The 135,961-nt window shown below is 34.3% G+C and overlaps 6 protein-coding genes, 2 long non-coding RNA genes and 2 pseudogenes across 16 annotated transcripts; 5 read left to right on the plus strand and 5 right to left on the minus strand.

The window, feature by feature from the left end:
- Positions 1-8,515: 8,515 nt before the first annotated feature.
- On the plus strand, positions 8,516-32,185 carry LOC100262342 (uncharacterized). 4 transcript variants are annotated; one of them, XM_010649838.3, is made up of 13 exons: positions 8,516-8,693; positions 9,044-9,115; positions 18,363-18,466; positions 22,044-22,202; positions 22,526-22,747; positions 22,960-23,037; positions 26,989-27,437; positions 27,548-27,658; positions 27,759-28,246; positions 29,936-30,104; positions 31,097-31,336; positions 31,431-31,565; positions 31,670-32,185. In XM_010649838.3, the coding sequence occupies exons 3-13, from the start codon at positions 18,367-18,369 to the stop codon at positions 31,799-31,801; spliced, it is 2,283 nt and encodes a 760-aa protein (XP_010648140.1). In that variant the 5' UTR covers positions 8,516-8,693; positions 9,044-9,115; positions 18,363-18,366; the 3' UTR covers positions 31,802-32,185. The 4 variants fall into 4 exon arrangements, with proteins under 4 accessions (XP_010648140.1, XP_010648141.1, XP_002268387.1 ...); XM_010649839.3 differs by lacking the exon at positions 22,960-23,037 and having other exon boundaries at positions 8,517-8,693; XM_002268351.4 differs by lacking the exon at positions 22,526-22,747 and having other exon boundaries at positions 8,518-8,693.
- A 245-nt stretch (positions 32,186-32,430) lies between these two features.
- LOC100267500 (uncharacterized) lies at positions 32,431-41,765 on the minus strand. 5 transcript variants are annotated; one of them, XR_009465427.1, is made up of 8 exons: positions 41,308-41,708; positions 41,123-41,218; positions 38,657-38,697; positions 37,883-38,000; positions 37,457-37,537; positions 32,901-33,004; positions 32,820-32,861; positions 32,431-32,716 (listed from the first exon to the last, which is right to left on the minus strand). XR_009465427.1 is itself a non-coding variant. In XM_010649842.3 (7 exons), exons 1-6 carry the CDS (start codon positions 41,503-41,505, stop codon positions 32,948-32,950), a joined length of 591 nt encoding a protein of 196 aa, XP_010648144.1. In that variant the 5' UTR covers positions 41,506-41,708; the 3' UTR covers positions 32,431-32,716; positions 32,901-32,947. The 5 variants fall into 5 exon arrangements, 3 of the variants coding, with proteins under 3 accessions (XP_010648144.1, XP_010648143.1, XP_002268351.1); XR_009465428.1 differs by having other exon boundaries at positions 32,820-33,004; positions 41,308-41,707; XM_010649842.3 differs by lacking the exon at positions 32,820-32,861.
- Positions 41,766-48,945: 7,180 nt separating this feature from the next.
- On the plus strand, positions 48,946-53,012 carry LOC100246992 (beta-ureidopropionase). Its single transcript, XM_002268277.5, has 6 exons — positions 48,946-49,147; positions 50,011-50,118; positions 51,325-51,513; positions 51,606-51,833; positions 51,921-52,145; positions 52,356-53,012. The coding sequence occupies exons 1-6, from the start codon at positions 49,022-49,024 to the stop codon at positions 52,719-52,721; spliced, it is 1,242 nt and encodes a 413-aa protein (XP_002268313.1). The 5' UTR covers positions 48,946-49,021; the 3' UTR covers positions 52,722-53,012.
- Positions 53,013-57,234: 4,222 nt separating this feature from the next.
- On the plus strand, positions 57,235-60,010 carry LOC104878912 (disease resistance RPP13-like protein 4). Of its 2 annotated transcripts, XM_059736039.1 has the most exons (2): positions 57,235-58,577; positions 58,626-59,963. In XM_059736039.1, the coding sequence occupies exons 1-2, from the start codon at positions 57,521-57,523 to the stop codon at positions 59,567-59,569; spliced, it is 2,001 nt and encodes a 666-aa protein (XP_059592022.1). In that variant the 5' UTR covers positions 57,235-57,520; the 3' UTR covers positions 59,570-59,963. The 2 variants fall into 2 exon arrangements, with proteins under 2 accessions (XP_059592022.1, XP_010648145.1); XM_010649843.3 differs by having other exon boundaries at positions 57,238-60,010.
- A 6,181-nt stretch (positions 60,011-66,191) lies between these two features.
- LOC132253515 (uncharacterized) lies at positions 66,192-67,817 on the minus strand. Its single transcript, XM_059735693.1, has 3 exons — positions 67,031-67,817; positions 66,614-66,904; positions 66,192-66,508 (listed from the first exon to the last, which is right to left on the minus strand). Exons 1-3 carry the CDS (start codon positions 67,815-67,817, stop codon positions 66,192-66,194), a joined length of 1,395 nt encoding a protein of 464 aa, XP_059591676.1.
- Positions 67,818-68,258: 441 nt separating this feature from the next.
- LOC104878914 (uncharacterized) lies at positions 68,259-69,641 on the minus strand. The gene is made up of 2 exons (XR_785512.3): positions 69,453-69,641; positions 68,259-68,497 (listed from the first exon to the last, which is right to left on the minus strand). It is a non-coding gene; the product is annotated as an uncharacterized LOC104878914 (long non-coding RNA).
- A 4,093-nt stretch (positions 69,642-73,734) lies between these two features.
- Positions 73,735-82,071, plus strand: LOC109122379 (uncharacterized). Its single transcript, XR_002029830.2, has 2 exons — positions 73,735-74,230; positions 77,834-82,071. It is a non-coding gene; the product is annotated as an uncharacterized LOC109122379 (long non-coding RNA).
- Positions 82,072-108,218: 26,147 nt separating this feature from the next.
- Positions 108,219-109,206, minus strand: LOC100853613 (uncharacterized; annotated as a pseudogene).
- Positions 109,207-109,439: 233 nt separating this feature from the next.
- Positions 109,440-112,040, minus strand: LOC132253516 (uncharacterized; annotated as a pseudogene).
- Positions 112,041-119,833: 7,793 nt separating this feature from the next.
- LOC100243468 (disease resistance RPP13-like protein 4) lies at positions 119,834-122,006 on the plus strand. Its single transcript, XM_002268077.5, has one exon. The coding sequence runs from the start codon at positions 119,939-119,941 to the stop codon at positions 121,853-121,855; it is 1,917 nt and encodes a 638-aa protein (XP_002268113.1). The 5' UTR covers positions 119,834-119,938; the 3' UTR covers positions 121,856-122,006.
- Positions 122,007-135,961: the final 13,955 nt, after the last annotated feature.

Raw genomic sequence — 135,961 nt, forward strand, 5'->3', positions numbered from 1 at the left:
ATGGGAGGTAGGTGACGGTAGGTGGAGGATAGGTGAAGGAAGAAAAGAGAGAGGAGAGAGAAGAAAGAAATAAATAATAAATAATAAAAATATATATATTTATATATAATATAATATAATACAATATAATATAATAATAACAAATAAAATGAATAAATAAAAATAAAATAAAATAATTTAAAAAATAATGAAAATGAAAAATTGAAGGGTAAGTGGGCCTAAAATAATACATGTAATCGGGATTTAAAATTAGGCTCAAAATTAATGTAAAAATAAAATTGTAACAAATTTTGGGGTCTACACCTTTATATATATATATATATATATATATATTATCTTTTCATTATTTAATTGTGAAACTATGTGGGTGTTTGATAAACCAATTTAATAACTTAAAATGACTTAATAACTTAATTTAAGTCTTTAAGGTAAATTAAGTATGTTTGATAAAATAATTTAATAGTATGACTTAAAGTAAAAAATAACTTTAAGTAATAAGTAAAAAAAAAAATTAATTTATTCTTAAGTATATATCTTCATTTTACTTTTTTATCTCTATTTATCCTAATTATCTTCATGATCTTTTTTGTTACTTCATAACCTCCATTATTACTCGACATCCAATGCCCTAATTATAATTTACGATGATAAATATGTGTGGACCATGTGTAGGAAAGAAGTCCTAATTGAAGGGTTTAAGGCTCAACCTACAAGGTCAAGGTGGCTTTAAAAAGAAAATGGGTGGACTTTAAAGGATCCCTAGCAAAAGCGATCGTACCCTTCGGTGGTACGCAACCCTTTGCATGCCTCCGAAGAGATGGGGCGCTTCCATGCAAGGTGGTCATCACCTCCACACATGCACTGCCTCGACATCCCATGAGGTTTCCTATGGTGAAAACTCTCACAACTCTCAGCACTCAGTAGTCGACTAAAGTGCATCCAAAAATTCTATGAAGCTAAAGTAGAAAAAAGAAACACATTGATCATGCAAATATCCATAAAATCTAGCTCTGGGCTATACAAGTCATCAAAGGTAGGACTCCAATCAACATCAATGTGTCGACTACCTCCAAAATGCTCCCAAACATAGATATAGCTCATCGCTAGACCCTACTTCTAATCACTAGCTCGGTCGAAGAGCAAACAAAGCAACAAGTCTCATATCAAATACGAAATCAAGGAAAACAAGGTCGACCGAGACTAGGGACTTGGAGATAAGGGGATAGGTGTGTGTCCCACATAGACAAGCAACGCAAGCAATCACACGAAATGAGAGAAGTCATGCAGCAAACGATCATGCAAAACATATGTATATCACTCATATCTATACACAAGCTAGGCAAGAATATGATAATCGAGATGAATATCTAGCAAGGATAGCATGCTCCATGATAATCAAGATAATATACAACCAAGAGAATCAATCATGTCAAGATGAATGAGATAAGCAACAAGAAGAATGTCAAGGTGAGCAGAATAATCATGGCAAGAGCATAATCAATCAATATCATCAGCATGCCAATGTCACAAATGGATATAGCAATCAAGTATAGAAAATCACCACATCAAAATCCTTAATGTGCTATGATCACTCAAGCATAGAGGATCACAAAGGGAAGGTATCCATCAACTGATTAATCAAATGCCACATTTGCTTCAACTTGAGTTCAAGTTTGACCCTCTATTTTTCCCCAGTGGAGTCGTCATTTTGTGGACCCCGTATTTTCGCACAATGTGTTCACACTCGATGGCGAAACTCGCTTTTGATTTATTTGGTGAAAATTTTATTTTTTGGAAAAGACTTGGAGTCGCCACTTATTTTTGTTTTATTTTTTTTAAGAGAAAACAAAATAATAAAGAAAACCCTAAGTGAAACTCCTTAATTGGAAAAGACAGTCTGTGAAAAACCAAACTTAGGTTCGGGGGTCAGGTTACTTATTGGGAAGGTACGGTAAAGACCGTAGCACCCCTCTAAGCCATTAAAAATGGGTCTCTGCTAAATAAGGTGAAGCAAGTGTGACAATTGATAAGGAAATTAATGGATACCAATGAAATGATCAAATAATAAAATGAATCATGCATAAGAATAAGCAAAGTGAGAGTGATATCATACCTTAGCAGCAAGTAATAGTGAGTTATCATGGAAACAAGGTTAGTTCAAGTATAAAATTATCACATGCATATCAAATAGCAAGACAAAGATCAAGCGATATTCATTAAGCATAATAGTTGACAATCAGAAGAGAAAATTCATATGTAAGGCCCCTACCAAAGCCCAATTTATCTTGGATGAATTAGTCTCACAAATTCCATTATTTTGGAATTATGAAAAATTCATTCTTGCTTATTTAAAATCAAGGAAAACAGAAAATTATTTGAAAATTAAAGAAAATTTGTATAAGTGCATGCCAAAATGAGAATGGCAGCAGAGTTATTAAAATCAGGATTATTGGTGACCCAAAACCCTAATAAATGATGAAAAGTTGTAGAATTAAAAAAATATATTTGAAAACTGGAGAGGAATTAAAACAATTTGAAAGAAAATCGGAGTTTTGAAATTTATTTGAAAATTGAAGTCTCGAAAATTAAATTTTAAAAATTGGGATTCTAAAAATTAAATTTGAAAAAAATTGGAGTTTCGAAAATTATTTGAAAATTGGAAAATTAAATTTAAAGATTGGAATTTTGGAAATTAAATTTGAAAGAAATTGGAATTTTGAAAATTATTTGAGAATTGGAGTTTTGAAAATAAATTATGAAAAATTGGAATCTTGGAAATTATTTAAAGATGGAATTTCACAAATAAATAAAAATAATAATAATAATAATAAACAAAAGTGAAAATTAGAATTTTGGAAATTAAAAATTAAATTCGGAAATTGGAATTTTTTAAGAATTATTTAAAGATGGAATTTTAAAAATAAATAGAATAATAATAATAATAATAATAACGAAAATAATAATAATTAAATAAATAAATGTGAAAATTGGAATTTTGGAAATTGGAAATTAAATTTGGAAATTAGAATTTTGAAGAATTATTTGAGTATGAATTTAAAATAAAATAATAATAATAATAATAATCATCATCATCATCATCATCATAATAACAATAATAATAATAATTAAATAAATATGAAAATTGGAAATTTGAAGAATTATTTAAAAATGGAAATTTTAAAAATTAAATTGGAGAATCGGAATTTTAAAAAATTATTTGAAAATGGAAGTTATGGGAATTTTGGAAAATTAAAAGTTTTGAAAATTAAATTAAAGAAAAGAGTTTCGAAAACTTAAAAGTAAAAAATTGGAGTTTTGGGAATTTATTAAAATATCAATAAACAAAAAAAAAATGGCAAGTGGCTATTGGGATTATGTGCTAAGGTGACCATGCAAGGTGGGAGCACTTAGGGGTGGGCCCAAGGTGGAGAGAGAGGCCTTTGAATGAAATTCATGGGCCTTGAGCATCCTGGCAACCCAAAAATAAAGCAAAAAAAAAAAAAAAATTGCAACATGTGCATGCATGCATTATACAGCAACTTTAACACTTCTGCAGCCAGGTACTCAAGCACGGCAGCCAAGTATATTGGAGCACCAGCATTACGCACAGATTGAAGAAAATGAAGAGCATCCCATGTGATAAAAACAGTCAACAGTTCTGCCTGCACATCCCAATTCTTCAATGCTTGCCACGGATACTCCGTCCCCTACGATTTCCGGCCAAGATACGAGTACCACGAGGTGTAATTCTTAAGGAGCTTGCTGCGGAAGTTTTGGAACACGGTCAGGTCGAGGGAGCCGACGGTTTTCGACGGCGAAGAGAGGCGCATTTGGGAGTTAACGAGGTGAAGAACTAGGCGCTCTCTCTGGTTCCGAACGTTGTCATATGGGAACCCAAAGAACACCCCAAGTTAGTCCAAGACGTCCATGCAGTTGTACCACGCCACGAACGACAGTTTTTGGAGGTCTCCGTCTGTGCGTAAGGCCTCCGTAGCGGCGCGTACCTCCGGGCAACTAAGGGATGGGTTAGGTTAATGGAGAAGGTGGTGAGAAGAGTGATGGAGATATGGTGGTGAGAGAAAATGGGTTTGATGAATGTGGTGGGTGTGGAGATGGTTTCGGTGGGTATGAAAGGTTGGGAGGGTGGTGAGCTGAAGGTAGCCATGTGCATGAGACTTGGTTTCGGTGAAAAATGAATTTTATGAGAAATTTTTGGAAGAATGTTAGGGGGGTCATGTGCACAATCTAACACTCTCCTCATAAATGAGCACCAAAAACTGAGAGTATACAACAAGAACAGAGCATGGAGAGTGAAGATAAAATAATATAACAAATCGTCCAACAAAGCCCTGTTTCATACTCTAATCAACGTGCTTAAACAGGTGAGTGAAACCAAACACATTCTAAATAGAGATGAAAGCATGATTGGGCATCTCACAGGGAACCAAAACAAAGTCGAGGAAATAGGGTCAAAACCAAACATAAAATACATTACAAAAAAAAATAGCCTCAAATTCCACAAACATGCACAACATATCATGTCCACAATGAAGCCTTAAAATGAACCCAAAATTTGCAGGAGATAGGACAGAACAATGTGAAGTAGAGAAATAGGAACCATGCTATAATCATACCTGGACAAAACCGGCGAGCTCCTCCCCTGCTTCTTCTTCAATTCCTCTAGTTCTGCAACTCTATCTCTCTCTCTCTCGTTATCTCCCCAACCTCTTTCATTCTCCAGCTATATATTTTCATACATGCCTCTTATCTCCTTCCAGCCATCCCCCTCTCCATCTACTCCTCTGCTCCATTGCTTCAACCACCGCCATGGCCTGGTCACATCCTTGCCACACACCCCATGCAGGTTGGCTCCTCCAAAAACCGTCCCCCACTCCTCCAAATGAAATGCCTAGCCGCTCTCAAAGAGGGGTGGTAAAAATAAAAAATAAAAAAAACATTTTGGTCCATTGAGGGGTCTACATACGTTAGTATGATGATTTAGAATAAATTTTAAATTAATTTTATCAAATAATCTTAATACTTAAAATAAGAATTAAATAACAAGTTTTAAGTTAACAATTTAATTTAATTTAAAAGTTAACTTTAAGTTATTAAGTAATAAGTATTAAGTTTTATTAAAAATGTTTTAACTTTTAATATTAAATTTCTTCTTTTTATTATTTTTCTTATTATTTAACTCTAATTGCATCTAAATTATAAAAGAAAAAATCTCAAATTTTTGTCAATAAATATTCAAAGATGTTGGAATGAAAATGTTTAATGATATCATAATAATATGCCCTGCATTTAATGTGCGTACCAAGTGAATACTACTTGAGGAGTGAAAGTAGAAAAAAAAAAATTTATACTAACGATCATATAAATATATTTTATAATTGAAATTTTTTATTAGGTTAAGTATTATGCTAACTGATTTAAGTAGCATATAACCTTCACTTAAATACAATTTTAATATTTTATATATTTTTTATTTATTTCCACCTATATATGACTTTCATATAATTTTTATTCTTTTTATATTTCCCAAATAAAGAATAGGTAAAAAAAAAAATTATAATATACATATATATATTATATGATTTTGAATATTTTGTTTTTATTTAAATTTTTTAAATAAAAATAAATAATGGATAATGTTCTTGTGTATACTTTATCACCTAAAATATATAAGTTTTTAACAAATGTTTAAAATATCCGGATATACTGTCAATATATCTTTAGTATATCCAATATATCCAATATCCATGTATGTGAAATTCGGGAAAGTACATTCATTCATTGATGTTTCCGGATCTTTTACCGATGTTACCGAATTTTCAATTTTTTTAATGTTTAAACTGTTCATCAATATTTTTAGTCAATTTTTTTTATTTTTTGATTATTAAATAAATTAATTTTAATTATTTTATTTTTACATTTGATTTAATTTATTACCAAAAATATAAAAACATAATTTTGTCTTTTTTATGTAATCTATATATTTATTAAATATAAAAACTATGAATATTAAAAAAAAAATATACAGATATTATTGTTTATTTGATACCATTGAGCACATTTAAATTAAAATGGATCATAATTTTGATATTACATATATTTTAAAATTAGACATATTATCATAATATTATTGTAAAATAATAGATAATGCAACTTAATAATAAATGTACACTTATAAAATTTATATTTTTTTATCGACATAGATGATATTATTATCAATATGAAAAATTATATATATTATTTAAAAAAAATAACTTTAAAATGTCTATTTTTACTTCTTATATAATTTTTTTAGAGTTTTTCTTAATATTTTCATAATTTTCATTAATTTTTACTTTACCTATATTTTGTATCAAAACATCTGTTGATATATCTCCAATATATTTGTGAAATCAAATTACTGATATATCTATAATTACTGATATTTTCATACTTGGTTTTTAACTTAAATTACACATAAGCACATAATTTCAAACATTAAAATTGTTACCACAAGAGAAAGAATAAAAACAATAAAATATTTTTTTGTTAGGGTATTTTATTTAGTTGATAATTTTATTCTTTTTTTAACTAATTAGATGTAACTTATTTTTAAGACAACTTTAGACAGATTGTTTTTAGTAAGTTTTAAAATTGTGTTTGCTTCTAAATTGTTATTTGATTGTAAAAATGGTTATGAAACTCTCTACAATAAATAGAGATAATGGTGGGTGAACTTTTATGAAACTTAAGAAAACATAACATCCAAAGTTTTATTAACTCTTAAACTTTCAAAATCTTTGTTAATAGTAAATTTTGACTACAACTAGGAATCTCATCGTGAAATTTCAAATGTTGATAACTTGGAAAAAGGAGTGTAGTTAGTCAATATATGAAGTTTTCTAACATAATTTCAAAATGATGAGATAAACTTCTTTCATACTTCCTAAAACTAGATCCTTTTTTAAAGTGTCCAAATTCGAATATATTTTCAGCTTCATTGTATGTTCTTTTATGTCAACTTTTAAAATTTTAATATATTATATGTAAATATAAAATAAAAATAAAATAAAAACTTTTATTAATAATTGTTGTTGTTTTTACCAAAAAGAAAAGAAAAAATGATGATAAATGAATAAATAAATATCCCACAACCTATATCTTACAATTGAAATCGATTTATGGCAACATGAATACACAAGAGGGTTTCTTCGAAAAGATGAATTCATTATCCAAGTAAAGACGTTATTTGCATCATCTTGAGTGATGTTTTGCGCGACAAAGAAGTGTTTGTAGAGGATCAAGAGCTAATGGTGGAAAAGATCTTCTCGGTTGCAATGTTGATCGCAAATAGCTCCACTCATGACAATTTGTTACCAATGACAATAGACATTGAAGATGTAAAATCATCAAATCTACCAAAATGAGCTTCTTGATGATGTAACGTAGTTATTAATTTGAATTTTATATATTTTAGTTTTAATATAAGTTTTTTAATTAATTCTTTGAAGCATGCATGAGTTATTTTATAATTTAAATTTAATTTTTTTTAAAACTATTTTTCCTTTTTCTATTTTTTTAATTTAAATTTATGTGTGATTTTCATTTACCTCCTATAATTTTTTAACGAAATATAAAAAAAATTGATTTTAATAACGTGTCTGGCATGTCTTATTTTACTAGTTAATCTAAAGGGGTGAACTTAAATTGGTAAAGAAGTATTAATTTGGGAATTAATTTTTAGACTACCTATTCACCCATCCTATGTCGGGACTACATAAAATTTCCTTCTTTTTCTCTGTTCAGTTTATATAAAATAACATATTCATTTTCATTCTCAAAATAAGAGAAATTTTTTTTTTTGAATTAATTGGTTAAAAGGATGAAATAGTTATCAAATTTATGAATCTAGTAATCATTTTGGTTAGATTAATTATACGTAGGTTTTAAAAAAGAATTATTTTTAAAGGAAAGAAAGTAAATGCATTTTTGTGGAAAATAAACAAAAAGAAATAAAAATGAGTGAGGGTTAAATTTAGAATTAATTAGTTAAAAGTGATGAAATAATCTTAAGTGAATTTAACATTTTTTATGTTTTTTTTAAAGTAACTTATTTTTAACATAGATACTCTTAATTATTATTTTTAAAGAAATTGTTATTTTTATAAGAAAAGAATGTGTATTTTTGTTGTGAAAAAAAAAAAGATAAAGGATTAGATTTTCAAAATTAGTTTTTTATGACTTCTAATTTTGTTCCATCAAATTAATAAATATTTAGTTAAAAGGGATGAAATAATCTTCGAATTATAAATCCGACATTCCTCATGTTTTTATTGGAAAAATAATCTTTTTTATATATAAATATTATTTTAACATTTCAAGTATTTATATATAGGTTTTGAAAAAAGGTGATTATTTTAACAAGAAAATAACGAGGACATTTTTACGTAAAAGAGGCCAAAATAGGATGGTGGGTTAAATTTCAAATCTTGGGTTCTGATAACCCTTTTAATCAAACGACTCTTTACTCAAGTAAGGAATTATTAGCCCATTCTTTTTCTTCGGTCATCTTTCCTTTTTCTTTCGTTTTCTCTTCCATCAAAGAATAGTTACCCGACAGAAACGGGAAGATTATAGAACATTGAGAGGTTGTGGGTGTTTATGGGACATGGGTTTCGAGGCGTCTTCTCGCACAGGTGAATTCATGATTGATTGAAATTTGTAATTCCAGATTCCTTATGCTTTCTTTGGTGAAAAACCTGAAAATCCAATTCTCGAGTTTTGAAAATTTCCCATTCAGTCACTGTTTTGGAAACCTAATCGCAATACTTTCTAGGGTTATTTGCAAGCTTTTGTTTTTGGGTTTTGAGGATTTGGGAATATTGTATTCTGATATGGAACTGAGAGCGGATTTGATAAGATGTGGGGATCAAGGTCTTGTCTGGTTTGCGAGTTTTAGGCAGTTTAGAACTTCCTGCTTCTATTGTCGTTTATTGATGTTTTCTTCCTTTGTTGGAAATTGAACTCTATGTTCTTGCTGAAACAGGTTTCAAGGCAGAGTTTGGACAATTATAAACTTCAGTTAAATTACCTCTTTCCAAAGTAGGAGGTACTGAAGGTGAGCGGTAGTAGTTGCCATTTATTAGAGACATATATATCTTGGTTCCTTGGTGTGGAATGCATAAACCTGAGAACAATATCATACATTTGTTTTTCTTTTCATAACACATCGTATCTGTAACCCCTCCAACTTTACCAAAAAGTTTAAGTTGTTAGGTAATGGTGACCAACAATATATATTGATTTGTGCTACAACCCTAACACCATACCTCATGGGTAGCATTCTTTGGGATTGCACAGGGACTCTATAAATGGGGAAAATAAACAAGAAGTGAGGTTTGAACTTGAGACCTCCAGCAAAGTATTTATTCATTTTAACTTCAGTATCTTGTAAAACTATTAATTTACCTAAAATCTTAAGCTGTTAGGTAATGGTGGACCAACAATGTATATCAAGTAGATAAAGGTGATATCATCATATTATGTATTGTGTGGTTGGTTGGCATTTATTAATGACATGTAAATTGTTGTTTATTCCTTATTTTTGATATACAATATGTTTAGGTTTCGATTAGATGAATCTAGCAAGTTGTAAATCATATCATGTGTCATGTTTCTATTTCTTAGTATTTCAGTGGATTTTAAATGGTTGTTTCTTATAAAAGAAATGAAGTTAAATTCTAAGTGCTAGGAAGAGAAATTTTATTATAGTGAAGGCAAAAGAAAGCAAAAGAGTTTCCGATCTGGAGAGTCTAGCTAATGACCTGGGTTACAGGAGGAGGAAACTTTCTTCAAAGTGTTGTAGGTATGCTGTTGGGTGCTCAGCTGAAGTCCTTATTTTTGTGTAATTCACTGGAGGAAAAATTCATGAAAAGGGTTGGCTTCTTCGAACTGCAAGTATCTATCCAAAGAAGGGGGAGTTACCTTGTTGAAAAGCACACCATCCAGCCTTTTGATTTATTTAGGATTGGGTTATGTAATGTCTAGAAGGCAAGAATCAGGCTGGTAAGAATTCAAAGAGATTTTCTCTAGGGTAGAAGTCTTCTCTGAAAGAAAATTCATCTAACAAGGTGGTTGACTGTTTCTTTGAAAAGGCAATAGGGGTGTTTGGGTATGAGGAGTCTTGATCCCCTCTACAAAGGCATTAGGGTAAGTGGTGAAGGAGATATGTTTTGGAGCATGACAATTTCTGGCGAAAGGTGGCAATGTGAAGTACAGGGAGTTGGAAAGGGACTATTTCTTTAATGAAGGGAGGGGTGCTTATAGCTCAAGCCATTTGAAGCCATATGGAAAGGTGGGGCTGATTTCTTCCCTAGAGTGAGTTGTGCCATTTGGAACGGCCTAGGTGTCGAGTTTTGCCATGGCCCTTGGTGCAATGAAGATCCCACAAAGCATCATTTATGGGAGCTCTTCAATATGATGGCTCAAAAGGATGTTTGGATCGGAATTGTTGGGATGGTGATTGTTGGAACCTAGATTTAGAAGGAGCATTTTAGATAGGGAGAGGTTTTCAATGAAATTGTTGTTGCAGCTGTTAAATCTCTATCAATGTTTAGTGATATGAACGACAAGTTGATTTGGAAGATTGATAGAAAAGGTTTATTTTCCATCAGTTCATGCTACTCATCCCTTGTCTCTAAGAAGCCCTTGTTCTTTCCTGTTAAGCTGATTGGGAACTTGAGAGTGTCTTCTAAGGTGTGGGTTTTTTTTCTTCTTTTTGTTTTTTTCTCATGGGAAGCAACTTGAGAGAAAGTCTTGACTTTAGACAAGCTTATGATGAGGGGGTGAAGCTTGGTTAGTAGGTGTTGTTTATGCAAAGATGATATAGAATTTCTAGCCTACATCTTCATTCACTACAAATGGACCTCTATATTGTGGTCTTTGGTCTTCTCTCTTTTTGGAGTGTCTTGGGTGTGTTCCTTTTTTATTAGGGAAGTCTTTAGCTGGCATGACTCTTTTGATAGAACTAAGCACAAAGCTATTTTCACTTTCGAGGCTGATCCCGCTTTGTATTGGGTCACTTAAAAAGAGTGTGATAAAAGAACATTTGAAGGAGCGGAATGATCTTTTGTAGAGCTGAAAGATTCAGTTCTTAAGGGTTTATTTTTGTGACCAAGTGGGGATTTGGGCTCTCATAAATCATTACCCTCCCGTCCATCACCGTTTTTTTTTTTTTCTTTTTCTTTTTCTTTTAGATTTTGTATGCTGTATAGGGATTGGTTACCATAGCAGCAGTGTTTTCCAGCATTTATATGTTGCCAATACACATCGTGTGTACTTGGGTTGCACCCTCTCTTTTATTAGGGGCCTCTTAATACATTTTATTTGTTTGCTTATCAAAAAAATAAAAGAAAAAAAAACTTCCAAATAATAATATAATAATTATTTGGAAAATGTTGAAATTTGATCTAATGCTTTTGTTTTAGTTAACTAATAAGGAGGCTAAAGAGGTGGTTTAATGCTTCTAAAGTTTAAAGACAAGCTAGAGGTTAGTATAATGGTTCTAGACTAGAATGCCGCTCTAACGTGGCTGGGAGATTTTTGCTCTGCTCGGTCAGAGATGTGGAAAGGAAAAAGTTCTGTCTAGTATTTCCTGAGGGAAATGGCTTAGTAGGGGGTTGGTTCTTGTTGGCTAAGAATTTGAGGGCTCTTGGGGTCTCTTCCACAGAAGTGAGGAATAGCTACCAGTGTGTGTCATCCATGGGTAAGGAGGAGAGCAATGCCAATACCTCAGAGAATGAGTCAGGTTCGTATGCAGAAGTAGTTAAAGGGAAGAAAGGTGTGTCAGTGGATTCTATGAGGGTGCACCTAGGGGAAAAGGAAATAATGTACAGGGAGGAACAGCTTGGGCGATGCCTGGTGGGTTGTTTTGGTGGTAGTCCTGAGTCTATCCCGTCATTGCCTTCTTTGAAGAGATGGGCGTATGAGGTTTGGTTACTGAAAGGGGAGTTAAGAATATCCAGGTTGGGTGGGGCCCTGGTGCTGTTTGAGTTTCAAAACAAATGGGAAGCTGATATGGTGCTTCTTAGAGCGAGCAGTCGTTTTAAGGATAGAGAATTTCTATTGCAAAGGTGGGGAATGGCAGTGGGGTGCACTTGGAAAGAGAGCCATGCTAAGGAAGTTTGGGTAAGAGTTGTAGGACTTCCTCTTCATCTTTGGAGTAGGGAGGTTTTCAAGCGTATTGGAGATTGTTGTGGGGGGTTTGTAGCTGTGGATGAGGAAACGACTCTCTTCTCTCAGCTGCAGTGGGCTCAGATTTTGGTCAAAGATTCGGGAATGAAATGGCCAGGGTCGATGCAGGTGGAGGCTGGTAACTCTAGGTGGGAGCTTTGCTTGTGGTGGGAAGCCACACCGAGGCTGTTGCAGGCTGGGTCCTGCTCTTGGATGCAGATGAGAAGTGAGTGGGAGGTTAGGGATGAAGTTGGGGGAGCCTCACGCGTTGAATCTGGAGTACAGGAGCCCCAAGCTATTTTTCAAAAAAGGGAGGCTGAAGTGAAGGTGGCGTGTGGCAGTGAAAGTAGGAAGGCTGACAGAGAATGGGGTAGGCAGACTGATGACCCTGCAGTGGGCTGCTCAGGGAATGGGCCTGGGCCCAAGGCTGGCAGAGGGGCTCTTTTAAAAGGAGCTGGTGGGCCGCTTACAAAGGAAGACGCGGGTTGGGCCGAGGGCCCGTCTTCCCTTTGCCCTAAGTTATTGGGTTGGACTAAGGGGCGTGAGGAGCCTATTGGGCTTCTTAAGCCTGAGGCCCATTTGGTCCTTTTAAGGGAGCCCGTCCCTTCTAGGGCTTCCCCCGAGACTGTCAGGACTCTTGCGGAGCTGGAGCAGGATCCTCTGGTTGTGGGTAGCGTCGGCGGCATGGAGCCATCCCTCGGCCACCTGAAGCCCACCGATGACGCGCTTTTGAATGAAGCTTCCAGGTACCCCCGTAACTTCAAACTCCCTATTTTCTCTGTGGGGTTTGGGGCTTCTTCTCCTTCTCCTCCTTTCTTGGGGTCGGATGGTGTTGTGCTGGGGAAGGTGGGGGTTATCAGTGGTCTGGTTGGGGCCATGGAAGAAGCGAGGAGCAGGGACTCTCCGCGTGAAGAGTGGCTGGTAGACCTCTCAGTCCACGAAGATAGGAACTTGTCTCCGAGAGCGTCGGGTGGTGAGGCAAATGGGCCCGATCTAGCCATTGTTCCTTTTGGAGGGGTTTTAGAAAGCCCATTAGTGGAGACGATGGCCCTTCAGGTGGAAGTTGGGGGGGGGGGGGGGGGGGGGGACGGAGAGGAAGAATGGAGCTCCAGTTGCCTTGCGAAATTTAGTCACTGCTTGGGTATGCCGACAGTTGGGTTTGAGGAGGAAATCCTATACCTGTTGAGGAGAATGAGGGGGAGAATTGAAAAGAAAAATCAGGACAGGGAGAATAATAAGACAAAGTCTTCGGTGTCAAAATCCAGTAGGGAATTAAAGAAGCTGGAATGGACGGTAAGCTATAAAAGAGCTAAGTTGGCTTCCAATGAAGGCAAGTTTGGAGGGGCTTCAGGATCAGGGATTAAATGAAGATAAAGATTTTATCTTGGAATGTTAGAGGGGCAAATGATAGTGAAAAGAGGAAAATCATTAAGTCCATAATAAAATCCAATAAGGTGGACATGGTGTGCTTGCAGGAGACTAAAATCAAGGATATGAGTATGGGGATTGTTCGCAGCCTTGGGGTGGGAAGACATATTGATTGGAGAGCAATTAACTCTAAGGGGGCAGCTGGAGGTGTTCTGGTGTTTTGGGACAATAGAGTTGTTGATTTGTTGGAGGTGGAAGAAAGGATGTTTTCAGTGTCTTGTCTGTTCAAGAATTGTATGGATGGGATGAGGTGGGTTTTCACCGGAGTTTATGGGCCGGTGTGCAGAAGGGATAGAGAGGTTTTTTGGGAGGAGCTTGGGTCAATAAAAGGGTTATGGAGAGATCCTTGGTGTGTGGGGGGAGACTTTAACATGATCAGATACCCGGAAGAGCGCAGTAGGGGGGGTGAGTTATCTGCATCAATGAGGAGATTTACTGAAGTGGTAGAGGATTTGGAGCTAAGGGACTACCCCTTACAGGGGGGTCTCTTTACTTGGCGAGGGGGGTTAAACAATCAGTCTCAATCTAGGCTCGACAGGTTCTTAGTTACAGATGAGTGGGACAGAATGTTCAATGGAGCCATGCAGGGGATTCTTGCTAGACCAGTTTCTGATCATTATCCTATCCTACTTGAAGGTGGAGGTTTGAAGAGGGGTCCGTCACCTTTCAGATTTGAGAATATGTGGTTGGAGGAAAGGGGGTTCATGGATCAGATGAAGAGGTGGTGGGGCAGTTTAACTTTTACTGGGTCTTTTAGCTTTGTTTTGGATGCAAAATTAAGAGCCTTAAAAGGGCTTTTAAAGACTTGGAATAAAGAAGTTTTTGGGGTAATTGAGACTAAGAAGAGAGAAGCTCTTAGCCAGGTGGTGTACTGGGATGCAGTGGAGAATCATTCAACTCTGAGTTTGGAGGATTGTGAAGCAAGGAAGGAGGCTAAGTAGGCTTATAAGACATGGGTGTTGAGGGAAGAAATTTCTTGGAGACAGAGATCAAGGGAATTGTGGTTGAAGGAGGGGGACAATAATACTAAATTCTTTCATAGGATGGCGAACGCGCATAGCAGAAGGAACTGGTTGTCTAGGCTGAAAGTGGATGATTGTTGGCATACGGAGGAGTTAGATTTAAAAAATAGTGTGGTGGGTGCTTTTAAAAATCTGTATACTGAAGAAGGGGGGTGGCGTCTTGGTGTTGAGGGGCTGCCCTTCATGAGATTAGACAGCTGTGAGGCTGAGGGGCTGGAAATTCCCTTTACGGAAGGGGAGGTGTTTGCGGCACTTTCAGATCTAGGCAAGGATAAAGCCCTCGGCCCGGATGGCTTCACCATGACCTTCTGGTTGTTCAGTTGGGATTTAGTAAAGGCTGAAATAATGGGCTTCTTCAAGGAATTTCACAAGAGGGGCAGATTTGTAAAATCTCTAAATGCAACATTCCTTGTTCTAGTCCCAAAGAGGGGAGGAGCTGAAGATTTGAAAGATTTCAGGCCCATCAGCCTTGTAGGCAGCCTCTACAAGTTGCTGGCCAAGGTGTTGGCCAATAGAATTAAAAAGGTGTTGGGGAAAGTGATCTCAGAGTCTCAAAATGCCTTTGTGGAGGGTAGACAGATTTTGGATGCAGTGCTGATTGCAAACGAGGCTGTGGACTTAAGATTGAAAGACAATGTGGGAGGGGTGTTATGCAAGTTGGATATAGAGAAGGCTTATGACCGTGTTAGCTGGAGCTTTTTGCTGGCTGTCCTTAAAGAGATGGGGTTTGGCGAGAGATGGATAAAGTGGATTGATTGGTGTATCTCCACAGTGAAATTCTCCGTGTTAGTTAATGGGTCTCCTTCCGGTTTTTTCCAAAGCACGAGGGGGCTAAGACAAGGAGATCCCCTTTCCCCTTATTTGTTTGTGATCGCCATGGAGGTTTTTAGTAGTATGATGAGAAGGGCTATTAGTGGGGGTTACTTATCTGGGTGGAAGGTGAGTGGTGGGAGGGGTGAGGGGATGCATATATCGCATTTGTTGTTTGCGGATGATACGTTGGTTTTTTGTGAGGAGTCTTCAGACGAGATAACTTATCTAAGTTGGCTTCTCATGTGGTTTGAGGCGTGCTCGGGTTTGAGGATTAACTTAGAGAAGAGTGAGATGATCCCGGTTGGAAGGGTGCTGAATATAGAGGGTTTGGCTTTGGAGTTGGGGTGTAAAGTGGGAGGGATCCCTTCTAGTTATTTGGGAATGCCCCTTGGGGCAGCTTTCAACTCTTTGGTGGTGTGGGATGGGGTTGGAGAGCGTTTTCGTAGAAGGCTTGCTATGTGGAAGAGGCAGTACATATCTAAAGGGGGAAGACTCACCCTAATTAGAAGCACTATGTCCAGTATGCCTATTTATTTGATGTCTCTCTTTCATTTGCCTAGAAAAGTGAGGTTGAGATTGGAGAAAATTCAGAGGGATTTTCTGTGGGGTGGGGGAACTTTAGCCCATAAACCTCACCTTGTAAGATGGAACTTGGTATGCTTGGAGAAAAGAAAAGGTGGACTAGGGGTGAGAAATTTATCTTTGATGAATAACCGCCCTTTTGTGTAAGTGGAATTGGAGGTTTGCTAATGAGAGAGATGCGTTGTGGAGGAGTGTAATTAGCCTCAAGTATGGCGTAGAGGAGGGGGGCTGGTGTACTCGGGATGTGATGGGAAGAAACGGAGTTGGTCTTTGGAAAGCAATTAGGAAGAAGTGGGGGCTGTTCGATGGCAGGGTAGCTTTCCATTTGGGTAATGGGCAAAGAGTGAAATTTTGGAAAGACAAGTGGTGTGGTGATGGGCCTCTTTGTGAGTCCTTCCCATCTCTTTTTTCCATGTCCATGTCGAAGAATGCTTGGGTTTCGGAGGTGTGGAATCCTGTTGGTGATGGGATTGGTTGGACTCCTCTCTTTGCAAGGGCGTTCAACGATTGGGAGATTGATTTGGTGGAGCGGTTGTTGCAGAAGATCCAAGCTTTCAGGGTTCAAAGGGAGGAGGAAGATAGAGTGATATGGACAACTTCAAATAATGGGGCTTTCTCTGTTAGATCCCTTTATTCTATGATGGAGCCGGGGGGCCTTTCTTTGTTCCCTAGTGAAAGAATTTGGAGGGCAAGAGTGCCTCCCAAGGTAGCTTTCTTTGCTTAGGAGACTTCTTGGGGTAAAGTTTTAACACAGGAGCAACTTCAAAGGAGGGGGTTCTCTTTGGCAAACAGGTGCTTCCCCTGTCTATCTGAAGAAGAAACAGTGGATCATCTTCTACTGCATTGTGTCAAGACGCGGGTCCTATGGAACCTCCTTTTCTCTCTTTTTGGAATATCTTGGACTCTTTCGTGTACAGTGAAGACAACCCTTCTTGGGTGGAATGGAGGGTTTGTGGGAAAAAGACGCAAGAAGGCTTGGCAAATGGCGCCTTTATGTATTTTTTGGTCAGTTTGGAAGGAGAGAAATAGGTTAGCGTTTGGGGATGAGGATCTTTCGCTTCAAAGGTTGAAATATTCTTTTGTATGTAATCTTTGGTTTTGGGTCAGGGGTTCCTTAGCAGAGAGTCATTCTTCTCTTGTAAGTTTTGTAGACTGGATAGACTCCTAGTTAGGGAAGGTGGTGTGTATACTCCCTGTATACCTAGAGGGCACCGGTTTTTGGTGTTTCCTCTTTTCGTTTAATATACTTCTTTTACTTATCAAAAAAAAAAAAAAAATGGTTCTAGAGTCTGAGGCAAATGGTAATAGAGACTCTTGGATGGATGACTAGTAGGGTGGAAGTTTTAGGCTTGGTGGAAGGTTTTTCTGTGGGGAGTGGATTCAACTTTTATGCTTCCATTTGTGAATAACACACCATCATCTTCTCTTCTACTGGAGAAACAAAACTTACAGTGCTACAAATGAAGTCCAAGACTTAGAGTTGACTTTGGGCTTTAGATGGTCTTAGCTCCTTCATGGGCTGTCTTTTGAAGGTATGGACGTTTTGCATGGGTGTTTTACAGTAAAATCCTCCTTCAAGGAGCTAGGAGGATTTTCCAGAAATCAAGATTTGTAGAACTTTCTCTTTGAAGGTGGCTTTTTGTATGTATACGACACTGGAAAAGGGTATTAGACACTAATAATTCCTTGAGTTGGCACTATAAATTAATTGATCCTGTGGGCAGGAATGGGTGTCTACTTGTTTTTGTGGAAAGAGTTGAGCTAAGGGTGTTTTGGAATTTCTTTTCCTGCAATGATTTTCTTTGTTGTCATCCTCTTTATGTTTGCTGTCTTAGTTGGGTAGCTCTGTATGTACTCCATGTACTGGGTTCATCTTCTTTTAATGCTTTATTATTTTTTTTTTATAGACAAAGAGAAATATAAATTAAAACACGCCAAAATAGGGGGCACTCCCTATGTACACAGGCAGTATACAAAGAAAGCCAAAATGCTTTATTATACGATCACACACTTAGAAAAATTAGAAAAAAGAAGCGGAAAAAAGGTTGATACAGTATAAGGATTTCCTGACACAGATTCAGTTATGAAATTATTCAATGTGGTGGATAGGGGCCTATTAAATTAGTAAATTCAACATGGAATTTCATGTGGATGTGTTGATCTTGGGAATTAGAATAATTTGTCATACATGTAAGATATCTATGTTATGATGATAGCTTAGACTTGAATTCTCTGAGTATAATGCATTTCTAATTTGATCTTTTTCTTTTTCCCTTTTTTTGTTGTTAGGACAATGCCTCGCAAAGGAAACTATCAAGCTGATTATTATGACAAAGATTATGATTATGAGGATTATGAGGATTATGATTATGATCTTGATGTAGAAGAAAATGGTTAGTAACTCTAAAAATTTTAATATTTATTGCTTCAAATGTGCATGTTCTATTTTTTATGGATCCTTTTTTTTTTTTTTTAATATACATATAGATTTAACGTAATTTTGTCAATCTTGGGATAACAAAAATTTAGTATATATTTTTATTTTTATATATGCCATGTTCTAATAATTGTACCTACTAAGGAGATAATTCTCAGCTAAGTTCCTGCATTAAAAACTTTGTATTTAAAGAATCAGATGCTTACCCAAACCCAGGTTACATAACAATATCCACACCATTAATTCCTATTCCTTGGAAATCCCTCTCTGCCATTTCATCCACTTCCAGATACTTCCAAGTCACACCAAATGGAGCAGTTCTGTAAACTTTGCGCTTATATTTTCTGATGAATTTCCGATGTCTGTTTCCTATATCCCTTGCATAAACTTTGGAAAAACCCATGAAATTCCAAAGAGGCTTAAATCATATGTTACAGTTCTTGGGATGCTATTAAATGTAAGAGTAGGTAAGTAGCATTCTTTTCATCTTCTTGCTCCCACAGCACCAGTCTGGCATGACCCTGCCTTTCCTAAGTAATCAATGCTTAGATTTCTATCCTAAGCAACCTCACATAAAGCACTAAGTCACCATATTGACCCAAAACCTTCTGTTTGATAATTGGTTAAAAATGCATATCAAGCTAATTGAGCTCAATCCTAACACCCACATCATGAGTAATCCTCTTTCAGCTTGCACAAGGACACGCATTAATGGGGGATATAAACATCAGTGGGGCTCAAACTTAATGCTAACTTGAGCTTGATAAATACTACTAATTTGACCCAAAAGCTTAAGCTCTTAGGGAATAAGCCAACACTGTATATCAAGTTGATTTGAGCTAAATCTCTAACATAAAGAAGCTAGGTCTAGGAGCATGGACTTCTTTATCAGAAAATATATTTTCTGTATTGATCACCAATGTCTTGAAATATGATCTCACTGTGAACTTACCATCCACAATCGTGCTCCAATCATCATCATCTTATTAAGCCATGCCACACACCACACCCACCCCTCCTCAACCCTGTAAAGTTGTGGCAGAAAGGATTCAACCTCCTTAATGTTACTGTGCTTGGTGTTTCAAGTCCTGAAATGGCAGCAGCTATTGTTCTGGGATGATGTTTGATGTGGAAGATGACAAGGAATGTAAGTATCTGCTATCATTTATGGTCCATATTCAAGGTGGTGGTGAGGTTAGGTAGCAAGGATATGTTGGAATGGAAACTATGAATAAAAGCTTTTCATTTAAATCATTTTATAAGAAGTTAGGTATTTTGAGACGTTGAAAGAGCAGCAGCATGAGAAAAGTCTTAACTATTGACAGTTAAGTAGAAACACCCCCGATTAGTGCTGCCTGTGCCAGGACCCCTTGTTGCTTCATTATTTGTTGCTCAAGATTTGTGGTTTCTTCACTTCATCTTTCATTTCTTGGCTCAAAACAATAAAACTGATGGTAAGAAGTTGGCATGGTATGGAAGGAGAGTGTGGAGAACAGGTCCCTTGAGTTTTGCTTGGTGTTGTGGAAGGAGCATGACAAGAGAACATTAGAAGGCGTGGAATGATGAGTTGTGGAAGGAGCATAAATATTACATCATGGAGAATTCCCACCCACTACATCCAGCTCAGCGAATCAATAAAGTCTAATATGGACAAAAAACATGTACATTCTTACCTACTCCAAAAATTATGTCTAAATAATTGTTTGAGCGCTTGATCTACCTTTTTAGGATTCTCAAACACTAGTCTATTTCTCTCCTCCCATAAGGTCCTTAGCTATAGATACTTCCACTTTCTTTAAATAGCCTTGATCCTTTATTAGCTTTCTTTGTCTTTTGCCCAACAAAGGATCCATGCCAACTTAGGTGGGCCTTTTTTTCTAAGGAGTACATTACCCACTCTCTTTCGAATAGAGCACAAATCAATTGCCACAAGATTACCACTTTCAAGCAATGAAGGAGGATATAATCAATTGTTTCTTCTTCCTCTTTATGCATATAGCATCTATTCAACATCATACACCCCTTCCTTTTAAGTTGCTCCAAAGTCAATATCTGTCCTTCCCCAAACAACTTTCCAAGCAAAAAGGCAGACTATCAATGGCACCTAAGAATTCCAAACAATTCTGGAAGGAAAAGCCCCCATTCTTTCAATGGACAAAGAGGGATAGAGAGATTTAATTGAAAAGGTCCCACACTTTGATATCAACCACACCATTTTATCCTCCATGTCCCTATCAATTGACGGGGATTGCAATTGCTTGAAAAAAGCCTTTGCCTCCTTTAGCTCCTAATCATGGAGTTGTCTTGAGAAATGAGCGTTCCAGCATCCCCCTTCCCCTTCTAGATGCCACATCTCTGCTATGCATGCATCTTTGGCATTGGCTATAAAAAATAAAAAAATAAATTAAAAAAAAAGGGAAAAAGGAAAAACCCCTCTAGGGAACAAATCATCACACCATTTATCCTTCCAAAATTTCACTATCTGCCTAGCCTAGATAGGTGTCTGTGACCCTTAAAATCATGGAAGCTAGAAGTTTGAAAGGCAATCTAGGGAGTTCCTATGACCTTGTCACTATGGTCACCCTAGAGTACATTCCTCTCTGTTAGATATGCTGTAACAAAAATCAGTGGTAATGTGAAGTAGTTGAGCATTTGTACACTGTGATTTCAAAAGTACTATGAAATTTAAAAGTAACATTTAAGTGTTTGGTAAACTGGATTGTTAAATTACTGTGAGCATGGATGGTGACCAAAAATGGAAGTTAAAAATTGAATTAATTTCCTTCATTTCAATATAAAAATCAACCTTTAATTAAATTGTTATACCATTTCAAACCAATTCTTAGTATTCTCATTTTTCTTTTAATTTGTTTTTGGAAAAATTACTTTCATTTTCCTATTTTAACAAAATTTATAAACATATTTATGATAATAGTTTTTATTTTACATTTTAGAACATGTAGTACAAAATATAAATCCAACAAATATTACATATCTACAATAGAAAAGTTTCAACTAACTTTCAATATTATGGGCATATTAAAGTTACAATTGTGAAATTTCTTAAATGATTCATTATGATCTTAGACAATTGGCAACCAATTTCAAATATAAAAAATTTTGATCCTAAAAATTAAACTATTAGGGAAAATAATATAATTTAAAGTCTTGTTATTCTATATAATAAAATATAATCAATTATTTAATAGAATACAAATTATCTGTATTTTTAATAAATGAATTGCATATATTACAACGAAAATTAGTTAGAAGAAAACTTTGAGCCCTTCACCTTTCTGGAATCGTATTTAATATCTAGACATGTGCTTTTCTTTATTTATATATGAAGAAAATTTTGATTTCTAGTCATAGCAATTTGGTGATATGTGGTCATAAATTGTTATTTTAAACATGCAAAACCAATGATCAATTTTTATGCAGAATTGCATGATATAAAGCTCTTTGGGTTGTGGAACCAACATTTTTAAATCCTTTTCACCTCAATAAATCTGGCATTTACTTTGCTGCTATAGGAGAAGCTGTTGAGACAAACCAGGAAACTGTTCGGCGTGGGATTTGGCGTTGCTCAATTTGCACATTTGATAATGATGAGAGTATGTCTGCATGTGATATTTGTGGGGTTCTTCGCTATCCTTTGGTTAACATTCGCAACAATAATGATACAAAAACAGGTATAAATGAGTTATTGTATAATTTTTTTTACTTATATTATCCCAAATTTGGGGAAGTGAGTTATTGTGTGGATTAACCTATATCTCATTCTTATTCTATGTGACAATTGAACTCCTTTCTCTTAGTATTTTGGTCTCCTGGATATAATAACACTGTGCTGGACATGATCTATGCACCAGAACCCATTTTGCATTTCATTTTTGTTTTTTTGTTTGGCCATGCGGATAGCTCCCATCCGTTTGGGCACCTGCTCTTATGTTAGTATCCTTGTTGCATAGGTTCTGTTTCACATTGCTTTATAGAATAGATCTCTTTCATGCAGCTGATGGCATATGCAAAGATTCTGGAGCATCTATAATGGCCAAGTCTCTTTTTGCACAATTGCCGCATCGGACACTGAAAAAGGCTGTGATCTTTCAACTACAGAATGATGATGTTGTGATAGAAGAGAGCTCTAACTTCCAAAAGCATGGGAATATCCAAGGACAATTTCACGAGGTCCATAAGGCTTTTAGCTTTCATGGACTTCACCATATCAATATAGGTCCGCACATTTTCTAAAGTAGGATGCGGATCTATAAAGAACCATTCATCTTACATTTGAAAATTTGTCCCCCAACCTGAATAGTATTTTACATTTGAAACACCAGTATTGGGTCCAGTAGATGGCATCTTTAGTATCATTTTCTATTCATAAGTTTTAGAGGCTGCTTTTTTGTTATTCATTTCTGACCTTAGATATGTTCATGGTGGCAGCCCCTTTCAAGTTTGATGTTCCTTCTCCAGATGAATTAGTTTCTAACGGAATGCATGCCTCCAAAATGGCTTCAAAAGGTAGCACTTTGTGGTTGCAAATTGAATTGTGGCCTTGTTAATCCCAATTGATAAAAGAAGGGGAAACTTTCATATATTCACATTGAAAGTATGAGAAAACTATACAAATATATAGAGCAGATTCCTATATCAACAAGGAAAGTCCACCTCATAAATGTGTAGAGAAGGATTCTTATTTTAAAAGTCCTACTCATGAAGAAAGGAAAAAAAAAATACTTAAGGAAAATAATATTTTCTTCTCCCCTTTTTTAGCACCAATAAACTAAGTTATTTAATTTTTATTAGATTAAGAAGGTAGCCTTCTATATTAATGAGCACTAGTCTTATGCCCACTTGTTAGAGGACATGGAGAATTAAATACTTATCCTAGTGGAATTGCATGGTTTTGATATTTTTGTGCTTTCCAACAATATCAACTTAGCATGACATCAACTAGGTGGGCAACTTTCATGTGAAGAAGCACAATGTTATAATCAAAAGAAAAATTACTATATAACAAGCCTTTGATAAAAATAAAAATAAATATTGTTATTAATATTATTATTATTGTTATTATTATTTGAACACAAAGATGAGTTGAGAATGAATTTCTAATTCTCATTACTGCCATGTACATAGGATCTACAATCATATTTATAGATTATTGTTATTATTATTATTATTATTATTATTATTATTTGAACGCAAAGATGAGTTGAGAATGAATTTATAATTATCATTTCTGCCATGTTCACAGAATCTACAATCAAATTTATGGATACAATGGTCTAAATCCATTTAGTGGAATAACTTATTTACCAAAAATAATTCAAATTCAAATTCAAAGAATCAAATATTCTAAAAAATAAAATATTCTAAAATATTCTAAAATATTCTAAAAATGGATAATACTTCCTAGTTTTCAGCAGTGAATCTGAACTAATCTTTCCACATCCCCCCTCAAGTTGGCTTGAAAATATCTTTCATACCCAACTTGCAAGTTATGCTATTGCCCCCTTATGGCCCCTTGGTAAAAACATCTGCCAACTACTCAATAGTAGGAATACAAGGCATGAATATCAGTCCACCATCTAACTTCTCTTTGATAAAGTGTCGGCCAACTTCTACGTATTTGGTTCTATCATGTTGAACTGGATTATGTGCTTTATTGATTGCTTCTTTATTGTCATAATAGAGCTTCATAGGCATGGACTTGTCACTTTGAGGTCTTCAAGTAACTTTTTCAGCTATAAAAGTTCGCAAATCCCATAAGCTGCTACTCTAAATTCAACCTCCACACTGCTTTTAGCCATCACAGTTTGCTTCTTGTGTCTCCAAATGACTAGGTTGCCTTCAATGAATGTACAGTAGGCTAATGTGGGCCGTCGACCTATTATGCTTCCCACCCAATCAACATCAGTGTAAGTTTCAATCCATGAGTGGCCATGATTCTTGAAAAGTCAACCCTTTCTAGGTTTCCTTTTTAAATACTTGAGAATTCAGTAGGCTGCTTCAAAATGTTCTTCCCTTGGTGAGTGCATAAATTGACTATTACACTTACTAGAAACACTGTGTCCAATTGGGTATGAAATGGATAAATGAGTCTCCCAACTAACCTTTGAAATTGCTCCCAATTCACCACCTTATCTGCACTTGCTGATTGTAGCCTAAGATTGGGCTCCATTGGGGTTTCCACTGGTTTGCAACCAAGTAAACCGACTTCCTCAAGTAACTTAAGTACATACTTTCTTTGTGACACAATATTCCCTTCCTAATCCTTGCAAACTCCATGCTCAAAAAGTATCTTAAGGTTCCAAGGTCTTTAACTTCAAATTCTCTTGCAAGGTACTTCTTCAAGACCTCTAGTTTCCCTATATCATCATGGGTAAGGATCATGTCATCCACATATACAATGAGTATGACTATCTTACCCATAGTTGAGTGCTTATAGAACATGTGATCGACTTGACTTTATTGATATCCACGCCTTTTGATAGCCTTGGTGAATCAACCAAACCAGGCTCTAGGTGATTGTTTTAGTCCATAGAGAGACTTCTTTAATTTACATTACTTTTCTAGCTCCAAGCATGCTTTCAAAACCCGGTGGTAGGTCCATGAAGACCTCCTCCTCTAGCTCTCTGAGTTGATCCATTAACCAACTCAAATTTGCAGCAAGGGATAGTAGTACGCAAATCGAATTAACTTTTGTAACAAGAGCAATGGTCTCTTGATAGTCAATTTTGTAAGTCTAGGTGAATCCTTTGGCTACAAGCCTTGCCTTGTACATATCAATGTTTCCATCTTCCTGATATTTAAGTGTAAACACACATAGCCACAGTCCTTTTATTTCTTCTTCTTAAGAGCATTCATCTCTTCCATGATTATCGTCCTCCATTTATTTATCAAAAATAAAAAATAAAAAATAATGATTACCGTCCTCCATTCAATGTGACCTAATGCTTCCTGTATAGTTTTAGGCAACAGAACACTAGAGAGATTGGAAGTAAAGGCTCTATAGTTTTGAGAAAGTCTATGGAATGAGTCATAATTTGCTATAGGATGCATAGTGTAGGAACACGTGCCTTTCTAAGTGCAATGGGAACATTGAGGTCATGTGAAGCACTGTCTAGACTACTAGATTAGGATTTGAACATGGGTTTGGCGAAGAGATGCCTATTTCATCCAGAGGGCCATCATTTGGAGTTCCTTGGCTTATGTTGGGTCGTGATTCACTATTCTGATTATTTTTCCTTCAGACACACAGCTCAGTTTGAGTTTCTTTCTGTAGTGGTTCTCCCCTTGAATTAGAATCTATAATTCTTGGTCCATTAAGTAAAGGCTGGACAGCAGGTAAAGGGTCAATGGGTAACATTTTTGAGTGGGATTTTTGTGGGTCACTTGGTAATGACACGGATAAGATAAGTTGAGAAGGAATTTCTAATTCTCATTGCTGCCATGTACATAGGATTTACAAGCATATTTATAGATACAATGGTCTAAATCCATTTAAGGGAACACCCATTTACAAGAAATAATTCAAATTCAAATTCAATGAATAAAGTATCCTAAAGAATAAAATATCTTAAAATATTCTAAATGTGGAGAATACTTCCTAATTTTCAGCAGTGAATCTCCTAATTTTTAGCAGTGAATATGAACCAATATTTCCATCATCATCATCCTCCTCCTCCTCATCATCATCATTCTCATCCTCATTGCTATCATCATCATCATTCTCATCCTCATTGCTATCATCATCATCATCTACTAACAAGCATCAATGTTGAGTCATCATTGTCATCATCATCATCATCCTCATTGCTGTCATCATCATCATCATCATCTACTAACAAGCATCAATGATGACTCATCATCATCATCATCATCATCATCATTATTATGATATAACAAGCATTGATGCTGAGAGTGTCATAATTGCATAATTTAGCTCCATATATTTTTGTTCAAACTTCTCATGTCTCCACTCTTCTAATTTAGACATCTAGATTTGTTCATATTTCTCATGTTTTCACTCTTCAATGCTTGTTATTATATATAACTAGCATTGATGCTGAGAGATAGTCTGTTATAATTGCATAATTTAGCTCCATATATTTTTGTTCATACTTCTCATGTCTTCACTCTTCAAATTAGTCTTCTAGATCTGTGTATGTGGAATTTCTGATCAAAACTGCATTCATCTGGATTGAAATTGAGAATTTGAGTCACTTTTTCTTGGATTGTGGAACATGAGACCATACCGAATCAAATTATTTGGGCCCACACTATCTTGTAGGGAGGCAATTTGTTACCCTTGCTTTGTTTTTTCATTTGCTTGTTTTCAGATACTCTGGTACTATTTTATGCACGAGGCTTGCTCTAGTGTGTTATTCAAGTTTTAAAATTTAAATAATTTTTGGTTGTATATTCAATTTTAGTTTTTCTCTACTACAACATATTCTTTATGTGCAGCCAATCTCACCACTTCAGTATCTTCTGAAGTTCCGTCAAGAGTCATTGATAAGCATGGTTTAGTTAATAAACAATCTAGTGCTAAAAGATCAGATAGGTCCTCTGATTTGATGCCAAAAGGCAGACATGAAAATGTGGGTGACAGAGACTTTTCAGAGAGTGGTGCAGCAAATACAGAGTCAAGTGCTAAAGGTTCAGATAGCTCATCCATGTTGATGCCAAAAGGAAGAAATAATAGCAAGGATGAAAGCAATATTTCTTCAATTGACAAAAACAAACGTCAAAGTATTTCTGGCAATTTGTTGTCCAGTATGACTTTGAATGTTAAATCTGAACACTCAAAGAGCAGTAGTGCTGGAAAATCAGTTTCAGATGTGCACTATAAGCCCGAGAAATGGATGATCCCTGATCAAGAAAACGATGTTCTGACTCAATTGAATCTTGCAATTGTAAGTCACCTGTCTGATTTTAGTTGAATTATCCAGACAATATTCTTGTTTCCTTACATTGATTTTTTTTAACAATTAGTAATATCATTTCATCTTTATTATTATCATAGGTTGGTCATGTTGATTCTGGGAAATCAACTCTCTCAGGAAGACTGCTACACCTATTGGGACGAATATCCCAAAAAGAAATGCACAAATATGAGAAAGAGGCTAAACTACAGGTTATCTAACTGCAATTGCTCTGTTTCTTTTTAATTGTGTGCTTAAGAAATTAAAATGCTGTTAGGGGTTGGATTTATGTGTTGTTTATTATTCAATCAGGGCAAGGGTTCGTTTGCTTATGCTTGGGCATTGGATGAGAGCACGGAAGAAAGGGAAAGGGGCATAACTATGACTGTAGCTGTTGCTTATTTTGACTCCAAAAAGTATCATGTTGTTGTGCTTGACTCCCCAGGTCATAAAGATTTTGTTCCAAACATGATTTCTGGCGCAACACAAGCAGATTCTGCAATTCTCGTTATAGATGCCTCAATTGGTGCATTCGAAGCAGGTGTGGATAGTACTGGAGGGCAAACAAGGGAACATGCACAACTTATTAGAAGTTTTGGTGTTGATCAAATTATAGTTGCGGTTAACAAAATGGATGCTGTGGAATACTCCAAGGAACGGTTTGATTTCATCAAAATGCAGCTTGGAACTTTTCTCCGTTCTTGTGGTTTCAAGGATTCTTCTGTCTCCTGGATTCCATTGAGTGCCATGGAAAATCAAAATCTGGTGGAAGCAGCTTCTGATGCTCGTTTGTCATCCTGGTGAGTTCACTTTTAGTCATCAATTCCAATTTTTTATGTTTAGATATGGAAGTCTATTGGCCTTTAATGATGACTTTTCTTACCATGAGGAAGCATAAACTGAAATCTAGAGGGAGAGAAGAAAGAAAGAAAGAAAATAAAGAAATCATTACAGCCTTGGCATGGATTTATGATTCATCCCCCCTTTCGCATCCACCAAAACTAATATATATACATATATGCATATATTAAAGAGAATAAAGGAGGTAATTTCTTAACTAGGGTGAAACAAGTTGAGGTGAGCTGAATATTTACTTGCTTTGGCTTGGCTCAGTCATATTTAGTTGTCCTCATGCTGAACTCAAGTTTGAACAGGACTTGCCTAAGCCTATCGACTCTCAGCTTGACAATGTTTGTCCAAGTTTGGGTTGGCTTGATTCAACTCGGTGAGAAGAGAGAGAACCTGAATCCCTGAACATTGATGATCCCAAAGTCAAAAACCCTAGAAAAAAAATGTTAGAGAAACCCTAGCCCCAATTAAGGAGGACTTTGCCCACTGACCTATAGATAGACTAGGAGCCCTCATTCTCTAATAATGTAGGAAAATGATTATACAAATACTGCACATGCTATTTTCTTTGTGATCCTCAAATGTTCTCTTTCTCCCTCTCCTTTTTACATCTCTAAATAATAAGTGGAGATTTCATATAAATATGAGGAAGCTAAGGTTTTTAAAATGCTTTTCCTTAAGTGACCAAGCTGGGCCTAGCTAGTGCCTTTCCTTCCCCCCACTCCTGCCACCTAAGTGACTGATTTATCAGTGTAGTTTGAATTATGTATGCCTGTCAAGAAAACAAAATTGTTTGGTTTGAATTCTGCTTTTTAAGATAATCTCAGATCATTCTTTGCCCATCTGTTGTTGATTCAACTCATTGACCTGGTTTTGAGTTGCTTGAGAGAAACTCTATTTTTTTGGAGCGTTAATTGTAATCCACTAATCCGACAGATTTGTGTAAGGCTCTTTGTTATAAATGAAATACTGTGGATATAGATAGAACTTCCGAACTTGCAAATTAAAAGAAATCATGGAACATTTCGATTGATAAAGCTAGAACCACTACAACTCAAAATTTATCAATGAATATAAGCATCAGTTGGCCATATGTAGAATGAGACATTACATTGCTCCTATGTGTGGAAGTGAACAAGGTCACTCACTTCCTCCATAAAGAGGAATGAAGCAACTTTTGCGAACATGTACATGGAAAATTGCTATTGCCACCCCCTTTCCAATTCATCTTTAAAATAGAATTAATGACATAAATATGACGTTATTATTTAGGAACAGAATGAAATCTAGTAATTATATCTGGAGTATTCATGTTTAAGATAGAATTAACAATGCATACGTGATGTTAATATTTATGAACACAAGAAAATCTGGCAATAATTAGGGAGATGTGGTGGATTGCTTTGGCTATAGTATCTTCTCATCTGCCATAAGTGTAATACAAAATGTTGTTCCACGAGGACTCTGTTGTACTACCAAATTATGTCCTTGTTTAGGGGACATAATTTTAACTAGGTTTCATGTCCCTACTATGAAGGAATTTTCTGTAAGAGTAACTCCAAATATTCTGAAACCAATATTGCAAATAGCATGTTATGTACATAGAGGGAGAATCAATTAACTAGATGGTTGAAATGCAGGTATCAAGGACCTTACCTGTTGGATGCTATAGATTCCCTCCAACCTCCCACAAGAGATTTTTCAAAGCCTCTACTTATGCCAATATGTGATGTCATCAAACCATCATCATCAGGACAGGTGTCTGCATGTGGTAAATTGGAGGCTGGAGCTCTTCGAAGTGGGTTCAAGGTACGCAGTTGGGTGGTTGGTTTGGTTAGCATTATGTTCTGATTGTTTCTTTAACAGGTGTTATTAAATCAGTTTCAAGGAGATTTGTTGTAGCTAGAACCTTAGAATATACCCTTTGGTGTGAAGTTATTAAATCATGATGTAATTTGTAGAAGAAATATATTCTAGTAATTTGCCTATAAAAATAGAAAATGGAAAAATGTGTGTGTATATATATATATATGCATATAGGGACCATGCTGTATCAGTCTCTGTTACAAGTATCTGATGTCCATTAATCTATTTATCAAAACCGACTAATTTGACCCTTCTTGTAGAATATTATGGCTATGTTTGGTCCTCAGAAAGTTTGAGGGAAAATGTGAGGGAAAGAAAATAAAAAATAGATTTAAAGTCAATAAATTATTTTTATATATTATTCCAAACTCATTTTACTTATTTAACTCTTTTATATAAAGATTCGATAATTTAAAAATATATAAGTTTTTTACTAATTTTAATTATATTCGACTTTCTTTGTATTTTCCATGGTAAAACAAAACATAAGAAAATCATTTTTCTTATTATTTTTTTTTACTTTTCCTTGATATTTTTTGAGAACCAAACATGGCCTATGAGTTTTCATAATGTGTTTATACATCCTGGATAAATTGTTCTTTAGTGTGAAAGTGTTTCTATTGCAGTTATGATGAAAAGTGAGTGCCTTGTGTCAGATGCAGAGTCTGCATCCTGCACTAAACAGGGCATGTCATCTCAGAATACTCAGTTTCTAGGTTTCCACATGGATGAGCAAACCTCAAAGTCATTAAATTGACTTTAACTATCTCATCTCTCTAAATGGTTCCCTGATGGCTTCTAATATTATTTCTCTTCTTCATCAGCCACAATGTCTCATGGATCTCTTGTTTTTATTAGGATTTACATGAGTAAAATCTGAATTGAAAACTTGTTTGCTTCTCTGCTGATGCTACCTGATAATACAATGGCTCTAGGTTCTAGTCATGCCATCTGGAGATGTGGCAACAGTGCGTTCCCTAGAACGTGACTCTCAGACTTGTGCCATTGCAAGAGCAGGAGATAATGTGGCTGTTTGTCTACAAGGTATTGATGGAAGTAATGTGATGGCTGGTGGTGTGCTTTGTCAGCCAGACTTTCCAGTTGCGGTTGCAACTCGTTTGGAGCTGAAGGTTCTTGTCTTGGATATTAAAACCCCAATTTTAATGGGCTCTCAGGTATTGCCATGAATCATAGCACTTTTATCTTTACTATTTGTTTCATAACCTTGACTAAAGGAACCGATTTATATTTTTAAATTGAAACGTGCAGTTGGAATTTCACACACACCATTCAAAGGAGGCTGCAACAATTGTAAAGATACTGTCGTTGCTCGATCCAAAGACTGGAAAAGTAACGAAGACAGCTCCCCGTTGTGTAACAGCAAAGCAGAGTGCAGTACTGGAGGTGAGGGCTCAACTATTGTTATATAGTTTCTGCTGTGTTGGTTCACATTAACCTGGTAGTGACAGCCAAATGTGACATTGGCTTACTTGTATGCTCTCTAATAGGTGGCTTTGAGTGGAGCAGTATGCGTGGAAGAGTTCTCAAATTGCAGAGCTCTTGGGAGAGCGTTTTTAAGAGCAATGGGAAGAACTCTTGCTGTAGGCATTGTAACCCGAGTAATAAAGGACCATGAATAGAGGCCCACTTAAACATAAGAGAGTGTAGCTAAATACACTATGGGTTTCACTAGAGACCACTCTCTCAAGCCTCTGCAGTGCCTTCTAAATTAATTACTTCCAGAGTGTAGCATTATTTATTTATTTATTTATTTTATTTTATTTTATTTAATTGATGGTATCTCTCTCTCCTTTTTATTTCCAAGGGGGCCTTTTGAGCCAAATGTGGCAAAACCACCCCCTCCTCTTCCGACTTCAGTGTGCGTTATTCCTCTCTTTTCCTTCTCTCAGCCCATTTGATTCTGTGGATGGTAAGAAACAACCATTTGCTACTTGATTCACGTAGTATGTATATATACTGGTCATGAGTATCTCAAAATTATTCTAGTGTTATGATTTTCATTTAATGTTCTTTTGATCCATTACTCTGCTCACTGCCTACCGCTTTGTAAAATGAATGAGATAGGGAAGCCCCATTGCACCTTCCTGCTCCACGACTGTCTCTGTTGCACATTCATAGTGTTATTGTCCTTTTTGGACATAAATTTATTCCTTAAACCAACGTAGAAAACTGGGTCCACTATATGTAGGAACCTCATTTTTCAATTTAAACAACATTTGATAATAATTCAGAACAAAATCAATGAGTCCATTGAACAATTAGGTTTCCTTTAGTTGAGAAAAGTTGCTGCTTCCATACAATTAACTAAACGCAAGGTTGTTTTAAAGCACTTACTCATTGCAAAAGCTTCCTCCTTTCTGCGATGAACTCCTCTCTTTCCCAAATGCAGTCAACCCCCAACCCACCCACATTGTTGTGGAAGCATCGCCATTGTGATCTTCCCCACATAATCCGATATTTCAAAATCACACATGCAATTACGGCCATAGAGATTGGTTTTTCTTCACAGTTGACAACATTTGCAAATGTTTGTTCTAGATGCCCACCAGGGAAAAAAAAAAAAACACACTCAGCTCTAGGCATTGGAAAAAGAATGAGTCAGAGCTTTTCACATAAAATATACAACAAAGAATAGACCTTAACCAAGGGTTTAATTCCGAAAAAGCAGCCGCCCAACTACTGAATCAAACAAAAAGCATACAAACATTGGATTCATACAGGATGGATTCTCCTTCATTCTTGATTCCGCTAGCCATACAAATTGCCTAAGCTCTTTCCATGATAAGCAATGCTTCAAGTTCTTCCCTTCGCTGCTCCAATTCCTACAGTTATTAACACAAGAAAGTTACTATACATATCACTAATAACAATTTTTTTTTTTTAAACGATGATGGATCTAATAAGAACACAACTCCAAAATTTCATATCTTTCAAGCCTTAAATACTGTCTATCCAAGTGAGGGATTCATTTAATTCTCAAATATCAGGACATGAGGATATGGCTAAATTAATCAAATTTTGCTCTTCTTTCAGTTTATCCCTTAGGACAAATTAATGTGTATAATTAAAATAAAACTGTCCAACATGAGTCTTTAAGCTCACTCACAATGAAATAGGAATTTTGCTCTTTTTCTTTAGTCAACATCAGTTGTTGCACACTATCCAACAGTTGAGCATGTTAGACACATATTTAATGCCATGTCCTACACAAGTACTTCATAAATTTTGAAGTTAGAACAGATTAAAGGGACTTTCTTTGGGGAGAAGGGGCCCAGAAACCTCAGTAAAGTGGGTCACCATTTTCTTAGACAAAAGAAAAGGTGGCTTGGGGGATAAGGAATCTTTCAACACTTATCAAAACCCTTCTTTGCAAATGGAGTTGATGGTTTGCTAAGGAGAGGGGGGTTATATGAAAGCTAGTGATATCTGGAAAGTATGGAGTAGAAGAGGGTGGGTGGTGATCCAAGTAAGTAAAGAAAATTATGGGGTAGGATTATGAAAAGCAATTAGAAAGGATTGGGATCTCATGGCTTGTAAAGTTGCTTTTTCAGTTGGGAATGGGTGGAGGGATTTTGGAAGGACAAGTAGTGTGATGACAAACCACTCTATATTACATTCCCTTCTCTTTTTGCTATTGTTGATTCTGAGGCTTGGGTGGCAAATGTTCCAATCAGTCAAATGAAGGGGGTTGTTGAGCCTCTTGCTTTTCTAGGCTCCTAAATGATTGGGACATGAATTTAGTGGAGAGGTTCCTATTGAGCTTGCATAGGAGGAGAGTAAGTAGCAAAGAGGAGGATAAGGTAATTTGAACAAGGTTGAAAATTGGTAAATTCTCTATTAAAGCTCTCTATACAATTTTAGAACTAGGATGTATAACTTTGTTTCTAACATGTGTGATATGGAACTCTTGGGTGTTGTCTAAGGTGAGCTTTTTGGCTTGAGATGCTACTTGGTCGAAGGTTTTAACTTTGGATCATTTGAAAAGGAGAGGTTGGTCCTTGGTCAATAGATATTTTCTTTGTTAGGAGGAAGAGTCCATTGATCGCTTACTTATCCATTGTGTCAATACAAGGGTGTTGTGGCACCTGTCGTTCTTCCTCTTTAGGTTGCAATGGGCGCTTCCTTACATGGTCAGAGATACACTCTTAGGTTGACACAATTCTTTTGTGGGTAAAAAGTGAAAAAAGGTGTGACGGGTTGCTCCCTCATGTTTATTCTAGATCATATGGAATGAAAGAAACTGTAGATCTTTTGAGAATGAGGAGCATTTTGTGCTTAGACTAAAACATTCCTTCCTTTGTAATCTTTGATCTTAGTCTAAGTTGTTTTTAGTTTCTTTTCTAGTCCCTATTTTGTAGTAAAATTTGTGAACTAGTTGGACTCATTTTAAGGAGGGCGGTGTTTCTATTAGCCCTCCTTTTTAGAGGCACCTTGAGGTGTCTTTTGTATACATCTTGTGTACTTTAGGGCGCTTTGTAGGCGTCTTTTGTTTTCAATATATTATCTTGCTTTACTCATCAAAATTTTTTTTTGAAGTGGTATCAAAAAAAGAAACCTAGCATAGCCACCAATGGTGCTAATGTGGTGACAACAGAGAGGACATGTTTGGTAGGATAGAATTTTAGTTTGCTCCAATGGGAAGAGGGTGCCTAGGCTTTTACAAGTGGTGGTAAGGTCTTTGGCCTATGCCGTTCAGTCATGATGGGAGTCTTCTCCAAGGTTGACGACGATTTCCACAAAGTAGGGTTGTAAGGAGCTGGAGGTTAGGGATAATTGTGAAGATAGTCCACGCATGGCTAGGATAGTGGGGGTTGACATTGGGTGCCATGTTTTCTATCAAGCGGCGTCAATAGGTCCTTTGTGTGTTGACCACACTTTGAAAGGCTCGAGGCCCTCTTCCTACAGCAGTGTGTTGCAGGCTGAAGGAGTAGGTGAGAAGCTGGCCCTAAAGCATTCCTTTATGGCCCATTCTAGGTCATTGGGCAGTGTTTCAAGCCCTCGTTCTCCTTTGGCCCTGGAAGAGGAAGGTTTCAAGTTGGTTGGGCCCAGTCAGCTTCCAACTGCTTTGGCCCCTTGTTCTTTAGGTCAGCCTACTGTAGACCCTATTCTTCCAATTTTGGGATAGGCCTTTTTTTTTATAAGGGCCTGTCTAGTGGAGCCAACGGTTGTTTGAAAAGGCTCTTCATGCTAGCTAATAAAGGGATGGTGGTCTAGGAACTTCCTCCTGATCCCTGCATCATGTCAACAGCTCTGTGTGTTATGTGTAGGTCCCCTATTATCTAAAGCAAATGGCTTTGTCAAATTGGCTTCACCTCCATATTCCTTCTTGAGGGGTAAGGCTCCCTCTTCCTCTCTTTCTTCTTTTCCTCTCAAAGATAGGGGTCTTTTATTGGTGAGGGTGAATAACCTTAACCCTCAAAGGAAGCAGAACAAGGGGTCTCCAAGAGAAAGTGATGTTGAGGGTTGTGGACCTTCACTTTTGTCTCTCAACAAGGGTTTGGAACTGGATTTACCAGTGATTCTTTCTTCCGTCGATAAGAATGTAGACCCAGTCTCATGCGATGATGAGGTTGACTCAAGAAAGGGCTGCTCAAAGACAGACTGGTGGGTGGGAAGGATGTGGAGTCAGATGGGAATTGCACCAATTTGACTTCCAAGAAGTTCATCTCCTTCAACGAGTACTTGGGCTTGCCCGTGGAAGGGTTTGAGAAGGAAGCTGACTCCCAATTGAGAAAATTGGAAGCTCAAAAGGGTCATATAGTGGTGGGATCGAGTTTTAGAAGGAGGCCTCCTGCGTCTCGTTTTAAAAGGGACTGCTAAAGTTGGATTGCTCTGTTAACTATAATATTTCAAGTGATAAGGGGAGAAGAAACAGGAAGTGGGGGTTGGGTTTGGTATCCGAGTGCCTAGGCTAGGGTTAAGGTGTGGGGACATGAGGTGGAGAGGGGTACGATGTTGGCAGACCCCTCTTCTTGTGTCAAGATTTCACAACTGTTGGTTCCCTTGTTTTTACTTAGTTTCAAGGTTTGTGAGCCAGGGAGTGGCTTGGGCAAGGCGGGCTCATGTTCCTCGTTGTTCTCTTAGCGTTGTAGGGCTTGGGTTGTTGTTTAATCCTTTCCCCTGCTTTTTGGCACTCTTGGTGCTCTTTGTATACTTCGTGTGTTTTGGTGTGCCTTTGTTTGATCTTTTAATATATTCGCTTATTTACCTATAAAAAAAGAAATAGCCACAAATGGTGTCAAGTCAATCTGGAATTGAGACGACTATTGAAGTTGAGCTCTTTAACACCCTTGGATGGTCTCATTTAGTTTTTGGGTTGACATGATGAACCTTCTTGCAGAGGGAGATAGTGGTTGTTTCTTAGGTTTCTCTGGGGAGGGGAGATGTTCAGAGGTTTTCTCACTAGTTGAGGATTCTTTATTTGGCAAGAGACCTTCATCCTCTCAATTTCCTGGAAGCCTAGATGTTCCAATCATGTGGCTGACTTGGCTCAGAGAATAGCTAGATCTCTTGAATGTTTTGCACGAAAGGTCCTTGGAGGCTTTCTCACTGGTTGAGTAATTGATCTTTAGCAAGAGATATCACTATCCATATTTCTTGTAGGTTTAGATCTTCCAATTATGTAGCTAACTTGACTAAGATTGGAGCTAGATCTCTTGAGTGGTTGCAGGGGGGGTCCTTGGAGGCTTTCTAACAGGTTGAGAAGAATTCAGTTCTTGATAAAAGACACCTCCCTCTCCATTCTTGGAGCCATAGATCTTTCCCAACAAATGACTACATTTTATTTCATTTTTGTTAGATTTTTCATTATATGCTGGAAGGAATTGCCAAAGCACATTTTGTGCAAGTATCTTTGAAAAAAGAAAAGGGCTCTTAAGTGGGACAAATGAACTCCAGGTGAAAAATAGACTTGAACCACCAAATTAGATGGTTCTAAGACAGGAGGTCATGTACACCAACAACCATCATGATTCAGTGATTCTTGGAATATGCAAATTGAAAACTTCCTCCAGCAAGTCAAATCCAATGTAATTTAAAGAAACAAGTAAATTTGGATACTTCACAATAATATATCATCCCAACATCTTATAACCAAGATCTTTTTAGGTAGGTTATTAGTTTCTGGTTTTCAATCAGTGATTCACCCACCATAAACCCAAGAAGATGCTTATAGAGGAGATGCCAAAGTACTCATATTTCAGATTCAAGCCTGGAATTGGAAATAGTTTGAACCCTCACTTACACCAATCACTTCTGAAAGTACAATAACTTACCTCTAAATCCTTAATTGCTTGCTCCCTCGAAACTTCTTTCTTTTGGCGAGCTCGTTTGAGAAAGCCAATGCACAGGATTCCCTGAAAGTTAGTATTATACATAATTACTTCATTTTACTAACAGGAGAAATAGTTGAGAACTTAGTTGTTAAGCACAACAAACAAGAAAAGAAATTAACGAATTATTCTTTTTTAATAAGGTGAAATGTTCCTTTCTTTTCTTATTCCTTTTTCTTTTTTTTTCTTAATGAGAAACCAAAGAATTTTATTAAAATACAAAATTGCAACTAGAAGGATAAGAGATCCTTCATGAAAGCAAATCTCACAAGATCCAAGAGGGCTAACACCAAATAACAAAGAAACAGATCTAGAAAAAAGATCTCCTGACTTAATTTAGGGATGATTGATGCTTCTCTGTCAGCTTACCGAAATAACATAGATTAAACCACAGGCAAGGAGCATATAGCTAGCTATGTTTTGAAGAAGAACGAGATCCTTCTGCTTACTAGATTCATTAGGAAAAGCTCTTGTCATCACTGCAACACTGAAGAGAGCAATCATTACTGTAAGAACCAAATAAGAATACTTTTGTGTGTGTTTGTGCATGCAATGCTTCTGACAAAAGCTTCTATAAAAGGCTACTAGTACCAAAACGGGCCCTAACTCAAAAAGAACATTACATCCATCAGTGGTAGCTGTTATAACTGTCATCCTTTCTATCTGAAGTTTGGTTTTGAATTGCGTCCAATCAGAACTATCAACCATAACTCTGATCTGTTTCTACACATGCTCTAGTTTGTTTATAAATATGGCAGTCCAAACACAATGCAGCAACCCACTACTATAATTAAAATTTTAAAAATAATAATACTTGAAAATCCAAAATTATATCATAATTGATATTTGGTTGGATCTGAGTTTCGTTGGGTACAGGAACCTAACCCAAAACTAAGACAATTTTTGGGAGAGAAATTCTGTGAAGAGACAAAATTGAGAACTTTCTAGCTGATGTATGAGACATATATAATTAAAATTAAAAATATAATTATTGAAAATTTAAAATTATATTGTAAGTGATATTTAGTTGGATCTGAGTTTGGCTGGGCATGGGAAACTAATCCAAAACTAAGAAAATTTTTAGGGAAGAAGTTTTCTGAAGAGGCAAAAGTGAAAACTTTTTCACTGATGTATAAGACATACAAAATCTGCAGCATTCCCCTGCCAGCCCAATACTCCAACATCTGCAACATGTTGATCGAAATTTAGAATCAGATTATGTGACCAAGAACCTTATAACAATGACAACAATAACATAAGTATTATAACTTTGCAGATTAGAAAGGTCATAAATCAGTAATTTAGAAATTTGGATGTGCCATGGCATGTGAAGTGAACAACTGCAGCACACACGTAGGGATACAAAAACAACACTAATCATTTGTTTTTAAACCAGAAACAAAAGATGTATTAATTATGGATAAAAAATACATGAGAAGGTTTGGGTCCTCCCCACAATATATGAAACAACACTAGTCATTAAGAATTCAATATGACAAGCTTTTGTCTAGAAGGTCAGATTTGACAATTATGAGCAGTTTATAATGATATAGCTACAGAAAAAGATTTTTTAGAGGTAAGTTACCAAGAGCCACTTTTGTTTTCAATTATTGTGGTATGGAGGATATATAACACAAAACAGTGTCTCATTCATATCAAAGCACTATAGGTGATGAATCCATCTTATCATATAAATAAATAAATAAAATTTCCCATAGTTGGTACTCTTATTTCTATTAAGAAACATTTGCTTCCCCATGGAACAGTTTGATTCTTCTGCCTCAGCAAAAATTTGATTAGAAAACCCAAAGAAGAAAAGGTTGCTCTTTATGATCAATATCATCTTCATGTGTGCCCCAGGGACCTTCACTTGTACATTATCAGTCCTAGAATTGAGATTTGAGTGTAATAGGGGCATAGTATTGGTCTTAGAACGTGGAAGCAGAAACAGTATTTAGGCTTCCCTCAAAAAAGAAATACTTTCTTAATTCAAGAGTTACCCTTATACAACTAACACCGCAATCATGCTCAGATGTCGCGAATCAACTCAACAATGGCCATGTTCTAGTTAGGTGGAAGGTCATATTTACTGGTTAAGTTCATTGAACTGAGGTATTGGGTTATCCTATGAGCATTAAATGTTTCTCCTACAATGTGAACTGAACCTTTTGACCATGTATAGGACATCATTTTAGGACTTCATGCAATGAGATGGTTTAACTTCCCTTTTTATTTTTCAAGTTCATTTTCCCATTGTGACTGCATCATAGGGTACGGATTTGCGCCCTCAAATTTCAAGAGAAATAAAATTCCCTGTAAAATCCATAGGGGAGGTTCTAGATTCAATTCCTAACAACGGAAAGACGTCATCTATCAAAAAAGAAAAAAATTTGAAGTTCATAGATTGAGGTAAAATCAATTACAAATATCCGATATCATCAATTTGATATTGTTAGTAGAACACAAATGCAATAGATCAATTTCTAATATCCCATATAATCAAGTTTCATCAGTTTAATATAAAAGAATACCTCTGTTAAGTCTTGGTTAATGTGGTCTTTGGATACATTTGGGGAGGATGAATGTTCTTTTTTTTTATTTGATTGATAGGTTGAAATTGGAGGAAATGATTATCATAAGTGTTGTGTGCTGGTCTTTATTTCTTTCTTTCTTTATTCATTTATATGTTACTTAGATGTTTTTTTCTTTCTAACTACTCTGTTTGGCTGTTCCTTTGTATACTTCTCATATATTAGAGCTGCCCCCTTTTGGCCTTTTAAATGTACGTCTCTTATAATATCTGAAAAAAAAGGAAATTAAAAGAAGAAGAACAAAGGAAACAAGATGTAGCAAGTATGATTTCAAGTCATTTCTTTAAATTCTTTTAACCTCTATGTTTTAAAAAGGTTATTGCACATGATTACACATGGATCTAAAATATGGAATTTTATAGTTTTTAAAATTTTCTATTGAGCGCTAGGGCAGCAGCTCTTGTCATATTTTCAACTATATTACACCTTTTGTATTATTTGTTTACTTAATATATGATTCCAATTGAGTGTTCTTAATGGGGAAAAGCCCTCTAAAGTATAGTCAAGAAAGGGAAGGAAAGACATAAATAACTCTAAGTAGGATTAGTATTAGTTACAATTAGATTAGGATTAGTATCTGTTGGAGTCAAATTAGGAATAGCTAATTAGGTTATAGGAGAATTAAAATTAGAGTCATAATAAGTTAGTAGAATCCTAATAAAACTTGAATTTCTTGGAAGCCTATAAATAAGGTTAATTGGTGTAAACCAAAGTATTGACTATTAACAATATTATGCTTTCTTGTACACTTTGGAATTTTCAATGGTGAGATTACAGTAATCACACCATAAAATCTCTGGAATAAAATCTAAAGGCCTCAATTTTAATTAAAAAAAGTGAAAAAAAAAAAAAAAAGATCACTCCAAAAAATCATAAAGATTAATCAACCTTTTAACAATTGGGCGGACCTCTCAAAATTTTGACGCAATGCAATCATCCTTCCAATGGGCATATTACAGCATTGCATATAGCTCAACAGTGGAGAAGCAAATAGTGAAAAATAAGTCAAGAAACAAACCTTCCAGAACTTCATGATGAATCCCCACTCCGTCTCAGCAACAACCACAAATAACGCAATCACAACAGCATAACACCGAAAAATCCCATCGAAAACCTACGGAACGCCATACAAACATCAAGCACCAACTCCACACTTGAAAAGGCAAAGAATAAAATAAAATAAAAAGCAGTGATATTACGCACATCAGATCCGTCCTTGAAGGATCGGACGGCGGAGAGGACATTGACGCAAATGCAGAGAATGGCAGTCAAGGCCGTGATGAAGCTGAAGCATCGGCAGACGATCAAGAGAGGGTCGCCTCTGGCTCTGACTCTGGCGGCAGCGCCGGAAGTAGAAGAAGCAGCTCTGGGCAAGCCCTCTTCGTCGCCGTTTCCGGCCATTTTCCTCAGCGTTTCTCGAGAAAATCGCTTGGCTCCAAGAAAATGAAAAATTGGTTAGGGCTGGCGAATGGAGTAATGTGTATGTGTGTATTTCTCCTCTACCTCCATCGTTGATTCTTCACCTGCTGTTCCAAGGCAAGTTGTTGGGAAGTGGCAGTGTACGTGTCGGTTATCCAATTCATCTTCTGACACGTTTCCGCCTTTGTTTGATTCTTTGGGACATCATAGCTTTTCTAAGTTTAGGAAGCTATGAATGTTTTTGTGATAATGATTAATGACACATTAGTTTGATAAATATCTTCAAAATTAATCTAAATTGATTTTTTTTTTTAAAATGTCGCTTTTATTACAAACTCTAGATTTTAATCTGGATTGTTCAACTTTTTCCAACCCCATAGCTAAGATATACCTTCGTGATGCATATAACCTTTGATTTGGACGTTCATTTGTCATAACTCTATATTGAGTTCATCGTTACAATCTGTTTGTCACTATCTTATAAAGATATTTGTTTAATTACTCATAATTTTAAGAATTTTATAAAAATTACTAATGCATTTACTAGTAATTGTGCAATTTCTCATAAGCCTCAAGAGTGGTTTTATAATTAATCATAAATTTAAAGGAAATAGTGTAATTTTTTTTATAATTTAAGCTAAATAAGAGCATGCATATATAAAACCAAGATATAAAAAATGAAAGATATAAAATAATCAAATCTTATGATCTTTGCATCACAAAACTACCTAAAATGGGTGAGTAGGTAGTCTTTTTTAGCCCAAAAATCTTTTTCTTTTTTTTTAATTTTCCATGTTTTTTATTAGAATATAATTGTTTAATAAAGACAAAGAACATTAAATCACAAAAAAAAAAAAAAAAGACATACGATTTGCATGGAGAACCATCCACAAAGCCTTCTAAAACCTTATGGCTGTAAAAACTACAAGGTCACGACTATAACATAGTAGTTGATCACATCCTTTCAAAACGTTGAGGAGTCCACTAAGAAACGCATAGATGTTTCATTGTGAATATGAAGATAAATATAGGTATTAACATTATGAGTCTTGTCGATCTACCTCTAGGTTTGTCTTTAGGTGGTGCAATTGTTAGTTAGAGAAGTGTGAAGGAGTCTTGCATTTATGACTCCACAATGGAATTTTCATAGTGTAAGGTGGTGTTTGTTTTTTTGCTGAATAGAAAAAGTCAAATATTTTGGTTTTTTCTATTCAGCTAAAAGTATCCTATTGACATTATCCAATATAATTAAATTGAACTTATTGATAACAAGTTCATTTTAGATATGTTGGATGATGTCAACATGTTACTTTTAGCTGAATAGAAAAAGCCAAAATATTTGGTTTTTTCTATTCAGCCAAAAAACAAACACCACCTAAGTCTTATCGGTCTACCAATGCTTGTTTGATGTTACAAATTGTTGTTTCACAAAGGTAAGGAATTCTTTAGCCTTTGTGGAAGTAGGAATTGAGCCTTTAATATTTTTGACAATCTTCATTTTTATGAAACCAAGGTTTGGGTAATCTTAATGATAACAAACAAAGTTTTGAAGCTAATGGTTTATTAAGTGTGTTTAAATAAAAAGATTTCTAAAGTAACAATCACAAGGATGTTATGATAGAGCCCTTAGAAGTATGATATGATGTAACAATAATAAATTTATTATTTATTAATAAGATTTTAGTTTCATAATTTTATCTATCTTATTCATGCATTACACTTTCTGAGCATTTTAGTTTGGCATCTTTTGCATTGTATATGACTTTGAGTGCATTAGGAGTTACACGAAATATCTAAGTCATGGATTCTTTGCAAACATTATTTGAATCTTGAGAGAGTGTTTTTAGAGTACATTTGCTTTCAAACTTGCATTTCATCTTAATGTACCATTCAACCCTAATTTCCTTGTATGCCATTATGCTAAATTGTAAACTAGGAGTTTTGTTCTTATTAAATCTTTTTTTTGTATACCTTGTGACTTGGGCTCAAGTATGGGGTATCACTTAAGGGAAAAATATAGGTGTGGGGTATCACTTGGGGTTTGCCAAGTTTGTTGTATCAACGGAGGAGTTCAAGAGTAATGCATCTCTTGAGGAAAATTGTAAGTGTCCATTATAATCAATTAATCCAAGTGTAAAACTTGAAAATTTGGTTTGGAAGCCTTGGTATAATAGAATCTCAAGCTTGGTATTGAAACTTGAAGAGAGTGGATGTAGGTTGGGTTGTGTTAAACCATTATAAAATCTTGAGTTTGCATTCCCCTTTTCCCTAACCCTTTTACTTTGTATGTAATTGCTTTTCAAAAGTATATTATTACATACAATTATTTACCTTGCTAGAATCCTAATAATCGGTATTAGGGCTTGACCTCTATTTTAAGATTCAACCATCTTTGTGGTACTACTATAGAATCTTGCTTAACACCATGGAAGGGTTTTCTATCAATAGACCCTCATTCTTTATGGGTGAGGATTTGTTTTGGAAAACAAAAATAATTTGGTTTTTAAAGTCTATTGATTATAATTTATGGAAAGTCATTCAAATGGTTATTATGTTCCTACAAAATTTGAAAATGGAATGACTTTTCCAAAGTTAAGTCATGAGTGAGATGAGGTAGAAAAGAGAAATGTATAATTAGAGTCTTAACACTTTTCATAATCATGAGAGTCATTCTATTAGAATGTTCCCATTTTTCAAAGATTATCTTGACATGAAATGTATGCTATTAGAAGCTAAAGGAGTTTTCTCAATTTGAATAGTTAAATCTAATTTGAGGTAGCTCAAGGTAATAAGAATTTGTTTATTCTAATTTGAAAAATTAAAACTGCTCAATTTTGAAATATCACACAAATGTCCAAATAGTGAAGTTGATATCATTACTGAAATAAAGAAACATGCTCACTAAATCATTTACACAATGGGTTAATAAAATAAAAAATGATCCACAGTTCACATGGTCAATCTCTAGATTATGATGAGTAAACATTACATCGTGATAATCCCTGCTTTGGGTTGGGTTCACAATATGCTATTTACTGATAAATTGAGAGAAACTTGTAAATTAATATAAATGATTAATGTCATTCTCCACCTTTGGGCATCAGTCCAATTAATATCGTTCAATTATTTCTCCAAAACAATAAATTGTAGTTTATCCAATAGATTTCTCCATAACTTTAGGTTATAATTTTTCTTTTCATACCCAAAATTTATAAAAAAAGAAAAAACATTAAACACATAAATTACTAGTTATGCTTTGACACTAAATATTAGCAAATTTTCATTTAGTGTTCAATATGAAACTTTAAAATAACATTCAAGATATAAAGGGAAAAAAAAAAACTTGATTCATAATGTTTAATTTTAATATAATTTAAAAATCTCTAATCAATCCTATGATATTCTCTCATACTTTATCTTTTATGTACTTCTTAATGATGGGTACTAAAAACGCCTTTAAATGAATGTGAGTGAAGAGCAAATCTCCCACCAATACTATGATATTTCCTCTCCTACTTCATCTTTTATGTACTCTTTAATTATGGGTACTAAAAATGCTTTCAAATGAATGTGAGCTAAGAGAGACTATATATATGTCTTTTCATCATGAAATATTAATTAGATACTTTGAATTTTTCCATGAAGTTAATGAATGTTGTGTTTTTTAAACCGAATTTAATTTAATGTCACCAAAATATATACATGAAAAATGATGACAAGAACCTTTAAGAAAAGATAACTTAAGGCGATCCTTTAAACTTTGTAACAAGTATTATCATACAGAATGTAATAATTTTCAACATATTTTTTTATACTTTAAATTATTTTTTAAAATACTTTCTAAAAATATTATTTAAAAAAATCTTAAAATTATTTTAAAAATAAATTCTTGAAAAATTGTTTTTCATTGAAATAAAGTCTTTAAACTGTAAAAACTATTTTCAAAAACTTTGACTAGTAGTTGGGTTAGGCACCACTATCTTTTTTGTACTTTTCAACACATGGATGGTGAAAGAAAGGTGGGTTGGAGTTTCATAGGATATGAGCCTATGGATCATGTTGTCTATGTTGACTTGTGACTTATCCACGAACCCAAAATGAAGACAAATCCTAAGATAAGGTCACATCCCTCTATCTCTTTCAATGGTTTTTGTTTTCTTAATTTCATCAAACTGCTCTTAAAATTAAAATCGTTTCAAAATTATTGCCCTATGGATTTATATAAAGCTTCCGTTCACACAATGACTTTGATTTGAGTTAAAAAAAATTTGTCTAAATGTTATTATGAAAAGAATAAAATACCGTTTTTAAAAATAAATTTTAGAAAATATGGTAAAATAGGTATCATATTTTCTTTTTTGTTTTTAAAAATTTATGAAAATAATTTTTATTTGTTCTTTAAAAAATTATTTTTTATTTTATTTTATTTTTAAAAATTATTTTCAGAGAATAAGGATTGAACATTGTCAATTTTTTTTAAATCATATGACCGAAAAGACTCATATTTAGTTAGAGGTTTTTTATTTTATTTTTTTTTATTTTTAATTTCCAAATTTAGGAATGAGATTTTCTTTTTTCTCTTAAAAAATCTATACCCATGAGAAGCATACCTAAAAGTTGGTTCAAAACTTATCAAATATTTAAAGGCTTCTTAGAAATGATTTTGGAACTCATTTGTATGTTGTTTAGAATTAAAAAAAAAAAAAAAAAAGAATTTCTAACTTAAAAAACATCTTCCACATATTTTTTACTAAAAATAATTTTAAAAAATATATTATTTTTAAGAACAAATTTGAGATGTTTTTAATTCTTTTAGTATTTTGAGAAATAAAAAAAAAAAATATGAGAATAGTTTTAGAATTTTTACATTACACATGAGTGCATGGAACCTTTCCAAAAAGTAAAGTTGAGAAAACTGTTTTTCATTGGAGAATTCTTATAATTTTATCATATCAGAATTCTTAAAATTTTATTCTTAAACATATATGATTGTTTGATAAACTAACATAATAATTTAAAGTATCTTAATAACTTAATTTAAGTCATTGATAGATTAAATATGTTTGGTAAAATGACTTCATGGTATGACTTAAAGTAAAAAATAACTTTAAATAATAATTAACTTATTCTTAAGCTCGCATCTTCATTTTATTTTTTTATCCTCATTTGCTTTAATTACCTCTACGATATTTTTTGTTATTTTACGTACGATCTTTATTATTACTCAACTTATTTTGTTATAGTTATAATTTATTAAGATAAATATGTTAATTTAATAATTTAGAATAAATTTTATCATACAACCTTGATACTTAAAGTAAAAATTAAATAATAAGTCTTAAGTGAATAATTTAAATATAATTTAACTTAAATTCAATTTAAATTATTAAGTAATTAATATTAAATTTTACCAAATACTTGGAATTGTTTTTTTAAATTGGTGTTTAGTTGGGAAAAAACAAGTAAAAAAAGTAGTTATAATATTAATCTTAAATTAAAATCTCATGAAATTTCAGAATTTTGGATGGGATCGAGAGGATGAATGGAAAGGAAAGTTGGCCCGGTGAATTTTTTATATATTTCCTAATATTTTAGGATTTTATCTCCATTTATTTTTATTTTTCTCCCCTTTTTATGTACACCATCAAATGTGAAATGACATATTTTAAAATTTAAAATATGCTAGAGAGGGCTGAAAACAAGTTGTGTATTGCCTATTCATAAAGAAAGTGAATTATTAAAAATTAAACTTTAGTGAATAAATTAATTTTAATTATTTTATTTTAAAATTCTAATAAATTGATAATTCAAAGTGCAAAAACTATATGCTAATTTTTTTATATCATTTTTATAATAATTTAGTACCAAAGAAATCTAAATTTGTATATATATATATATATATATATATATATATATATATATATTTAAAAACAATTATACACACATATATGTATATTTCATTTGTATAATAATTAAGTACAAGAGAGATATAAATTTTTAAATAAGATTATAAATATATATTTTTAAAAATAATTATATATATCATTATTTCTTTTATACCTTGGTAAACCTTCAAACCAAATATATTATCATTTTAGTATTAATATTATATTTGGTTTCATGAATGTAGCGAGAAAAGAAAAAAAATATCGAGAAAAAAGTAATTTTGTTAGTTTTATTATGAAAAATATAAATAAAAAAATCAAATGTAATTAAATGAATTAGAAACTTTATTTCTAAATTATTAAATCTTTATATAGAAAAATTAATATAGGTGAATGAGTTAGCCGTAATATATAAAAATATTTATTTTAATTTTTAAATTTATATTTTTTTCCATTTTTAAAAACTAAAGAAAGGTAAAAATGTCCAAAATGAGTTTTTTTCTTTTTAATTTTAAAGAATAAATAAGAAAGATTATTATTTCAATTTCAAAAAGTATTTAAAGTTTTTTTAACAAAATAACTCAATAATAGTTAAGGTTTCTTCAGTTTGATTTTATTCAAATTCTACTGAAAATCTTTATTTCTTATCGAAAAAAATACACATTCTCATGACTTTTATGAAATTTGGAAATTAGATTACGAAATTACGAGACATAATTTTTATAAATTGGATTAATACTTCTAATTAAATTAGTGGGAGTAAAGAATCCATAGATAAAGATAGAAAAGTGAATTTTTAATCATAAATAAATCTTTAATCCTAAATTTGTTCGTAGAAGGGTGATGAAAACAAACTATATATATATTTATTTATTTATAAAGTTAAAAAAATAAATATTTATATATTTTATATTTTTTTGAAGTTTTCTCTTATATTTCAAAATATTCTTTATCAAATTTGATTTAATTGATTATTTTTTTCAAATTTCTATTTGATATTTTTATAAAATCCCCTAGTGGTATTTTCATAATTTTTATACCTTAATATGTTTGGTTCTTCAAAAGTATCAAAGAAAGAAAAAAAAATGTAAAAAAAAATGATTTTCTCATGTTTGGTTTTATTATAAATTTTTTTAAAGAAAATTAAACATAATTAAAATTAATTAGAAATTTACATATTTTAAAATTATTTAATATTTATATAATGAAGGAAATTAAGTGAAATAAATTTGAAAAAATATATAAAAATAATTTATTAATTTTGAATTTAGTTTTTATTTTCTTTCATTTTTTTCTTTCCTTCCACCTTTTTTCTCTATTTTCTTTTCCTCGCATTTTTTCCCAAAATTTTCAGAATCAAACATAGCCTAATATAAAAAAAATATAAAAAGTGGTAGACATATTTCATTTATATGATTAAGATAATAAGAAGAGGCATTTAGCCCATTATTATTATTATTTTTTTTTAAAATATAATTTCCGTATCTGCTCTGCTCAGCCAGTCAAATATTCCAAACATATAACCTAAAAATAAATGGGTTTAATACTCGAACAAAGACAAAAACTCCACTCACATATACTCCTTTGCCTGATCACAGGTTCAAAGAAGGAAAATGGAGAGAAGGGAAGAGGAAAATGGAAAATTGGAAGAAACCCAGCCCTCCACTGATGGTTCCATTTGCGGGTTCCAATCTCTTCATCACCTCCTCAAAGCTTCTCTCCAACCCCACCTCTATCAGGTAATTTTCTTCCTACTTGTGCTAAAGCTGTTCATCTATTTTTTTTTTTTCAATTTTGAGATGTGCCCTTTTGTGAATTGGGGTTCTTTCTCTGCTCGAGTCTGATCACAGCATGAAGAGCCATCTGGGATTTTTATTTTTTTCTGGGCTGCGTTTACGTGCATGGAAGTGGAAACCAATTTCTAATTCGAATTTTTGTTGCTTTGTTGACCTGTGAATTTGGGATTCAGTTTGGATTCATCCACCATCGTCTTAGTAAATACATGATTTTTTTAGTTTAAGATGAATTCCAGTTCTGTGCAATCAACGGCAGCCTTGACTATGATTTTGATTTATAGATTGTTGCCAGTGTGTATTTTTTTTTTTTTTGTGATGGTCTATTTGGTTACTGAGAAAATTAAGTGCAGGAAAACAAAGCAGATTTGGAATCTTGTGCCTTTTGTTTTACTAGGCAAGTTGGTTTGTGCCTTTTTAAGAAGAATAAATTTACGCTATGAAATTTTGATTTCTTCTCTTTTATTGAATACTCTCAACAAGTAGACAGCTGAAGTATAATTTGTTTTCTATTGCAGCACATAGTTGAAGTTACTCATGAATGTTCTTGTTTTCCAAATTATGAAAAATGATGTATGAAGTATGAACCCAGCTGATGAATCCATGATAATTTTGCTTTCTCTTTTTGGGTTTCCTGTGAAATAAATGTAGCCTTAACGAATTTGGTTTTAGTGGAAATGGGATTTCTCTTGTTGTTGTTTCTTATTTTCTTCCAGTCTTTCCATTGTTCCTTATCTCTATACAATGAATTTTTTTCCCTCCTGTAAACATTTTGCAACTTCTTTGATCTTTCATTTAATATTTTTCAGGAAGTTAGCAGACTACTTCTGGGCCTGAACTGTGGAAAACCACTTGAAAACATTGCTCTACCAGAGTCTGCTAAGGCGCTCTCTTTGGAGCATGGTTTCGATCTTCAGGTAGGCTTTATGCCTTTCATATGTGTTAAAGTTTACAATATCTTTGAAGATGGAAGAAACCATGATCAGCCTTGTGGCCATGAATTATGGCATGGGTAATGGCGTGTATCCCCCATTTGATAGTTCCTATTTTTCCTTACCTACTAATTGGATTGTTAGAACCTTCGATGAAAAGGGAGTTGTTAGAACCTCCCAGCATTTTTAGTGCACTACTTGTTTGTGTAAAATCAAGCCTTTATCATAATCTTCAAATTCAGTTACAAAAGAAAACTTATTGAAATCCCATATTGACTTTATGTAACAACTTTAAGAGAAAATTGAAAAACATACCCATGCAGTGCCATGGAAATGAGATGGTCTCATCTCAAGTTTTATGTGAAGCACTATAAAATGATTCAATACCCTAGAACATCCCATATGGAATTGATTGATTGTGGTCATAAAGTTAGCTAATCTTTGGCTACAGAGACACCTTTGGTTGCATCAATTATGATGATGTAGGATCTTGCCCTTTGTTTTTGGAAAAGTTGGATATGAGTTTATTGTGGCAACATGTGTTTTTGTGTTGCAAAAGTAATTTTTTAAAGGTTTTTTGAGTTTGTCAGATATAAGTATCCGTTGGAACGTGGTTCTGGTATCTGTGCATGGAATCGAACATGATCTAAATATAGGTATTTGATGATTCTGATTTGGCGTTCCATGAAAATTTGATTCCATATGAAGCCCATTGGAAAGACCAAAAAAGATAAAGAGGTGGATTAGCAACTCAAGGATCAATAATTGTCAATTTTTCCATGTTACCATATTCTTTTTGTTGTAATGATAAACTTTCAAAATGGCTGAACTGCCATTTATCTCTTGGGAATAACCTTAAAATCTGAATGTTCTCTTATTCAGTGTGTTATACAAAAAAAAGGCAGCTAAATCACAAGAGATCACACAATATCTGACGCTCAAGAAAGTTTAAGTATGATGCTTGTACAAAGTTCTTGTCCTTCAAATGTAAAAGGATGATTAACTAAACCGGCCCTCCATTTTTTGGTTGACTGCCTCCACCTAATATGTTCAAATTTTGACTTAGTTGGTGGCTTAGCTCCATGTACTCCAATTTTAAACGTTTCCTTCTTTTGTCATAATGACACTTATATTTGCAACCCAGTATTATGTTACAAACTGCTCTGAATCTTTGTTTGTGTATGCTTACAGGCTTACTGCTTTCATGCTGATAAAGAGCAACTGAGAGAGAGCCGAATAGTTAGAGTTGGTCTTATTCAGAACTCTATTGCTAGTCCAACTACAGCACCCTTTTTGGACCAAAGAGGGGCCATCTTTGAGAAACTGAAGCCCATCATTGATGCAGCTGGTGCTTCAGGAGTACACATATTATGCTTGCAAGTAATTTATGCCTTAAGAATTGCTTGATTTTACATTCGTAATCTGCCAATCACCCCGAAATCTTTAATAACAGTTCATTAATATGAATCCAGGAGGCATGGACAATGCCCTTTGCATTTTGTACTCGAGAGAAGAGGTGGAGTGAATTTGCTGAGCCTGTTGATGGAGAATCAACACAATTTCTTCAGGATCTTGCCCAGAAATATAACATGGTCATAGTGAGTCCAATTCTCGAGAGGGATGTTAAACATGGAGAAACTATCTGGAATACTGCTGTTATAATTGGAAACAATGGAAACATCATTGGCAAGCATCGGAAGGTAAGTACTGCCCTTTATACTCTAGGTGTTTGGGTGTTAATATTAGCTTTCTTTACTTGAATGCATACTGACACAAGCATTTGGCAGAACCATATACCTCGGGTTGGTGACTTCAATGAGAGCACCTATTATATGGAAGGGAACACTGGGCATCCTGTGTTTGAAACAGCGTTTGGAAAGATAGCCATTAATATATGTTATGGAAGGCACCATCCTTTGAATTGGTTAGCTTTTGGCTTGAATGGTGCAGAAATTGTTTTCAACCCCTCAGCTACCGTTGGCGAACTCAGTGAACCAATGTGGCCTATTGAGGTTTTCCTTTACTCCTTTTTATTTTACTTTATTTTATCACATTTCTATATCACATGAATCACTTCCATGAGAGGAGCCTGTGTTATGGACCTATGGTGATTATAAGGGCTTGTTTCGCATGTTTATAAGCTTTGAAGTTTGAAGTATGGTAATCTTTTCAATCAATACTTGCTGCATTCAATTGATAATTATGAATGATGTCTGTTTCAGGCACGCAATGCTGCAATAGCAAATAGTTACTTTGTTGCGTCAATCAATCGCGTTGGGACTGAGATCTTCCCCAATCCATTCACTTCTGGCGATGGGAAGCCTCAGCATGCAGATTTTGGGCATTTCTATGGATCCAGCCATTTTTCAGCACCAGATGCATCTTGCACACCGTCTCTCTCCCGTTACCAGGATGGCTTGTTGATATCAGACATGGACCTGAACCTCTGTAGGCAGCTGAAAGACAAGTGGGGATTCCGAATGACTTCTCGGTATGAAATGTATGCAGAATTGCTTGCACGGTACATCAAACCGGACTTCGAGCCCCAAGTAGTTTCTGATCCCTCGTTGCATAAGAAGTCTTCATAGATTCCCAGGTATAAATTCAGCTTCAAATCTGAAACTAATAAATATAACTGAAATTTGAACTTGAACAATCTCTCAACCCCATCTGGAAAATAACCAAATAAGTTTGATTTGAGGCGTATGACAAGTTATTTTTTTATTTTATTTTTATTTTTTTTTGTTTTTTGTTTTTCTGGTTAGCAATCCTCCTCCTGGATGCCTTGGTATATAAACTATGTTGAACTTGGATGATATGCATCCACTGGAAAAAAAATAAAAATAAATAAAACATGAAGAATATTTCCATAATACAAAGTATGCTTGCTGGACTTTCAAATATTTGATAGACATTGTGAAGAATTTTGGGTCAAAATGGGCCATTTATCGCAAAAATATACCTTTTAGGCCCTTTTAAATCGTGTGCCTGTTTCTCTTTCCAGTCATGGTTGCAGTTAAAAAATGAAGTCATAATTGAAAATTTGAGTTTTTATTTTTTAGTTGAAGCCTTAATTAACAATTGAAGTTTCACGTTAAAAAAAAAAAATGAAACTTTATTTTTAATTGAAGTCTTGGCAATGTAAGCTTTAATTTTTTTCTTTTTAATAATATGACTCCTACGTGGCAATAAAAGGATCATAGTGGTTAAATTTAAAAGGGTTGTTTTAAAACTCCATTGTGAAGCTCGAGTCTAGTTGGGAGTAAATTTAGCACAACTATAGGTGCTTTTTTTTTTTTTTTTTTTTGTTATATAACATTACAAAAAACAAAAAAAAAAATGCTACTTAGGAGAATCTTTTATGTTTTATGTTTAAAGAGATTCTCCATAAAAGATTGAGGCAGCTTTTAAGTAAAATTTAATAATTGGTAGTTAATAAGTTAAGATGATTTAAAGTTAAATTATGTTGAAATTGTTAATTTAAAACTTATCATTTCATTTTTATTTTAAGTGTTAAAAAAAGTTTGGAAAAGTTCCCTTAAAAGTTTTTCTAAACTATTAAGATGACATTTATGAGTTTTGGGGCAAAATAACACTATAAAATAATATAAGTTTTAGCTCCATTGTAAAACTTATGTTTAAAGTAGTCCTTTTATTGCCACTGTGACGTGAAAACATATTGTTTTTTTTTTTTTTAAATTTAAGTTGAAGTCTTAATTGACAATTGATACTTCATTTTTGAATTAAAGTCTCAATTGACAATCGAGGTTTTATTTTTTGATAGAAGCCTTAATTGTTAATTAAGGTTTCAGTTTTTTATTTTATTTTTATTTACTTTAAAATTTGATGAAAAATATAAAATTATAAATTATTGTTAAAATAAAAAATATACACTTTAATAATAAAAAATTTAGATATTTAAAATTAATGATCAAATATTATTTCAATAAAGATAGGTTGATAAATGTAATAATAAATGAACGTTTTATTTATCAATAACAATCTTAAAATAATAAAGTAATATGATATATAAATAAGATATAAGTTATATAACAATTAAATAAACAAGTTAGGGATGAGTTTGAATTTTTTTTTAAAACCTGAGATGGATTCAGGGTGGGTTTGGGTACTACCTTGTCTCGTCTCGTCTTGCTCCGCCCTACTAGACCAATTATATATAAAATCAATTTAATTTTACTCAATTCCTTCTTCTTACTCAATAAAGTTGTGACAACTCTAATCAATATTCACAAAGTATCATGTTTCTGGCCCAATATATAATAGTAAGTGTTAAAACAAAGTTTGGTTTATTTCAATTTCAATGAAAGTAAAATAAGATTTTGAATTAATGATTTATTTTAAGTGCATTTAGGTAAAAAAATTTCTAAAGTGACAATCACAAAGATAAATTAAGTCAACAAAAAATTAAGAAGAAGAAGAAGAAGAAGAAGAAGAATGCCTTAAAAAAGGAGTTATCAAGACCTTTTCTATAGAATTTCTTGTTAGCTTTTTTCCTATAATGTGTGGCCATATATAATTACATTTGTGTAAATATTATTTAAGGGTATCAATTGATAGGTAGGTGAATCAATTGATTGGGCATCCAAGGGTCTTATGTATGGAAGACTCAAATTATAAATGGAGAGTTAGAAAATTTAACTCATATGAATGTGGTGTTACAACTTTTGTAACCCCATCATTATGAAATTTATTTTTGTACATTATGTTTATGAGTAATGGAGGAAAATGGAAAAGTTTAACCTATGCAATTATAAAGATGCATTCATGTTCATAACCCACCATTATCCATTAATTTGTACATAATGGGTGTAAATAATGAGTATAACTCCCATATAGTCTTTGATGGGAAGACTAAGAGTTGTATAATTTTTTTTTTATATATATAGTTGAGGTCCCAAGCCACACTCTCATTCTTATGTCATTTTTGTTGTTTATTTTTTTAACAACATACACCACACAAGTGACCCATCCACTATATGAGAGTAGTGAGTTGAAGACCTTGACAATCCAATTCACAAGGTGACTCAATCTCAATTATCATGGATCAAGGTAAGAATATGATCATTATTTTAGTACTTTCATTTATTTTGTTTTATGTATCCAAAATTGTTTTAAAAATAATTATTTCCGTATAAAGTTTATAAAAGTTTGGTTAACATTTCTTTATAAGGTTGTTGATGCACTAGGATTATATATTTTATTTTTATTTTTGCACCAAAAATGGTTCAAAGTACTAAATTGTTATAAGTTCTTTTAAAATTGAATAATTTTTTGTTTTCATTAAAACCTCAAGCCTAATCCTTCTTAAACTCGTTGTAAAAGGTTTTAAGGAGTTGAATTCAAGTTTTTAGAGGTTCTAGGCTTCGGATCGATTTCTTTTATTCATTTTATAATGCACTTGATTGGTGTAAGGAGGAATTGATTGAGTTAAATGGGCCTAATTAATCAAGGTGCACTGATACTCTTTCTCTTCCAGTAGCATGAATTCACTCAACTAAGAATTGGTTAAATTCGATTGAGCTAGTTGGTCAACAATAACCATAATGGCTAATAGCCAGTTTGATCGGTTGGTCGATTGGATGATCTAAAACTATGCCTAACAACTAGTTTGAGCTCTAAACTTCTATAAAAAATCTCCAAACTTCTGTGTTTTATAAGCTTGATATTCCAAAATATTTTTTGAATATATTTGAGCCTTGGGGAATGTTTTTGAATGCACTTTGCTCTAAAATTGCATATCCATTTAATGCACCTTATTATTATTATTATTATTGTAAGTGTAGGGTATCATTTAAAGGATTGTTCAAGAGTGAGGTATCTCTTGAAGATTGTGGAAGATTATTTGAAACTGAAAAATCCAAGGGCAAAGAGTTTAAAGGCTTTGGCTTTAAAAGTCTTGAATTAGTGAACCCTCACTAGGTTAGGAGTTTGGGAAGAGTGGACATAGGTTAAGTTGTGCTGAACCATTATGAAATCTTGAGTTTGCAATATCTCTTTCTTATTCTCTTTATTTTATATGCAATTACTTTTTATTGTAATTATATAATTGTATATCATTTCATTTGCATTCATGTAGTTTAAATTTTAAAAAAGTGACTATCATCCCATTTATCTTCCTTTAGGGTAATTACCTTAGATTGATATGGGAAAAATACTAACAATAAGTTTCCACATCTTTCAACGGATAATCAAACTTTGAATCGATTCTCAACAACACACATCAAATTTCCAAAAGAAAATTATACCATAATATATAAAAGAGGAATAATTAACAACCTATTTATTTCTCTACTTTTTTCTATTTTTAAAACAACAATTAGATATGCCTAAATCATTAGGGATTTAGATTAGTAGATACTTGTTATCTTGTCTTACGAAGATTTAGAGTAAAGAAAGAGTAGAGATTGTAATCAAATGGTTGAGTAAATTTTAGGATGAAATGATGATCAATTGTAATAAAGAAACTCTGAAACAAAAAACCAATCAATCAATTAAATTTAGAGCAAATTCAAGCAAATTAAGAGTGCTTTTAACAATAATTCTAGGAAATATTTCTAACTTTTTTAATATTTGAAAAATACAAATTTCTAAAGTATTACAAATGTTAAAAATACTTTCTAAAATCATTATTAAACACACTTTAAATCCATATCTCAATCACATATTCATTTTGAAATTCACTTTAATTATACACAGACTCATCAACATTATGGTCAAAGAATCAAATCTAATTATAAGCATTTATTGAATTAGTTCAAGCATCAATTGTGTGTTGTTGGAGGAAATCCCAAATAGAACTTATACCAAAAATATTGAAAACTCCTCCTCTGTATAGATGTCTACTTGAAGTGTTTTCTTCGAAAATGTTTTTAAAAGAATTATCTATCAAGTATTTATTTAGAAAACATTACAAGTGATTTTTCAATACTAAAAACGATTTTTTAAAATTTTAGAAGTGTTTTCTAAATTTTGTTAAACGCCTATTTTTTTTTTTTAAATACTTTTGAGACAAAAATGCTTCCTAGAATCCATGCCAAACGGGTCCTTACCATGTTTAGCTGCCAAGAAAATAAAAGAAAATCAAAATAAAAATGAAGGGAAAACTTCAAAGATATTATTACAAAAATTCAAAATCAAAGAGTTATAAATCCTAGGATGGACTAGCGTGACTTGTAAAAATCAAAGATTAGAAGGGTGGATAGTTATTCCATGGCCCAGCAAAAAGATAAAAAAAGACGATGAGGTAGTGACAACCTTCCAAGTCAAAAGTCGTCCTCTTGATTCTTTACTAAGTTTCTCTCCCTTTATCTCTAACAACCTGAGACTTGCCATTTCCACTCTTCTTCTTCTTCTTCCAATTTCCACGATGCCGATCCGAAGAAAACTTGAGGAAGCTGTACCAATTCTGCTTCCCCTTCTTGATAAAATGATGGAAGGTCTCAACAATCAAGACCCTGCGTTTGCTAAGTTGGAAGAGATCAGAGGGTATTTTGAGGGGAAGAAAGTTTTGTTCCCTAATCTCAAGACCGTGGAAGACGAGCTTCTGCAGAAATTCACCGTGCTTGAAGAAGAAATCGACAACTCTAAGTATACTAATACTGATGCCCCCCTAGGCACTCCCAGACATTCTTCCGTGAGGCTTGATTCCATTGTAAAAATATTCAACAGCATAGACGATCTTATTAAAAAATTCCAATCCTTGCAGATAGAAAGCACGGACACGTCCCGAAAAGAAGCCGAGTCAGCGGCTCATGAGGCAAGGGAGATTTCAGAAGAATGGTCTGCATTAAAGGTGGAGGATCTCATTCTTGGCTCCCCAGCAATGTCTTGTCTGCAGTTGAATTATAACATTCTTGATGTTCAGATGAAGCTGTGCCTGCTATGTTTCTCCATATTTCCGGCCAATTCGGTAATAAAAAAGAGGCCCTTGGTTTATTGGTGGATTGGGGAGGGTTTGGTGACCAAAACCAAGGACAAGACTGCAATGGAAGAGGGAGATAGAATCTTTGGAGAGCTGATCAACAAGGGCTTTCTAATTGCACAATACAAGCCAAGCGACAAAGACCAAGACAAGAATCCCATTGTGGATAGCTGTAAAATGCACTCTTGGATTCGCCTTATGTTGATCAGGATTGCTAGAGATGCTGAGTTGTTTGATTCTGATGCCCCTGGCCCAGGCCCAGGCACCAGATCACGCAGCATATGTTTGGTTCCTCCGACCAACAATGTTTCTGCAGGGGGTCCTCCAAAACAACCAGCTAATCCGGCCACAGTCACAGAAGCAGGAGCGGGTCCTGATGCAAGCCGTTTATTGACTTTGTTCAATGTGAATGAGCAATATCTCAATATCCCCCATGACTGGTTTTCAAAGGAGAACAAAATTGTGGTTCTTCAGCTTGGGAGGTGGAAGGATTCAGCCAAGCACCACAATGAAGTCGAAAATGAAGACCACAAAGAAGTTGAAAATGAAGACCACATAGAAGTCGAAAATGAAGACTTCTTGAAAGCTTTGGGGACCAAGAAGCATTTGAAGTATCTCAGCCTGCGAGGAATTTCAAGAATCACTAAAATACCTTCCACAATCCGTAAACTCATTAATCTTGAAATACTGGATCTCAGGGCATGTCACAATCTGGAGAAACTACCATCTGACATTTCATCTTTGAAGAAGCTGACGCATTTAGATATATCAGAGTGCTACTTGCTAGAGAGCATGCCTAAGGGCCTGGACAAGCTGAGTTCCCTCCAAATGCTCAAGGGTTTTGTGGTAGCAACTTCAAAAAAGGGTCCTGGCAGGCTTGGAGATGTTGCTGGCCTGAAGAAACTTAGAAAGCTGAGTATATATATCCCAAGTGACGCTTATATTGAAGAGGCAGAGCTTAGTAAGTTGAAGGAGGTTTCAGCTCTTCGCATTCTATCAATAACATGGGGAGGAGGACGAGGAGGAGGAGGAAGAGTGCAGGCTGAAACTGAACCATCAGGAAAGCCAACCACCATAGATAGGAAAAAATCTTTCGCCTCAAAAAAGGACCGTCACCAAGTGCAGAGGACAGACATAAAGACGATGGGGTCCTTATCCTTTCCTCAAAAGTTAGAGAAACTGGATCTTTGGTGCATCCCTTGTGAAACCAAGCCAGATTGGTTAAATCCTGATGAGTTAAAGAGTTTAAAAAAGCTCTACATTAGGGGAGGAAAGCTTCATAGTTTGAGTTTTGAGGGGAATAACAAGAAGTGGAATGTTCGGATTTTGCGTTTGAAATATCTACATGATTTGCACGTAGATGAGGAACAATTGCGGGGTGACTTCCCACGCCTCATTCACTTGGAGATAAAAGATAAAATCATGGAAGGCAAAGGGGAGGATGAGCATGGAGGCAGCAGCCAGCAGCAGCAGGACCAGGTCCTGAACAACTGATCAGCACTTTCTCCAGCTATTTCAAAATTCTTGGTGATTTCTTTAGAATCTCTGCCCATGGACCATCCATCCCCCTAGTGGAGACACTATTTAAACACTTGATGCAGGATTGGTTCTTGTTGGATATGGGTTTGGGTGCTCAAGTGGGTTGTTTCGATTCGACCCAAGAGGGAGCGGTTTTTTGTAGCTTTTTTTTTCACACTACCATTGGAGATGAAAAGATTTAGAGGATTATTATTACTCTTTTTTTTTGGACAATAGAAAAGAGTTTTTTTTCCTTAAAGGTCATCTCTTGAAGTTTTTCATTTTGGTTTTCTTTGTAAAAACGAAGGTTAAAGCTTTCGTGGTATGGAACTTTGAGTGCACTTTGAGTGCTTGTCGTATTTGTAATTCAATTCACGACTTGGGAAAAAAAGTTTACCACTAAAACAATCAAATTGGGATTTTTAGATATTTCTTAAAGTTATCCGAAATCATTCCTTTTTATTGATGCACAACTAGGGATGGCAATGGGGCGGGTCATTTCGGGTACCCGCCCCGCCCCGCCCCTAATGGGGTGGGATATTATTTTTCTAAACGGGTATGGGACGGGTTTGGGATTTTTTTTGAAACCCGGGGCGGGTTCGGGGCGGGTTCGGGTATTGCCCCACCCCGCCCCGCCCCGCCCCGATTATATATAAAATTAAAATTAAAATTTAATTTAATTTAAAATTTAAAATTAATTTAATTTAATTTTTATTTTATTATTTTTAATATATAGATAATAATAAATTATTTTTAATAAAATAAGTTATAAAAAATATAATTATTTAATTATTTATAAAATATATTTATTTTAATATAATTAAAAAAATTTAAAAGTAATTTTAAAAAAAAATTAAAATTAAAATTAAATAAAAAGCTAAACGGGGCGGGTATGGGAATGTAGCATACCCGCCCGCCCCGCCCCGCCCCGCCCCGTTTAATTTTTTAAATGGGACGGGGATGGGAATTGATTTAAATAAACGGGGCGGGGTTGGGAGGGGGGCGCCCCGCCCCGAACCCGCCCCGTTGCCATCCCTATGCACAACTTGAATAAAAATATATGAAAGTCTTTAAGATGTTTGGAAAAGTTCTAACTTGAAGAAATCATTTCCATATGATACAACATGTAATGGACAGCCCAACTCAACATGTAATCAACACACCAATTCCTATGATCATGGAAGATTACATAGACAGATATGTAGATAGCTTCTAGAATTGCTATATTTGTCTTTATTTTTACCTTTCCTATATGTATAAACAGAGCATGAAGTCAGTATTGAGTCATTTATTTATTTTCATTTAAGGAAAAAATAAAATAAGAAAATTAAAACTGTCATGACCCAAATTCCGGGCGACCCAAAATTTGACCCTTGACCCTAGGTCAAAGGTTTGACCCTAAGGGTTCCTCCTATTCCATGTTGGCAGTCAACCAAAACACTCTGGATTTTTTTTTTCATACATCTCACTAGAATTCTCATAAATTACAATATCCCAAAACTACTCAAAACAACAAGATTAAATAAATATTCATTATAGTCCAAAATAAAAGTTCACAATTAACAACTTAATCAAATAAAGCTTCATAGCAAATCCATGAGTCATAATTGCTAAAACAAATCCCCAAAATCCAAAAAGGAACACAATAACAAATAAATGCCACGCTCCACTAGGCCGCTCCAGGAGCATCCTGAAGTCCTCCCTGTCCCACCTGTGGATCCTCAGGAGAGATATCTGCATCTAAAAAGGTGTAACAAGGAAGGGGTGAACATTTCCATATTGCTCAGTAGGGTGCCTAGCACCCAAGGGGTTAAGGGGATTACTATGTTTCAAAGAATACGAAAAGGACACTTCAACACAACAGGAACAATTCAACAATATCAATCAATCACATAGTTTAATATATAATATTATACACAATTTCACAATATTCAACAATTACATGAATGCACATGAACGTGTGACACACAGTCATACAATGCACTATTGTTCTCGGGCTTTCACCGAAGGATACGCGTCCGCACCCAAATACACTCCCCATTCGGAGTCTTCCCGAGGTAACTTTTGGGTCTTTCACCCTAGGGATCTCTCTCCCTTCTTAATTCGCCCCACACGGGCTTCCACTTCTCATCTCTATTTCATTCATTTATTTTTTTTTTTCCACATAACCATGATGCAAATGAATGCCACAATTCCAATGTTCCTCAATAATTCAACAATCTCAACATGCCCCAATAATCCAATAAAATAATTTCACACATTACAATTTCCGATAATATCCCAAATAAATATTCAAAAAAAACAATGCATATCAAAATCTTGAGATTTTACCACACTTACAAAATTTTTCAACCATTATAATAATTTCTAATGTCCAAAATTAACTAACTATTTACCCTAAAATTTTCGAAAATATTCTAACCAATGCCTAAAAATTCACAAATCATTATATTTGCAATTTAACCCAAATTTTGGAATTTTCCAACCCATCTAATAATTTTTTAACATTTCAAAACAATTAATTATCAATCAAAATCAATTTCTCGAAATTCCAAAAATTCCAAACAAATCCCAAATATTCTAGAAAAATTCATACAACACTTATAATTCCTAATTAACTCAAAATGACAATATCTATAATTTTTTTTCAAGGGAAAAACATAAAAATTTAAGTTTTAGGGTTAGGGTCCCCTACCTCAGATCTGAAAATTTGGCCGTTAAAAACAAAATCAGCCACCGTAGGCTTGTTCGTCTAGTCGAATAGAGTACTTCCTCCAAATTTGGGCTGAAACGGAGATCGTTTGGCCGTCCAAACGGCCGATCAAAATTCCGGCGAGTGCCCTAATTTATGCACAGTAACCTTTCTCTCTCTCACCGTCCCCGCGTGCTGCAATTCTCCCCCTTTTCCTTTTTTTTTTTTTTACTAACCCTCCAGCCACACAAGCCTGACCCAAACTTCAAAAGCCCAACCCATTTTTTTTTTCTTTTTATTAACAGCCCACTAGGCTTTTAAAAGCCACCAGCCACTTAAGCTAAGCCCAACTCAAAATCTAAGCCCAATCCATTATTATTGTTATTATTTTTCTTTTACAACTGGCCAATATTCAAAACCCAATGAATATATTTTTTTTCTTTTATTTTCTTTTCTTTATTCTAATTGTTTTATTTGATTTCCAATTCTTTTTTTTTTTTTTCATTTTAACACACAATTTTATTTATTAACACCAAATAAAAACTAATTTTTCTCAATATTATTATTCATCAATTTAATTTAATTAATTAATTTATTTTTCTTAATTAATTCTAATTAATCTGAATTTATTTATTTTTCATTTTCGTTTTCGTTTTTTCGTTTCCGGAAATTTCCAATTTCTAAAATCCTAAGAAATTTTCTATCCTAAGGCTGACATGGCATAAAATTTTCAACTCGTTTAATTGACCGACACAATAAAACGAACTTTACCAATCCGAAATTGACACGTGTTCTCCAAACACTTTTCTTTTTGACTTTTCAACCATCACATAAAATAAGACTTTTCAAACTAAAAATGCTAACGTGGCATAAAATACCCGGTCATTACATCCTACCCCCCTAAAAGAAATTTCGTCCCGAAATTTAAACTAGCTTACCTTAAAATTCGTAGAAGAGTTGTGGATAGTGTCGTCTTATTTCTTCCTCAGGTTCCCAAGTGGCTTCTTCTATCCCATGGTGTTGCCACCACACTTTGACTGCAGGAATCACCTTGTTCCTGAACCTATGCTCTCCAACTTCCAGAATTCGTAAAGGTTCCTCCACATAAGATGTATCTTCACTAATCTGAACATCTTGCATGTCCACTACCCAAGTTGGATCTGGAGTACACTTCCTTAGCATTGACACATGGAAAACATCATGCACAAGGGACAACTGCTGAGGCAAAATTAACTTGTATGCCATTGGGCCAACTCTCTTATCAATCTGAAATGGTCCCACAAACCTAGGGGCTAACTTCCCCTTCTTCCCAAATCGAAATATGCCTCTTCGAGGGGACACTTTTACAAACACCCAATCCCCTTCCTCAAACTCCAAGGGCCTTCTCCTTTTGTCTGCATAACTTTTCTGTCTATCTTGGGCAGTCTTAAGTTTTTCCTTGATGAGTTGTATCTTCTCTGTAGTCTCTTGGACAATCTCAGGTCCTAACAAATGACTCTCACCCATCTCTATCCAACATAAGGGCGATCTACAAGGTCTCCCATAGAGTGCTTCATAAGGTGCCATACCAATACTAGATTGGTAACTGTTGTTATAAGCAAACTCTGCCAAAGGTAAGTAATCTGCCCAATTTCCTCCAAAATCCAAAACACAAGCCCTTAACATGTCTTCTAAGATCTGGATCACTCTCTCTGATTGACCATTTGTCTGAGGGTGAAAAGCGGTGCTAAAATTCAGTTGGGTGCCCAAAGCCCTTTGTAAACTCTGCCAAAACTGAGAAGTAAACTTAAGGTCCCTATCAGACACTATAGATACAGGTATCCCATGCAATCTCACAATCTCTTGTATATACAACTTAGCCAAAGAGTTCATGGAATCAGTATTTTTCATGGCTAGAAAATGAGCTGACTTAGTAAGACGGTCCACAATCACCCAAACTCCATTTTTCTTGCTTCTAGTTCTTGGCAACCCTATCACAAAGTCCATAGTGATATTATCCCACTTCCACTCAGGTATAGGTAAAGGTTGCAACAACCCTGCAGGCCTCTGGTGTTCAGCCTTCACTTGCTGACAAATCTGACAATTAGCTACAAACTGAGCAATATCTCTCTTCATCCCACTCCACCAAAACTACCTCTTTAAGTCTTGATACATCTTGGTATTCCCAGGGTGGATGATATACTTCGCCCTATGAGCATCTGCTAGAAGTTCATTTCTCAACTCCACATCTTTTGGCACACACAATCTCCCTTTGAACCTCACACTCCCATCTTCATACATAGACCAATTTTCATCTATTTCACCTACTACCAACTGGGCTTTAACCTTTTCTAAAAACTCATCATGAACTTGGGCCTCCACTATTCTATGGATAACCATTGGTCTAGCTGATATGCTGTACAAGCATGGACCGCGTCCTTTTTGACTAAGACATAGCTCAAAGTCCTCAATAACTGCATGCATCTCAAACTCTCTCAACCCCAAGCTAGACAACTGGCCATAGCTCTTTCTACTCAAGGCATCTGCTACAACATTCGCCTTCCCAGGATGGTAATGAAGGGCAAAATCATAATCTTCCAATGTCTCCATCCATCTCCTCTGCCTAGAGTTCAGTTCCTTTTGAGTGAAAATGTATTTCAAACTCTTATGATCATAGTACACCTCAAACTTCTCTCCATACAAATAGTGTCTCCAAGTCTTAAGGGCAAACACCACTGCTGCAAGCTCCAAATCATGTGCTGGATAATTCCGCTCATGCTGCTTTAATTGTCTTGAGGCATAAGCTACCACCTTGCCTTGCTGCATTAGCACACACCCTAACCCCACTGTGGAAGCATCACAATAAATTGTAAACAACTCTCCACTAATAGGAGCAGTTAACACTGGAGCAGTGGTCAATTTCCGCTTCAACTCTTGGAAAGCATTCTCACACTCCTCATTCCAATCAAACTTCACCCCTTTTCTAGTCAACCGAGTCATTGGTGCTGCAATTCTAGAGAAGTCTTCCACAAACCTCCTATAATATCCAGCCAACCCCAAGAAACTTCTAACCTCAAATACATTGGTAGGCCTTTGCCACTCCTGTACAGCTTCCACCTTTGAATGGTCTACTGCTATTCCTGCCTCAGAAACCACATGGCCTAAGAAGTTCACTTCAGTAAGCCAAAACTCACTTTTGTCCAACTTCCCATACAACTGATGTCTTCTCAAAGTTCTAAGGGTGGTCACCAAATGTTGCTTATGCTCCTCCAAACTCCTGGAGTAGATCAAGATGTCATCCACAAAGACAATCACAAACTGATCCAAGTAAGCACGAAATACCCTGTTCATTAAATCCATGAAAGCAGCGGGGGCATTAGTTAACCCAAAAGGCATGACTAAGAACTCATAATGCCCATATCTCGTTCTAAAAGCAGTTTTAGAAACATCTTCTTCCCTAACCCTCAGTTGATGATACCCAGTTCTCAAGTCAATCTTACTAAAATACTTTGCACCCTTCAACTGATCAAACAAGTCATCTATCCTTGGAAGAGGATACTTGTTCTTCACAGTAACTCTATTCAACTTCCTATAGTCAATACATAACCTTAGTGTGCCATCCTTCTTCTTCACAAACAAAACTGGGGCTCCCCATGGCGATGTACTTGGACGAATAAAACCCTTACCCAACAATTCATCTAACTGAGTTTTCAATTCCTTCAACTCAAGAGGGGCCATCCTATAAGGGGATACTGAAATAGGATCAGTTCCTGGGTATACTTCAATAGAGAAATCAAACTCTCTATGCGGTGGTAAACCTGGTAACTCATCTGGGAATACATCCTAAAACTTCCTCACCACTGGAATTTCTGTAATGTCCTTCTGGGCTTTCTCCTTACCACGAAGGCAAGCTAGGAAATTTATTGATCATTTCCTCAACACATACTGATAGCACGGATCGGACTGCGAAAAAGGCAAACTAACACACTTCCCTCCAACAAAACAAACCTCAAATCCCTCTGGCAAACAAAATATTATCCTGCGGCGATGACAATCAATAACCGCTCTATACACTGCCAACCAATCCATTCCCAAAATAACACCATACCCAATCATATCCAAAATCCTCAAATCCACATTTAGTGCTCTATCTGCCAAGGTAATAACACACCCCTTGCATATTCTATCAACTCTAGAGTTCGTACCCATAGGAGACTCAATAAGTAACAAATTCTCTACCCTTTCTGATTTCAACCCCAATGCATTAGCACAAGATACAGAAATGAAAGAATGAGTTGCACCAGTATCAAACAAAACACGCACCCAAGTACTATATACCAAAATCATACCTTCCACTAAAAGGGCATCCTCCTCTGGCTCTGTTGAGGTCAAGGCAAAAACTCTTCCTGCTGCCTGCCTTCCCCTACCTTTAGCATTCGACCCTTGAGAAGAGCGGGTCTGACTCGTGGTAGTTGTCCTGGTTCCTTGCGCTGCTGGGGGTAATTGTGGCATCTGATAGTAAGGCAACTGAAACTGAGGGGGCTGGAAAGACACTACTGACTGTTGCTGAGAACTTCCCTGAGACTGAGGTCGAGCCTGCTGTGTGCCTCGCAATGGGCAAGCCCTCCATAAATGGTCTCCTGCTCCACAACCATAACATACTCTATTAGCAGCCGCCCTCTGAGCAATCTACCCCTCTCCTGCATAGAACGAGGAACGCCTCTCAAACTACTGAGTCCTCTGCCTCTGCTGTGGCCCCTGGGAACTTTCCCCCATTCTTTGTTTCCCTTTTCTGTCCCCCTTTTGCTCTCGAATTTGGTTGGTTTCGTCAATGTCCTGCTCCACCAACAAAGCCCTCTTAACCAACTCAGAATAATCCCTTATTGCCAGTGAGACTAATCTGTTCCTAATAGCAGGCCTCAACCCCTGCTGGAACCTCCTAGTCTTTTCTCCTTCCTCACTGATCATCCTCAAAGCAAAACGAGACAACTCTGAGAAACGTGACTCATACTCCAGCACTGACATGGTTCCTTGGATGAGGTGCTCAAACTCCATCCTCTTGGCATGCTTAGCCACTTCCCCAAAATACTTGCCTAGGAAGATTCTCTCAAATTCCTCCCAAGTCATAACCTCAGTGTCATACACCCTTTTCATTGATTCCCACCAGAAATCAGCTTTGTCCACAAGCATATATGCTGCCAAACCTACCCTTCTTTCCTCAGGTATGTCCAGTCCCACCAGAATTCTTCTCATCCTCCTCAACCAATGCTCAGCTGCTTCAGCACTAGGCTCTCCATTAAAAGATGGAGGTTGCATCACCATGAACCTCTTCATTGCTTCCATTTGGCTCATTACTGGCCTCTCAGTGCGGCTCCTCCTATGTGAGTGACCTGAATCCTCATGGCCCTGGGTACCTCCTGCTCTCCTGGAACCCTGGCCTCTCATCAATTCAATAGTTTCTCTCAACTCTCTTCTTACTTCTCGGAGTTCTTCTCTTACCGTCTCCAACTCCTTATTCCTCTCTGATCTTCCTCCTCTGGTCCTTCCCGCCATTTCAAGTCTAACAAACCCTAATTCAATCACATTACTAAGGTGAGCAAAAATAAATTTCACATATACACACTTAGCAACTTCAACAATTATCAAAACTTTCACTTTCATACACTCACAATACATAATTCAATTAATCATCAACTTGTTGATTAACACATACAAAAATCATAACATTATAACAACACACATAAACACCCACAAACATTGACCCCAAGGTATTATCGCAACCTTGGCTCTGATACCACGCTGTCACGACCCAAATTTCGGGCGACCCAAAATTTGACCCGTGACCCCAGGTCAAAGGTTTGACCCTAGACCCTAGGTCAAAGGTTTGACCCTAAGGGTTCCTCCTATTCCATGTTGGCAGTCAACCAAAACACTCTGGATTTTTTTTTTTCATACATCTCACTAGAATTCTCATAAATTACAATATCCCAAACCTACTCAAAACAACAAGATTAAATAAATATTCATTATAGTCCAAAATAAAAGTTCACAATTAACAACTTAATCAAATAAAGCTTCATAGCAAATCCATGAGTCATAATTGCTAAAACAAATCCCCAAAATCCAAAAAGGAACACAATAACAAATAAATGCCACGCTCCACTAGGCCGCTCCAGGAGCATCCTGAAGTCCTCCCTGTCCCACCTGTGGATCCTTAGGAGAGATATCTGCATCTAAAAAGGTGTAACAAGGAAGGGGTGAGCATTTCCACATTGCTCAGTAGGGTGCCTAGCACCCAAGGGGTTAAGGGGATTACTATGTTTCAAAGAATACGAAAAGGACACTTCAACACAACAGGAACAATTCAACAATATCAATCAATCACATAGTTTAATATATAATATTATACACAATTTCACAATATTCAACAATTACATGAATGCACATGAACGTGTGACACACAGTCATACACTGCACTATTGTTCTCGGGCTTTCATCGAAGGATACGCGTCCGCACCCAAATACACTCCCCATTCGGAGTCTTCCCGAGGTAACTTTTGGGTCTTTCACCCTAGGGATCTCTCTCCCTTCTTAATTCACCCCACACGGGCTTCCACTTCTCATCTCTATTTCATTCATTTATTTTTTTTTTTTCACATAACCATGATGCAAATGAATGCCACAATTCCAATGTTCCTCAATAATTCAACAATCTCAACATGCCCCAATAATCCAATAAAATAATTTCACACATTACAATTTCCGATAATATCCCAAATAAATATTCAAAAAAAACAATGCATATCAAAATCTTGAGATTTTACCACACTTACAAAATTTTTCAATCATTATAATAATTTCTAATGTCCAAAATTAACTAACTATTTACCCTAAAATTTTCGAAAATATTCTAACCAATGCCTAAAAATTCACAAATCATTATATTTGCAATTTAACCCAAATTTTGGAATTTTCCAACCCATCTAATAATTTTTTAACATTTCAAAACAATTAATTATCAATCAAAATCAATTTCTCGAAATTCCAAAAATTCCAAACAAATCCCAAATATTCTAGAAAAATTCATACAACACTTATAATTCCTAATTAACTCAAAATGACAATATCTATAATTTTTTTTCAAGGGAAAAACATAAAAATTTATGTTTTAGGGTTAGGGTCCCCTACCTCAGATCTGAAAATTTGGCCGTTAAAAACAAAATCAGCCATCGTAGGCTTGTTCGTCTAGTCGAATAGAGTACTTCCTCCAAATTTGGGCCGAAACGGAGATCGTTTGGCTGTCCAAACGGCCGATCAAAATTCCGGCGAGTGCCCTAATTTATGCACAGTAACCTTTCTCTCTCTCACCGCCCCCGCGTGCTGCAATTCTCCCCCTTTTCCTTTTTTTTTTTTTTTTTTTTCTTTTTACTAACCCTCCAGCCACACAAGCCTGGCCTAAACTTCAAAAGCCCAACCCATTTTTTTTCTTTCTTTTTATTAACAGCCCACTAGGCTTTTAAAAGCCACCAACCACTTAAGCCAAGCCCAACTCAAAATCTAAGCCCAATCCATTATTATTGTTATTATTTTTCTTTTACAACTGGCCAATATTCAAAACCCAATGAATATATTTTTTTTCTTTTATTTTCTTTTCTTTATTCTAATTGGTTTATTTGATTTCCAATTCTTTTTTTTTTCATTTTAACACACAATTTTATTTATTAACACCAAATAAAAACTAATTTTTCTCAATATTATTATTCATCAATTTAATTTAATTAATTAATTTATTTTTCTTAATTAATTCTAATTAATCTTAATTTATTTATTTTTCATTTTCGTTTTCGTTTTTTCGTTTCCGGAAATTTCCAATTTCTAAAATCCTAAGAAATTTTCTATCCTAAGGCTGACATGGCATAAAATTTTCAACTCGTTTAATTGACCGACACAATAAAACGAACTTTACCAATCCGAAATTGACACGTGTTCTCCAAACACTTTTCTTTTTGACTTTTCAACCATCACATAAAATAAGACTTTTCAAACTAAAAATGCTAACGTGGCATAAAATACCTGGTCATTACAAAAACCCTACATAAACCCTTTATTTTGCCCTTTAACTCACATAATTTAGCATCTTATAATCTTTGATTTTCCTTTTGGAGACTTCTTAGAGGACAGTTATGAAACGTTAATGTGATCACAAAAACTTCTGAATTTTAATCTAACATCCTTTCTTGTTTGATTTTACTATCCCTTTAGATCTAATTAGAATTGTAAAAGAAAATTTCGTTTTCATAACATTAATTCATAATTTAAATTAATTGATAACGGGTTTCATTTTCTTTAAAAATATAAAATGTGATAAGGGTTTCATAATGAATTAATACAAGATTTTATGCAAATATGAATTCATTATTTTATTAATATCATTTTATAAATTATGGAAATTGAGAAATTAATTATGCTCATTAAATAGGTAAAATGAAAATCAATATATATTATTGATTATTAGATATATATTCCAAAATTTCAAATCATGCTAGAATAATATCCTTTTTAATATTTTATGAACTACAAGTTAAAATAGAGATTTAAACTTGTTACAATTATTAAAACCATGTTTTAAAATACAAAATGAGTTGTTTTAAAATACATATAAGTAGCTCCTCCCTCCTTAGGAAAACTCTCCCTAAACTCTAAAGGCTATTTTTGCATTAGAAAACCTCATTTGAATCTAGAAATGGTGAACTAAAAGTTTTAGTTATTCATGAAGATTTTCTGGCATCTTCATTGGCGTCTTCTTTGGGAAAATCTAAGCTCATCCTCGCTTTATTAAAACAAAAAGCCAATCGTGAAAATTTAAGATCCCCTTACAAAGATGGGGAGTCAACACTCTTACGCATATATATCGGTGTCAACAAGTTTTCCTTGTCGAAAGTCATTAATTGAATCATCATTTTCAAATCAATCAAATTAAAGATCTCAAAGCCAGAAGGCCCATATAGTCTTGGAATCACTCATCTCTCAACCATAATAGCTGTCATAGCCATAACAACAACCTCAACTAGACCACCCATCTATGCCTGCCTTAAAGGAGACTAGAATGAGAAGTTTGCATGAAGCTTCCCTTATGGTTGTGTGCGTAACTCATGATTTGGAAGCATGGAAAAATTTTCCATAAGTTTGCGTTCATTTCTCCACCTATATGCAACATCACTCTTTTGAGCTTCTTTACGCCTGCGAACCGTTATCATTGTCTTTGCTATGAGGTCCTCCAATGAATAGTTGTGAGCCTAAGGTATAAAAACGAGACAAACTTCATCTTGGGTAGCCAAAGCTACCTCATTCTCAAGGAACAACAAAGTAACCAAACTTGCACTTACTAACCATCACACCCATCCTTACAATTGATAGTTTAACCTCTATCAAATTGACCACTTAAGACATGATGGATCTTGTTTAGCTTGCTCAGGAGTTTACCTAACCTCCTGTTTTCTTAGCGTATGTTAGAAGTGCTTAACTATTCTTTTTGGGCAAAGTTTGTTCATGGTTTTATGCTTGGTTGAGGGCACTTACATAGAATTAAGAGGTTGTGAAAGTCACCAACAACATATGATAGGCTCGTGCTTCAAGACACCTTAGGTGTTCAAAAATCATGTACATCTTCAAAGGTCATTCGATTTACCTAACCTTGATGAAAAGTCATCAGAAAGCACAAGAATTATTTTGATGTCAACTCATAAACGAAATAGGTAAATACATAGAAATCTTGTCACCCAAGCAAGTAATCAGTTGAGGTCCAAGTGAGTCTTCCTTAACACACCTATTTTATGATTTCTAGCACATTTACTTGATGCTGAAAAGAAAAATGGTGAAAAACCAATGTTTATCAAGTTAGAAAAACCTTCTAACTAGAGGCCTAAGACCAAGTTAGTTTCAAAACAAGGCCTTTTACTAATAGCCTAGTTAGAAATAAATGATCAAGGTGAATAGCCATGAAAGACCTAAAGATATCTCTATTAGATATCTCAAAATCCTAACCTAAAAGCCCACATCTTGCATTAGTCCTCCTAATTTAGGACATCCTTTATTGAATCGCCCCATGTGGCCATACATGAAAGTTATCTTGGTGCAAAACTGTCCTCTCACTCTTCCAAAGATGGATCACCTCTGTGTTAAGCCGACCTCCACATCTCCAGGTATAGGTTGCACCTGCACACTTTAAATCAAGCTTTGCCTCCAGGTATGGGTCAATTTTGCACTAAACCAACTTCCACATATGAGCATAGCTTACCCTAACGATAAAACCCTTAACTAAAAGGTCCTTAGATGTGCTATCCACTAGATAAGCTAAACCACTATCCAAATTGAAGTGGTTAGTTATAATTATTCTAGCATGTAGAGAGTTCAACTCGAATCTTTTACACTCTTTACTCTGAAAACATTACTAATTCCACTGATTTCATGCAAACTAAACAATTAAGCTTGCATATTGACTTATGATGAAGGAATTATTTCAAAAGAGGAAAGATAGGTTATCAAATAAGTCCACCCTATGACAAGATAATTCAAACACTACATCAAGGTTCTTATATGCAAGGATAAAAATATCGCTAATCATAAATATATTGGTAATTCGATTTTACGGATATATTGGAGATATATCGACGAATAGTTTGACACAAAATATTGATTGACCTAAAATTGATCAAAACTTACAAAAATGTAAAAAAAAAAAAAAAACTCTTAAAAATGAAATTAGAAGTATAATAAACATTTTTAAGTTGTTTTGTTGAAAAAATTAATATATATATGTATAATTTATTATATTTGATAATAATATTGTATGCATCAATAAAAAATATAAATTTTATAAGTGTATATTGATTATTAAATTACATAAAATATCATTCGATAATAATATTATGATATTTGATTATATTATATTTAATTTTAATATATATTTAATATTAAAATTATGATACATTTAATTTAGTTGTATTAAATGATATAAAATAAATAATGATAATTGTACAATTTTTAAATATTTAATTAATATATTAATAATATTAAAAACACTATAAAAAAAATTATCATGATAATTTTTATATTTTTGCTAATCAATTAAATGAAAAATTTTTATTTAATTATAAAATAATTATAATTAATTTATTGTTTAAAGTATTCTTTTAATATTTTGCTTATATATATATATATATATATATATATATATATAGCTTTTTTTTGGGGGTTCGAGTCCCCTTGACTCGATCAATGCACGATATATCAGTATCGTTATATTTTAATCACTACTTACAGGTACTCAAACAAGTATTGAAAATGACATCATAAGGGAAATGTCGGCGGTCCCAACCTGATGGCGGCAAAAAGTACTATACTAATATTAATATACCCTAAGCTACCTGTTTTGAATGATATTTATCATTTTACTCTGAAAGCTAAAAATCCTAGGCACGAAACCTCTGGTTAGGTCTTGAGCATCTTCAGGGTTTTATTTTTATTGTGTTTCTAAGCTTCATAGGTATCAAGCAATCACAAATGGCCGAGTGTTAGACCGGGTAAAAAGGCGAAAAAATGGGTTTTCGTTTAAGGCCCTGTTTGGTTAAAAACTTGGGGGCAAGTTGGAGAGCCAGGATTCCAAACGTGGAATGCACGGAGCTCAAGTGAGAGTTGAGTCACGTGAGGTAAGAATTCTCTAGATGCTTCTAGAAAAGGGTATTTAAATAGAACAAAACCGACTCTGTGGTGATCTTTGACCCTTTTTCCTATTTCTTGAGCGAGTGAGAGCTTTGAAATGGGAGAGAAGAGAAAAATGTGGTTTTAGAGAGAGTTGAGAAGTGAGATTCAATATCCACGGTGGAAGAATTCAGAACTGTTAGCAGAGGTCTTTGGAGGGAAGATCATCAAGCAACTCGGTTTCATAAGCTGAACCTCTATTTCAGGTTCTAGTGCTCTTATTTTGTTTGATTATTGGTGTAGAAATTTAGGTTATGATTTCTCTAATTTCTGTTGATTTGGTTAGATCTGGTTGTTTGTGGAATTTTGGATTATATATATATATATATTTTATCAAATTTTGTTGATTTGTATAAATTTGAATTATTCAAGAACCCTAGGTTGTAATTTCTTGAAAATCTCTGTTGATTTGTATAGAATTGATTATTTTAGAACCTTAGGTTGTATTACTTTTAATTTTCTGATTATTAAGAGTTGATTTGGTTGTTTTAAAATCCTAGATTGCAATTTCTTGTTAGTTTATATAGATTTGTTCATTTTAGGCTTTTAGATGTTTATTTTTTATTTTTAAATATTTTCTTACTTAGATAATTCAACCAGGAATCAGAGTTGTTTCTATGTTGCTATGTACTGATCCAATTACCTTAGAATTGTAATATGTAATTTTCTAAATTTGTCTCTATTGATTTTTAATAATTAAATTCAATTAGAAATCTAAATTTATCTCTGTTGATTGGGTTTTTATCCTCTATTGATTTGTACTAATTAAGTTCAATTAGAAATCTAGATATTCTCTTTATTAATTTGGACCGATTTGATTCAATTAGAAATCTAGGTTGTGCCTCTATTGATTTTGGACTAATTTGGTTAAATTGTAACCTAGGTAGCATTTATATTAATTTTGGAATGATTTAATTCAATGGGAAATTTAGAATTTGTCTTTATTAATATGGTTTGATTTGATTAAATAAAACCTAGGTCATGTCTCAATTAATTTATGAATTGATTTAATTCAATTAGGGACACAGGTTATGCCTCCATACTCTGAACTGATTTAATCAAATTGAAATTTAGGTAAGGTAAATTCAAGGTATCATCATTGGTAGGATTCAAACCTAGGATTATGTGCCATTTATTGGGATCATACTTTCCAGTATTTGTCCTGACCAACTAGGCTGTCCCAGTGGATTTACATTGATTTCATAATTATATTTGATATTCAAATACTTTCCAGTATTTTTATCATGGAGTGATATTCAAATTGGTTTCAACTAAAAATAGGATACTATTTGATTTCTTAATTATAATTTGATACCATCATCATAGATTTGAAAGTTCCATTCTATTCAAAAAGAAAAAGCCATTGGAAAACCAAATGACAATTGGCTTTAAGTAAACTTATTTTAATCCTGATTCATGAAAGGTTGATTTTATTTTCTATGATGAATAAATCATTCTTTTTATACTTCATATATAAATTTATACACTTATACTTCGATTCTTCAATAATCCTAAGTATGATATTACATGTATACAAATAAATTTACTTTCGGATTGGTTTTTTTAATTACCTCTTCTTGAACAATCTTTAGTTTTCCTTTAAAACTAATCTAGATTTTTGGATAATAAAGTATCAAATTTCTCAACTAATTTTATTTGGTATGCATATTTGAAAAATGTTTTAAAAATGATTTTAAGTAGACACGAATTAATTTCATAACTCCAGGTAATGGAGACATTGTGGATGAATATGTGGAAATTAAAATGAGACTTAATAACTCCCAACATTTGAAATGATTTTAGAAAAATCAATTTTTTTACTTTCATATGATTTTCCATTTATTCCAATATTGAATTCTTAAATTGAAATCCATATTATTTAGAGAATTCCTCAACTCTTAACAATAATAGGAATCACTAAAATTATGTTATAAAATAGTATAAGATTAGTCAAACAAAGTGAATAAAATGAAAGTTGAAAACACAAGTCCTCTATAATCTTAAATCCAGTTATTTTCTTTTGCTCGTATTTAATCTCTCATTGATGCATGTGCAATTATTTAGATTTAAGTCTTTCTTCTAAATTCATAGCTATTATATTTTGTAAATAAAATTTTTCCCTTGGAAGAACGCTTTATTTGCTAATCTAAGTACGCAAGTTTTCACCTTATCTTTTTATTTAAAGCCATGCGCATGAGTGAACCTTGTTTATAATTGTTTTGTTTGCTATGTTTGAATCATGTGGTATTAAATTTTGCTTGCTATTGGTATGTAATGCTTCTTGTACAATTTAATATTATTATTTGCCAATTAACTCTTACATTTTATGGAAACGCTCAACTTGCAAATCACATACGCTTTTCAGTGTTTGATTGATGACATACATTGAATGTACTTTGATGTGTAAAATTGATTTATGGTATCCATAGATTAATCAATCAATTGGCATAGTTATCCCAACTTAATTAGTAGAGACATTTGTTTAGGGCTCAGAGGGATGCTACATTTTGATATCTTCTTGATAGGTAACTTGACCCTCGGGCTTAGACTCGGGTTTTCAAATTTTTTATTTATGAATTTATAAATATAATTATTTACAGGGAAAATTAAGAAAATAAAGTTGTTTACAAAGTATTATTATTATTATCATTTAATTTTTAAGAAATTAAAATATGTTTTGGAATGATGTATTAAGAGTGTTTCGTAATGTTTTCTCTAAAAGTGTTTTTATGAGAGTCATTTATCAAGTGTTTCTCTAAAAAACATTATAAGTGATTTTTTTTTTTTAACATTATAAGTGATTTTTCAAATATTTAAAAATGTTTCTTTGCTATAAAACGAGGATAAATGCAACACAAATAAAAGTAGAGACAACTATATATTACGTTAACATTATATATAAATATATTGGGAAGAAAAGAATAAGACATTAGAAGTGATAGAGTTGAGAGAATGAAAGAAAGAGAGAATAAGAGAGAGATAATGAGAAAAAGGGAGGGATTTCTTTCTTGCTCGAGATAGGTTTGTACAAGAGAAGGAGACCTTTCATAGGCTTCATAGAGGTCCTCCATTAATGCCTCTATTTATTCATATTAATGGAGAGCATTAATGGAAGACTTATTATGTTGTTTAATAAGGGGGTTTTAAGTGGTGACATTCACCTTTCATTTACAACACCCTCCTTTGGATGTCCACCACACTAAAGAATATGTATCATTAAAACCTTGTTAGTAAAAAACCTTATAAGAAAAACCTAGTGAAGGAAAAAGAGTACAACATTCTTATAATTCTTTAAAGCATTCTTGGTATGTTAGGATTGCCTTGTTAAAAAGCTTACCAATAAAGCCCAATGAGACAAAACCTGGACAAAAAGGAAAAAGAGTATACTACAATAACACCCTTTTACAAGCATACTCTCCCTCATGTTGATATCCTTGAGTCAGCACATTCCAATCTTGTGTATTAACTTCTTGAATGTTGAGGTTGACAATGACTTTGTGAATAAATAAGCTAGATTATCATTTGAGCGTATTTGTTGAACGTCAATTTTACCACTCTTTTGGAGTTCATGTGTATAAAAGAATTTTGGTGAATTGTATTTAGTTCTATTTTCTTTAATATGACCTCTTTTTATCTATGCAATGAATGCAACATTATCTTTAAATAATATTTCTAGGCCACCTTTGATATGTTGGATCATAGATCTTAACCATATACATTCATGACTTGCTTCATGAATTACAAGTATTTATGATGATTTGATGATATGACTTCCATTGTTTATTTGACAAATCTCCATGAAATAACAGGACCATGACAATGAAACACATTATTTGTGATCTAGCTTTGTGTGGATTTGAAAGATATCCTGCATCTGCATATCCAAGCAATTGTTGTTTTGATTCATTTGAATAAAATAGACTCATGTAATTAGTTTCACAAAGATAATGTAATATATGTTTGATACCATTCCAATATCTTCAAGTTTGAGCAGAACTGTATTTTGCTAATAAATTGACAAAAAAACAATATTTGGACATGTATAATTGGTAAGATAAATAAGTACACCAATAATGTTGAGATATGGTACTTTAGGACCAAGTAATTCTTCACTTTTTTTGCGAGGGTGAAATGAGTCATTTTTCATATTAAGTGATTAGACAATCATTGGAGAACTTAAAGGATGAGTTTTATCCATATGAAAACCCCTCAAAATTTTCTTAATGTATGTTGATTGATGTATTAAAACTCCATTTAGAAAATGCTCGATCTATAGGCTGAGACAAAATCTTTCACCTCAAATTCCTTTTTCAAATGATATGTTGTTCTTGTGAGCTCTTTAGGAGTTTCAACAAGATTTAAGCCATTAACATACATTGCAATAATTGTAAATCTGGTTTCTGATTTCTTAATGAAGATGTATGAACATATAGGGTTATTCACATACCCTTCTTTTAGCAAGTATTCGCTAATGTGATTATACCACATGCATCCAAATTGCTTTAATTCATACAAGGATCATTGTACCTTGATTGAGTACATGTTACGAGGCTCTCTACTATTTGCTTTAAGCAATTTAAATCCTTCAAGGGTTTTCATGTATATATCATTATCTATGGATCCATATAAATATGATATAATAACATCTATGAGATGCATATTCAATCCTTCTAAGACTGTCAAACTAATTAAGAAATGAAATGTTATTGTGTCCATGACGAGAAAGTATGTTTTCTTGTAGTCAATACCAATTCTCTATGAGAAACCTTGTGCTACTAATCGTACTTTATATCTTATGATCTCATCATTCTCATTGTGTTTTCGTACAAATACCCATTTGTACCTAATAGGCTTTACATCTTCAAGTGTTTGGACTATTGGTTAAAAAACTTCTCGTTTTGTTAATGAGTTTCACCCTGCCTACATAGCTTTTTTCCATTTTGGCCAATCATTTCTATGTTAACATTATTCCATATTTCATGGTTTGAGATTTTCATCATTTCTTATAATATTAGAGGCCACTTGGAAAGAGAAAATATTATTAACATTTTCTCTTGTGTGTACATAACTTACTGACATCTCACAATTTTTAGGTACCTGTACCTTTTTAGGGGCTACTTATTCAATATGTGCCTTTTTAGGGGTTTCTTGTTTAATATGTGCATTTTCAAGGACTTTTTGCATTATTTGTTCTTTTTTTGGGGCAATAGATTTCTTAATTTTAGATCGATCAATCATTTTGATGGTTGCTTCTAGAGTAACAAATTTTCTTTATGTTCTCTTCTTTTGGGGAATTATATCCTTTGAGCTGATAGGTCTACCACGCTTTAGGTGTATCTTAGATTCATTTGTTAATTGTTCTACAAGGACATCAATCCATGCTGGAGTATTTGCATCCGGGATATGTGACTTTGTTACTTTCTTTGTATTTATGAATGTATCTGGTAATTGATTTGCAAGATTTTGAAAATGAATGATCCTTTGAACTTCTAGTTCACATTGATTTGTATAAGGATTAAGATGGGACATAGTAGATGCCTTCTAAGTAATTTCTCGCCATTATTCAAGAATCGGCTTTTCTTTCCTTAATGAGAAGAAAACACTTTCATTAAAATGACAATCCTCAAAGCGGGCTATAAAAACATCATTTGTCAAAGGTTTAAGATATTTTATAATAGATGGAGAATCAAAACCTACATAAATCCCAAGTTGTCGTTGGGGACCTTCATTTTAGTGCGTTGTGTAGGTGCAATTGGTACATATACTGCACAACCAAAAATCCATAAGTAAGAGATATTTGGTTGTTTTCCAAGTATAAGTTGTAAAGGGAAGTATTCATGATAAGTTGTAGATCAAATACGGATTAAAGCTACAACATGCATAATAGCATGTTCCTAGGCAGAAGTAGGTAATTTGATTTTCATTAGTAATAGTCAATCTATTAATTGAAGATGTTTGATGAAGAATTCTGTTAAACCATTTTAGGTATGAGTATGGGTAATAGGATGCTCAATATTTATTCATATTGACATACAATAGTCAATGAATGTTTGAGAAGTAAATTTTCTAGCATTATTAAGACGTATTGTCTCAATTGGATAATATGGAAATTGTGCTTGTAATCTGGTCATTTGTGCAAAGAGCCTAGCAAAGGCAACATTACGTGTAAAAAGGAGACAAATATGTGACCACCTAGTAGAAGCATCTATTAAGATCATAAAATAACGAAATGGTTCACATGGTGGATGGATAGAACCACATATGTCTCCATGTATTCTTTCTAAAAAGACCGGTGACTTGGATATGATTTTAGTAAAAGATGGTCTTACTATCAATTTACCTTGTGAGCAGGCAACACGTGAGTATTCGTTGGGCAAAAGAATCTTTTGGTTCTTTAGTGGATTCCCATGTGAGTGTTCGATTATTTAACGCATCATTGAAAACCCTAGGTAACCTAACGTGTCTTGTCAAAGGACAAAAAATTTTGGGTTGTTGAACTTCTAGTTCATGACAACATATGATTCATATGTTTTATAGTTGTATGATACAACCTAAAAAAGAAAGCTGGGAATTTTCCACTATAAGTTTTCTCCATATATAATACAAGTAATGTAAAGATATTCTATATTATCTTCATTCATAGTTTCAATTTGATATCCATTTCTTCAGATATCCTTGAAATTGAGCAAAATTATTTTAGATTTGCTAGAAGATAAAACATCATTTATATGGAATCTAGTTCTATTTGGTAGCATTATGTTTGCTTTTTCGAAGCCTTTAACCAAGTTTGTAGTGCCAAATATGGTACTTACATTAACTTTTATTAATATCAATCCGAGGAAGTATCTTTTATCTCAAAGAATTGTGTATGTGGTTGCACAGTCTGCGAGACATACATCATCCTCATTCATCTTGAGACAAAATAACACAGATTTTAGATATAACTAATATTAAAAAAAGGGCATAATATAAATAACAATATATAAAAAAAAAATGTAATAACAAGATATAAATATAAGACATAACAATATATTATTTGATATATAAAGTAACATCAATCAATGTTAGTATTATCATCATTTATTAAATGGTTAGTTTTTTACTTGGACCTCCAAATAAATCAATGTCATAGTAAGCTAGGTCCAATCTATCACCATCAGTAAAGTTCATCTCTATCTATTTTCCTTTTACTTTTATTGATACTTAGTAAAGGTCGACTAAATGTTTGAGTGTATCATAGCTACGTAACTAATTTCCCTTCATACCACATCTATAACAATTATTTTAATGGTTCTTGGAAGGTTTATCTTGTATACACTTCCCATTTTCTTGTTTTGCCTCTGTATTACTTGACTTTTGGTGGTGTAATGAGGCTTTATTTTTATGAGAATTTGAGGAATTACTACCATAAAAATCATGGTAATGAGGATTCCTTTCACGACCACATCCTCGTCCTTGTCCACGTCTACGAGTTTGGGACGATATTACATTTGCTTCAGGGAATGGTTCAGATTCAGTTGGATGAGACTAGTGATTTCTCATCAAAAACTCATTATTTTGTTTAGTAACAAGAAGACATGATATTAATTCAGAGTTTTTTGTATATCAACGCTCTTGATATTGCTGCTATAGAAGCACATTTGAGGCATGAAATGTAGTAAAAGTTTTTTTAAACATGTTTTTTTTGTGATTTTTTCTCCACACAACTTTAATTGAGAGCTGATTTTGAACAATGCGGATTTATATTCACAAACAGTTTTAAAATCTTGCAACCTTAAGTGCATCCAATCATATCAAGCTTTTGGGAGAATCATAGTTTTCTAGTGGTCATATCTTTCTTTCAAATTACTTCATAGAGTAAAAAGGTCTTTTACTATAAGATACTCACTTTTTAAACCTTCATGGAGATGATGGTAAAGGAAAATCAATGCTTTTGCGTGATCCTATGGGAATGCTTGATTTCTTTCTTTGATTGTAGCTCCAAGGTTCATTGGATTAAGATGAATTTCAACATCAAGTATCCAATATAGATAGTTCTTTCCCAAAAGGTCAAGTGCCACAAATTCGAGTTCTGTGAGATTCAACATTGTTAAAAAACTTCATATATATGATAAAACATTATTATTAGAATCAGTTACAATAAATTGATAACATTAGTATAACTTTTTATTATAATCAAAACTAAATAATTTTCTTGCAGCTTTTAACAATATATAACACAAATTAAATGAACAAAATCAATAGTAATATAAATATGTAAAATTTTATTCTATACAAACAACCTCAAGTTTAATAACTAGAATTACCTTTAAAGTAATTTGTGTTGATAACGTGTTGTAAAATGGGATAAAAACAACACAAATAAAAGTAAAGACAACTATATATTACTTTAACAATATATATAATAGGGAGGAAGGAATCAGAGACGAGAAATGAGAGAGTTGATAGAATGAAAGAAAGAAAAAAAATAAGAGAACGAGAGAAAGAGATGTTACATTATGATTATTTAATGTTTGTATTTATACCAAACCTCTGAACACTGTAAATATTTTCCTACCGTCCAACCTCTTGAATTTAATTCTCACTTGTCACATGTAAATACTTTGCCTATAAATTAGTGGTAATAAAAGAAAAGAAGTGTGCCCGAGAAAGTGTGTGAAGGTGTGTGCAACAGTGTGTAAAGTTGTATGTGAAAGAAAGCTGTATCTTCAGCCTTGTACATTTATCAGCAATCAATAAGAAAGTAAGAATTTTCTATTAAATTTCTACCTTCATTTAGAATTTATTTTATTATGTATTTTTCTTACCCTTATGAGGTAAAAGGGGTAAAAAGGTAAAGTAGGTAAATTAAAATTATTTGAATTATTTTTAAGTTTTCTTTACTAGTTAATATATGTAATATACATGAATCCTTTTTATATAATGTTCTCATCAACATAAAAAAAAAAAAAAAAATCAGGTTATTTAGAAAATTTTGGGTGTAAAATCATGTTTTAAAATTAGAGTCTTTAGTCTTAACCCTTGACCTGAAACCTGTTTTTGCAGGAAAATTGGCGTGTTAGGGAGACTATGTCTGGTCAGAAGGGGGGTATTACCTTGACACGAAGTGATGTTTTAAAAATTTTGAATTTTGTTACCTGAATTTTTGAGATATCCGATTTCAAAAACTTAACTTTTATACATTAAATGGTTTCACACTATAAGCACAGACGCTTAAGTTAAATATATATTAAAATAATAATTGTTTGAAAATATTTATATTATTTTAATGAGTGTTTGAAAATTTTATATTAAAATATTAAGTATTTGGAAATGTTTATATTATTTTAATGTTAGCAATAAATGTGTTCACACTTTAATTCAATATAAAAGTTTCATTATTAACGGAGATTTCAAAACCCCTATTATTACTTTGATGAAAGTTTAATGAAAGTTTTATATTGAATTAAAGTGTGAACACATTTATTGCTAATATTAAAATAATATAAACATTTCCAAATACTTAATATTTTAATATAAAATTTTCAAACACTCATTAAAATAATATAAATATTTTCAGACAATTATTATTTTAATATATATTTAACTTAAGCGTCAGTGCTTATAGTGTGAAACCATTTAATGTATAAAAGTTAAGTTTTTGAAATCGGATATCTCAAAAATTCAGGTAATAAAATTAAAAAATTTTAAAACATAACTTCGTGTCAAGGTAATACCCCTCTTTTGACCAGACAGAGTCTCCCTAACACGCAAATTTTTTGGCAAAAACGGGTTTCAGGTCAAGGGTTAAGACTAAAGACTCTAGTTTTAAAACATGATTTTACACCCAAAATTTTCTAAATAACTCGATTTTTATTTTTATTTTTTATTTTATTTATGTTGATGAGAACATTATATAAAAAGGACCCATGTATATTACATATATTAACTAGTAAAGAAAACTTAAAAATAATTCAAATAATTTTCATTTCCCTACTTTACATTTTTACCCCTTTTACCCCATAAGGGTAAGGAAAATACATAATAAAATAAATTCTAAATGAAGGCAGAAATTTAACATAAAATTCTTACTTTCTTATTGATTGTTGATAAATGTACAAGGCTGAAGATACAACTTTCTTTCACAGATAACTTTACACTGTTGCACACACCTTTGGACACACTTTCTCGGGCACACTTCTTTTCTTTTACTACCACTAATTTATAGGCAAAGTATTTACAAGTGACAGGTGAGAATTAAATTCAAGTGGTTGGACGGTAGGAAAATATTTACGATGTTCAGAGGTTTGGTATAAATATAAAGATGGTAAAAGTCTTCTGAGACTTTTGACTTTTGTTTATTCATCCGTTTATCACTTTCTTCTCTTTCTCTTGTCCTTCTCTTCACATGCATAATATGTGGCTTGTGGATGCCTTTACTGCTTCTGAACTTATACTGCTACATTGAATTTTTGTAGTTGAAGACGCATTTATTGATTCATTCCCAATTGGTGTCTTAGCTGATTCATGTCCTCTCAATGGTCTCTGACAGTGGTGCCATTTGATTTGTGTCCAGCTGGTGTTCCTTGATTGTGGTCCTCAGAAGGGAGTAATCAACAAAATTTATAACCTATATCACAATGCATTAGGATAGCCTTAGCTAATATAGCATAGTGGCTCTAGGATCGTTCACTGGGAAGGGTTTTCAACTTACAACTGATATCAATTCAAAGTTGAATTGGTGCTTTTTCATTTCAAGGTTAGCTTAAGAAGAAAACATAAACTTTGGTTGAAAAAAGTTTTGTTTTAAGCCAACTAAAAAGAAAGTAATGGAAATTACTTATGAAGGAAAGCATTCCTTGGAGTTTTAGGTTCACAGGGGAGGCTCCTCATGCAAAAACAGAGCTCCGGTCACTTGAATCTTTTCCTCGCATTAGAGAATTAACATATAGTTAATTCTCTAACCGGTGTTGTACAAATGTTTCCCTTTAATGGATTTCAGCACTAATTCTCTCTCACTGATGCAACTTGCAATGGCTCGTGCCTCTCACCTAGCATTTGCCATTTAAGGTGATCATTAACCTTGGACTTTCCTTCTCAAGCTCGCAAGAGATAACTAATGGATGTCTACTTGGAGTCCAAAAGCTTACCAAGTGTTGGCAATTCTAGAAAATCCTACCTTTAAGTCACCTCCCAAAAGCTCGCAAGAGATAAACTAGTGCATCTCCATGGACGGAGATCACTTGCATTACCAAGTGTTGGCTCAGGTGAATTGAAGGTGTTTTAAGTTAACTAAAAACATATAAATCATTAATGAGTCACACTTTCTCTTCATTAATGGCTGAAACAACAAAATTACCAATTCTTGCATTTGAGGCCTTACTTGGCAACCTTAGCTCCAAGGAACTAAAAGCCTAGCCACTCATTCTCTGAGGAAACATCCTCAGAGCTTGTTTGGCTAGTAAGAAAAATTAAATAAATACAATACAATCAAAACGAGAAGGTAAGGCAGAGCAAAGGCTCTGTATTTTACTTCCTTGCAAAACTGTACAAAGGATGTCTGAGAACAAGCTCCTCGACCTCTCTCTGTAATGAAAATTACAAACATTATATAAAAGGCTATTTACCCTTTGTTCTTGCTTAAAGACTAAGGAATCCTATGATAGGTGGATTACAAGGAGAGTTTGGGGATTTAGACATCAAATATCTGAAGCAAAAAATCTAAAAAATGTTGGTCGCAAATATCGGGAGGCTTCAGGAGAATTTCGTAGCCGTGCAAGATGGCTGCAAAATTTTGCAGCATGAAGGACACCATTTCGCAGCCAAAGGCTGATTTCGCGGCCATCCTCTTGTGATTTCGCAGCCAAAGGCTGAATTCTTAGCCCGTGAAATTGGCCTTCAGCTTGGTGTGATCGGCTTCCAATGGTTGTAACTCCTTTATTTCAACTTCGAATCATGCACCGTTTGAAGCGTTGGATTGCTGACTTCCCGAGCTTCGAAACGACATAGTATGCATAATTTGAGCTCCAGGAAGTGCTCCAAAAGGGGCTGAAAGTTGCTATCCTCTTGAATACTTCATGGTAGATTTCTCTTTGCTGACAGTTGCTGTCCTCTTGAATACTTCATGGTAGATTTCTCTTTGCTTCCCTTCCTTGCATTCATGATTTGCTTATGGCAAATGGACTTTAAAGCTTCAAAGCTTTGGTTCTTCATTTTTCTGAGCTTCCCATTGCTTGGCCATGGATTCCAAAGAACTCTCCTCAATCTCGGATTGCTTTGGTGATCAAATTACTAACAAAAACACCAAAACTTACACAATTTGATTAGAAATGATCGCAAATGTCCTTAATATGTTAATTGAGTTAAAAGGTAATAACTACTACTCAAAAGTGTTTAAAAGAGTTAATTACAAGCTATCAAATAACACTTTTTGAGTAGTAATCATTTACCGCTTCAATTTCGTCATTGTTGACATCATCATTCCATTGCATTTTTTAGATTATGATAATTTTCATCGTCCAGGTTGTCCCAAAATAATGCGTCATCGCTGAGGTAGGAAGATGGTTCCGGTATATCTACACTGAGTTTGGTTATAAAATCCTGTTCTTCAGAAGTAATAAAAGGTTTTGGAACAATAATGTGTTCTAAAGGTTTTACCCTCCATATAGACATGGTTTTTGTTTCACCAATGAGATGAAATAATTTATTCTGGGTTGGTTTAAGATCACAGATTTGAAAAGCTCTAAAGCGAATAAAAAATTCTAGAAATTCATTTGAATGGGTCATTTCCCATTTTGGTTCTTGTTGAGGGATGAGTGGTTCTTTATTATGTTTTATATATACATGATGATAGGCTAGTACTACTGATCCATCGGTTTGAAATAAAGGTGGAATGGTTTCAAAAGAAATATCTATATGTTTTTCGATTTTAAAAAGATAAGTTAAAATATCTTTCAATTTTTTTTGGAAAATTTCAGGGATTTGAGATATATGGTTCATAAAAACATTTTTTAAAATTCCCTGATCCATGAGCTGCGGTACAAAATAAAAGATTTCTCTATTTATAACAGACATATTTACATAAGCTAAATATATAACAAAGAAAAATTCAGGGTCATGATCTGCCATATACCTTGTTTTTATCCCGACATTTTTGGTTCTAAAATGTTTATACAAAAGTTTTTGATTTTTAAACACTTTGTTATATTGAGTTTGTAGGAAAAAGGGTTTTGACTAAAGAGTAGTTATCAACTCCAATTAGGTTTTTAACAACAAGCTTTTCATATTGTTAAATTAGAAGAGCTGATTTCTTAATTAGACTAATTACTTGAGGTTGACTGTTCGAACAACTAGTTTGATTGATTGACAGTGTACTGGTTTTCAAATCTTCTATTAGTTTTTTTTTTGAATTTCTTGGATTTTGAGGTTTTGGAATTTTTAGGTTTCTAAAGCAATCAGTTGGTTAAAAAATAATTGAAAATTTTCTAAGACTAATATTATTGCTTTAATTTCTAAGTTTGTAGAACTAAGGTTCTTTTGATAATCATTAAAAGTTCCACTACAATATCTACAAAGTTTTTCTTCTCCTATATTAGTTATTGCTAAAAGTATACCTCCCCATCCTGTTTGACTAGCATCAGTTTGAACTATTTTATATTCATTTTCTAAGGGTAAATGTAAGGTTGGGAGATGTTTCACAAGTTCTTTTATTTTCTGTATAAGTTTAATATCTTCTTGGTTAAAATATCTCTGCCTTGTGTTTTTTGTTTTACTATAAAGGGGTTTAGCTAATCTACTAAGGTTTTTAATACATGGCCTAACATAATTTAATAATCTTAAAAAACTTTGAAGGGTTTTTAAGTCTTCGAGTTTATCTGGAAAATTATTTATTTTTTGTACTATATGTTCTTGCAATTTTATTTGTCTATCCTCTAATTCTAATCCTAAAAATTCTATTTGAGTCTTAAATAATTTCAATTTCTTTTTTATTTACTATTAATCAATGACTAATTAGTTTTTCAAAAATCAATTCTAAATGCTTTATGTGTTCCTGAAGAGTATATAAAAAGACAAGAATATCATCAATATATACAAGAACAAAAGAATATTTACCAAAAATATTATCTATCATTCGTTGGAATATCTAAGGAGCATTTTTTTAGTCCAAATGGCATTACATTCCATTCATATAATCCACAAGGACATGAAAACGCTGTCCATGGTTTACTATCTTCTTCTAATCTAATTTGCCAAAATCTACTTTTACAATCTAACTGAGAAAAATATCTATATAATGTGTAAAAACTATAAAGATGAGCAAATAATAGAGCAACTCTATAAAACCAATTTAATTTAAAAAATTAAAGATATAGAAACAATAAATCAATTTACTATTTAACCAAAAATTAAAGAAAACGTAGAAATAGTTTCAGATGAGTCAGTAAATACAATAAATGAAGAAAAACAATTTGTAAATGTAAAAAATGAAATAGTAAGGTATAATAAGCCGTACAATAAGCCAAAACGGCCTAAATGGAAAAATAAAACAGAACCTTTTAGTTCTTTGTAACCAATATATGAATATGAAACAATATTAGATATAGATAGTGCACAAAATCTTAGGAAAACTATTGAAAATTGGGAACAATCTTTAAATTCAGCAGGTATAGTAGTATCTTTTGAAAACCAACAAGAAATTTATGATTTTGTAAAAGCACCCTTAGAGGAACCGTATTACAATTCTTTAGAAACATGGAACAAGAAAACGGTAGCTATTTTCAAGAAGTTAGAAATAATTTTAGCATATCTGTATTTATAAATTTAATAAAACTATATTTTTTAGGAACAACTCAAGAAGATGTTAAAGAACCCACAATATATCTCCATAAGTTAGAACAATTGAAGTTATGTAACCTTTTGTATATAAGGGAATATGAACAAAAATTTAGGAAATATGCAATTCTTGCTAGAGTAGATAAAACCCCTGAATATTTAAATAAATATATATTAAAAATACAAGGACCCATAGGGCTTTGACTATGTAATGAATTTACAACATCCAAATATAAAAACTCTCCTTATATAGGTGCTAGAATAGAATTTGTAAAAGATGTTTCACAAGTTCCTTTATTTTTTGTACAAGTTTAATATCTTCTTGATTAAAATATCTTTGCCATTTGTTTTTTTGTTTTACTATAAAGGGGTCCAACTAATCTACTAAGGTTTTTAATATATGGCCTAACATAATTTAATAATCCTAAAAAACTTTGAAGGGTTTTTAAGTCTTCGAGTTTATTTGAAAAATTATTTATTTTTTGTAAAACCTGATTTTTCACCCAAAATTTTCTAAATAACCCGTTATTTATTTATTTATTTATCTTGACAGGAAAATTATATATAAAAAGGATCCGTGTATATTGCAGGTATCAACTAGTAAAGAAAAACTGAAAAATAATTCAAATAATTTTCATTTCCCTACTTTACCTTTTTACCCTTTTTACCCCCTAAGGGTAAGAAAAATACACAAAATAAAATAAATGCTATATGAAAGAAGAAATTTAACATAAAATTCTTACTTTCTTATTGTTGATAAATTTACAAGACTGGAGATACAAATGATTGCTCCACTTGCTACTTTGCTCTCACTTTTTACACTCTTTTTTCTACACTCCTCCGGGCGCACCTTTCTTTCTTCTTCTACTACTAATTTATAGACAAACCATTTACAAGTGACAGGTGATAATTAATTCAAGTGGTTGGACGACAGGAAAAATATTTACAGGTTTGGTTAATAATAAGTACAAAGATAATAAATACAAGGATGGTAAAGTCATTATGAGGTTTTGACTTTTGGTTTTTCTTTAACCATCCGTCTGATACTTCTTCCACTTTCTCCTTGTCTTTTTCTTCTTATTTCTGTCACATACCGAATACGTGGTTGTACATGGCCTTCTTTTTGAACTTCTACTACTATATTAAATTTTTGTAGTTGGAGACGCATTTATTGCTTCATTGTTGTCATTGCTGACATCATCCTTCCATTGCATTTTGCAGATTATGATAACTTTCATTGTCCAAAAAAAATAAAAAATCGGGTTATTTAGAAAATTTTGGGTGAAAATTCAGGTTTTAAAACTAGAGTCTTTAGTGTTAACCCTTGACCTGTAACCCGTTTTTGTCGAAAAATTGGCGTTTTAAGGAGACTCTGTCTGGTCAGAAGGAAGGTATTACCTTGACACGAAGTGATGTTTTAAAATTTTGATTTTTATTACCTGAATTTTTGAGATATCCGATTTCAAAAACTTAACTTTTATGCATTAAATGGTTTCATACTATAAACTGAGAGCTTTAGGTTAAATATATATATTAGAATAATAAGTGTTTGAAAATGTTTATATTAAAATAATAAGTGTTTGAAATGTTTATATTAAAATAATAAGTATTTGGAAATGTTTATATTAAAATAATGAGGATAATAAATGCATTCACACTTTAATTGAATTTAAAACCTTCATGAACGGAGATTTCAAAACCCCTGCCATTACCTTGACTGTGTGTCAACAACAAACTGTTGTTGAAACTGATGTTGATGGGAAAAGTTGGTATTAGAGCTTCTCTATGTATTGCAGTATATTAATTAGGAAATGAGACTATTGATTCAAATTAATTTTCAGAGTACCGAACTATCTTACCCCATTAAAAGTCTAATTATATTTGCTTGATTTATTCTGCATCTTTATTTAGTTTGCTTATTTGATATGAATTAATGTCTTTTATCCTTATCCTCCTCGTATATATAATATAGATTATGATCGTGTAAAGGAACTTAATAATAGGTTGTATGCTCAACGTAAAGAATTTAGGGAAACTTGTGATAAATTGCATAATTTAAGAACTACTGTGAAAGATTTAACCAATGATATAAAAAACCTAACCTCTCTTAAATATTTGAACGAATACGAAGTAGCTGTACAAGAAGCCTTTGATGAACTTTTTGCTACAGAAACCCTAATTAAAAGAGAAATTATAAATTATTATATTGATAATTTATATGCTAGTTCATCTAATTAGAAAATATTAAAAACTAATGAACCCTCATCTACAAACCCAAGAGGTAAAACAATTAAAATTTTTAGTAGAAACACAATTAAAAATAACAAATGTAGTCTTACAAGAACATAGGAAACAAAATCAGGAAGAAAACAACACAGTCAAGGTAATGGTAGAGGTTTTGAAATCTCCATTCATGAAGGTTTTAAATTCAATTAGAGTGTGAATGCATTTATTATCCTCATTACTTTAATATAAACATTTCCAAATACTTTTGAGAGCTTGCCCAACTAGGGTAGTTAGGAATCAATTTTACATGATGTATTTTTATTATAAATCAATGATATTTTTTTTCTTCAAGTTTGTTTATTTCACTATTTTAATTTATATAATCATCTTTGCAAATAAATTTCTTTTATAAATAATTTTTTTAAGTAAATATATTAAAGATGGAAAAATATAAAGACAAAATAGGAAAACAAAATATGAAAAAAGATTATTATTTTTAATGATTTTATCATAAAAAGCTTTTTAGTTATGTCAACCCTAAAACCATGAAAGCCTCCCATGATTGGTTTCCTAAAAAATTCAAAAGTTTCCCTATTTATATGAAAGGGTTTCTATAAAGCAATTCAAAGAACTCATCCATGAAAAACTCATTCTCCATCTACTTAAAGTTATCCAATATGGAAAGGATTTCAATTATAAAAGCATTTTTTATATTATGTTTCAATGTCATTAAATAATGAAACCAAAATATAAACATGTGAAAACCGAGGTACAAAACAATGAGACAAAGGTACGTAGCAATTAGACTTGTGTACATAGCAATGAGACCTAGGTAGAAAGTAATGAGACCAATGTACAAATTAATGAGATCATGGTAATAAATAATGAGAACAAAGTACAAAGTTATGAGACTAATAGTACAAAGTAATAGGTGTTAGGATAAAACCCTTAAAAGTTTGACATGATATAACAAATTTAGATTTATTATTTATTTAATATGATTATGATTTCTCTTTTATCTTTTATTCCATCCACTATACCTTATGAGTATTTTGGCCTGATATTTTTTGTATTGTACATGACTTGAGTACATTAAAAGTTATACAAAAGATCCAAGTCATTGGTTCCTTACAAATAAATAATTTTTTCATAATTGGTCAATGGACTTGGGTTATCCATTTGATGTTGTAGTGCATAACCTCCTAATTGGAGGGGTGACTGATCTTGGCCACCAAGATGAGGTTATCATGGTGCATGTACTAGTGTGTCTGGTTACATATTAGATAGGACCTATGATGAGTTGTTATCATATAGTCATGACTTCACAAAGTTGTTATACTGTGTGGTCTCTCAACCACAAGAGAATATTAAGCTTGTGTTGCCAAAGTTTGTAGTGGCTTTAACCACTGTTAAGATCCTAAGGTGATAATATATTCTTTATGAATTTGGTCACTGTTAATGGACATCGTTAGAATTAGGTATTCTCTATTAGAAAATTAACTAATCTAACCTAAGGTAATCACCCTAGAGGGAGGTTGAATAGGGTGATGGTCTCTTTTTGAAAATTTAAACTATGTGAATATAAAAGAAAATTATATGCAAGTATATAACAAATGCAATGAAAAAACAATTGCATGTATATTAAAAAGATTAGGGAAGAGAGAATTCAAATACAATATTTTTATAGTGGTTCGATGGAACCCGACTTACGTCCACTCTCTTCTAGCTTCAATCCTAAGCTTGAGGTTCCATTGATTCAAGGCTTCCAAACCAAGCATTTAAGCAATAGAATTGGATTATGGTTCCAATCAACCCTCTTGGACTTTTGGTTCCAAGCACCCTTTACAATCCTCAAGTGCTATCTCACTTTTGAAAAATCTCCCAAGTGATACTCCACACTTGGGAATCCCTATCACACTTAGATTTTTCCTCTCAAAGATTTATAAATCAGAATAGAAAATATTCTCACAAAATCCTAGTACAAAATTTAGGTTCAATGATACAAGATAAATTAGGATTGAATGATACACTAATGATATGCAAGTTTTAGAACAAGGTGCACCAAAAAAGACTCTCCCAAGGCTCAAATATATTAAATAAAGGTTTAAGAAGGTTAAGCTATTTGAAACAATGAAAGTTGGAGCCTTTAAATAGGGAAGTGAAGCCTAAACTAGTGTTAAACACATTTAGGGGTAAACTAGTCGAGCACCAATTCGATTGATTTATTAGTTGTTAGCATTTAATGCTCAGACAGGTGACTATTGGGCTTTTTGAGGTTCAACTAGACCTAGGCCGAACCTAGATTGAGAGAGCAACCCTTTTGGAAGAGAGAAAACATTTTTCACTCCTTGACTGGTCCTTAATTAGGAAAGGGTAATCGATTGATTGATTCCCCAACTGGTTGAGTTGATTTAGTCCACCCTTGATCGGTCATACCTTGTTTGGCTCAACAACAAACTTTTTTAACCTAAAATATTTTAATCAAATTTTAGAAGACATTTAATACAAGGTTTTAGTTGAGAACAAGAACCTCTCTCTGTTTCAACTTTTTTTTTCCTTCCTCCCTCACCTAGATATCTCCCATACTCTAAATCCCTCCACACCCTCTACAACTCCTCACGTTTTCCTTTTTTCTCAAGCTTCTACCAACTCCCCTACTCTTGGTTCATCGAAAACGTCACCACCAACTCCACTACTTCAACCACCACCATGGCAAGGTGGTCACATCCTTCGCCACATGTCCCATGTAGCCCACCTAGAAGCCGTCTCCCACTCTAAATGAAAAGTTTAGCCAGTGTCTCCGGGTGTGAGAAAAATCTCTTAGTCCAAGAGGAGTTTACAAATATGCCCCTCTTTGGTAGAGTTCACAAGTGTAAGGAATATGAATACTAGAGTGAAAAAAAAGTGTAAATAGTGAGTGGAAAAAAGTGAACTCTACCGAAGAAAAAGAAAGACCCCCAAAAGTACACAAGTAGAACACAAACTCACTCAAACCAATAAAGAACAAAAGGGACTCTAAAATCCTAAGAGAAGGGTAGCTCTCAGAATGCCTCTAAAGTTAAGCTATGCATCCAAACTCTCTTTAAGATGTCTCTAAAAATGACTCGAAAAACAAAGTCAAAGTTGAGTAGCAGTTGAACCACCTAGGAGCATATGAACAAACGCATACAAAGGGAAAACCACACATCTACTATACGAAATAGGATGGAATATGAAGTTGTGAGGACAAAGTGTACAAAGATTAGAGTCACCCAAATTTAAAGGAAATGATGGGACGCGGTCGTAATGATCAGAATCACCAAACCCAAGGAAAGATCGGACGTAGTCGCCATGATTGAAAACACTTAAAACAGATAGAATGCGGTTGCTATGACCGAAATCACCAAAAAACAGACGGGACGCGGTCTCAATGACTCAAACTGAATTGACATGACAATGATTGATCGATATAGGTGCGGCCCAAAAAAACTCAAATTGAACTGACATGACAATGATCGATCGATATAGGTGTGGTCCTGAAAAACTCAACCTGAACTAACAAGATGAATGATCGATCGATATAGGTACGGTCCTAAAATTTGAACTAGCAAGATGAATGATCAATCGATATAAGTGTGGTCCTAAAAACTCAAACTGAACACAAACTGACGGGAAGATGGCTGATCGATATAGGTGCGGTCCCGAAAACTGAACTGACAAGATGAATGACCGATCAATATAGGTACGGTCCCAAAAACTGAACTGACATGGAAATGATCGATCAATATAGGTGCGATCTCGGAAACTGAATTGACAAGATGAATGACCGATCAATATAGGTGCAGTCCCAAAAATTGAACCGACAAGATGAATGACCAATCGATATTGGTGCGGTCCCAAAAACTAAAACTAAACACAAATTGACAGGAAGATGGCCAATCGATATAGGTGCGTCCCAAAAAACTCAAACTCAAACTGATAAGATAATGATCGATAGATATAGGTACAATCCCAACTCGAATTGAACACAAACTGACAAGAAGATGGTCGATCGATATAAGTACGGCCACAAAAACTCAAACTCAAATCAACAAGATGATGACTGATCGATATAGGTGCGGTTCCAACTCAAATTGAACACAAATTGACAGGGAGATGACTGATCAATATAGGTGCGGCCTTAGAAACTGAAATCTAACACAAGATGGTAGGAAGACGGCTGATCGATATGGGTGTGACCCCAAAACTCTAAACTCAAACTGACAAGATGATGACTAATCGATATAACTGTGGTCTCAACTCGAACTGAATACAAACTGATAGGAAGATGATTGATTGATATAGGTGCAACCCTAGAAACTGAAATCTAACACAAGATGATAGGAAGATGACCGATTGACATAGGTACAGCCTCAAAACTCTAAACTTAAACTAACAAGATGACCGATTGATACAGGTGTGGTCCCAGAAATTGAAATCTAACACAAGATGATAGGAAGATGGCCGATCGATATAGGTGCGACCCCAAAACTCTAAACTCAAATTGACAAGACGATGACCGATCGATATAAGTGCGGTCCCAACTTTAACTGAACACAAACTGATAGGAAGATGACCAATTGATATAGGTGCGACCCCAAAAACCTAAACTCAAATTGACAAGATGATGACCAATCGATATAGGTGTGGTTCCAACTCGAACTGAACACAAACTTATAGGAAGATGACCGATTGATATAGGTACGATCCCAAAAACCCAAATTGAACTGACAAGATGAATGACTGATTAATATAGGTGCGGTCCCAACTCGAACTGAACACAAATTGACAAGAAGATGATCGATTGATATAGGTGCCCCAAAAACCCAAACTTAAACTAACAAGATAATGACCGATCAATATAGGTGCGACCTTAACTCGAAAACTCAAACTCAAACTGACAAGACAATGATTGATCGATATAGGTGCAACCTTAACTCGAAAACTCAAAACTCAAACTGACATGACAATGATCGATCGATATAGGTGCGGTCCCAAAAACCCAAACTCAAACTAACAAGATGATAACCGATCGATATAGATATGGTCCTAACTTAAACTGAACACCAATTGATAGGAAGAGGACCGATTGATATAAGTGCGGTCCTAAAAACTGAACTAACAAGATAATGATATGATCAAGTGGCTTAAAGCCAAATGATAACTAAGATAACGATGCAAGCAAACTCGACAGGAGAGGATATGCCCCAGTATGACAACTAATAAGGATCGACAACTAGGTCAAAAGATAATGAAACCTATGAAAGATTCGTTGATCCCATGGAAGGAGGGTATGCCCCAATATGTAATTCGCAGGGGTCAACAACTAGATCAAAAGGTGAATAAAAGTCTGCTGAAAGGTCTAGTGTTGTCGGAAAAGGGGGTATGCCCCAGAATGTGACGGTGAACAAACTGAAATATGAAATGCCACAAAACTACTAAACTCTGAAATATGCTCATCCATCATGTAATGAAAATGTCTAACCTCAAATAGGTAATGCCAGACAAGACCATGCATCATGATACCATGCTAACAAAACAGAACTAACTGATTAATAAAAACAATGATGACCAGTGCTCAAAATGCAAAGAGCAAGTAAATCAACACTCAGCATGCCAAATGTCAAAATGAAAGCATCATCACCAATAAATCAATAATCTGTCAGGCCTTGCTATCATGGAAGATGTTGAACCTAAAGTCCAAAAGATGTATGAAAGCACAACCAAAGAAATCGAGGATTGATCTACATCTTCTCCTAATCGAGAGAGGGGTGTGAGGTCATGTGTCACTGTGAGATGTGTGGGATGGAAGGAAATGATCAGACTTTGGTAGGATAGATATAAGTATGAAAATATCACAGGTGGAATGTTTGAGTATGAAATGAAAGATAGGTAGGTATTGGCGATCATCCAAGTATGCTGAGAAGACTAAACCTAAGGTGTCAATAACTTCATAATCCATCGAAAGCAACAATCATAATCAAGAGGTCAAGTCTCGATGTCAAAACATCCAACAAAGTGGCTATTCCCCAGTATGCAATGAGGATAACATGAAATAATCCAATGATCTCCGTATCACTCGTCAAATACTCTAGCATAAAGAATCAATCAAATCTCCCTCCAAAAGATGGATATGCCCCAGTGTAGATGATCCAATAAGGTGGCTACGTTCCAGCAAAAAACACTCTCCATCATGGCTGTGCTCCAGTATAAAGTAGTGTATCCAAGCCAACAATTGCTGAGAGACCATGCTTAGTGTACATCAACAAATCAATCAATCAATCTCAATTCCCACTGTTGAAAATGAAAATATCTCAACATGATCCATATGAATCAGAATCCCCGTGCTCTATGAGTGCGAATGAAGTGGCCACTCCTCAGTATAAACCATCTGAAGTGACTATGCTCCAAGATAAATCAAAGTTCATCGTTAATGAGAGGGCTATGTCTCAGTATGTGTCCTCAGAACAAGGCCAATCTCATCCTTCAATGCTGAAAATGAAAATACCAATATAATGTCAACAAACCCTAATCACCCTATGCTTCACAAGAAACAATAAAGTGGCTATGTCTACCATGCACAATCTTTGAAGCAATTATGCCTCAAAATAAACCATCTCAAAAATCAACCATCGATGAATGGAGCGTGTCCCAATGTAGAATATCGAGTAGAGTGATTATATCTCCAATAAAAGTGCTCTTTGAAATGGCTATGCTCCAGTGTAGGGTCATCCCACAACTCCTAATCCATCATAACCCAAGTGAAGAGGAAAACTGGTTATGCCCCAGTGTAAGGCATCATCCCAATAATCCATCATCAATAAGAAAACTATGCCTCAATATACGTCATCAACTCAAAAATCTATCATCGATGAGCAGGGTATGCCCCAGTGTATATCACATCATCTCATAAAATCCATCACTGATAAGAAGGGTATGCCCCAATGTAATCCATCGCATCAATTCCCCATTCATCATGCTCCAAGAAATAATCTCCAACCAATCTCAAGTATTGCCTATGTGTGAGCCGTCAAGCACTATATGTGAGGTCATGGCCTCAGGGTGTTCTTAAGACATGGGACGTAACATAGACTAAGGTCTTAGGGTGAAATCAACGAAAGGAAACTAGGCTTAATAATCCCAATGATATAATCCCCATACCCCTCATGCATGAGATGCAATGCGTAGAAAATATCATGAGTCGTGGGCCTAAGGATCCCCACACAAAAAGTGATGATAAAGGAATGAACATATCGAATAAGCAAGAATAAAGTGTGGATGTTGAACCCAAGTCAAACATCAAACAGGATGAGAAAATAAAGAAATCAGATGAGGTAGAGTGAAATGGAGGAATAAAATAAATATAGGAGAAGACAAAAAGATAGGAAAGTGAGTGATGGTCAACCTACATTAAGGCATGGAGATAACTCACATAAAAAAGGATGTAATGACAAATAGGGCGAGAATCCAAAAATCCTAAAGAAATGTTGGTTTGCCTCTTATAAAAATCAAATAGGCAACTCATACTCTCACCCAAAATATATACTAAGATAGAATCTCATAAATAAGCTCCTATACGAACTCTCTCTAACACATAAACTTAATGAAGCAAACTAGCACATCCATACACGTGCTCAATGGAGAATGATACAATGAAGAATACACTATTTTTTTATCTCTTAGGTTTTTTTTTTTTTTGTTTTTTTTTTTCACATACTCTGATCAATAATGAATGACCTCCCATGAAAATACATACCCAAAAGATCAAACCCTCTCCACATACAGATGTAACATGAATCCTCACTAACAAGACAACCTCTCAAATTGAGATCTTTGAACCACTGCCCATGGGGTGAATGGGGGGAAAAATGTGAAAATCCTCCATGCAGTGACGTGTGAAAAACCATCACTCAAGGTGAAACAAGGATAATGTCAAGCAATGATGAGAGAAAAGACAGAGAACAAATATCACAAGTGGTGATATATGATGCCAAAAAAAGTGATAAGATGATGTCATAGTGGAAAATATCATAATGAAGAGTGAGAGATGAGGCTTGAATATGTTTGTCAGGTCTAGAACTCATGACATATCTAATTAAAGCATGCAAGCACTATAGGGTCCCCAACTTGGTGTAATGGGTAAATGAGGTGATGAAATAAAAGGTTATGGTGCTCGTGTGAGGCTCAAAGGGCTAGCAATGGGTAACTCTATATGCAAGGGTGATATGGTAAATAAGCTCTTGAAATGATGGCCACCCATCCTTTGACCACAACCTCGAACATTGTGCTTTCAAGATCTCACATGGCCAATACTAAAGACTAGCATCCGTCCAACATAGTCATGTCAACATCTCTGAAATCGTGTGAAAGCTCCTTCTGATGCTCTATGATAATCATCAATGTCTTCCGACAATCACCTCACTTTATCATCATAAGCCACTCACCATTGTCTCATAAAATCACCATCTCTAGTCATCCTAACTCTCTGAAGTCATGTGCAATGGCTCAGATCTGGATGCTCTATGACAATCCCTCTGCCTCAACAATATCATCAAACAGTCAAACCACCTTCTCATCATGATCCATCTATCATCATACAAAGCTCACCTCAGGTCTAACCATCTTGGACTCTACCTGGTCAGATAAAAAAAATGATGGAAGGAATAGACAATGACATTATAGTATGCTAAGGTGAACAAAGATAGTAAAGTCGTATAGTGGTACCAAAGGGTGGTGTCATGTTAAGCTCAAAATGGATAGGTCATCAAGTTTACAAAGTCAAGATATGGATATGGATATGACACTGCTCTGATTAGAAGGTGAAATGGGTCACAGTCTTGAATTCTCTAGGTCGATCTTATGATCCTAGGTCAATAGGCTCAATATCCTCCATGATAGGTCAAGAAAAAGTGATCACGATGTATAAGTGAAAAGATCTCTCATATCGAAAGCATAATACATATCAAGGCAAGATATGTAAAGCATACTCATGAGAAAGAGAATAACACATATTTAGAATAAAAAGATCATATCACTAAATGAACCAACGAGTACATCATGTGTGAAGCGGTAAAGGACTACAAACGAACTGCACTCTCAACATGAACTATAAACAATGACTCTGAACCAAACTGGACTCAACAAAACAAAAATAACTTTGATGAACTAAAAACTGGACTCGACAAAATAGAAATGACTTTGATGACGATCGTAATCAAAATGAAAAGTGCTCTGAGCTAAACTGCTACAAAGTGATGTACCCATGTCGACTGAACCAAGTCCTCAACCCGGAATATCCCAAAATACCATATGACCATCATTATCATCAACGTCCAAATCAATCTATTGAAGACTAGGAAGATGAGAAATTGCATGTGTAGAATGCGTAAGTAGGGGATTGGTGGTCACACTTGGCCCAAACAAGTTGACCAACCCTAAATCAATCAAGTCCTGTATCGCATGATGGAGCGCTGCACAACGCTTAGTATCATGCCCCTGAATCTGATGATCTAAGCAATGCTCATGAAAGCGGAAATGATGAGGAATAGGATGTGGCAAGGGGTGTGGTGCCAAAGGAACAATCAAACCAGCATATTTGAGCTTCTCAAAAGCTTTAGTCAAAGTCATGCCCAATGGAGTGAACTGTCTCGCAGGCCTCTATGCATATGGTTTAGGCGGTGGGAAAGCAGTGGCTCTCAAATGTAGTGGTCGTGGCTGCAAGCTAGTTTGAGCAATGTAAGACTGCTAAACATAAACTGGATGATACTGATACTGTGGATGAGATAAATGAGCTCTGACTATAGGAGACCTGTAAGGTGAGTGATGTGCGGGCCTTTGATGTTGATAGTTAATAGTGTCAACCTCTCCAGATCTACTAGATGATCCAACCGGCTTCTTCCCCTTACTGTCAGGGGAAGGAGCAGTATCTGTCCATAATCCTCGAGCAATGACCTCCTTAACACTGAAAGTTGCATGAACTAGACTCTTAAGATCCTGAAATGGAATGCCCACAAGGTGTCTAGCAAACCGCGACTGTAGGTTCCAAAGAACCATATCAATCTGATCTTGCTCTTTAGGCCGGTTTATCATACCAGCCATCGTTACCCTCCAACGAATGACAAAGGAAGAAATAGACTTGTCTAGCTTCTATCTGGTGGCCTCCAACTCTCGTTTAGATACATCAATGTCAGCATTGAAAGCAAACTGAGTCAGAAACTCATGAGCCACATCCTCTCAGGTGTGAAGTCTCAAAGGCTCAACTAAAGCAAACTATCTCTAAGCTACCCCACTAAGTGACATAGGGAAAAGGGCCACCAACTGTGCATATTTCATGTGCTCTTATAACTGTGTTTTATAGTCTCAAGTGGATCTTAGGACAACCAATCCCACTATAATGCTCAATGTTTGGCATGCAAAACTTGGCAGGCAAGCTAGCAGTCAATATGCCATCTCTATCATCCCAAGTCAAACCTCTATCCTATAATCCGATTTGTCTCATCTTGGACTCAAGCCTCTTAACCTTGGCCTCTTGCTCAGCCAATCTAGTATCATCAGTAATAGTAACAATGGGAGGTGTCACTGTGGTAGCAAGTGGTGGAGCAGTCTCATAATGATTTGATAGATGGAATGGAATGCCATGTAAAGTCCCAAGTAGAAGAACCTGCACTGTCTGAGATGCATGGGGAATTGTCTCGTTAGTGCTAATGCCAACCAGATGATGATCCTGGCAAGAACTCTCTATCTGATCCAAATTTCTATTGACCCTTGCTATGAACTCCTAAATAAAAGCAAGTGTAGAAGATAGCTCATCTGGCATCTTATCTAAACTGTTTAAACTTTGATGTGAATCTACTCTGACCAATCGACCTCCAACTCTTCTCCAAGAATGTGACTCCAGACACAACCAATTCCTAAACTGACTCCCTATAATGCAAACGAAATTGATGAAGGACACAAGATAGAACCCTAAAAGACAACCATACAACATGCAAACACATGGTCCTAAGGTGGCAATCCGAAATCTGGATGTATAATGAGAACTCTGGAGTCATAAAGGTGTTCATTATGATATGACTACAGATGTGACTAGAGAATTTGTATCAATAATCCAAGATGAAAGAGGTGTGAGAAACACACTATCACGAGATTGATACTCCATCTATAAACACATATCTTTAGCTCAACCTTCAACTCGAGCTCCATGAAGAGAAAAGATGATAAGGTGATCAAGGTGAATCTCTTGAAAAAAGTGTAAATGTGAAAACCCTTTCACCTTTCTATAATGAAAATATAAGCATCAAGTCGAAAATTGAATCAAGGATTGTATAAAGAATGGGGTATTGGGCCCTTGATAAGTGTACAATGTAAAAAGATGATCATGATCAATGAACATATCCCAATGCATCAAGTAAAGGACAACCAACTGAAAGGACATGTCAAGCCAAGAAAGTAAGATGAAAACCCTAGGGAGAAAAACATGTTAAACTCAACGAGAAACTAGAAGGAGTCAATACTACATCTCTAAGCACTTTCAATTGGAGACCAAAAGAGAGAGTATTGGATCCGAACTGTAACTAAAGAGGCTCTGAAGGCCCTTAAATGTACCCACGTGTAGAATAGAAGTCCTAGTCGAAATATCTAAGGCTCAACCTACAAGGTCAAGGTGGCTCTAAAAGGGAAAGAACGGACTTTAAAAGATCCCTAGCAGAAGCTATCATACCTTCCGATGGTATGCCATCCTTTACACGCCTCCGAAGAGACCCCACTTCCATGCAAGGTGGTCATCACCTTCACACATGCACTACCTCGACATCTCAAGGGGTTTTCTATAGTGAAAACTCTCACAACTCTCAGCACTCAATAGTCAACTAAAGTCCACAGTGAGTGGTGTGGGTGCATCTAAAGATCCTATAAAGCTAAAATGGAAAAAGAAACACATTGGTCACACAAATATCCATGAAACCTAGCTCTGAGCTATACAGGTCTTTAGAGATCGGACTCCAATCAGCATCAATATGTCGACCTCCTCCAAAATGCTCCCAAACATCGATATAGTCCATCACTAGACCTTAGTCCAAATCACTAGCTTGGTCGGAGAGCAAATAAAGCAGCAAGTCTCATATCAAATACGAGAGCAAGAAAAACTAGTTCGACTGAGACTAAGGAATTGGAAATAAGGGGATAAGTGTGAGACCTTCACAGACAAGCAACACATGCATCATGCAAAAGAAGAGAGGTCATGTAACAAGCAGTCAAGAAAACCACAGGTATATCATCTAAATCTACACACAAGCTAAGCAAGAAATATGATAATCATGATGTATATCTAGTAAGGATAGCATGCTTCATGATAATCATGATAATATACAACTAAGAGAATCAATCATGTCAAGATGAACGAGATAAGCAACAAGAAGAATGTACACGTCAAGGTGAGCAGAGTAGTCATATAGCAAGAGAATCAATATGCTAAGACAATAAAGAGAATCAATCAATGTCATTAGCATGTTAATGTCCCAAATGAATATGGTAGTCAAGCAGAGGAAATCATCACATCAAACTCTTAGTGTGCAATGAACACTCAATCATAGAAAAACACAAAGGGAAGATATCCATCAACCAACTAATCAAATGCCACATTTGCCTCATCTTAAGTTCAAGTTTGACCCTCTAGTGATCCCCAATGGAGTCACCATTTTGTGGACCTCGCATTTCGCTCAATGCGTTCCCAATCGATGGCAAAACTCATTTTTTTTTTTAATTTATTTGGTGAAAATTTGATTTTTAGAAAAGATTGGGAGTCGCCACTTATTTTTGTTTATTTTTTTTAAGGGAAAACAACATAAGAAAGAAAACTCTAAGTGTGACTCTTTATTTAGAAAAGACAGTCTACGAAAAACTAAACCTAGGTTCGGGGGTCAGGTTGTTTATTGGGAAGATACGGTAAAGACCGTAGCATTCCTCTAAGACCTTAAAAACGGGTCTCTACTAAAGAAAGTGAACCAAGTGTGACAATTAACTAGGAGATCAATGGATACCAAAATGATCATAGATCAAAAGCAAGTCAAGATAACGAATAAAAAAAAAATGAGAGTGAGAGCGTACCTTGACAGCAGGTAATAAAGCGCTATCATGAAATAGAGTTAGTGCGCAATAATAAGTGTAAAATGTCTCATACAAAATCAATCAAAATCAAACAATATCAATCATGCAATTCACTTGAATTATTTTAGAAAGAAATGTTATGAATGTTGGGTTCCCACCAAAGCCCAATTGATTTTGCATGAATTAATTCCACAAATTCCATTGTTTTGAAATTATAAAAATTGCATTCATGCTTATTAAAAATCAAGGAAAATGAAAAACTATTTTAAAATCAAAGAAAATTTGTGAAAGTGCTTACCTGAAAAGAAAGGTAGCAAATTTATTTAAAAACAAGATTTTTAGTGACTTAAAACCCTAATGAAGAATGAAAAGTTATAAAATTAAAAATATTTGAAAACTAGAATGGAATTAAAATTATTTGAAAGAAAACTAGACTGTTGAAAATTGAAATCTTGAAAATTAAATTTAAAAATTGGAATTTTGAAAAAAATAATTGAAAATGGGAGTTTTGAAAATGGGAATTTTGGAAAATTATTTGAAAATGGAAGTTTTGAAAATTATTTGAAAATTAAAATTTTGGAAAATTATTTGAAAATGAAAATTTTGAAAATTGAAATTTTGGAGAATTATTTATGAATGGGAGTTTTGAAAATTGAAATTTTGGACAATTATTTATGAATGAGAGTTTTGAAAATTAAATTTGAAAATTGAAGTTTTGAAAATTAGTTTTAAGAATTTGAGTTTTGAAAGGAATAAGAGTTTTGAAAATTAATTGAAAATTGGAGTTTTAAAAAATTAAATTTAAGAATTGGAGTTTTGGAAATTATTTGAGAATTGGTATTTTGAAAATTAAATTTAAGAATTGGAGTTTTGAAAATTAATTTTGAAAGAAATTAGAGTTTTGGAAATTAGAGTTTAAAAAATTATTTGAAAATTGATATTTGGAAATTGGAATTTTGAAAAATTATTTGAAAATGAAAGTTTTGAAAATTAAATCTTGGAGAATTATTTGAGAACGGGATTTCTTAAAAATTAAATTTGGAAATTGGAATTTTGAAAATTATTTGAAAATGAAAATTTTGAAAATTGGAATTTTGAATAATTAAATTTAGAAATTGAAGTTTTGAAAATTAAAGTTTTGAGGATTAAATTTGAAAAATTGGAAATTTGAAAATTATTTGAAAATTAAAGTTTTGAAAATTAAGTTTGAAAATTGGAGTTTTGAAAAATTATTTGGAAATGGAAGTTTTGAAAATGAGAATTTTGGAAAATTAAACTTTGATATCAAAATATGAAGAAATAAATAAATAAATAAATAAATAATAATAAAAAGAGTTGTGGTAGTTAGGATTGCAGGCCAAAGGTGGTCGTGCATGACTGTGGGCCCAAGCCGGGGTGCAAAGGTCAAATACTTATTTAAAGAAGGAAAACCCATTTCCATTTTACACATGTTGTCCCCATTTTTGACATACCTATGAGGAATATTAGTAACAACAAGTCTAGCCTGGTGCGCCAAAAATTGGCTTATCTGCTACAATGTAGGGCCTTGAACTGGGGCGCATGAAAACATCGCTTTGATAAGGTTTTTTGCCACCTCTTCCTCTTCTCCTCCCTCTGTTTTTTTTTTATGAAGGCAAAGTTTGGTTGTGAGGTTTGGCGTTCTGAGGTTCATAGGATGGGTGGCATTTCCCATTTTGAGTATTTTATTTATTTATTTTTTTTGGGAGGGGGGGGCTTTTGAACTGGGTAGAGCTGGCAGACCAAGGTTGCCATGAGGTGGAGGTTGGAAAGTTTGGTGGATGATTGGTTTGAGAGTTGGGTTTGGTGGGTGTGAAAGATGGTAGTGAGTATGATATATGAGATGAGCTGAACGGGTGAGTGTGATGTGGTGATCGGGTTATGATAGGATGATAGGGGTTGATAGCTTTGAAGAGAGTTTGAATGGCCATGTATGGCCAAGCAGAGATGGGAAGGATGATGGGTATGGTGGGTATGAAACGAGTGGGGTAAGGTTTGGAGAGATGAGAGTATCCATGTGCATATAGTATTGTGTTATCCATTCTTTCAATGTTGTAAAAGTGCAATCTTTTCAAAAAGGCCCCATCTACAACATTATCCCCACTAAGAGCAGTTAAGTAGGATCTGGAAAGAGTAGATGATTCCTTTCCATGTCTAGATCTTTTAACGTTCCATGAATACCCAACTGCATATATAGAATTCCTGATAGTATAAACCAATGGTTGAGAAGATCTAGGTGTCAAAGTTGGGCCAAAAACTATACCAAGCCTAAGAGACCTAGATAACAAACACTCATTGAAGGACTTTTCCAGCTCATTGGATCATTATAGACACAACTGCATTGTTGACCTTTGGAACTACTGTCGTCAAGTCAGCATTGGCATAGCACAAAGGATCCATGGCACACTTATGAAACATTGAACAATTAGTTGCAGTGTAGCATAGGCTTTGCGTATCTAGCATAGAAAATTCCTGGACCAAAACGACAAGCTCTTCCTCTACTCAGCTTGAAATCACCTCCCTATAGCTTCTCTTGCTTACAACTCCCCCATGGTTTCAAACTCTTTTTCTCAGTTCTTTCCCACTCTCCCTCATGCTCTGTTTTCGCCCGCAAAATCTTGCTTCACAGAATCAGCCAACCCACAACTATCTTCCCAACTATTTTGAAATTAACTCCCTATTTTCACATTCTCTCAAAAACTTCCCTTTGTTTCAACTCCCTCTTTTTTTTTCTCCCTCCTTCACCTGGATATCTCCTATGTTTTCTTTGCTCTAAATCCCTCCATACCCTCTACAGCTCCTCACGTTTTCCTTCTTTCTCAAGCTTTCACCAGTTCTCCTGCTCTTGGTTCAGCAAAGACATCACCACCAGCTCCATTGCTTCAACCACCACCATAGCAAGGTGGTCACGTCCTTCGCCACATCTCCCATGCAACCCACCTGGAAGCCATCCCCCGCTCTAAATGAAATGTCTAGCCAACCTCTCCGGGTATGAGAAAAATCCCTTGGTCCAAGAGGGGTCTATAGTTATGTTTTTGTGAACCCCGTATTTATGCTCATGCGCTTCCACTCGATGGCGAACTTGTTTTTTTACTTGAAAATGATTTATTTTTTTACAAAATAACTTAGAGTTGCCACTTATTTTTGTTTTATTTTTTAAAGGAAAACAAAATAAGAAAGAAAACCATAAATGTGACTCCTTATTTGGAAAAGATGGTATGTGAAAAATCGAGTGGGATCTAGGGTCAGGTTACTTATTGGGAAGGTACGACAGAAACCGTAGCACCCCTATAAGCCCCTAAAATGGGTCTTTACTAAATAAAATGAAGCAAGTGTGACAATTGATTAATTAAACATGGATACCAAAAGAACATCAATCTAAAAATAATTGAATGAACAAGAGAGGTAAAGAGTGTACTCGAGTAATGAGTTGATTGCTTCATGGAAAATAAAGGTTAGTAAACGAACATAGGATAATCACATGTGTTACAAAGCAAATCAATCAAGCACGATAATCAATCAGTCAATGAAAATAAAAACATCACTGATGTTGGGCCCCTACCAAAGCCCGATTTATTTTTGCATGAATTAATTCCATAAATTCCATTACTTGGAATTATAGAATTTGATTCATGCTTATTTTAAAACATTTTTAAAAATTAAGGAAAATGTAAAAATTGCTTGTCGAAGTGGCAGCAACTTTATTTGAAAATGGGATTTTTGGTAAGCTTAAAAATTCTAAGGATGTAAAATTGAAGAATTAAATTTATTTGAAAAACTAGAATTGGGAAAATTATTTTGCAAAATGGGGTTTGGGAAATTATTTTTAAAATAAAAAATGAATAAATGAAAGAAAGCCACGTGGTTACTAGGGTTGCATGCCAAAGATGGCCATGCAAATTGGAAACACATAAGAGTGGGCTCAGGGTGGAGTGATGCTGGCAAAAACGAGGGCTTATTCTTTTGAGTATCGTCTTTCATCCTGTTTTCTCTACTTGATATGCTAGAATACTCCCATTACTCATGATAACTGAAAGTTCCATATTGAGAAGGTGAGCAAGCACGGGGGACAGTTAATGTAACAGCCATTTGCAATGCAGCCTTGGACTCCTCACTGTATTCTCTCTTTAAAGTCTCATGCCTCTCCATTTTCTATTTTGCTGGGATCTCCATGATCTTATCTTTTCCTAGTATAAAATCTGGAGCTCTTTGGGCTTCTCTCTCTATCCAAATGATAGCATGGTTGGAAGTGGCATTACTAGGAAGAACAATATGCTCAAACCTCCCATCTACAAGTACAACTATCCTCATAATCGGGGGAAATCTTCCCATCCTGAAAAGCTTTATCTCAACAATATGATAGAGGCGACTAGGTGCATACAACCTCTTAGGATCTCTGAGCATCTTCTCTTCAAGGGTGTATATATCTCTCATGCATTTTAGGCATGATAAGCATGGCAAATAGAACAGTGACTTAAAAATGTCTTCCAAGGGGGTGGCTGTCCGAGGTAGAAAGTCATACTGGAGCACAACAGAGTTGATGAGATCTACATATCTCACTGCCAAATTTAACGAGATGCACCTTGCAGGTGCAATTGCATAGCACCTAATCCTCTTCCGGTCAATATTGGCCAATTTATCCTTATTATGCACCATCACCATTGTCAATAGTGCAATCACCCCTGATTCGAGGGGATGACCAGTAAAAGCCAAAGTGTAATTTGGATACTTCTCCACCAATTCCCTTTAAACATCATATTCTGTATCCAAAACTCACTCAACTGCCCTCAAAAGCCCATCATGCAAGGCTCAATATTGTGTGAGAAAGAGTGCACCATGCACATGGGAGCTTGTTTCTCAGGTGGGTCTCTTAAGGCACCATAATTTTCTATTAGGTGAGGGTTTACCATTTGCGTGTTGCACTTGGCACCCAGAATTCCTGACTCAAGCAGCGGTTTCTAGAAATACAAACACCTCTTATCAACATACAACCTCGCATTGACATTGTCTAATGCATTGATAATGACACTCAAATTCTCCCAAAATGCATCATTAAACACATTCTCTGTCTCAAAGCCCACACGATTTTGCAAGTGGAGACTAGGATTTATTGTTTGAGCAATAGAAGCAACAATAGTGGATTAAGCCTGCCCAATGTTCCAATTACGGAAGAGGAACTGCCTACTAAGGTTACTTTTTCAATCACATCATCATGAGTAATCGTTAGCTTCCCTTGATTGCCATATGAAACTCCCATCAGAGCTACATTTTTAAGAACTCACAACCTAGCGCACCAGATCCCACCATGAGCACTACAACATCCTCTAGTTTCTTTTATAGCTTAGACCCAAACACCGAGATCTATGCATCATAACGACTATTCAATGGTTTGAAATCATTGAAATCTGGTGCCTCTGTAGGAAGTGACTCCATTGAGACGAAGTAGAAGAACTGAAAAAGTGGATGAAACTTTCCAAAGCATGCCTTCACAACCTCCTGTCCCCACAATACCACCAAACATAGCAGCCATGGGATTTAATACCGTCCCTTCAAGTCCAATAGCCAGAAGCTCCACAGTTGCAGGGCCCATGGATGATGCAAAGTCCAACTGGTCCCACTTCACAAGCTCTTCTTCACATAAACTTCAATAGTGCAATGATATAATCAATCCCTGGAAGACTGAACAATTCCTGCTTGTTCTAAACCGCGACTGCCATCAACTTTGATTTGTTTCCATGTTTATGGATGTAGTTATAAGCCTTGGTCACCAAAGCCAAACCAAGATCTTCCTTTTTTTTAAGAGCAGCTTCTATCTTAGGGTCACCAGAATGATTGCAGGCCCAATCCTGACCATGACCAACAAAAATCTGAATAGCAAAAACACCAGCTTGAGGAGTAGCTGCAACTTGACAAAAACTTCATGATAATGCCATGTGTGTCATAAGCAAGATGAGCATCCACTTCAATTGACACTCTACCAGGAACTAGTTTCATAAGGTCGCTACCAATGTTTACCAAAGCCTTATTCAAGAAGCAGGACATTCGAGCATTGGGGCTTTCCAATCCATAACACACTAAATCTACCAATGCAGTCTCCACTACGCTCTTAAAAATTGTATCGAGCAAGTTGCAAATGCCTAAGAGAAGTGAGGAGCTAATAGTAGCAGTTATTGGTGAAAATCTCTTGAAATCATCGAAAATGACGGTGTCTGGAATGATCTCACTTAAGTCTCTAGAAGTTGAGATCAAATTGAGGCGTAGCGAATCGAGCTAAGAACCCTAGTCTCCCCTCCTGACGCGAAGAAAAGGAGAGCACTGATGCACACCATGGACAAGTAAGAATATGGATATTTGATAGAAGCTTTGGAGGGATTTTGGGTGGCCATGCAAATTGGAAGCATGCATGTGGGTTTGAGGTATACCAAAGTGGGACTGCATTGTTGTATCTCATGCTAAACCCTCATTTGCATTCTACCCTCTTCTATGGTTAATTTCTGCTTTAGAGCTTGATAAACCTAGATGATATTTCCTGCCAATTTTGGAGACCCCATTGAGAAATACTTCCTCTTCATCAATCAAAATATGCTTACCAAGTGTACTTGATCCAAACTCATTCCCAAATTATCTCTCTGATTTATGATCTTCAAAGGTTTTACATGAAGGAAGCCCTTCATAGCATCCCCTTTCGTCCACTAGACCTGATTTTGATTAAAACATTCCTCATTCAGCAAGTTTGTTTGATCTTTAGGTCCTACATGTACCACTGCAGGTACTACATTTTCTTTCATGCAATTCTTAGGAAACACAACCTTCAGAGCATCGTCTCTAACAAATCTAGCCTTGACCCTTCTAGTTCCATCAGACAAAAGGCCGAATATCCTTAGTTTGTGTCATTCCTTGATGCCTAACTCAGAAATGATTCCAAGAACAGTCATCCCCCATATTTGGCTTCATAGAAGGACTCTTTTATCACATTCAGATGACTCATTCTATCGTGGCCTATGTTGGGACGTCATTTGTTTTATCCGGGCAGGGTCGTGGAGTATTTTTAGCTCTGTGTCAGTCAGGGGCAATACAGAGTGGCCTCCCCAGGATTCGAACTCGGGTGGTGACAAGGCTCTTACCCCTTATGTTTGCCCTCCTGGTACCATCTGAGCGCCCAGATGGTACCAGGAGGGCAAACATAAAGGGTAAGAGCCTTGTCGCTACCCGAGTTCGAATCCTGGGAAGGTCACTCTGTGATGCCCTTGACTGGCATAGAGCCAAAAATACTTCGCGGCCCTACCCGGATAAAACAAATGACGTCCCAACATAAACGTCGGCCTTTTTTGCTCTGGTGCCCAGCTGTACCACCGAACTGTGCCAGACGGGGGCATCACAGCCGGAATGGGCTGGACAACGCAGAGTCTTATGGGGCCATTTGTTTATTTGGCCCTTAGAGGGTGACGTCCCCAGGATTCGAACTCAAGACTAAGGTCTTTTTGGTTGCCCTCCTGGTACCATTTGGGCTAGTCCACAAAGACTTTGCGCTCTGTGCGGGCAAATGTGAGGTCTCCGGACCCGAGCATCCCACAAACTAGAGCAAAAAAGGCCGACGTTTATGTTGAGACGTCATTTGTTTTATCCGAGAAGGGCCGCGGAGTATTTTTGGCTCTATGCCAGTCAAGGGCATCACAGAGTGGCCTCCCTAGGATTCGAACTCAGGTGGCGACAAGGCTCTTACCCCTTATGTTTGCCCGAAGTATTTTTGGCTCTGTGCCAGTTAGGGGCATCACAGAGTGGCCTCCCCAAGATTCGAACTCGGGTGGCGACAAGGCTCTTACCCCTTATGTTTGCCATCCTGGTACCATCTGGGCTAGACTGGCACAGAGCCAAAAATACTCCGCGGCCCTGCCCGGATAAAACAAATGACGTCCCAACAGCTTAGAATTGAAATTTTATTTGACATTTGGAAACCATCTCCTTAAAAACCCTGATGCTAGATAAAACAAAAGGCATTTCTTCAAAAGATCGAGCAACACTAGGTTGTAGCAGATTGCTTCAATAGAGCTCCGATCATTGACTTCTTCCACAGCTGAATCTATTGGACCGACCTGAGCTTTCCCATAAACACCCTGACTCAGATAGCCAACCCAAACATGATACCCAACATTCCAAAAATACTAGAAACAAAGGAGAAAGTGAAGAAAAATAGAGCATGTACAAAAAAAAAATAATAATAATACTGTCAAATCTAGCTCCATTCCATAAATGTCAATGAGCTTTAAAAGCTGGTGGGAAGGTTTGAGTGATCTTAACACATGAACAATGGCATAACTAACATGCAATGCATACAAGCGAAACAGAGACCAAGTAAACATAAATGGGAAATAGGCTTAATACATTCAAGCGTCAAAACAAACATCCAAATATCAGCAAGAAGCATGGTATGACTGTAAAAAAATGGAGAATATAAGGTGTGAGAATCTCCCTCCCTTGTTCCTCGTTTCCTCTGTAAAAGCTTTCTCCTCTTCCCCAAGCTATGACTCGACTCTTCTTCAAAGAACACTCATCTCTCTCAAATTTTCTTTTTCACTTGCTCCGCGTTTCCTCAACTGATCCTCTCAAGCCTTTTTCCCTTGCTCCCCAAGCAATAGAACATGCTCCTCTATAACCAACAACAACTACTCTCTTTAGGCAACATAACACACTCCCCCGTAACCGTCTGCAGCTCTTCCCATTTCTTTCAAACCACCTCAGAATATTCCATATGCACGTGTCATTCTCTCATTGCATCTTTAGCCCACTACAGTGATTCCCTAATGGCCAATCTTGAGGCAACACATGGCTCTAAAGTTCTTCCACCTGGCTAAATAACACCTGCCAAAATACACCCCAAAATGGGGGTCTACAGTTATACTTATATTTAATTTATTAAATAATTAAAAAAATGAATGATATATATATAGATATATATTATTTTCCAATATTTAAACTTTATAAATATTTTTTTTATCTTATGTTATTCAATATATAAAAATAATTTATACATTAAATAATACATAGATTAGTATTATTTTACAATATATTTTATAAATATTTTTTAGTTAGTTTTTTTTAACCACAAATTTACCTTAAGAAGATCAGCAAACATTAGTTCAACCAGTAAAATTAATCCAATACAATCAACAAAAACTAATACTAACCAAGTATATTTCAAACGTACCAATCATAATTAATAACATAACCTTAGTATTACCCCAAACTTATCTTGTACCTACTATAAGTTTATATCCTAAAACGCCAATTTTCCGGCAAAAACGGGTTTGAGGTCAAGGGTTAAGACTAAAGACTCTAGTTTTAAAACATGATTTTACACCCAAAATTTTCTAAATAAACCGATTTTTTTTTTTTTTTTTTTTTTTTTTATGTTGATGAGAACGTTATATAAAAAGGATCCATGTATATTACAGATATTAACTAGTAAAGAAAACTTAAAAATAATTCAAATAATTTTCATTTCCCTATTTTACCTTTTTACCCCTTTTTACCCCCTAAGGGTAAGAAAAATACATAATACAGAAATTTAAATAAAGGCAAAAAATTTAATAGAAAATTCTTACTTTCTTATTGATTGCTGATGAATTTACAAAGCTGAAGATGATGGAGCTTCTTTTTACAAACAACTTTGCACACTATTGCACACACTTTCTCGGGCACACTTCTTTTCTTTTACTACCACTAATTTATAGGCAAAGCATTTACAAGGGACAGGTGAGAATACAGGTGAGAATTAATTTCAAGTGGTTGGATGGTAGGAGAAATATTTACGGTGTTCAGAGGTTTGGTATAAAATAAATACAAAGACTTTTGACTTTTGAGACATGTGACTTTTATTCATCCGTTCTTCTTCCTTCTTGTCTCTTTCTCTTGTCCTTTTCTTCTCTTTTTATTACATGCATAATACGTGGCTTGTGGATGTCTTTACTGCTTCTGAACTTGTACTACCATATTTAATTTTTGTAGTTGAAGACGCATTTACTGCTTCAATATCGTCATTGCTAACATCATCCTTCCATTGCATTTTGTAGATTATGATAACTTTCATCGTCCAGGTTGTCCCAAAATAATGCGTCATCGCTGAGGTAGGAAGATGGTTCCGGTATATCTACACTGAGTTCGGTTATAAAATCCTGTTCTTCAGAAGTAATAAAAGGGTTTGGAACAATGATGTGTTCTAAAGGTTTTATTCTCCATATAGACATGGTTTTTGTTTCGCCAATGAGATGAAATAATTTATTTCGGGTTGGTCTAAGATCATAGATTTGAAAAGCTCTAAAGCGAGTAAAAAATTCTGGAAATTCATTTGAACGGGTCATTTCCCATTCTGGTTCTTGTTGAGGGATGAGTGGTTCTTTATTATGTTTTATGTATACATGATGATAGGCTGGTACTACTGATCCATCGGGTTGAAATAAAGGTGGAATGGTTTCAAAAGAAATATCTATATATTTTTCGGCTTTAAAAAGATAGGTTAAAATATCTTTCAATTTTTCTGGGAAATTTTCAGGGATTTGAGATATATGGTTCATAAAAACATTTTTTAAAATTCCCTGATCCATAAATTGCGGTACTAAATCAAAATTTTCTTTATTTACAGCAGACATATTTACATAAGCTAAATATATAACAAAGAAAAATTCAGGGTCGTGATATGCCATATACCCTGTTTTTAACCCGACATTTTTAGTTCTAAAATGTTTATACAAAAGTTCTTGATTTTTAAACACTTTGTTATATTGGTTTTGTAGAAAAAAGGTTTTGACGAAAGAGTAGTTATCAACTCCAATTATATTTTTAACAACAAGCCTTTCATATTGTTCAGTCAGAAGAGCTGATTTCTTAATTAAACTAATTACTTCAGGTTGACTGTTTGAACAGCTGGTTTGATTGGTTGACACTATACTGGTTTTCAAATCTTCTATCAGTTTTTCTTGATTTTCTTGGATTTTGAGGTTTTGGAATTTTTGGGTTTCTAAAGCAATCAGTTGGTTTTGAAGGTTTTGTAAATGTTGGGCTAAAGCTGACACTGTTTTTCCATAAGCGTATTCTAAATTTTGGTTCGGAAAACTTTGTGGTTTTAAAGACCAAAAATTATCTACAATAACCTTATGTTCTTCAAAAAGGTTTTGAGAAAATAAAGAGTTAAACCTTAGGTTTGGATTCAACACTTCGTTTAGACATATGGTTCCATATTGAAAGGTTCTAGCTTTCGTAGGTTTTCTTTGAGTCATGTTCCTGTAATCATGAAATCAATCATTAGTATTATCGACATTATTAATTATTTGTCTACTTAACCAGTCTGCTAATATATTATCTTTTCCTTTAATATGTTCAAATTTAGGTTTGAAACCAATTAAAGAGTTTTGAAACTTTATCCATCTTTTGGTGGACAGTTTTGAAGAATTTTTGTTTTCAAAGAATTTTTTAATATTCTCACAATCGGTTCTTAAAGTAAATTGTTCTTGGTTCAAAAATAATTGAAATTTTTCTAAGACTAATATTATTGCTTCAATTTCTAAGTCTGTAGAGCTAAGGTTCTTTTGATAATCATTAAAAGTTCCACTACAATATCTACAAAGTTTTTCTTCTCCTATATTAGTTACAGCTAAAAGTATACCTCCCCATCCTGTTTGACTAGCATCAGTTTGGACTATTTTGTATTCATTTTCTAAGGGTAAATGTAAGGTTGGGAGATGTTTCACAAGTTCTTTTATTTTCTGTATAAGTTTAATATCTTCTTGGTTAAAATATCTCTGCCCTGTATTTTTTGTTTTACTATAAAGGGGTCCAGCTAATCTACTAAGGTTTTTAATATATGGCCTAGCATAGTTTAATAATCCTAAAAAACTTTGAAGGGTTTTTAAGTCTTCGAGTTTGTCTGGAAAATTATTTATTTTTTGTACTATATGTTCTTGTAATTTTATTTGTCCATCCTCTAGTTCTAATCCTAAAAATTCTATTTGAGTCTTAAATAATTTCAATTTCTTTTTACTTACTATTAATCCATGACTAATTAATTTTTCAAAAATCAATTCTAAATGCTTTATGTGTTCTTGAAGAGTATATGAAAAGACAAGAATATCATCAATATATACAAGAACAAAAGAATATTTTCCAAAAATATTATCCATCATTCGTTGGAATATCTGAGGAGCATTTTTTAGTCCAAATGGCATTACATTCCATTCATATAATCCACAAGGACATGAAAACGCTGTCCATGGTTTACTATCCTCTTCTAATCTGATTTGCCAAAATCCACTTTTACAGTCTAACTGAGAAAAATATTTACATCCTTGAATAGAATTAATTAAAGAATCTTTGTTCGGAATTTTATAGGCATCATCATATGTATTATCATTTAATCTTTTATAATTAATAACCATCCTAGCTTTTCCTCGTTTTTCTTCATTATGGTTCCTAACTAAAAAGGCTGAGGATCTATGGGGACTGAAACTTGGTTTTATGAGGTTATTCTGTAATAGTTCTTCTATTTGAATTTTGAATTCCTTTGTATCTATAAGATTGCATGCTATATCTGCAGTTTTTATTGTTAAATCTGGGTTTTTAATTGGTATTTTACAGGTTGTCTTATTTTTATTCCAATGTTTTTGTGGGTCTTCTCCTATAATTCCTATTTTTTCTGCTTCTAATATAAGGGTTTTTAATCTATTTGCATTTCTTAATTGTTCTGAGTAGTCATTAATTATGCTATCCTTTTGTGCCTCCACTTTGCTAATTTGATGAGATGTTACATTATGATTTTTATTTAATACATTTTCTATGTTTGTATAAACAATTGTTGTGGTTTTAGGATGAAAACTAACTTGGTTATTTTGTATTGTTATCCCTCCTTGTAAAGAATGTACAAAATTTAAACCTAAAATAAAAGGATATAAACTTATAGTAGGTACAAGATAAGTTTGGGGTAATACTAAGGTTATGTTATTAATTATGATTGGTACGTTTGAAATATACTTGGTTAGTATTAGTTTTTGTTGATTGTATTGGATTAATTCTACTGGTTGAACTAATGTTTGCTGATCTTCTTGAGGTACTAAGGTTTCAAATAAAAGGTTTTTACTGGCTCCAGTATCTAACATTGCGTCTACCTTTAATTCTATGGTTTTTAATTTAATTGTTGTTGGAAAAATAATAGATTTAACTTTATTTGCCATATTTACTTGTTCTATTGTTTGTATGGTTATTTTTTCAGGATTCATTGGTTCTTTTACAGGACTTTTTGGTTCTTCTGTGTGTTCTTCTGTGTCCTTAGTTTTTGAACTACTATCTTCTTCTTCTTTTGAAATTTTTCCTTTGATTATTATTTGTAAATCTTTCCATATATTATAAGGTTTTATTTTACTTTCTAAAGGTTGTACAAGGTTTTCTAAATTTAAAGGGGTTTTCTTAGCTTGATTTTCCTCTTTTTCAATAATCATACAAATTTCTTCTTTTTCATTTTCACTATCTTCTACACTATATACACTTGAATTTTCATTTTCAAAGTCTAATTCACTGATAAGTTCTTCTTCTTCACTATCTAGCTGATACTCATTTATTAGGTTTATTTTTACTTGGGTTTTTCTATTTCGTTCATTTAATGGTTTTTTAAGTTCAGGACATTCAGGTCTTATATGGCCTTCCTGACCACACAAATAACATTTACACTGTCTTTTTCTTTTTATCCAAAACTTTCCAGGTTTTTTATACCTTGTATGATATGGTCGTTTTTTATAAAAGGTTCTTGACTTTCTTCTTAAAAATTTATTATATCTCTTAGGTTTTCTAAACTTATATTCTCTGCATCCTATATCTAGATTTTCTCCTATATGTAATTTTTTACAAAGTTGTTGATTTATGTCTTGTTTCTTTATCTGACTTCTTTCTCCTATACTTACACATTCTCTTTCTAACCAATTTTTTACAAATTCTATTCTAGCACCTATATAAGGAGAGTTTTTATACTCGGAGGTTGTAAATTCATTCCATAATCTAAGTCCTACGGGTCCTTGTATTTTTAATATATATTTATTTAAATATTCAGGGGTTCTGTCTACTCTAGCAAGGATTGCATATTTCCTAAATTTTTGTTCATATTCTCTTATATATGAAAGGTTACATAATTTCAATTGTTCTAACTTATGAAGGTATATTGCAGGTTCCTTTACATCTTCTTGTGTTGTTCCTAAAAAATAAAGTTTTATTAGATTTATAAATACAGATATGCTAAAATTATTTCTGACTTCTTGAAAATAACTGCTGTTTTCTTGTTCCATGTTTCTAAAAAATTGTAGTACAGTTCCTCTAAGGGTGCTTTTACAAAATTCATAAATTTCTTGTTGGTTTTCAAAGGATACTACCACACCTGCTGAATTTAAAGATTGCTCCCAATTTTCTATGGTTTTTCTAAGATCTTGTGCACTATCTATATCTAATATTGTTCCATATTCGTATATTGGTTGCAAAGAACTAGAAGGTTCTGTTTTAGTTTTCCATTGAGGTCCTTTTGGCTTGCTATACGGCTTATTATATTTTACTATTTCACTTTTTACATTTACAGTTTCTTTTTCTTCATTTATTGTATTTATTGATTCGTTTGAGATTATTTCTATGTTTTCGTTAACTTTTGGTTTAATAGTAAATTGATTTATCATTTCTATATCTATAAGTTTTTTGATTAAAAAGAAAATTATAATATTTAATTTTATTTTCAAATTTTGTATTTTATTATTTGAAAATTATTATATTAATTAATGTATATCATTTTTATAATTGTCATTATATAATTATTATAAAAATAAATGTGAGTGTAAATACTAACATTTATTTAAAGGTTTTATAAGATAAAATAAATGTGAATATAAATATTAATTATATGTCTCGAATAAAAGTCTTGCAACAACCTGGGGCTTACAAAGCTTACACATGTACTAGGCTTGGTAGCAGATGGGTTTGATGGGCTTCACATGTGAGGAAATCTTGCAATGGTTTTGGATTGAGCGGTTCAGAGTGAACTGTCGGGTTTTATCCGGTTCGACCCAATCGCTGGTTCGGTTCTACACTGGCTCAATAATAGAATGGTCCATTTTTGGTAGTTGGACTAGCCATGTCCCATGCTGTATTTAACCAATAAAAGGGAACAGTATGTTTACATATACTCCTATAAAAAGAACCATAAAATAGAAACCGAAACCTAATTTATAAAATAAAATTTTCAACTAACTATTTAAGAATAATTAGCGGATATTTTTTAATTAAAAGTATTATCTTTGATTATTTGAGTAATATCTTTTAATGATATATGTATTGTTTTTTATTATTTTAGGTATGATCTTTATAGCTAAGGGCATAGAATTTTAAATTATTTTTAAAAATATTTTATTTTATTATTAATTTTATATAAGTGTATGAAAATATACTTTTTTTTTTTTTTTTCGGGAAATTAATCCCCAAATGAAGTACCATAAGCAATAAATCAAATATTAGAATGGTGGATAGTATTCCATGGCCCACCCAAAAGACAAAGAACGACTGGTAGAGCGAACTTTCCAAGTCAAAAGTCGTCCTCAGATTCTTTACTCAACCCTTTTCTGAGTTTCTCTCCCTCTATGTTAATTTCCTATCCCATCCCTCAGCCTTGAGACTTTACCATTTCCGCTCTTCTTCTTCTTCTTCTTCTTCCAATTTCAACGATGCCGATCCGAAGAAAACTTGAGGATGCTGTGCCAATTCTGCTTGGTCTTCTTTCTGAGGAAGGGACCAAAGGCCCCAACACTCAAGATCCTCCAGTGTCCAACACCCCAGATCATTATGCGTTGTTGAAACAAATCAGAGAGTACTTTGAGAACAGACAAGATCTGTTCCGTGACCTCAAGAGAACGGAAGACAAACTCCTGGAGAATTTCACTGCTCTTGAAGAAGAGATCGACAACTCTAAATACGGCAGTGATGGCAGCCGAGGGGAGCACTCTCTTTCAGACAGATTCAAGAGCATAACAGTCGACGTTTCTGAATTCGAACGTTTGGAATTAAAGAAGAGCGAGGAATCACCCAAAAATAATGAGTCAGAGGCTCAGGAAATGGAGATTTCAAAGAAATGGTCTGAATTAAAGGTGGAGCATGACATACTTAACGATTCAGTACTTTCTCGTTTTCAGTTGAGCTATGACAACATTATGGACATTGATGTTACTGGCATTGATGGTAAGAAGCATCTCATTCCTGGTCGTAACATCAAGCTGTGTCTGCTATGTTTCTCCGTATTTCCGCCCAAATCGGTCATCAAAAAGAGGCCCTTGATTTATTGGTGGCTTGGGGAGGGTTTGATCACCGAGACGGAAGATGGAGAACGCATCTTTGGGGAGCTGATCAAGAAGGGCCTTCTAATTGCAAAATACAAGCCAAATGAGCAAGACAAGAATCCTATTGTGGATAGCTGTACAATGCACTCTTGGAATCGCCTTATGCTGATCTCGGTTGCAAAAAGGGCTCAGTTCTTTGATTTTGATGATGACACAGGATTACCTGCTAATCACGGCACCAGCTCTCGCCGCATGTGTTTGGTAAAGCAACGCTTGAATAAGCAAACCCCTCCAAATGGGGAGGCTTCTAGACAGGATCACACACAGCAGCACCAAAACAGTTCCAGTAGGGCTGCATCCACGGAGCATCGTTTATTGACTTTGTTCAATGTGAATGAGCAATATGTCAATATCAGCAATATTAGAGGGTTTTCAGAGGAGAACAAAATTGAGGTTCTTCAGCTTGGGAGGTGGCAGGATTCAGCCAAGCACCATATAGAAGTCGAAAATGAAGACTTCTTGAAAGCTCTGGGGAGCAAGAAGCACTTGAAGTATCTCAGCCTGCGAGGAATTTCAAGAATCACTGAAATACCTTCCTCCCTTCGCAAGCTCATTAATCTTGAAATACTGGATCTCAGGGCGTGCCACAATCTGGAGAAACTACCATCTGACATTTCAGCTTTGAAGAAGCTCACGCATCTAGATATATCAGAGTGCCACTTGCTAGAAAGCATGCCCAAGGGCCTGGAGGAGCTGACTTCGCTCCAAGTGCTAAAGGGTTTTGTGGTAGCAACTTCAAAAAGAAGCCCTTGCAAGCTTGAAAAACTTGCTGTCTTGGACCAACTTAGAAAGCTGAGTATATATATCAGAAACGAAGCTTATATGGAAGAGCTTGATAAGTTGAGAAAGTTTTCAAAGCTTCGCATTCTATCGATAACATGGGGAGAAAGAGGAGCACAGGGTCCAAAAGAACAACCAGGAAAGCAAGCTACTGAGAGTAAGCCTTTCCCCTTTCCTCCCAAATTAGAGAAACTGGATCTTTGGTGTATCCCTGAAACCGACCCAGCTTGGTTAGACCCTGGTGAGCTTCTGAGTTTAAGGAAGCTGTACATTAGGGGAGGAAAGCTTGTTAGTTTCAAGGAGAGTAATACTGGTAAGAAGTGGGAAGTTCAGATTTTGCGTTTGAAATATCTACGTGCTTTCGATGAAAACAAACCCTGGCGGCGAAACTTCCCGTACCTCTGTTACTTGGAGATAGTAAAGAAAGCTGAGGATGAGCATCGAGCCAGCAGCAGCAGGTCTAACTGATCACCACTAGCTTGCTCCACCCATCACTGTGTCTTACTTGTATCTTAATTTCTCCTACTACTTGAAAATTCTTGGTGATTCTAGTTGTTGCAACTGTAAAACTATAAAATTACTCAACTGCATTGCAAGTGTGCCTGATTTAACTTGATCACTTTCTTTAGAATCTCTGCTCATAGACCATCCATCCCTAGTGGAGGCACTTTTAAACTTGATGCAGGATTGATTCCTCAACTATCATAAACTAGAGCAAACTACAAAAACTGATTATGGGGTTGAAATTTGTGTTTAATTAAGATCTATGGTAAAGTTGTATCTTGAATACATGATTTCCATATCATACAAATAATCATCTCTATGATTATGGGGATGGGGATGATTGTGGCAATATTACACTATGGAAATGGGCTTGGGTGTCCCATGGGCGGCTTGGGTGTGGATTTTATACAAGTTTTAGTTACCAAATTTGCAAGAGGATCCCTAAGGCCATGAGAATTATTTATTTAATTTCCTTCCATGTCTTTTATGTTTTTTTATTTTTGGCATAAAATATGTTTTGGTATTCCTAAGTTAATGAATTTTCATTTTTTTTTCTTTTTTTTTAGATAATTTATTAAATTGGAATGTGCCAAGAATTAATAAATTTTTATTTTAGGTAAAGACAAGTTGGAAAGAAATAAAGAACCTACATCCTTTTCAAAGTTAAACTCCTAGAGATTTTTTTTTTAAATAATTTTTTTTTTTAGATTTTAGATCTCTAAGAATCTTCTTATTTCAAGGAAGAAGTTTTATTTTTCCAAGTCTTTATGAAATAAAATTTTTCCTATTTAACACAAGATTGTAATTTAAAGAAATAAATTATTTTTGGAAAAATATATGATAGATAATTCATGATTAAGATGGCTTATCAAGATATTGTTTCAAATAAAATAAATTAAAATGGTAATTCTAGGTTTTCTTAAAAGAATAAATTTTAATGAGTTTTATTTCCATTATTATTTATTTAAGGAATTGGTTGTTGCCATTTGGAATTTCAAATTCCTTTTGGGACTTTCCTTTATTTGAGTTAGGTGATTCTCTAGGCTTTCCCCTCTAGAGAGAAGGAGAATGACACCTAAATTGGTTCTCCAGGCTCTTTCCTTCTAAGAGAAGGAGGAAACCGTTTAGTTTGCAAAGGAAAGTTCAAGAAAAGATATCCTTATTTGGCATAGGTCCCAATTCAAGTAATAAATAAAAGTTTTGGAAATTCTCATGATAGATAATTTATTTTAAGATAGTTACCAAAATTATCTTAAAGTCTCTCTTCCAAAGTATTAAGTGGGAGTGGGCCATAGGCAAGCCCATAGCCTCCAAGATCGAGTTCATCTTGATTTTAGGCCCATCACCATCCTAAAGATGGGGTGACCCAAGGAATCAAGGGATATGAATTATCCTTTATGGACAAGACTATATATGTTTGTACTGGGAGTGGCCAAACCTAAAGATGGAACTCTTCACTTGGTAACATTGATGTCAAGGATCTTAGTTACACACTTAACTTAGATATGAAGTGGTAGAATCACCTAAAGTGGTCCTACTTGCATGGGCCAAGGGCTAAACATAAAGGTATGTTGATCAATGCCTTAGGATAACCTTTGGAAGTTTAAAGCATGTTGATTAATTAGAGAGGGTCTCTACCTAGTAATAAGAGTCATGACTTGCCTAAAGTAGGTTTGATTTTTATGATACTAGGATACCTTGCATGGATATATGTAGTTTGAGAGCACTACATTTTTGTTAGATTAACTACCAACTTGCCTTGAATGCTCAGTTTCTTTTTATTAATGCATGAAATTATTATATTTATTACAAATATCATGTCTTTAACCTCTCACCTATTATCTTTTGTTTAAATTGAACCTAATTATATACTAAAAATAATATGGATATAGTATTAATTGCATAGAAGTTGTTTTGGTAGAGTTTGTTATTTTCTTTAAACAAACCTATCATAAAGTAAAAGAAGCATATCAAATGTAGCATAAGACAGATCAAAAGGCTAAGTCTCTCATACTTGGGTCTTTAGATAATGTGTTGCAAAAACAACACATATCTATTGTCATAGTCTATGATATTTTCTTTAAAATTGTAAGGGTTATTTGGTGATAAAGGCAAGTCAACTAGACAAGTTGCTCTTAAGACTATTATGAACACCAAGATTCAAGTTATCTTCGAGATCTTACCAGATTCATTTGGGATGGGTAAGAAGATTCTCAAAGAGTAAAAGGGTGAACCTATGGAAGTCAAGGTTCTTCAGTCTTTTCTACCAAGAAAAAGAACAACAACACCAAATAAGGGAAGCTCGAGAAAAAGAATGAGAGAACAAACTCATGGACATTGATTCCTTTGTGACCTTTTAGGACACTAGAAAAGGAATGCTTAGAGTGCCTAAGGATAGGTAAGTACACATCATATTCTCATTGTTAAATAAATAGTGGTGGATTTCACTAATTGTGGTGGATAGATTCCAACCCCACTATTTGTAGTTCTTTACAGGGTTTTCAACAAGTGAGAAGGTCACATGATGGGATTATACTTACCTTAAGATCAGTTACAAGGTTAGTTGTGCAAGTTAGTGAGATGTATTACCTTTTTATGTGAGACTCCATTATCACTTTGCCAAGGAATGAGAATGGTCAGATCTCACTAAAAGAAAGAACCTAGCACTAATCAAACATTTGGCTTCTAATGCCTAAGTCATATTAATCTAAATAGGATCCAAAGGCTAATTAAGTCTAGACCTTCTTATTCCAAAAGATCTTTTAGTCTACAATTCCTATATAAATGGTAAAATGACGAAGAGGCACCTTTATTTTTAAAGGGCATAGAACCAAGGAATGTTTAAAGTTAGTGCATACTCACGTGTATGAACCTTTTTGTGTTTATATATGAAAAGTATGGGTATTTGATTATTTTATTGATAAATGCTATAGGTTTGGATATATAGATAGAAAATCTGATGTCTTTGATAAATTCATTGAATTTAAGGTGAAATCAGATAACCTGTTGGGTAAACATATCAAGACACTTCGATTAGATCGAGGTAATGTGTTTAGTAGGTTTGATCATTTCCATACAGAGCATGAGATGATATCCTAATTGTGTGCACCAAGGACTCCATTACAAAATGGAGTAATGGAAATAAGATATTGAACTTTGATAGACATTGTGAGATCGGTGATTGGTTTCCCATTACTTCCCATATTCTTTGGGGATATATCTTAAAGGAAGTATGATACCTTTTTTTTTAAAGAGGTGTATCACTTTATAAGATATCCCAGAGGATTTAGGGATTATTACTTTATAGTCAAGATTACCATAAGGTGTTTGTTGTTACAAATACCATATTTCTAATAAAGACTATATGATATGTAATAAGGCAAACAATGATATAGATTGGAGAATATTAGAAGATAGTCTCACTATACACAACATACTATGGATCCAGTATCAATCATTCCCATTTCTCATACACCGATGCCTTGTCATAGTGGGAGAGTTGTTAAACAACCAGACCAATTCATGTATTTAGGAAAGTCTTTTGAGGCCATTCTAAAGGAACATGAGATCAATCCCACAGATTAAGATAAAACAGTGAGTGATGTGGATGCACATCTTTGGCAAAAAACTATGGAGGTAGAGTTAGAATCCTTATGATTCTAATGTAGTCTACGTTCCTATAAAAGCACTTGAAGGGATAAAACCCATAGGTGTAAGTTGGGCTACAAGAGGAAAAAAAGAATAGATGGAAAAGTTCATTTTTATGTGGCTAAGTTGTAGCTAAAGGTTAGAATTCGAAACATTGTTTCGAATATCGGAAACCTTTTCACCAGTAGCCATATTCAAATCCATCATAGTACACTTACCCATTGCAATGTATCTTATTTATGAGATATTGCAATAGGATGTCAAGATGGTGTTCTTAAACGATTATCTTGATATTAGCATCTATATGATGTAATAAGATATTTTCATAGCAAAGGGCCTTGTATGTATAAGAAGGTGCAAGGAAGCACGATGGTCTTTATGGTCTTGTATGTTGATGACATTCTACTAATTGGTAATGATGTAAGATTATTGTTATCAATCAAGATCTGGTTGTCTAATCAATTATAGATGAAGGATCTAGGAGAAACATAGTATATTCTTGGGTTTAAGGTTCTCAGGGACTGCAAGAATAGGAAACTAGCACTATCTCAAGCTACCTACATAGATAAGCTTTTGGTCAAGTATGTGATGCAAGATTCCAAGAAAGGTTTATTATCTTTTAGGCATGAAATTCCTCTTTCTTAGGATCAGTGTCCTAAAACACATGAAGAGAAAGAGCGTATGTAGTTAATACCCTATGCCTCTACAATGGGTAGTCTTATGTATGCGATGCTATGTACTAAGCCAAATATTTGGTTTGAAGTGGGTATGGTGAGTAGATATCAATCTAATATAGGTCCAGAACATTGAATAGTTTTCAAGCATATACTCAAGTATCTTATGAGAATGAGGAATTATGGGTTTGTGTTCCAAAGTGTTGAGATAGTTTAGAGGGTGACATGATGGTTGACAAGATACCTTATGTGGAGAACCTGGTGGATCCTTTTACCAAGACATTAAAATGGAGAGTCTTTGTTGGTCATAGAGATTCAAATGAGTATCCGACATGCTTTATAGGCATGATGCTTTGAGGGCTAGGGGGAGAATGTTAGGATAAAACCCTTAAAATCATAACATGATGTAATAAATTTGGAATTCATTATTTATTTAATGATGTTCTAGTTTCACTTTTATCTATCCTTATTCCATGTATTAGAGCATTCTTACTTGCATCTTTTGCATTGTACGTGACTTAGGTGCATTAGGAGTTGTACAAAAGATCTAAGTCATGGGTTCCTTGCAAATAAATGACTTTTTCACAGTCGGTCGTGGGCCTAGGCAATCCATTAAAGGTTGTACTGCACCACCTCCTAATTGGAGGGATGACTGATCTTGGCTATTGGGATGGGTTTCTCATGGTGAGTGTACTAGTGTGTATTGTTGCACATTAAACAAGACCTATGGTGAGTTATGACTTAAAGCTATCAAGTAGTCATGACTTCACCAAGCTACTTTATTGTATTGTCTCTCAACCTTGAGAGAATATTAAGCTTGTGATAAAGTTAGCAATGGCTTTGACCTACGGGTGAGATTGTAAGCTGATCATATATTCCCTATGGATTGAGTCACTGTTGATGGAAGTTGGTAGGAATAGGTATTCTCAATAGAGGCACCATGATATCTTTTGGATTGAGACAATGTGTCCCCTTGGTTAATCCTAAGGAGGTGTGTTCATGGAAACTATGGTCACAGTAATTCCTTAAGTGGAACTTAACATAGGCTCTTTGAGAGCTAAGACGTGTTAATTGAACACACAATAGGAGGAATTGTAACTCAAGGATAGTAAAGGTAGTCTTGAAAGGCTAATATCTTTCACCTTGTTAGAGTACAAACACCAATTCATGGGGAGACTAAACACAATGAATAGTAGGTCACTGACCCGAGCACTTGGTGTCTCGTTATTATTTACATAGGATACTGGAGTTCAATTGATTCTTTGGAATGGGATGTTGAATCAACTTTAGAATTGGATTTTGAGAAAGCTAGTATTCCTGTGGGTCCCAGTGGTCCCGCTTTGAGCTCATATACCTTGTTGGCATGGGTTATGAGGGTCGGATTGGCTCTAGGTTCACTTTTGTGCATAAGGCCATTTTGGTAATTACATAAAGTTGTATAGGGGTAAGTGAATAAGGTCTCTGGATTGGGCTAATTCATTAATTTGTAGGCCCAATAAACATCAATGATTCCAACAATCACAAGAGAAGAATCATAGGGATACCACAAACCATAATCAAGACTTCCATTTATATAATGAATAATTATTTTAACAGACATTAAGTATGACTCTTTGGGGTTTACTTGATATCTAGCACAAGCTCGAACACTAAAAAAAATATGTCAAGACAACTCACAATGAGATAAAGTAAGCTTCCTATCATACTTCTATGAAGCTTTTACTCAACATTTTTTCCAGATCATGGTTTGAAACATCGGTAAACATAGATATATCAATACTTGGATTTTACGGATATATTGGAAAAATATCGGTGAGGCAAAAATAATTTAAAATTCAAGAAAATATTTAGAAAAACTCCAAAGAATGATAAAATAAGAAAAACAAAATACACATATTGAAGTTATTTTGTAAGTGTAATTGACATACATAAGGTTAAGGAGAAAAATATCCATAAGCAATGATATATCGATTTTAATATATAATTTTTTATTTATCTTATCAAATTAATTTTAATTTATAAAATATTAGAACTTCCTAATTATTATTTTTATATTTTAGTATTTTTTTTAATAAATTTATATTTTTAATATTTTAAAATAAAGACATTCAAAATTAAAAAGATAAATATAAAAAATGTAAAAGTGAAGTAATAATAATTTTTTAAAATAGGATTAATGAGATAAATGATGATACATTTAATATTAAAACTATAATTTATTTAATTCAAATGTATTCAAAAATATAAAATAAATGATGATGTATATATGATTTTTTAATATTAATATTTTTAATATTTAATTATCATATAAATGATATAAAAAAAGATTTATTAAGAAAAATATAATGTTGGTTTTTATATTTTTATTAATCAATTAAATAAAATAATTAGAATTTTTTTTAAAACAATGAACTTTAACTAATTACCTTGAATAGTTGGATTGAGAGAGAAAGATTCCATCTTTTAATTGTCTAATATGAAATCCTAGGAAAAAGGTAAGTTCACCTACCATGCTCATCTCAAATTCAGTCTTCATCTCTTCAACAAAACTAAGGGCAAGGTCACGAGAGTTAGCTTAAAAAACGTTAGCTTCAAAAACAATATCAACATAAATCTGAACTACTAATAACTCATCATTGGACCTATTTATAACAAGGTTTTGTCAAATCTCCCTCTTTCAAACTTTTTCTCCAAAAGATAGGTTATGAGCCTCTTATACCATACTCTGGGAGATTGCTTTAATCCATAAAGGGTTTTCTTTAACTCATAGACATGACTGGAGAATTTTGGATCCTCGAATCCCATAGGTTGGTCAACATAAACTTCTTCACTTAGAATCTCATTTAAAAAAGCACTCTTGACATCCATTTGGTAAATCTTTATCCTCAAGGAGCATGCTATTGTTAAAAGTATCCTAATTTATTCTAGTCTAGCAATGGGTGCAAATGTCTCTTCATAATCAATCCCCTTTATCTGTGAGTATTCTTCGACAACTAGTCTTGTTTTGTTTCTCACAATGACCCCATTTTTGTCTTGCTTATTCTTGAATATCCATTTTGTACCTATGACATGTTTATCTTTAAGCCTAGGGACTAAATACCACACATCATTCCTAGTGAATTTACTCTTCCTAGAGTGCGGTAGTCTAAGATTTATCACCTAAAGCTTCCTCCACATTTTTTAGCTCCATTTGGGAGGTATAACATACAAGACCCATCTCATTTAATCTTAATGTCTCCTAGTAGCCACTCATTCATTAACATGTCCTATAATATTTGAGATTGGGTGGCTCTTAGGTATTTTGAATCTATGTTTACTTCTTGTTTCTTTAGATGTATCATCTAGAAGTGCAAATTCATCATTGTTAGGGTCAATGTCTCCTTTAGGGATATCGATCATTAGGGTTTTCTTTAGTAGTCTCCAAGTCTTTAGGGTCATCCCCAATTGATTCCTAGGTTAAAATTTGACTTTTAATTTTATCTTGATCATACCCAGTATCATTTATAACCACATTAGAAGATTCATGGATAACTTGTGAATTTTGATTATAAACCCTATAGGCTTTACCAATGATGAAAATATCAATAATCACATATCTATTGGTACTTCGATTTTATGGATATATCGGAGAAATATCGACGGATATTTTGGAAAAAAAAATCGGTAAGCCAAAAATTGATCAAAACTAATGGAAATGTAAGAAAAACCTCATAGTGATGTAATTATAAATATAATAGATATTTTAAAGTTGTTTTGTTGAAGAATTTGATATATGTATGATATGATTTACGATATTAGATGCAATTATATCATGTCGGTCAATAAGAAAAGTGAATTTTGTAATTGTACACTCATTATGAAGCTATATGAAAGACTTGATTTCATTAAATATCAATAATTTGTACATATTACGTTGCAATGACCTTTAAGTACCTAAATGAGAATTGATGTGGTTCAATGGAATTGGTAGATGAAGGAATCTCGTCTTGTTGTTGGAGACAATATTGGTACCAATTCATTGAGCCTTGATAATATTGGTTAAAAATTCTAACATGCCATACGTATATCTCTTGAGTCCTACCCACTACCTCTACATGGATAGGATTCTCAAAGTTCACCCATGTTTTCATGTCAAATCCTCCTTACATCTGATATGGAACTTGATATAACATTTATGCAGTAGGGGAGTAGCTCGACATACCATACTCTTCATCAGTTAAACTTGAAGGTTGACCATAATTCATCACATAAGGAAAGTAGACATTAGCCTCATTCGACGAATCAATAAATTGAGTCCTTATACTCAGATTCAAAACTCCCTAAAAGTAACTCCTCGTTATATGGTGTCATCATCTGTTCTCTTCCTTTGTAGGGCTTCCCAATAGCTCCTATGCCTTGAACAACTTTTTTAGAGCCATGGTCTTCATCCTGTGTGCAGTGCATGAAATCATTTTCACGGGTAAATTGGCTTAATAGATATTGACTTTGTTCTCGTTCCCTAATATCTTCTCCCGCATTATCACCTTCATCATCAATTCCACCTCTTAAACCATCGTAACCTAAGCAGAAGCATTAGCTACGCTAGGTCTACTACTTTGGCTGGCACTTGTGGAGTCAACCTCTTGGTAGGAATTCAATGCCCCTTTAAATGAATCGTTAATATCTTTGCTAGAACTTTCAATGTGAACTTCTTCGGACAACATGCGTTCAACAGTAACTCCAAATTCTTAAGTATGAACGACAATTCATGGATCAGGATTTCCAACTTCATCATCCAAGAGTATAGGCCTGACCTATTGGAGCAATTGATTGTCTTATTTTTCACCCACCTCGGCTAAAATGTCAAGAATATCAAGGTAATCTTTCTCAGTAACTCGATCATTTTCTGCTTCCATATCATGTAACTTTAGCTTCATATTATAGTAACAAAAAACTAATTGCTCCAATCGGGGATAAGATAAGCGATTTTGTTGCTTTATGTGGATGAGAGCAAATGTGCTCCAATTTCTCTCAGAAACAGAAGATGACACAGCTTGTGAGAGAACTTTAATGGCACTCTTCCTCAATATAGGTGTTTGATTCCTATACATGAACCACCATTCAGTTGTAACTAAATTCATAATTATATAAATACTTATGTGATGAATTTAAAATAATGATAATCAATTTTTTTTTTGTATTAAGAAATAGTACTCATTGGGCACCATGGTTGACTTTACTGCAATCGTCGCTCGATCACCGAATGCTCTCTTTGCATCTCGAAAAAGCACAAGTTTTGTGTTCAACATTTAATTTGTTAATATCATATTTGTTAGTAAACATTCATATAAAATGATGAATGAAATTATTGCTTGATTAGATTGAGTAAAATAATAGTTTCTTATTTACCTCATTTCCAAATTGACTAATCGATTCAACATTTGGGTCTAATTTAGCAAATACGTCATGGATCGCTTGAATTTACTCCGAATCATTACCAACTCCACACTTATATAGAAACCTTGAATTCAAGAAGTATGCTACAATAAAATTATGTAGATTTAGTATTTTGTAAGAGAAAATTAAATAAAATCAAAGTAACAACTTATGAAAATTAAGTAACTACTGCATGAAGTGGATGTCTCAGCGTTTTCTCCTAACGATCTTTAATTATTTTGAAGATCCAATCTCCAACTTGTTGATGAATGAGATTCTCTTTCATCACTTGCATAAGCTTATACACAAATGACATTGTAGGAATAACTTTTGAATCCATGATTCGAAGCACCATGAATAGTAGCTCAAGGTGTGAAACAACATGTGTCACTCTATCCCAATACTAATGGTCAAACATTAGTTTCTCCATATCTCGTCCAATGTTTGTTCGACTAAGCTTATGTGCTGCCCACTTATCACTCATAAACAATCTCTTCAAATAGACCATTTTTTTAAGAAGGTTGTGAAGAGTAATATAATTCGTAGCAAACCTTGTAGCTATCAGTCAAACAATGTCTCCACCATAGTACTTTCTCTTTTCTGTAAGTAACCAAACATAATTGTAAATGAAGTTGGATATCTTGTAGGCACCACTTATCACATCTGCAACACTAGATCTTTTACTAATGTCTTCAAACATTAAGTCGATGCAATGTGCTACACATGGAGTCCAATATAAGTTAAACTTCTTCATCAACAACTTCCCTATTTTCACGAACGCCGACCTGTTATTTGTAACAATTTAGACCACATTTTTTGCCCTGACTTATTTGATAACATTTTTCAATATCTTGTATATGTATTTGTGGTCTTTGATATTGTTTGATGCATTGACTGACTTAAAAAAATACTAATTAATTATACTTCAATACAAAAATAATTAAAATCTAAAACAAACATAACTTTTAAAAAAAAAATGAGCAACCTTGGGAGCAATGAGATATCAAAGATGAAATATGGATGAAATTGGTGAAAAATGAGCTATTTATAGAAAAACAATAAGGCCAAAAAATTTGTTGGAATCTCATTTTGCCGTTGAAAAACAATTATGGTTGTTGGATCAAAATTTGGATGAAATCTAATCGTTGGATCACCATATAGCCGTTGGGATGCCCTCATTGTCGTTGGATCACATCCAAAATCAATTTGGGCCATCGGATGCATAGTCAATTGAATGTTGGAGCTTGGACGAGATCTGGGCTATTAAATCAACGCAGAAGAGCTCACAACTGTCAAGTTAACGGACTAGGGAGCGGAGCAAGAGTGCCGATTTTTTTTTTCCAAAAAATCATTGAAATATTGGTGATATTTTGCCATCTCATGCGATTATTTTTTAAAAAATCATTGATTAATCAGCATTTGCCAATATTTCGGCGAAACTTGTCGATTTTTTTCAAAAAATTATCGCATCGAGATTTGCATATGTGTTTCACTTCATTGGTTGCCAATACGCGAAATTTCACTGATATTATTTGAAATTTTCATCCCTGGGCTTTACTCATAATAGAATAGCCTAGGAAGATACCTACATCAAATTTTACATCAAACTTTCCAAGGTTCTCCCTATCCCTTAGCATATAACATTCACTGTCAAAAGTCCTAAAATATTTAAGATTAGGTTTTCTCCCAATCCATAATTCATAAGATGTCTTCTCTGTTCTAAGCCTAAGAAAAATCCTATTAGCAGTGTACTACACTATATTAATTCCGCCCAAAATTGCATAGGGATATTATGCATGTGAATCATCACCCTAGCCATCTCTTGTAACATTATTCTTTCTTTCAGTTACTCCATTTTGTTGAGGAATTCTAGGGGTTGAATATTCATGGTTAATTCCTTTAGACTCGTAAAGGAGGTTAACATCCACATTGCCAAAATCTCTCCCCAAATCACTTATAATCCTTACAATTGGATGGCCATTTTCACTTGTATTTTATTAAATAAAGACTTCAAATGTTATATGGCCTCTGATTTCCCCCTTATAAAACTCACAAAGGAGTATCTTGAAAAATCATCTACTACCACAAGGACATATCTCTTGCCACCTCTACTTTTAGTTCGCATTAGACATATAAGATCCATTTGAAGAAGATTTAAAGGTCTAGTGGTCATTATCTCCTTAACCTTTTTGTGTGAACTCTTAGTTTGTTTTCATTTCATACACTTACCACAAAAGGGTTTAGGTTCACCACTAAGTCTAGGGATAACTCTAACCTTTTTAGTATTCACTAAATGCACAAAGTCCCTATAGTTTATGTAACCTCATCTTCTATGCTAGAGCTCAGTAGGATCAAGTTTTTTCCCACTACACATTAGAGGTTTTTGAGAGTTCGGATTTATGGCATAACAATTATTAACTGTCCTATATCCTGTGATGACTACCTTTTCCTCTTTATTAACTACCTCGCATAAGTCTTTGTGAAAATTCACTTTATAGTCTTTGTCGCACATTTGACTAAAGCTTAAGAGATTTGCTTTGAGTTCTTTAACATATAGAACTCCATCTAGTTTGGGATAACTAGGAATAACTACACTACCCTTTCCTTTTACTAGAGCTAGGCTTCCATCTCCAAAAGTAACAACCCCACCATAATTTTCAAAAGAAGTGAAGTAGGTTTTATCTCCTATCATTATTGAGAACCCTGGATTACTTTGTTCCCATGCCTTAGATCTCGTAGAGTGAATGCAAATCTATCCTAGGCCCTCTAAATCTATCTCAACAAATAAACAAGTATTCAAGACTTATTCTCAACTAAACTTGTGAAAACCTTTCTTAAACATTTTGGAGAACAAAAGAAGTCATTTGTCTTGATTTTCTTCAGTCTTAAAAGTGGATGAATGACACTTTTGTATTGTGTTTGATATTCTTCCATGAGCTTGTTGAAGAATGTGTCAAGCTTGGACTTGATTTTAATCCAAGGGTGGTAAAAACGTGTTCTTGAAGCAAAATTTAATTGAGGGTCAATGATGACTTGCTCTCAAGTAAACTTATCAACAATTTCCTCAAGTGTTTTGAAGAAACCCATCCTTGTCTTCTTTAGCTTTGAAGGTGGATGAATGACACTTTTGTTTGTGTTTGATATTCTTTCACGAGCTTGTTGAAGAATGTTTGGAGTTTGATTTTGACTTTTGAAGCTTCATTTTTGGATTTAGCTTCTAGGTTGCATTGTCCTTTTGAGAACGCATCATGCTGAAAGAAAAGAACACTTGTATGTAGAGAAGTTAGAGATTTTAGTTTGGAATCTTCGAATTTGACTTCTTTAATACAAAGAGTTTGTTCCTCAGTTTAAGAAGTTTTACCACAGAAATCATAAATCTAAATAATAAAGCCACATGCCTTTGATTTAGATGTTCCCAAATCGATTCTAATTTATATAGATAACTCCAAAGTCGTAATGGATCTCGTAAACACCATGATCTTTCGCATGATGGCTCTTCCTTGTGTCTAAGCATTGAAATGGTTGAGATCTCAAGGGTGGAGGCTAGGGTTCTCTCTTTGAACTATAGGGAGAAAATGACATTACATAGAAACCCTAACCCTTAAAGGGGTATTTATAGGCTTCCTATTGGGCTTAAGTAACTTAAGCCCACTATAGGCTTGGGTCACTTAATTTAGCCCAAAAAGGTTGTTAATTAATTAGCCATACAAGGCCCTAATTAATCAATTAGCCTAGTCCAAAGATACCACTCACTTATCCATGTGCAATCTTGCATGATTACTAGAACACCCTTATGCACAAAAGTGAACTAAAAAACCTATCCGACCCTCATAAACAGTGTCATCAAGGAATATAAGCTCAGAACAGGGACCATTGGGACCCATAGGAGTACCATCTCCCTCATAATCAAATTCTAAAATTGACTCAACATCCCATTACAAAGAGTCAACAACACTCTAGTACCCTATGTATATTACAACGAGACACTAAATCTTCGGGTCCGTGACCTACTATCCACTGGATGCAGACTCTTATGAACTAGTGTCCGTAATCTAACAAAGTAGTGCTATCACCTATCAAGATTACCTCTCAAATCCTTGAGTTTTAGATCCCACTTATTATGTGATCAAATGACATACTCTATATCTAAGGAGCATATGTCAAATTCCACTAAAGAAATTACTGTGGCTCAAATTTCATGATTACATGTCCTTTGGATCACCCAAGGGGACACACTATCTCAATCCCATGAGATATCATGGTGCCTCTACTAAGAATACCTATTGCCACCAACCTCCATCAACAGTGACCCAATCTATAGGAATATATGACC

Source organism: Vitis vinifera, chromosome 3 (genome assembly GCF_030704535.1).
Source record: "Vitis vinifera cultivar Pinot Noir 40024 chromosome 3, ASM3070453v1".
NCBI lineage: Eukaryota > Viridiplantae > Streptophyta > Magnoliopsida > Vitales > Vitaceae > Vitis > Vitis vinifera.

Coding starts and splice junctions, on each gene's coding strand:
- LOC100243468 (XM_002268077.5), top strand. CDS start 119,939: ATGCCGATCCGAAGAAAACTTGAGGATGCTGTGCCAATTCTGCTTGGT.
- LOC100262342 (XM_010649838.3), top strand. CDS start 18,367: ATGCCTCGCAAAGGAAACTATCAAGCTGATTATTATGACAAAGATTAT. Junction 18,467..22,043: donor TCTTGATGTAGAAGAAAATG/GTTAGTAACTCT, acceptor TTGCTGCTATAG/GAGAAGCTGTTGAGACAAAC. Junction 31,566..31,669: donor AGCAGAGTGCAGTACTGGAG/GTGAGGGCTCAA, acceptor GCTCTCTAATAG/GTGGCTTTGAGTGGAGCAGT.
- LOC104878912 (XM_010649843.3), top strand. CDS start 57,521: ATGCCGATCCGAAGAAAACTTGAGGAAGCTGTACCAATTCTGCTTCCC.
- LOC100246992 (XM_002268277.5), top strand. CDS start 49,022: ATGGAGAGAAGGGAAGAGGAAAATGGAAAATTGGAAGAAACCCAGCCC. Junction 51,514..51,605: donor TACACATATTATGCTTGCAA/GTAATTTATGCC, acceptor ATATGAATCCAG/GAGGCATGGACAATGCCCTT. Junction 51,834..51,920: donor TCATTGGCAAGCATCGGAAG/GTAAGTACTGCC, acceptor AGCATTTGGCAG/AACCATATACCTCGGGTTGG.
- LOC100267500 (XM_010649842.3), bottom strand. CDS start 41,505: ATGGCCGGAAACGGCGACGAAGAGGGCTTGCCCAGAGCTGCTTCTTCT. Junction 38,001..38,656: donor AGGGGAATGCTGCAGATTTT/GTATGTCTTATA, acceptor TGCTCTCTTCAG/TGTTGCAGTGATGACAAGAG. Junction 37,538..37,882: donor GTTTAATCTATGTTATTTCG/GTAAGCTGACAG, acceptor ACTAACTTTCAG/GGAATCCTGTGCATTGGCTT.
- LOC132253515 (XM_059735693.1), bottom strand. CDS start 67,817: ATGGCGGGAAGGACCAGAGGAGGAAGATCAGAGAGGAATAAGGAGTTG. Junction 66,905..67,030: donor GAAACAAAGAATGGGGGAAA/GTTCCCAGGGGC, acceptor GTTGTGGAGCAG/GAGACCATTTATGGAGGGCT. Junction 66,509..66,613: donor GGATGCCCTTTTAGTGGAAG/GTATGATTTTGG, acceptor GGTTGAAATCAG/AAAGGGTAGAGAATTTGTTA.